The sequence below is a fragment of the Coregonus lavaretus genome (genome assembly GCF_964263955.1).
Source record: "Coregonus lavaretus genome assembly, contig: HAP1_SCAFFOLD_986, whole genome shotgun sequence".
Lineage (NCBI taxonomy): Eukaryota > Metazoa > Chordata > Actinopteri > Salmoniformes > Salmonidae > Coregonus > Coregonus lavaretus.
The window spans coordinates 1-134,790 of record NW_028161564.1 but is presented as its reverse complement, the minus strand read 5'-3'; the positions used below and the strand labels follow the sequence as shown (position 1 = coordinate 134,790).

Below are 134,790 nucleotides of genomic sequence, written 5' to 3'. Positions count from 1 at the left end.
TTCCCAGTTTCTCTCCTTTTGATTTCTACTTCTCAGGTGAGGGTGCTGTTCAGGTAAGGGTGATGTCTGTACAAAAACAAAACAGGCTCTTTTAAGAGTCACCCATATTGAAAACAAATAGGACAATTAGACACCCTATAACCCACACACTCGTGTATCAATCTGATTGATGGATTGTGTTGTGCAGTAAGCAGGCTCAGGTGTATAACTGTGGCTCCTTCCACCTTCAAAGAATAGGCAAGAGGACCAACCATGGAGAATAGTAAGACACTTCATTATTTATATTTCTATAACTACGCTATATTGTTTGTCCTCATGTGTCTGTGCATGTTTTTCAGTATAAAGTACTCTGCAGCCACTTGGTGTGGACACCAGGTGAGACCACACACACACAGATTCCTGTTGAACATTGTTATTGAGAAAATAAGGTAGTTAAAGAGACAATCTCTCTCCTTCACTTCATCCCTCTCCCCCCTTCTCCTTAAATCCCCTAGGTTATATCAGCTGTGTCGGTGAACCCCTCGCGCATCTGAGCTGGCTGACACAGAGGGCACAGCATGATCAGAGGTGAGAGGTCACTTGGTCGGGTATACAGGAAGTATTATTAAAGAGATGCTTTACATTGAAATACAGGAAGTATTATTAAAGAGATGCTTTACATTGAAATACAGAGAGATGTAGTAGTCCCAGAGTTAGTGATACAAGGTCAGTTTTGCATTTTACCTCCTGATGATTATGATGACTGACAGTGTTAGCATGATTAAGCCTTGTGTTTTTTTTATTCTATCTCTCTCTCCATCTGTCCCTCGTCTGCAGGTATGTTTTGATGTGAGAGAGTGTGCCAACCCCTGTCACGGTTTCTGCCGAGGCTGCTCCTTCTCCTTGTTCGGGCAGGCTTCGGCGGTCGTCGTCCCCGGAGTACTAGCTGCCACCGTTCGTTGTTTCTGTGTTTGTTTGGTTTGGTCTGTTTTGGTACACCTGTTTCTCATTTTGTCTTGATTATGTGTCCTTTAAGTTCTCGTTGTTTCTGTCTTGTGGTTGTGTGTAGTTGTTCCTTGTCAGCAGGTGTTTCCAGTCCGTTTGTGCTCTATTTCTGTTTTAGATAGAGAGTCTGCACTTGTTGTGCGTGTTTTGCATTTATACGCTGAGTGCGTAATTTTTCTCGTGCCTCCGGCTCTGTTTGTAGCCGTTCATTCTGTGGACTTTACTAAAGTATTTTTGGACTAGCATCTGTGTCCTGCATCTGATTCCTACACCACACCTACGCCCGCTCTGACAGAACTACACACCACTCATGGAATCAGCAGGAGCAGCAGCAGCGACCGAGTCTTGGGAGGAGCGCGTCCATGGACAGGACGAGCGGATAGCCCAAATCACCAACGCTCTGCAGGGAGTAATGAATACCCTGCATCGCCTGGAGACCAGTTGGGCACCTACGCCTCCTCCCACATTACCACCAGCACCGGTCAGTCCCTTTGTCCACGCTCCGGAACCCAGTGGGATTAGGCTCTCGCTCCCGAGGGCGTATGATGGTACCGCTGCCGGGTGTCAAGGTTTCCTCCTACAAGTTGAACTCTACCTCGCCACCGTACACCCGGTGCCCTCAGGACACGAGAGCGTTTCCGCCCTCATCTCCTGTCTCACCGGCAAGGCGTTGGAGTGGGCCAACGCCGAATGGAGGAGAATAGACCCCGCGACGATCACCTATGCGGAGTTCTCCCGTCGCTTCAGGGCTGTATTCGACCATCCACCTGAGGGGAAGGCGGCGGGAGAACATCTATTCTACCTCCGACAGGGGAAGAGGAGCGCCCAGGAGTTTGCACTGGAGTTCCGGACTCTAGCGGCAGACGCAGGGTGGAATTGAGCGGGCCCTCATAGACCACTTCCGCTGCAGCCTACGGGAGGACGTCCGTCGTGAGTTGGCCTGCAGGGACACCACCCTTACGTTTGACCAGTTGGTGGACATGGCCATTCGCCTAGACACCCTGCTGGCTACCCGCGGACGTCCTGAGTGGGGGTCGTCCATTCCACCCTCCAGCACCTCCGAGCCTAGTCCTATGGAGCTCGGGGGTGCTGGCGCTAGAGAGGAGAGGAGAAGGAGCCCCAAGGGGACCACCCCCTGTACCAACTGTGGCTGTGGAGGACACACTGCGGCTAGGTGCTGGGGGCGGTCTCCTAGGGGACGAGACGGCAGGCCACGCACTGGGGAGTCCTTCCAGGTGAGTAGGCGCCCCACTTACCCAGAGCTCTCTGTTGTGCACCTAACCATACCTGTTTGTTTCCCACAGGTTGCACCTCGTTCCCAGCATAAGGCGCTAGTAGATTCAGGCGCAGCCGGGAATTTTATAGATCGGAGATTTTGTGTAGAGTTAGGGATTCCCCTCCTTCCTGTCAACAATCCTTTCCCTGTACATGCTCTAGATAGCCGTCCGTTGGGATCGGGGTTGATTAGGGAGGTCACAGCTCCACTTAGGATGGGGCGCAGGAGGGTCATGAGGAGACTATTCAGCTATATCTTATTGACTCTCCTGCGTTTCCGGTGGTGCTGGGGCTTCCCTGGTTGATTACCCATAATCCCTCTATTTCGTGGCAACAGAGGGCTCTTAAGGAGTGGTCTGCCCAGTGTGTAGGGCGATGTCTGGGCGTTTCCGTAGGGGCGACCTCGGTGGAGAGTCCAAACCAAGTGCCCGCATTGCACATTCCCCCCGAGTATGAGGATTTAGCACTTGTGTTTAGTAAGGCGAAGGCGACGCAATTGCCACCACATAGACGGGGGGATTGTGCGATAGACCTCCAGGTAGGAGCTGCGCTTCCGCGGAGCCGTGTGTATCCTTTGTCTCAAGAGGAGAAGAGAGCTATGGAGACTTACATAGCCGAGTCTCTGAGACAGGGATACATACGGCCCTCCACTTCCCCTGCGTCCTCTAGTTTCTTTTTTGTGAAGAAAAGGTGGTTTGCGCCCGTGTATTGATTATCGCGGTCTCAATCAGATTACTGTGAAATACAGTTATCCACTCCCTCTGATTGCGACTATGACGGAGTCTTTACACTGGGCGCGGTTCTTCACAAAATTGGACCTCAGGAGCGCATACAACTTGGTGCGTATTAGGGAGGGAGACGAATGGAAGACAGCATTTAGTACCACCTCGGGTCATTACGAGTATCTCGTCATGCCATACGGGTTAATGAATGCTCCTTCAGTCTTCCAATCCTTCGTAGATGAGATCTTCCGGGATATGCAGGGGCAAGGAGTGGTCGTGTACATTGATGACATTCTGGTGTATTCTTCTACCCGAGCCGAGCATGTAGCCCTGGTGCGCCGAGTGTTGAGGAGATTGTTGGAGCATGACCTATATGTCAAGGCAGAGAAATGTCTGTTTTTCCAGGAGTCTGTCTCCTTTTTGGGTTATCAGTTGTCTGCGTCAGGGGTGAAGATGGAGGTTGACCGTGTGTCGGCCGTGCGTAATTGGCAAACTCCAACCACTGTTAAAGAGGTGCAGCGGTTCTTGGGCTTTGCGAATTACTACAGGAGGTTTATCCGGGGTTTTGGACAGGTGGCAGCTCCCATAACGTCTCTTCTAAAGGGAGGTCCGGTGCGCTTGCAGTGGTCTGCTGAGGCTGATAGGGCTTTTGGGAGACTGAAGGACCTGTTTACCTCGGCGCCGGTGCTGGCGCATCCGGATCCCGCGCTACCATTCCAGGTCGAGGTAGACGCGTCTGAAGCCGGTATAGGGGCCGTGCTCTCGCAACGGTCTGGCACGCCACCGAAACTCCGCCCCTGTGCTTTTTACTCTAAAAAGCTCAGTCCGGTGGAGCGAAATTATGACGTGGGGGACAGGGAGCTGCTAGCCGTGGTCCAGGCCCTAAAGGTGTGGAGGCATTGGCTTGAGGGGGCTCAACACCCTTTCCTCATTTTGACTGACCACCGAAACCTGGAGTACATCCGGGCAGCTAGGAGACTGAACCCTCGCCAGGCTAGGTGGAACATGTTTCTGGCCCGGTTCGTTTTTAAGATCACGTACATCCCTGGGTCCCAGAACGGTAAGGCAGATGCCCTGTCCCGGCGGTATGACACGGAGGAGAGGTCCGTTGAGCCCAAGCCCATACTACCGCCGTCTTGCCTGGTGGCACCGGTGGTGTGGGAGGTCGACTCCGAAATCGAGCGGGCGTTGCGTACCGATCCTAGCCCTCCACAGTGTCCTGTGGGTCGGACGTACGTTCCGCTCGAGGTTCGGGATCGACTTATATATTGGGCTCACACGTCACCCTCCTCTGGACATCCAGGGATTGGCCGGACGGTGCACTGCCTTAGCACTAAATACTGGTGGCCAACGTTAGCCAGGGATGTGAGGGTTTATGTTTCCTCCTGCTCGGTGTGTGCCCAGTGTAAGGCACCCAGACACCTGCCCCGGGGTAAGCTACAACCCCTGCCCGTTCCACAACGACCCTGGTCTCACCTCTCGGTGGATTTTGTTACTGACCTTCCCCCCTCCCAGGGAAATACCACCATCCTGGTCGTTGTGGATCGGTTCTCGAAGGCCTGTCGTCTCCTTCCCATGCCGGGTCTCCCCACTGCCCTACAGACCGCTGAGGCACTATTCACTCACGTCTTCCGGCATTACGGGGTACCCGAGGATATAGTGTCTGATCGAGGCCCTCAGTTTACCTCTCGAGTCTGGAGAGCATTCATGGAGCGCTTGGGGGTCTCGGTGAGCCTTACCTCGGGGTACCACCCGGAGAGCAATGGGCAGGTTGAACGGGTAAACCAGGATGTGGGTAGGTTTCTGAGGTCGTATTGCCAGGGCCGGCCGGAGGAGTGGGCGAGGTATGTTCCCTGGGCCGAGATGGCCCAGAACTCCCTTCGCCACTCCTCCACCAGACTAACTCCTTTCCAATGTGTATTAGGGTACCAGCTGGCTCTGGCACCTTGGCATCAGAGCCAGATTGAGGCCCCTGCGGTGGATGAGTGGGTGCGGCGCTCGGAGGAGACGTGGAACGCTGCTCACGTACATCTGCAGCGGGCCATCCGTCGACACAAGGCGAGCGCCGATCTCCACCGCAGTGAGGGACCGGTGTACGCACCGGGAGATCGAGTCTGGCTCTCGACCAGAAACCTGCCCCTCCGCCTGCCCTGCCGGAAGCTGGGTCGGCGGTTTGTGGGGCCTTTTAAAGTCCTGATGAGGTTGAACGAGGTGTGTTACAGATTACAACTACCTATTGATTATAAGAATATTAACCCCTCGTTCCATGTGTCTCTCCTCAGGCCGGTGGTAGCTGGTCCACTCCAGGACTGTGAGATAGCAGAGACTCCTCCGCCCCCGCTGGACATCGAGGGGGCTCCGGCGTACACAGTTCGGTCCATCCTGGATTCGAGACGCCGGATGGGGGGTCTCCAATATCTCGTGGAGTGGGAGGGGTACGGTCCGGAGGAGCGGTGCTGGGTGCCGAGGAGAGATATCTTAGACCCGTCCCTTCTGACTGAGTTAACATCGTGGTCATCCCACGCGCCCCGCTCCGCGTCCTCCTGGTCGTCCCCGAAGCCGGGGGGGGGGGGTACTGTCACGGTTTCTGCTGAGGCTGCTCCTTCTCCTTGTTCGGGCAGGCTTCGGCGGTCGTCGTCCCCGGAGTACTAGCTGCCACCGTTCGTTGTTTCTGTGTTTGTTTGGTTTGGTCTGTTTTGGTACACCTGTTTCTCATTTTGTCTTGATTATGTGTCCTTTAAGTTCTCGTTGTTTCTGTCTTGTGGTTGTCTGTAGTTGTTCCTTGTCAGCAGGTGTTTCCAGTCAGTTTGTGCTCTATTTCTGTATTGGATAGAGAGTCTGCACTTGTTGTGCGTGTTTTGCATTTATACGCTGAGTGCGTTATTTTTCTCGTGCCTCCGGCTCTGTTTGTAGCCGTTCATTCTGTGGACTTTACTAAAGTATTTTTGGACTAGCATCTGTGTCCTGCATCTGATTCCTACACCACACCTACGCCCGCTCTGACAACCCCCAGTCCCGTCATCACCATCTCACCCGCTCTTAAGATAACCTTCGGACCAACTGGGGGCCCAAGGCTGTTACGAGAGACCGCTAAAGACACTTATGTAATTTTGATGAACTGAGAGAATATTAGGGTAGCACTGTAATTCATTAATCATATGCTGTCTTCCCTGCTCCTCTGTTCTTACCGCTTTCCCTTTCTGTCTTTTACACTCTTTCTTACACCTCTCTACACACCACCTCTTTCTTCCTCTGTTTTGATCATTTACACCAGATGTTAATTGAAGTACAGATTAACTTGTATTTATAATATAATATTACAATTATAATATTTATAATGCATGTATTGATAACACTTGGATAAATAACTTATTTCAATAAAGCGTTTCACATTCTGTACTGGTTGAAATTAAGTCTCTCATTTGATGAAATACACTACACCTATCCTGTGTCTTCAGATTAATGCAGATTAAGGAAATTAGGTAGTGAGATGAACTGGCTTTAGAGTATTTACATGATGCAAAGGAAGTGTAGTGTACTGTTTTTTAAATTCTGTTTCTGTATATATGAATTACAAATCAGCCTTTAACTAGTTAAATCATGTTTGTAGTCGATTGCATAGTTACAATGTGTAACCATTGATGTCCCAGGACCAGGATTGGTAAACACTGTTGAAGTGTATAATTGTAATACAGTTGAAGTCGGAAGTTTACATACACCATAGCCAAATATATTTAAAGTCAGTTTTTCACAATTCCTGACATTTAATCCTAGTAAAAATTCCCTGTTTTAGGTCAGTTAGGTTCACCACTTTATTTTAAGAATGTGAAATGTCAGAATAATAGTAGAGAGAATGATTTATTCCAGCTTTTATTTCTTTCATCACATTCCCAGTGGGTCAGAAGTTTACATACACTCAATTAGTATTTGGTAGCATTGCCTTTAAATTCTTTAACTTGGGTCAAACGTTTTGGGTAACCTTCCACAAGCTTCCCACAATAAGCTGGGTGAATTTTGGCCCATTCCTCCTGACAAAGCTGGTGTAACTGAGTCAGGTTTGTAGGCCTCCTTGCTCACACACACTTTTCAGTTCTGCCCACACATTTTCTACAGGAGTGAGGTCACAGCTTTGTGATGGCCACTCCAATACCTTGACTTTGTTGTCCTTAAGCCATTTTGCCACAACTTTGGAAGTATGCTTGGGGTCATTGTCCATTTGGAAGACCTATTTGCGACCGAGCTTTAACTTCCTTACTGATGTCTTGAGATGTTGCTTCAATATATCCACATAATTTTCCTTCCTCATTATGCCATCTATTTTGTGAAGTGAACCAGTTCCTCCTGCAGCAAAGCACCCACACAGCATGAAGCTGCCACCCCCGTTTTTCACGGTTGGGATGGTGTTCTTCGGCTTGCAACCCCCCCTTTTTCCTCCAAACATAACGATGGTCATTATGGCCAAAAAGTTATATTTTTGTTTCATCAGACCAGAGGACATTTCTCCAAAAAGTACAATCTTTGTCCCCATGTGCAGTTGCAAACCGTAGTCTGGCTTTTTTATGGCGGTTTTGGAGCAGTGGCTTCTTCCTTGCTGAGCGGCTTTTCAGGTTATGTCGATATAGGACTCGTATTACTGTGGATATAGATACTTTTGTACCTGTTTCCTCCAGCATCTTCACAAGGTCCTTTGCTGTTGTTCTGGGATTGATTTGCACTTTTCGCACCAATGTACGTTCATCTCTAGGAGACAGAACGCGTCTCCTTCCTGAGCGGTATGACGGCTGCGTGGTCCCATGGTGTTTATACTTGCGTACTATTGTTTGTACAGATGAACGTGGTACCTTCAGGCATTTGGAAATTGCTCCCAAGGATGAACCAGACTTGTGGAGGTCTACAATGTTTTTCTGAGGTCTTGGCTGATTTCTTTTGATTTTCCCATGATGTCAAGCAAGGAGGAACTGAGTTTGAAGGTAGGCCTTGAAATACATCCACAGGTACACCTCCAATGAACTCCAATTATGTCAATTAGCCTATCAGAAGCTTCTAAAGCCATGACATCATTTCCTGGAATTTTCCAAGCTGTTTAAAGGCACAGTCAACTTAGTGTATGTAAACTTCTGAACCACTGGAATTGTGATACAATGAATTATAAGTGAAATAATCTGTCTGTAAACAATTGTTGGAAAAATTACTTGTGTCATGCACATAGTAGATGCCTTAACCGACTTAACCAAAACTATAGTTTGTTAACAAGACATTTGTGGAGTGGTTGAAAAACGAGTTTTAATGACTCCAACCTAAGTGTATATAAACTTCCGACTTCAACTGTATATACCTGCAGACAACTGTATATACCTGTTATTTAAAAGACGAGTTTGATACTCCTGGTATTGGATATGACTGAAAAAGAATGTCTCACAGACATTCATACCTGAACTGCATCTTAACTTGCCAAGGTAGAGTACATAATCAGTTAATATATTAAATGTACAGGCTACTATGTGGGGATCTCATGCATGGTAATAACTATATACGACTTGCATCATTGGCACAAAGTTATATTATATTCTACTCAATCCATAGCTTCATTAATATAATTCAGACATTTTTGAAATTGATACAACCAGCTATGATAGCTGAGGTTCATAGCTAGGTTCTGAACTAATCGGCTACATAGCTAGCTACACATCCATAGGCATACAGGTATTTTTATCCTCCACTGCACAATAAGCAAGAAAATAGTTAGCTAGCTATGTTACTTCAGCTGCATTGCATAGCAAATATTAGCAAGACAAGCTTACAAAATTGTACATTCAATTTGTAGTAAATGCTTTAGCTAGCTACATTCTTTACATCCACTGTTTCACAAGATGACAGCCTGGGTTGCTGCTTGTTTCAGGAGTCCCTAAAACATTAAACAACCAGAATTACAATTTCATACTCATGTCACAACGCCAATAAAGCTAGCCAGCTAGCTGGCTAATGTTAGCTGGTCAGCTAGCTTGCTAAATAGCGATTTCCATAAATTAACTTTATGACAAAATAATATGCATAATCGTTTGTCTCTACATTAACTAACATGCATGATTCGTTATGACATTATAATTACTTACCTTTACTGAAGAAAGTCTCCAGCCTTGGATCGCATAGCATCAAATTTGTCATGGGAACCACTCGATATGATTGGTCATCGCCCAGCGGTCGCCGCTGGTGATTTGCATAAAGTTGGGTAAAGCCATGCCACCTTGGCGGAAGCGGAGGTCAAATTTGAGTTTGATTGCGCTAGCAAAGATGAGAGTGAAGAAATTGATAAGAATACTGGATAGAGTACTGTCGCTAAAGGTCAGATAAAAAGAGCTAAAATTACAGTGGAAAACTAGTCGATTAGTAAGCCTACTACTTCTCAGTTTGTAGTGGGAGTGTGGTTAATTGATAATAAGATGTACCTGGGGGATCCGTTTGATGTTTCAAAGATGGTAAAGAAAGCATTGGGTACTGTGGAGTCCGTGAGGGTGACCAGAAGTGGAATTGTTTTCATTTTCTGTGTGTTTTCTTAATTGGAAGAGAAAAAGAGCACGCGTTGGGCATCACCGGAATGAAGGAGAAAGTCTCCCTACACACGCCAAAATGGGTTATGTGAATTATCTTGTGAGAGCATTTGTTCCCAGGGTATTGCAATGTACAAACTGCAAAACTGTCAGCGGGTGCTGTAGGTGGGTGTGGTGCAGGAATCAGGCGCAGGACGCAGAAACTTAGTCCAAAAGACTTTAGTGAACACTCACTCATAACACGAGCCAAAAAGCCCGGAGGCGAGAAAATACGCACACAGGCGTAAAACTAAATGCGCACTAACATGTGCGAGAACCCTCCCTAACAGAGGAGGAAAACAACGAAGCACAGACAACCAACAGTAGCGCACAAACACGACAGCAAGTACAATCACACACAACACCTGACAAACACAACGAGAACTTATAGGACACTAATGAGCGCTAAACGAAAACAGGTGTACAACATCAAGACAAAACCAAACGAACATCGAAACATACAACGGTGGCAGCTAGTACTCCGGAGACGACGACTGCCGAAGCCTGCCCGAGCAAGGAAGAGAGGCAGCCTCGGCCGAAACCGTGACAAAAACATTTGGTCATGTGTCGAGTGTTTGTAGGAAACTGGATATGAGTGATCATTTTGCTAAGATAGAAGAGGACAACGAATATTGGAATTGTGGTGGGGAACATGCACGAGTCCCCTGAGTGCCCTCTTATACCCAGTGTACACTAGAAGCTCCTGCGGTGGACGACTGGTTTCGGCGCGCGGAGGAGACGTGGAACGCTGCCCACGTCCACCTCCAGCGTGCCATGCGTCGCCAGAAAGACAATGCTGACTGCCACCGCAGTGAGGCCCCGGTCTTTGTACCGGGTGATCTGGTCTGGCTCTCGACCCGGAACCTGCCCCTCTGCCTGCCCTGCTGGAAGCTGAGCCTGCGGTTTGTGGGGCCGTTCAAAGTCCTGAGGAGAGTTAACGAGGTTACGTATAGGTTGCTGCTCCCTCCTTATTACCGTATTAACCCCTCGTTTCACATATCTCTCCTCAGGCCGGTGGTGGCTGGTCCGCTCCAGGAGTCTGAGGTGCGGGAGGTCCCGGCGTACTCCGTCCGTTCCATCCTGGATTCGAGGCGTCGGGTGGGGGGGCCTTCAGTACCTTGTGGAGTGGGAGGGGTACGGTCCGGAGGAGCGGTGCTGGGTCCCGGTGAAGGATGTCCTCGATCCCTCCCTGTTGTGGGTTTTCCACCGTCGCCATCCGTATCGCCCTGATCCGCATCCTCCTGGCCGTCCCCGAGGCCGGTGTCGGCGCGCTGCTGGAGCTGCACGTCAAGGGGGGGTGCTGTCACGACTTCCTCCGAAGCTGCCTCCTCTCCTTGTTCAGGCAGGCTTCGGCGTTCGTCGTCACTGGCCTTCTAGCCACTGCAGATCCTCTTCTCATCATTCCATTTGTTTTGTCTTGTTTTTACACACACCAGGTTCATATCCCCTCATCAGTCCCTGTATAAGTATTCCCTCTGTCCCCCATGTCTTTTTGTGTGATTGTTTCCATGTGGAGGTGTCGATAGCTCGGTGGAGCGTTATGTAATTTATCGCCGGGATATTCACCCGTGTGTTTTGTTTTCCCCAGTGCGCCGTTAAGTCGCACTGTAGTTTTTTTACGCATTGCTGCGAACCGCTGTATTGGCCGAATAAACCATTATTCTGTGATTTACACCTCCTGCGCCCACTACACATGAACTTACTCTGTGTGCAATAATAGTGTTTTTTGAATGACTACCTCATCTCTGTACTCCACACATACTGTATGTGTGCATGCGCTTAATCATATATTTACATATAGAATCTCTATTAATTCATTTTTTATTTGATATATATATTTTTTTATAATATTTTTTTCTCTCACTCCAAATACAAACGTATACACACAAACAATTACTACATGTCACGACTTCCACCGAGGCTGCCACCCCTCCTTGTTCGGGCAGGTTTCGGCGTTTGTCGTCACCGGCTTACTAGCTGCTGCCGATCCATTTATCATCACTCCACTAGTCTTGTCTAATTAATCACACACACCTGGTCCTTATCCCCAATTAGTCATTGTATAAGTGTTCCCTCTGCTTCCTTGTCTGTGTGGGTGATTGTTTGTTGTGAACTGTGTGTAGCTCGGTTGAGCTACCCATAACTTGTTGCTGCCAGGGTAGATATTTCCCCTGTGCCTGAGTTTTGTTGTTGCATGCTTGCGCAACTGTTTATCGACAGAATAAACTTTTTGGATGCGTATTGCTCTCCTGCGCCTGACTCCTTCTATCACACTACATCTCATCTGCCCAGACCCAAATGCTCACACCCCCATCCCTAGTGCCTGCATTCTTGTTTGCCACTTGGCCTTACATTTTACCAATTCGTTTTTTTCGGTTGCCAATGCTATTTCAATATTTTCAATAATAAATTATTAGATTTTTCAATTGTGTTAATTAATGGTGGATTCATTGATTTCCAAGTTTTTAGTACAAATTCTTTCAAGAGGAGTGAGAAGAGAATCATCCATCCCATTTGGTATCTCACTACACCCCCATATGCCATGTCTTGAATAAGCAGACAGACGGATTGAAAGTAAGTTTTCATGCGGCTATCCCGTAATACATCTGACAGCCAACTTTCTTGCTCTGTCCGTAACTTTTGGACTTTACAGCATTCCCAGAAAGCATGGATTATTGAGTCATTATTAGTTTTACACTTAAGACATGACTCTGCCATTGTGCTGTAGAATTTGTGAATTTTGTCTCTTGGATAATACATTCTATGCATTAGTTTATACTGGATTAAACAGACATTTTCGTAAACTGTAATTTCGTTAGTTATGATCCAACTTTCCCTACATCTTGTGCCAACATCAGTTATTTTTAAGTCTTGGTTCCAATAGTTTATATGTATATTTTTTTATAAGAGATTGTCAGTTGGATATGCTCTCTGCAAGGTTTTGTATATCTTAGCTATCATATGAACATCTTTTTCTGACTCAAATAAGATTCCCTCAAGGTTGCTTTGATGTCCAAAAGAGTTAAAATAGAAATTACTTTTTAATTCTGTCATGGAAATACATGTATTTCCTTTTACCAAGTCCTTTACAGTTTCTATGCCTTTTTTAGGGATTGGTTTTTGTAGAATACATTTATGTTGTTATAGTGTTCTTAATTATGAAGTTGTTAATGTTCTTAGCTTTATCCTTTGAAAAAGATTTTGGGGATGATGATGCGCATCTTCGATATGTACCCATTGTTCCTCTTTAGTAAATGCCTTGGGTAGCGAGTTGATACAATTCCAAGTCTGGAAGGTTAAAACCACCCTCAGACTTAGGAAGATGTAAAACATAGCTTTTTATTCTGTGAATTTTATTTGCCCATGTTATGTTATGACCGAGTATACTTTTTTAAAGAATGTGGTGGAGTAATTGTATCGAAAATAAATACCAAAACGTTGGAATTCAATAGGATCTCTGTGGGCCTAGTCGTATTTAACTTTTAAAATATATTACCTTATATTGTGGCACAAACACAACCAGTCATGATGTTTTCGTCTGATTGTCAAACGATCACTTCAAAGGGCTCCTTTACTAGGCTACCCACGCACTTTCATCCTCTCACAAAAAATATCCAGCCTCCAAACAGTGGTGAATGGAAAGAGACATCTGTTACACGAAACACCACAAAGTGTAATGACATTTTGGTGATTGTCATTTGGCCAGAATTTATGCATCCACTGCTGTCCGCCCATGTCTGTCATGTCTCCTCCCGTTACTCCCCTCGGGCGCTCTGATTCGCCGGTCTACTGAGTCACCGGTCTGAGCGCACCACCTCGGCAACACCGGAATGGAAACCCAACGCACCCTAATCACCTCCAGGGAGTGCGCACATGCGGCTATTCTGTGTTCAGCGTTTGACAAAGAAACAGTTCCTGCTATGCTTAATTTAGAGTTATTTATGCAACTTTAGTTGTGATACAAACCTTGGGCTATATGTTTTGATTTTTAATACATTCTAAGGCTGCATGATGCGACTAATGATGATTTAAAAAAAGTCGCATGAATGGCATGAGCTCTACTTTGTAATTTGCATAGGCTGCACACACTTCAAATAGCACCTGCTATTTCAACCTCTAAATGCCCGGCTATGAAAAGCGAAGTGACATTTACTCCTGATGTTCTGACCTGTTGCAACCTCTACAACCACTGTGATTATTATTTGACCCTGCTGGTCATCTATGAACGTTTGAACATCTTGGAGAAAAATCTGGCCTTAATGGCCATGTACTGTTATAATCTCCACCCGGTACAGCCAGTTCTCTAGTTCTTCCTAGGTGTCTGCCTTTCTAGGGAGTTTTTCCTAGCCACTGTGCTTCTACATCTGCATTGCTTGCTGTTTGGGGTTTTAGGCTGGGTTTCTGTATAGCACTTTGTGATATCTGCTGATGTAAAAAGGGCTTTATAATTTTTTTTTGATTTGATTGATTGATTGATCAGTCTCTCATTCACAATTTGACAAGCACTTGATAAAGCCTCGAATTTCCCGGCGGCATCCCCTTTGTGTGGCCATAATGCCCCCTAAAAAAAGCCATACCTTTTGCGGCCAAAGTGGATGTTGTGCCCTTGAGCTGAATATAAAAATTATAATTCCCTTTTCCCGGTTGTGGGCGCCGAAGCACCTCTCACTCACATGCCTCTCTCAGATAGCTCAATTCGTATTAGCCAATGCCCGTCACATGATCTTTCTCAAAGGCTACAAGTGAAGACACAACAAGATGAGAAGGCCTAACTAACAGCAACAGCACTAGCCTATCAACTTTTATACTATGGGGGATAGTAGATTGACATAGGCTGCCTATGTCAATCTACTATCCCCCATAGTACAAACGTTTAACTATTCTATTCTGTGCTAGAAATAAATATTCCAAACATAGTCTGGGACAGTTGTGGGATGCAATAGATCCCAAATTAATGCAACCACTGGCATCAAACAAATTTTTTTAAGCAATGAGGTTGACGCAAAAGATCAGAACATGTAGCTTAAAATGTTGATAAACTACTAGGCTATTTCTTCACATTATAAGCGCACCAATGTGCACACAGCATTTCCATCTATGAACTGTAACTCAGTCAAATCTTTGAAATTGTTGCATGTTGCGTTTATATTTTTGTTCAGTATAAATAGCGAACGGAGGACTCTTTTCCCGTGGTTCATTTTCATGCCAGCCAGGTAGGCTATACTCCTGTTGTAAAGAGAAGCAATATGCTTCATATAAGGAAAGTTGAGAAATAAATATAGTAGGCCTAGCCTATAGAAAACTGATGGGATCCTCCTCTTTTTAATAGAGGCCATCACTCTGTTTTCTCACGCAGTTGCATAGCCTATAGAAATGTTGTGCAACATGAGCTCCTGGGCTCTCATGAAGTGTTTGATTTAGATTTTCGATGACATTTGCATTGATGTCAGAGTGATTAGAGGGACAATAGAGAGCTAAGGACCAGGCAGTTAGCAAGTTTGGTAAGCTACTAATAACCATCAGCAGCATCAGAGTTTGGAGAAGCCTAATTACTGTGACTAAACGGTCACAAGGAATTTGACTGCCGTCATGACTCGTGACTGCCGGTAATACGGTCACCGTAACAGCCTTAGTATTTGTATTTTGTATTTATTAGGGATCCCAATTAGCTGCTGCCATTTCATTTAAGGTGCTCCAAAGCTTTTTACTATCATTCTTTATTTCATTTATTTTTGTTTCATAGTATAGTTTATTTGTATTTAGTGTAGTCACATGATTTCTTAATTTGCAGTACATTTGCCAATCAATTGGGCTGCCAGACTTATTTGCCATACCTTTTGCCTCATCCCTCTCAACCATACCATTTTTCAATTCCTCATCAATCCAATGGGATTTAACAGTTTCTACAGTCATTTTCTTATTGGGTGTATGCTTTGTAGTAACTGGAATAAGCAATTTCATAAATGTGTCAAGTGCAGCGTGTGGTTGTCCTCATTACACACCATAGACCAGCAAATATTCTTTACATCATCAACATAAGAATCACTACAAAACGTATTGTATGACCTCTTATACACTATATTAGGCCCAGCCTTTGGAACTTTGTTTTCCTAGATATGGCTACTATAATGTGATCACTACATCCTTTGGATTTGGATGCTGCTTTAAAGCAAATTTCGGCAGCATTAGTAAAGATGTGATCAATACATGTTGATGATTTCATTCCTGTGCTATTTGTAACTACCCTGGTAGGTTGACTGACAACCTGAACCAGGTTGGAGGCACTGGTTACAGTTTGAAGTTTTTTCTTCAGTGGGCAGCTTGATGAAAGCCAGTCAATATTTAAATCACCCAGAAATTATACTTCTCTGTTGAAAAATTAACAAGCATTTCACACATATTATCCAGATACTGACTGTTAGCACTTGGTGGTCTATAGCAACTTCCCACAAGAATGGGCTTTAGGTGAGGCAGATGAACCTGTAGCCATATTACTTCAACAGTATTTAACATGAGATCCTCTCTAAGCTTTACAGTGTAACTCTGGTTCATAGGCACATGATTACTGCATACAATAGCTGTAGGATCAATAGAGGTAGTCAGGGCAGTTAGGGGGACATAAATTAAGTTACTTACATTGTGTCTGCCAACGCCCCTGGTATCACGCTCTCCGTAGCCGATGTGAGGAAGACCTTTAAACAGGTGAACATTCACAAGGCCGCAGGGCCAGACGGATTACCAGGACATGTACTCCGAGCATGCGCTGAACACATTTACATTTTAGTCATTTAGCAGACGCTCTTATCCAGAGTGTTACGAACCCCGTGGCTTTGAACGTCTAGGGTGATGGACATGAGACCCGTAACATAATTCATGTAAATTATAAGTGTGGCATGGAACAGTGAGAACAAATATGACACAACAACCATGAACTACCGTCAAACACAAATGGTTTATTTCTGAACACACGGTAAAGGTTTGGGAAAAAGGGCTGAGCAGGACCCAAGAAATGAAACAATAGTGTAAAACACCCCTAAACTGATCTTGCCTGCCTCAAGAACCGCTAGGCTACTGCTACCATACAAAAATACAGTGGGTGGTCCGCTCAGGTCTAACTAGTGTTTATAGACAGTTCTTTCTACCGGAAATGTATGCCCAAGGGCAGCTAGCTCAAACTCCCCTTTTCCCAGAAACACACAATAGTTACCAAACAGAGTAACCAGCAAATTAATGAGCTCTCTAAACACAGGACATCACAGTATCCATTACTCACATACCAAACAGTGGTCTAACAAAATTACCAATCATAGTAACCAGCAACTTAGTGAGTAACCAAAAACAGGACACCACAGTGTCCATACTCACATACAGAAATATTCTCTCTCTCTCTACAAACACAAGTGACTGGTTTTTATATAATGGGATGTGTGATTGAAAAAACGAGTAACAGGTGGTGCAATGCACAGGAATGTTCACTGATTGGTCCAATCAGCAGACACCTCAACGACCACCAATCAGGAACATACAGGACACCTGTGATTAGGGCAGAAGGAGTAGAAACACACAAAAACACAGGATACCTGTATCCGTAACACTCCCACCCTTAAAAGAGCAAACCACAATGGTTTGCGACACACGTACCATCACAACACCCAAAATTCAATAATCATCCTGCCGGGATAACAAAAAAAACCTAGATCATTACACACGAGACAAAGCATCTGCCAACACATTATCCAACCCCTTTTTGTGGCGGATCTCCAAATTATAATTTTGCACGACAAGTGCCCAACGCATAAGGCGTTGGTTCTGGTTGTACATCCGGTGGAGAAAAACTAAGGGGTTATGGTCAGTATACACTATCACTGGTAATGCACTGGAACCAACATAAACTTCAAAGTACTGCAGAGCTAACAACAAAGCTAGAGCTTCTTGTTCAATGGTGGAATAGTTTGTCTGACATTTGTTAAATTTCCGTGAAAAATAACAGACAGGATGGTCCACTCCACTCTGGCCCTGCTGCAGTAGAACAGCACCAGCACCTCTGGCACTTGCATCTACCTCCAGTTTAAACGGTCGTTCAAAATCTGGCGCAGCAAGAACAGGAGTACTACACAAGAGTGCTTTAGCAGTGTTGAAAGCAGTACAACAATCTTCAGACCATACAAATTTTCTCGCCGGACTGAGCAAATCCGTTAATGGAGCAACTACCGCAGAGAAATTTTTACAGAAACTACGGTAGTAGCCAACCATCCCTAAAAAACGGCGGAGCTCTCTTCTGGTGGTAGGTGCGGGAAATGCATTTATAGCTGAGACCTTGGCATCTACAGGGCGCACCTGACCATGGCCGACCTGTTTACCAAGATAAGTAACAGTGGCCTTCCCAAACTCGCACTTTGCTAAGTTCAGGGTTAGAGAAGCGGTTGCTAGACGTTCACACACTACCCTTAGAGTTTTAACATGATCAGACCACTCAGTTGAATAAATTACCAGATCATCAAGGTAAGCACTACAATTAGGAACTCCAGCCAATACTGTGTTAACCAGGCGTTGGAAAGTGGCTGGTGCGTTCCGCATCCCAAATGCCATGACAGCATATTGTAGGAAGTGATCTGGGGTCACAAAGGCAGAGATGTCGGAGGCACGTGGGGTTAATGGCACCTGCCAGTAACCTTTTAGAAGATCTAGTTTGGTTACATAAGTAGCAGCACCAACAGTATCAATACAGTCATCCAGTCTGGGTAACGGGAACGAGTCGGGCACTGTGACAGCATTGACTTTCCGATAGTCCGTACATAATCTGGATGTCCCATCAGGTTTAGGAACCAGAATGCACGGAGAACTCCAAGGACTTGAACTTGGCATAGCCAGGTTATTCTCCAGCAAATAACCGACCTCACCCCTCATTATCTTTCTCTTAGCGACGTTAACACGATAAGCATGTTGCTTGATAGGTGCAGCGTTTCCAACATTAATGTCATGTTCTAACACATTTGTATATGTAGGAACATCATTAAAAAGACATGGTTAGCTGTGTAATAGTCTCACAATATCATCTGACTGTCTGTCCGTTAAATGAATCAGGCTTGACGGGAGAGACAGCAGCATCTCCGAATTGGGCAATCTAGCACACTGCTGCTGAGTATTGCGCAACTCCAAACCATCTCCGTCCACATCATTAACACGACCTCCCACTACAGCCGTAGCAGCAATAGAGACAGCCGACTCGGCCAGTTTCTCTGGACTGTCTACCTGAGTGACGGGTCTGGTGTGGTATGTCTTCAACATGTTAACGTGGCACACACGAGATTGGCGTTTTCTATCAGGAGTCTGTATCACGTAGTCAGTTTCACTTAGTTTCTTTTCAATGACATAAGGACCAGAGAAACGTGCTGACAATGACGCTCCTGGCACAGGCAACAATACAAGAACTTGGTCACCTGGCTGCAGTGAACGAGAAACAGCCTGTGTGTCATAGTGTCGTTTCATCCGTTTCTGTGAGGAAGACAGCGCTTCCTTTGCTAGAGCACAGGCAGCATGTAGGCGCTCACGAAAGCGACTAACGTAGTCCAACACATTTTCTTTCACACACAACTCTTGTGACAAAAACTGATCCTTAAGGACTTTCATAGGTCCTCTCATGGTGTGTCCAAACACCAGTTCAGCTGGGCTGAACCCTAGGGATTCCTGTACTGTCTCACGGACAGCAAACAACACTAGAGGAACTCCCTCATCCCAATCTTTCTCAGATTCCAAGCAATATTTACGGAGCATAGACTTCAGGGTCTGATGCCAACGTTCAAGCGCACCCTGAGACTCTGGGTGATATGCGCTTGACACACGGTGTGTAACTGACAAGGATTTTAACACTTGTTTGAAAAGTTTAGAAAGGAAATTCGTACCCTGATCAGTTTGTATCACCTTAGGTAATCCAAAAGTTGAGAAGAATTTAATCAACGCTTTACTCACCACTGGAGCAGTAATCCTTCGCAGAGGAATGGCCTCTGGGTACCTGGTGGCCACACACATAATTGTCAACATAAACTGGTTACCAGATTTTGTTTTTGGTAATGGTCCAACACAATCAACCATCACATGTTCGAAGGGTTCACCTATGGCCGGTATGGGACAAAGAGGCGCGGGGGAAATAACCTGGTTCGGTTTCCCAACTACTTGACAGGTGTGGCAAGTCCGACAGAACTGAGCCACATCTTGTTTTAAACCAGGCCAAAAGAAATGTCGCAAAACTCGATCATAAGTCTTGGTGACTCCCAGATGTCCGGACCACTGGTGATCATGAGCGAGGGATAAAACATTTTGTCGAAAGGCTGTAGGAATCACTATTTGGTAAACAGCATTCCAATCTCCGCCCGCGTCAACATGGGATGTCCATTTACGCATAAGGAGATTACCATCAATGAAGTATGCCATGTTTTTCTTCTTTAGCTCCTCCTCTGAGACAACACTAAAAAAACATTTAGCCAGGCTAATGTCAACCTGTTGGTTAGCGATCAGCTGCTCACGAGTAACGGGTAACTGTATTGCCTCAGCAACAAGTTCCACATCCTTCTTCCTTTCTCTGGGCTGTTGGTCAGACTGCACCAGCTTACCAGAGGTAGCACCCGAACTATCCTCTGGGTCACACTCTCTGAATAGAATCGTGTTCGACAAATCTATCACTTCACCCACTTGTCGTGCTTGAGCACGTGTGACAGCACAAGCGGGGAACACATCTGGATAACCCTGTGCCAGCTCCTCGGAGAGAGACTGGTCACTTTTATCCAATACCTCCAATACGGGTATCACCTTTCCTCCGGCAATATCGTTGCCCATTATAAATGTCACACCTTTTACTGGCAACATAGGACGTACGCCAACTCTGAACAATCCACTGACTAACTCAGAGTGTACGTTCACAAAGTGCAATGGCACTGGGACAAATCCCATTTCAATTCCTTGTACTAACACACTGGAACCACAATATGTATTATTAGACAAGGGCAACACATCAGCTAGTATGAACGACTGCGCCGCACCAGTATCTCTGAGGATTCTAACTGGACGCTGAGACGCTTCGTCATCGGATATAGAAACAAACCCCTCAAAAATGAACGGTTCATAACTGTGATCTGGGACAGGGACTTTCAAACCACATTCACTATGAGGCCTCTGTCTTGATTCCGGCCTTACGAATCAGCCCAACACCCGTTGGCGGCCTGGCGTGCTGAGGCATCCCCGGTTTGCGTTTTAGCAGAAAGCAATCATTAACCATATGTCCCACCTTATGACAATAGAAACAGTGACGCACATCTTTTGGGCGTGCTGGATGTACTGCTGGTCGACTAGGACTAAAAGTTAGCAACTCCGCAGCCCTGCTCTCCGTACGAGCCGAAAACACGCTCTTATGCGTCAACACAAACTCGTCGGCCAATACAGACGCTTCCGACAGTGAGGATACTTTCTGTTCGTTCAGATAAACTACAATGCTTTCCGGTAAGCAATTTTTAAACTCTTCTAACAAGATTAACTCCCGTAGAGAGTTAAAATCAGTTACCTTACTAGCACTGTGCCATTTGTCAAACAGATTTCCTTTGTCTCTAGCAAACTCCACATAAGTCTGAGTAGGAGACTTTTTATGAGACCTAAATCTCTGTCGATATGCCTCAGGAACAAGCTCATAGGCACGAAGAACAGTAGCTTTGACCACTTCATAATTCAAACTGTCTTCAAGAGGTAGCGCTGCCAGAACCTCTTGGGCTTTACCTGTTAGTTTACACTGAAGTAATAGGCACCATACCTCTTCGGGCCATTTCAATGCTACCGCTATCCGTTCAAACACACTGAAATAGGAATCAACCTCTGACTCCCTGAACACAGGTACCAAGGTGATCTGCCTACTAATATCAAACGTAGCAGATGACACAGCTGGTGAGGATGGCTCACTAGCAGGCATAGTATTAGCAGAGACTAACCTCGCTGTTTCTGCCTCTAGTTCCATTTTACGCATCTCCAGTTCCATCTTACGCGTCTCCAGTTCCATCTTACGCATCTCCAGTTCTTGATCAAGCCTACGCGTCTCCAGTTCTTGATCAAGCCTACGCGTCTCCAGTTTGTCTAGCCTGATTTGTGCCCGCTCTTCCGCCTCCATTTGGAGCCGTGTCAAGCGGACATCCATCCTGGCATCACTGTCAGTCAGTGGGGAGAGTGGGTCATAACGGGGCAGTGTGGCCGGAGCCTTAGCCTCGTCCTCAGACACTGATGGGCTTACAGGAACAGCCACCACCTCCCCTACAGGAGCAGCAGACTCAGGCGGCGGTAACTCAAGCACTCGTTCGCTCAACAATATCGCTAGCACTACTTCCCTAACTTCTGCTTTCACTAAACCCCTCGGTATGGGTACAGAAAAGTGGTCAGCCAAAGCCTGTAGATCCACTCTACGGCAATTCTCAAAAACCTCCCACGTAGGGTTTTCCAAAAATGCATCCAACTCAAAAGTAGCCATCCTACTAGCAACACGAGCCGTCGACTACTGAACACAAAAAAAAAACAGGTAGTTACAGCTGCCAAGCTCAACACTGAACCAGACACTTGCATTGACATTTGACCAGACATTTGCATGAGTAGCATGGGATATATCCCGGACGAGCCCCCACTTTATGTTACGAACCCCGTGGCTTTGAACGTCTAGGGTGATGGACATGAGACCCGTAACATAATTCATGTAAATTATAAGTGTGGCATGGAACAGTGAGAACAAATATGACACAACAACCATGAACTACCGTCAAACACAAATGGTTTATTTCTGAACACACGGTAAAGGTTTGGGAAAAAGGGCTGAGCAGGACCCAAGAAATGAAACAATAGTGTAAAACACCCCTAAACTGATCTTGCCTGCCTCAAGAACCGCTAGGCTACTGCTACCATACAAAAATACAGTGGGTGGTCCGCTCAGGTCTAACTAGTGTTTATAGACAGTTCTTTCTACGGGAAATGTATGCCCAAGGGCAGCTAGCTCAAACTCCCCTTTTCCCAGAAACACACAATAGTTACCAAACAGAGTAACCAGCAAATTAATGAGCTCTCTAAACACAGGACATCACAGTATCCATTACTCACATACCAAACAGTGGTCTAACAAAATTACCAATCATAGTAACCAGCAACTTAGTGCGTAACCAAAAACAGGACACCACAGTGTCCATACTCACATACAGAAATATTCTCTCTCTCTCTACAAACACAAGTGACTGGTTTTTATATAATGGGATGTGTGATTGAAAAAACGAGTAACAGGTGGTGCAATGCACAGGAATGTTCACTGATTGGTCCAATCAGCAGACACCTCAACGACCACCAATCAGGAACATACAGGACACCTGTGATTAGGGCAGAAGGAGTAGAAACACACAAAAACACAGGATACCTGTATCCGTAACAGGGCAGCTTGATGAAAGCCAGTCAATATTTAAATCACCCAGAAATTATACTTCTCTGTTGAAAAATTAACAAGCATTTCACACATATTATCCAGATACTGACTGTTAGCACTTGGTGGTCTATAGCAACTTCCCACAAGAATGGGCTTTAGGTGAGGCAGATGAACCTGTAGCCATATTACTTCAACAGTATTTAACATGAGATCCTCTCTAAGCTTTACAGTGTAACTCTGGTTCATAGGCACATGATTACTGCATACAATAGCTGTAGGATCAATAGAGGTAGTCAGGGCAGTTAGGGGGACATAAATTAAGTTACTTACATTGTGTCTGCCAACGCCCCTGGTATCACGCTCTCCGTAGCCGATGTGAGGAAGACCTTTAAACAGGTGAACATTCACAAGGCCGCAGGGCCAGACGGATTACCAGGACATGTACTCCGAGCATGCGCTGAACACATTTACATTTTAGTCATTTAGCAGACGCTCTTATCCAGAGTGCATACATTATATTTTTTCATACTGACCCCCCGTGGGAATCGAACCCACAACTGGAAAGTATCTTCACTGACATTTTCAACCTGTCCCTGACTGAGTCTGTAATACCAACATGTTTCAAGCAGACCACCATAGTCCCTGTGCCCAAGAACACTAAGGTAAACTGCCTAAATGACTACTGACACGTAGCACTCACGTCTGTAGCCATGAAGTGCTTTGAAAGGCTGGTCATGGCTCACATCAACACCATTATCCCAGAAACCCTAGACCCACTCAATTTGCATACCGCACCAACAGATCCAGAGATGATGCAATCTCTATTGCACTCCACACTGCCCTTTCCCACCTGGACAAAAGGAACACCTGCGTGAGAATGCTATTCATTGACTACAGCTCAGCGTTCAACACCATAGTGCACACAAAGCTCATCACTAAGCTAAGGACCCTTGGACTAAACACCTCTCTCTGCAACTGGATACTGGACTTCATGACGGGCCGCCCCCAGGTGGTAAGGGTAGGTAACAACACATCTGCCACGCTGATCCTCAATACGGGGGCCCCTCAGGGGTGCGTGCTCAGTCCCCTCCTGTACTCCCTGTTCACCCATGACTATATGGCCAAGCACGACTTCAACACCATCATTAAGTTTGCCGACGACACAACAGTGGTAGGCCTGATCACCGACAACGATGAGACAGCCTATAGGGAGGAGGTCAGAGACCTGGCCGTGTGGTGCCAGGATAACAACCTCTCCTTCAACGTGATCAAGACAAAGGAGATGATTGTGAACTACAGGAAAAGGAGGAACGAGCACGCCCCCATTCTCATTGACGGGGCTGTAGTGGAGCAGGTTGAGAGCTTCAAGTTCATTGGTGTCCACATCACCAACAAACTATCATGGTCCAAACACACCAAGACAGTCGTGATGAGGGCACTACAAAGCCTATTCCCCCTCAGGAGACTGAAAAGATTTGGCATGGGTCCTCAGATCCTCAAAAATGTCTACAGCTGCACCAACGAGAGCATCCTGACTGGTTGCATCACCGCCTGGTATGGCAACTGCTCGGCCTCCGACCGTAAGGCACTACAGAGGGTAGTGCGTACGGCCCAGTACATCACTGAGGCCAAGCTTCCTGGCATCCAGGACCTCTATACCAGGCAGTGTCAGAGGAAGGCCCTGAAAATTGCCAAAGACTCCAGCCACCCTAGTCATAGATTGTTCTCTCTGCTACCGCACGGCAAGCGGTACCGGAGTGCCAAGTCTAGGTCCAAAAGGGTTCTTAACAGCTTCTACCCCAAGCCATAAGCTTCTTGAACAGCTAATCAAATGGCTACCCGGACTATTTGCATTGTCCCCCCCCCCCCCCTTTTTACGCTGCTGCTACTCTCTGTTTATTATCTATGCATAGTCACTTTACCTCTTCCCACTTGTACATATTACCTCAATTACCTCAACTAACCTGGGCCCCCGCACATTGAATCTGTACCGGTACCCCCTGTATATAGCCTCGCTACTGTTATTTTACTGCTGCTCTTCAATTATTTGTTATTTTTCAAATATTTTTTTGTTATTTTTGTAATTTTTTACTTATCTATTTTTTACTTAACTTATTTTTCTTAAATCTGCATTGTTGGTTAAGGGCTTGTAAGTAAGCATTTCACTGTTAGGTCTACACCTGTTGTATTCAGCGAATGTGACAAATACAATTTGATTGGATTTGATCATGTACATTTGATTCAGCATTATGACAACTTATTTTCACAATGGTAGGGATTAACTGAGCTGGTCTTGGGTCATTGAGAAGTCATTGTCTTAACGCAGCCTTAAAATGCGTGGACAGAGTCCAGGAAACAAGATGATTTGGATGGACTCTGTCATTCCTGTATAGTATCTTCTGTTTCCAGAAGGTGTCAAAGTTATCTATAAAAATGATTCCAAGAGCTACAGTAATCTTTTAGCCAGATGTGTAATGCCAGTAGCCTGCTGAATCTTTCACACCCGCAGCCCAACGATGGTACCGGACCTGAAGTGATTGGCCGCTTTTTGGACTCAGTTCTTTAAAATCCATTTTCAGAAGTTCCGAGCAAGCCCTCCTGATGTCGTTTGACCCCACATGGACTACGACAGCGTCAGCTCCCGGCATCTGTCGTAGAATGGTCGGAAGCAGCCTTGTAATTTCCTGTACTCGTGCTCCTGGGTAGCACAGGGTTTTTGCACTGGGAACCGAGATGTTTCTCACCATAGAGTTGCCGATGATGACAGCTGGTGAAACAGCCGGGGAGGTTCAGTCGTTCTTTCGCCTCGAGTGGTTTAAAAGACCCCTCGAGGACCGAAGGGCAGTGGGGCCCGATGGACCAGAGCCGGCTGTAGTATATGTGCTAGAGACCCCCTGGGCTGGAGACAGGGTAGAGGATGAAGGAGCAGGAATCTCTGGAAGCAGGTGGGTGAAACTGTTGGTCAGCAGGATGGGATCCCCCAAAGCCATTTCAGCCCCATTCACCAAAGGCCGCTGCCTTGTGCTGGGCTTACGGTTTGTGACGTGCCTCCACTGGGATGCTTGATTGATACATGTGTCATCTGCCAGCTCCTCATAAAGCGTCCTTGCTCCTTTATTCTCAGAGGGGGGCGGGGAGGAGGGGCCGGGATGGGAGGTCGGGGTAGGATGGGGAGGGCAGGTGAGATGGAAGGGGAGAGGTGAATTCACTAGGGAGGGGTCTCTGCAGGGCAGTACTGGCCAGTCAGTCAAAGGGTGGCAACATGGTGGCGAGGCAGTGGCACGACGACGAGGCTGAGTAGTAGAAAAGGAAAAGGTATTAGAGTAGGACCTATCCAGGATATGCTGCAATGTCTCAATTTGCTTAATCTGGACGTCAAGCTCAGACAAATCAAATTTTCTACATTGTAGAATAATAGTGAAGACATCAAAACTATGAAATAACACATATGGAATCATGTAGTAACCAAAAAAGTGTTAAACAAATCAAAATATATTTTATAATTTAGATTCTTCAAAGTAACCACCCATTGTCCTTTTGTTGGAGGAAATTGGCTCCAATCAAGCGCCGTCCACAGGGTATGGCATGGCGTTGCAAAATGGAGTGATAGCCTTCCTTCTTCAAGATCCCTTTTACCCTGTACAAATCTCCCACTTTACCACCACCAAAGCACCCCCAGACCATCACATTGCCTCCACCATGCTTGACAGAGGGCATCAAGCACATCTTTTAATTTGGTCTGTGTCTCACAAATATTCTTCTTTGTGATCCGAACACCTCAAACTTTGATTTGTCTGTCCATAACACTTTTCTCCAATATTCCTCTGTCCAGTGTCTGTGTTCTTTTGCCCATCTTAATCTTTTATTTTTATTGGCCAGTCTGAGATATGGCTTTTTCTTTGCAACTCTGCCTAGAAGGTCAGCATCCCTGAGTAGCCTCTTCACTGTTGACGTTGAGACTGGTGTTTTGTGGGTACTATTTAATGAAGCTACCAGTTGAGGACCTGTGAGGCATCTGTTTCTCAAACTAGACACTCTAATGTATTTGTCCTCTTGCTCAGTTGTGCACCGGGGCCTCCCACTCGTCTTTCTATTCTGGTTAGAGCCAGTTTGCCCTGTTCTGTGAAGGGAGTAGTACACAGCGTTGTACGAGATCTTCAGTTTCTTGGCAATTTCTCGCATGGAATAGCCTTCATTTCTCAGAACAAGAATAGACTGACGAGTTTCAGAAGAAAGTTATTTGTTTCTGGCCATTTTGATTCTGTAATTGAACCCACAATTGCTGATGCTCCAGATACTCAACTAGTCTCAAGAAGGCAAGTTGTATTGCTTCTTTAATCAGCACAACAGTTTTCAGCTGTGCTAACATAATTGCAAAATGTTTTTCTAATGATCAATTAGCCTTTTAAAATGATCAACTTGGATTAGCAAAAACAATGTTCCATTGGAACACAGGACTGACGGTTGCTGATAATGGGCCTCTGTACGCCTATGTAGATATTCCATAAAAAAATTAGCCGTTTCCAGCTACAATAGCCATTTACAACATTAAACAATGTCTACACAGTATTTCTGATTAATTTTATGTTTTTTAATTGACAAAAAAAATGCTTTTATTTTGAAAACAAGGACATTTCTAAGTGACCCCAAACTTTTGAACGGTAGTGTAGGTGCAGCTCCTACATGGAATGAAACGTTCACCGTAGTCTCTGAAGGTGGTTGCTGCCAATCTGGAAAAAGTCAGTTTCCCTGTATGGCGGAGAGTGGTAGATGCCATTTTGGAACAAGTCTTCTAAAATCCACACAAATGAAATAGGTTGTCGAGGAATCAGGTAAAGGTCAACCAATTCACATGGTGTGATAGTCAGTTAGATTGAATCACAAAGTTTGTAGGATCACCACAGTCATAGGCAGCAATCCAGAACCCAACCACAGACTAGAAACCAGCCAGCACTAGGACCCACAATAAACACAACCAAGGCACAAATCTCGCCAGCATAACAACAGCAAGGAGTAAGCAGTGATTTACTCAATGCGATTGAATGCTGGGGCCCATCAGCAACGCAATGGAGGCCGTGTTACCAGTATGATAGCCAGGAGAGAAGCACCTTGGAGGGGATTGTAAGGGACAAAATCCTGTATAACCTCTTTAAGCTTGTATAGCAGAGACAATGTAAGAATAATTACTTTAATAGTTCTTAATGCTAAGCTTTGTTATGCACATGAGCTGTATGAGCCTTAAACCTGTACATTTCCACTGTCTGTTTGAAGGCCTTGTAAGAAGAAGCTGGTATTTTTAGGTTGAGATTAGGTGGAAATAGGAGGGCAACTAATTAAATAAATGCGATAATTACAGTGGGGGGAAAAAGTATTTAGTCAGCCACCAATTGTGCAAGTTCTCCCACTTAAAAAGATGAGAGAGGCCTGTAATTTTCATCATTGGTACACGTCAACTATGACAGACAAATGGATATTTTTTTTTCTCCAGAAAATCACATTGTAGGATTTTTAATGATTTTATTTGCAAATTATGGTGGAAAATAAGTATTTGGTCACCTACAAACAAGCAAGATTTCTGGCTCTCACAGACCTGTAACTTCTTCTTTAAGAGGCTCCTCTGTCCTCCACTCGTTACCTGTATTAATGGCACCTGTTTGAACTTGTTATCAGTATAAAAGACACCTGTCCACAACCTCAAACAGTCACACTCCAAACTCCACTATGGCCAAGACCAAAGAGCTGTCAAAGGACACCAGAAACAAAATTGTAGACCTGCACCAGGCTGGGAAGACTGAATCTGCAATAGGTAAGCAGCTTGGTTTGAAGAAATCAACTGTGGGAGCAATTATTAGGAAATGGAAGACATACAAGACCACTGATAATCTCCCTCGATCTGGGGCTCCACGCAAGATCTCACCCTGTGGGGTCAAAATGATCACAAGAACGGTGAGCAAAAATCCCAGAACCACACGGGGGGACCTAGTGAATGACCTGCAGAGAGCTGGAACCAAAGTAACAAAGCCTACCATCAGTAACACACTACGCCGCCAGGGACTCAAATCCTGCAGTGCCAGACATGTCCCCCTGCTTAAGCCAGTACATGTCCAGGCCCGTCTGAAGTTTGCTAGAGTGCATTTGGATGATCCAGAAGAGGATTGGGAGAATGTTATATGGTCAGATGAAACCAAAATAGAACTTTTTGGTAAAAACTCAACTCGTCGTGTTTGGAGGACAAAGAATGCTGAGTTGCATCCAAAGAACACCATACCTACTGTGAAGCATGGGGGTGGAAACATCATGCTTTGGGGCTGTTTTTCTGCAAAGGGACCAGGACGACTGATCCATGTAAAGGAAAGAATGAATGGGGCCATGTATCGTGAGATTTTGAGTGAAAACCTCCTTCCATCAGCAAGGGCATTGAAGATGAAACGTGGCTGGGTCTTTCAGCATGACAATGATCCCAAACACACTGCCCGGGCAACGAAGGAGTGGCTTCGTAAGAAGCATTTCAAGGTCCTGGAGTGGCCTAGCCAGTCTCCAGATCTCAACCCCATAGAAAATCTTTGGAGGGAGTTGAAAGTCTGTGTTGCCCAGCGACAGCCCCAAAACATCACTGCTCTAGAGGAGATCTGCATGGAGGAATGGGCCAAAATACCAGCAACAGTGTATGAAAACCTTGTGAAGACTTACAGAAAATGTTTGACCTGTGTCATTGCCAACAAAGGGTATATAGCAAAGTATTGAGAAACTTTTGTTATTGACCAAATACTTATTTTCCACCATAATTTGCAAATAAATTCATTAAAAATCCTACAATGTGATTTTCTGTTTTTTTTTTTCTCATTTTGTCTGTCATAGTTGACGTGTACCTATGATGAAAATTACAGGCCTCTCTCATCTTTTTAAGTGGGAGAACTTGCACAATTGGTGGCTGACTAAATACTTTTTTTCCCCACTGTATGTGTAAAATGAGATAGGCTGGTAACTGAGTGAAGTGTTTTGTTTCATAGAAGAAAGTAGATAGGATTTAAGTAAGATGTTAAAATAGGTTTGAATAACTTTGTTAAAATACAAATAATTAAATAAATGGAATGATTTTAAAGGAACTTGAGTAAGAATGGGAGAACATTGTAGTAAGATAGACAAGAAAAGACGTTGACTTTTTCAGTTGAAGAAAATATTAAAATAATGTCTGTAAGGAACGGTGAAGGATAACTGAACTCTTAGGACACGAAGCCTGAAGACTACTGGACAAATGAAAAATAATTACATTGATGGTACGTGCAAATTGGTTTAAGGAGATTCTAAAATATGAAGGACTGACATAATGCGCATAAAAGAAATCTAAACTACTCCGGGAGTGGAACGCGTGGAACAAGAAAGTAATATAGACAGTATGGATTTGCCTAAGATAGAATTGTTTGGGCTATACTGTTGCATGATGAGCGAGGAAGAGGGCTGTTTAGCCTAATACATGGAAAAGAAGAAACTGCACGGGGTCGCCGGCAGTGGAAGTTGCCGAGAGAGAGATGGACTTTGAATTATTAACGAGACAAGGACATGAAGCTGATAGCTGAAGATGGATATCTCATTAACTAGGCTCGGGTGTGGACTTCCATTTACAATTACAAGATGACAGACTGAATTGGCTTGATTAAGTGAAGTTTAGGAAATTGATAGATGAATTTGTATTTTAAGAATAATGACTAAAGGATTTCACCCCAAATACAGTATAAATGTGTGAACGGTGTTAGAGTTATAATGTGGTGTCAACCCACTAACAGAGGGGGGAAGTTAGAAACGGTTGAGAAAGCATTCCAGGGTGAAGGGGACTAAGAAATGGTTTAAAGGTGGGCGGAGCAAAGTGCCTTTGTGTGTCAAGGGATATAAAAGCTGTATGTATGTTTTTTGGCGCCAGAGGTCTCCATGATTAAAACATACAGATCATTCTTGTTGGTTGCGGACCTTCGTTTAATTCATGATTAAACCAGAGCCTTATACCCTCTGGGAATTATTCAAAGCATTAAGTTTGATTAATTAGAGATAGAAATTCTCGTGACAGAAATGCAAAAAGCGTGTGGGCGTTGTGACCATCCTTCCACAAGTTCCTGACTGAAATAAATGGCAAAGGTATGTAGAATATTATCATTAAGAACTTGGTGCAGTAATGACTGCGATGGGAAAATGATTTGTGGGTTAAATTAGTGGGTTATAGTTGTTTAAGGTTGCTTTAGATGTGATTTCTTTTAAGAATGTTTTGAAAGGGAAATGTACTGCTTGAAAAGCATTTACTGCTGTTGTTTTATTTAAGATTGATGGAAAGTTATTTTTTTTAGAATTGTTTTGAAATTATAAGTTTGAAGACAATTAGAAAATGTGCGTTGAAGTATATGTAATTTGTTTAAGGGGAATTAATTTGGTATTGGACTGTATAAGAGTTATGTTATAACTCAGTGGACTCTTTTAGACCTTTTAGATCGCTGTAGACTGTAGTTTTACAAAATTATAACTAAGCTTATATGACTGAATTCTAAGTTTTAAAAGTTAATGCTTTGAGCCTTGTGTAGAGAAGGCCTGTATACAATATTTGAAAAGGTGTTCTTGATGTAACTGATTCTTGGTTTTCAAGTGAGTTGACACGTGTAGTAAGAATACCTGAACTCTCTGGAACTGAATTTAAGTAGTGAGAATTTAGTTGACTGATCTTTGGAATCATGATGTGAGTCATGTGTCCAAAGAGGAATTACCGGTCCCCTGGGGACTCTTGGTAAATATGCAAATTGTTTTTCTTCACATGCCTGCCTATAAAAGGAAAAAATAGATGTTGGTAATGGTTGACAGTTACTCCAAATGGATTGAAGTTTTCCCCACCTCCAGTGATATATGAAGAAGTGTCTTGCTGTTGTTGTGTTGTTTGTTTGTTTTTGCCTTGCTTTAATAACAAATCTCACCAGATTGGGTCTGCTGGATGATCGGGATTTCTCCCTAAGGATTAGCCCTATAACTTCCTGACTCTGTAAATCCGCAGTGAGATCAACAAGATGATAGGGGAGTATAAGCCAATAAAAAAATATAAAGGTTTTTGGTTTCAACTATGTGTTGTTATTCTCTTTGACTTTTGTTTTAGAAATTTGTATCAAGTGTCACGATCGTCGGGTACAGAGGACCAAGGCGCAGCGTGGAAGGTGAACATATTTATTAAATAATGAATGATAACACGAACAAAAACAACAAACGATAACGTGACGTCCAAAGGTGCAAAACACAAACCTACACAGGAACAAGATCCCACAAACACTGTGGGAAAACTGGCTGCTTAAGTATGGTTCCCAATCAGAGACAACAAGCAACAGCTGATACCCGTTGCCTCTGATTGAGAACCACACTGGTCAACATAGAAATACTAAACTAGAACGAAAACAAACGAAAACTCACACCCTGGCTCAACATACTAGAGTCCCCAGAGCCAGGGCGTGACAGTGACCCCCCCCAAAGAAGCAGCTGACCCGTGCCGAACCAGGCACCGGTGGAACAGGCACGGGCTGTGCCGGACTGACGACGCACACCACTGGCTTGGTGTGGGGAGCAGGAACGGGCCGAGCCGGGCTGACGAAACGCACCCCTGACTTGGTGCGGGGAGCAGGAGCGGGCCGGACCGGGCTGACGAAGCGCACCACTGACTTGGTGCGGGGAGCAGGAGCGGGCCGGACCGGGCTGACGATGCGCACCATAGGCTTGGTGCGTGGAGCAGGAACAGGCCGGGCCGGGCTGACGACGCGCACCACAGGCTCGATGCGAGGAACAGGAACAGGCCGGACCGTACTGGGGACACACACCACTGGCCCTATGCAGGGATCAGGAACGGGCCGGACCGGACTGGTAACACACCCCAGTACCCCTCGCCGTGCCTCTACACTTTCCCTCTCCTCTGTGACCAGTCCTGGCGGCCTCCTCTGCAAACCCGCTGGACCGCTCTATCGCGGCCTCCTGCTGCCCCGTCGTCCACGGCGTGAGCCCCCCCCTAAAAAATTTCTGGGGGTCTCTCCTCCCCGTGGGCCAGGCCCAGTCGAGGTTGATGTCCTTTAGCGATACCTCTGGCGCTGGCTCCTGGACACGCTGCTTGGTCCAGTGTTGGTGGGATCTTCTGTCACGATCGTCGGATACAGAGGACCAAGGCGCAGCGTGGAAGGTGAACATATTTATTAAATAATGATACATGAACAAAACAACAAACGATAACGTGACGTCCAAAGGTGCAAAACACAAACCTATACAGGAACAAGATCCCACAAACACTGTGGGAAAACTGGCTGCTTAAGTATGGTTCCCAATCAGAGACAACAAGCAACAGCTGATACCCGTTGCCTCTGATTGAGAACCACACTGGTCAACATAGAAATACTAAACTAGAACGAAAACAAACGAAAACTCACACCCTGGCTCAACATACTAGAGTCCCCAGAGCCAGGGTGTGACATCAAGAATATGGGTAGTAGTAATAATTTGTCGTACAGTGAATAATTAGTCATTTGTCATACAGTAAATAATTTGTCTGGATTTCTTGAATCAGAAATGCCCTAAACTAAACTGTTGTTCTGGTCTATCCTCTCTCGAGGTTATGGCGAAGGTGACCACAGATGGTATCTATATGCATGGAAGGGATAATTTGGCCTCCTTGTAGCTCAGTTGGTAGATCACGGCGCTTGCAAGCCAGGGTTGTGGGTTCAATTCCCACGGGGGGCCAGTATGAAAATGTATGCACTCACTAACTGTAAGTCGCTCTGGATAAGAGCGTCTGCTAAATTACTAAAATGTAAATGTAAAATGAGAACAGTGTGAACCTCAACCCCCTCTGACCGTCTGAAGTGACCGTCTGAAGTAATGGCGAAAATGGCGTTCAGTATGGTCCTTTACCACTCACTCACGGTAGGTGAGACCTGAGTCCGAGCCCGCAACCTGTACACAGCATCCAGTCGAAGCTATCAACTGCCTTTTCTCTCAGGAGTACGACATGAGTCCACGTGGAGGGAGCACGTTCCAAACTTCTCTCACATTGCTGGTATACTGGTTGGCAAATGGACAAGACATAATGGGTGGTAAAGGTGGTGGCAGCCCAGGTGTGACATTAGTCTGTTTGGGAAAATCTGATTATTCCTCAGACATTGAAATCGGGACATTAATCATGGGTCATCCACTTTGAACATGTGTGCCATTGGGAAGACTGTGAAGCTATCTGAAGAAGACAATGAAGACACGCCGGAAGAATGAGTGCCGTGAAGGAGGGTGGGTTGGTTAACTGTGCCCGTAATTTAATTTAAATTGTTTATTTGGGGTATCAAGTTGATTGTGGCGGTCTACACACTGCGAAATGTATAGTAATTTGTTTGTGTGCTATTTATTTTTATTTTTTACCTTTATTTAACTAGGTAAGTCAGTTAAGAACAAATTCTTATTTAAAATGATGGCCTACACTGGCCAAACCCGGACGACGCTGGGCCAATTGTGCTCCACCCTACGGGACTCCCAATCACGGCCGGTTGTGATACAGCCTGGAATCGAACCAGGGGGTCTGTAGTGACGCCTCAAGTACTGAGCTATGATCTCACACACCCGATAACCCCAAGATGAACACAAGGTAGCTCATGATGCCCCGATCTGCCGGGGAGGGGTGGAACTAGCCAGGAGATCTACTATATAAGACCTCTACATTTTTTGTATTGTTGGGCTCTCAACGAATCACCTACGGGTGGTTCATTGAGTAGCTACATTATTGCAATAATTAATCGATATTAAAGTATGATTGTTGAATCTGCAGTTTCTCTTCCTTTTGATTAGAATTTCCATGACAGGATGTAGTTTCCAGTACAGGTCGGTGGAAAGCCGGGAGGGTGGCAAGCTCTACACCAGGACATGGAAGAGTCAAAAAGAGTAAATCCAAGTGGAGTTCAAGTTAGGCAGTAGTCCAAAAACATCCAAGGCACAATGTCAAGTGGAAGGATGAAAACAGCAGTAGGCAGGTGTCTGCACAGATAATGCCCCAGTGCAGAGTAGGGTGCCCAGGTATATCCAAGTAGGCCTCAAAAGTTTCAGCAGACCTGTTTTGTATGCCTCCTTAAAAACTCTGTATGCAATATTGCACTATTGTCCAATGTGTTCACAGCCAGATGAAACAAAGGTAAATGGAGACAAAAATCCACAAAAAACTTTTCAGCTTACCTTGCTTCAAAGTAGCCTAGCCAAAATCCAACCAAATGTGCATGCAATTATTTTTATAAAAACGTCCATATGCCATTGAAACCAGTAGGCCTTTTTCGCTCATGTTCTATTGGTTTCATATCAACTTTCTTTCATTGTCCAGTAGCCCATGCTAGTTGTTGCATATTTAGATCTCCCTTTCTACATTTCTAATGAATATTTTCATCTCTGTCACATGAAACCGCTCACAATGGTGTTTTCCCGCTAATTGCATTATGGAACGAATATTTGTGCATAGTTTACTGCCTTGTACGCAATCCTGCGCTTATAATGTGAAGAAATAATAGTTTATCAAAATTGTTCTGATCGGTTGCATGAGCCTCATTGCTTTTTAACTTTTATTGGATGTAAAGAGAGGAGGACGTGTTTTCTCTAGCAGGAGGTAAGCTTGGCTTCTTATATGGTGTTGAGTAAAGCTTAAACCATGTATTTAGATTGTAGGTAGGTATTGTAGTTAGGTATTGTAGGTAGTTTATTTAGGTAGTTATTGTAGGTAATTATTGTAGGTAAGTATTGTATTCGAGTGAGCCCGGTGAAGCACGAGGCTAGCTAACCCACTACCTGGACCAATAAAGCTAGCTAGCTAGCGGGTAGCTACTGGTAACTTTTAGCAACTGTAGTAAAGCTTAAACCATGTATTTAGATTGTAGTTAGGTATTGTAGGTAGTTTATTTAGGTAGTTATTGTAGGTAATTATTGTAGGTAAGTATTGTATTCGAGTGAGCCTGGTGAAGCACGAGGCTAGCTAACCCACTACCTGGACCAATAAAGCTAGCTAGCTAGCGGGTAGCTACTGGTAACTTTTAGCAACTGTGGATAGTTGTTTCCAATGTTATTTCACGCTTAAGAGTACCTGTAATTAAGCCAGCTAGCTACCTACCATTCAGCTGTTTTTCTAACCTCATTATCTGAAGCATTAACGTTAGGTAGTTAGTAGCTACTGTACTTAATTACAGCTACTGATTGCAGAAGACCAATGTCTTCTTGTCTGCCACCCAGACAGCTGGCGTCGGGTAAGTTTGGCTTTATGCATAGCTTGGGCTTTGTCGAGTAAGGCTTAAACTATGTATTTAGATTGTAGTTGGGTATTGTAGCTAGGCATCGTGGGTTGTTGTGGGTAGTTGTTGTATGTAGTTATTGTAGGTTAGTATTGTATTCGGCGGTGCTGGGTGTAGCACGAAGCTAGCTAGCTAACTCACCTCCTGGACTAGCTGGCGAGTAGCTATTAGCAACGGTAGCAACTAAATACAATATCCTTTTAGCCAGCTACATTCGTTCGCAGCGACGCCGTTTTTCAAACAAAGTCAACACAGCAGCCATTGCTAGCTAGCCAACACTACCAGCTAGCTGTACTGTAGCAGCTAAATACAATATCTTTGTGCTAGCTAGCCAACGTTTAATTATTGCTGCGTTATGAAAGGAACTAGACACGGACACTAATTATCTGTTTAGTGTGTTAACACACTATTGGTAGTTTGTTGTAACCAAGTATTGGTGCTAAACTGTGTATTATTGGATGCTAGCATGCTAGTTAGCTATGGCGTCATAGTTAGCTAGCTGAATAAAGTAAGTTGAGTCTATTCCTTGAAACATTGAACCGCTGTAGTTTACAACAATTCTAATTTCTAAAGTGGAAGTTGGGAGAGTTTTATTCGGGTGGTTCAGTGAAACAATTATAGTTTCTGAGGTGGAAGTTGGGAGAGTTATATTTGGGAGTTTTTTGGTGAGGGAGGCCCTGCTCTCTCCTTTCCCAGATGTTTAGTTCATTTCATTCCGATCTCCTCTGCATTATTGTAGCCATCTGCTACAGCCTGTCAACTATGCCTCTGCCTATCCCTGTTCTCTCCTCTCCGCACAGGCTACACAAACGCCTCACACCGCGTGGCTGCTGCCTCTCCTCTCCGCACAGGCTACACAAACGCCTCACACCGCGTGGCTGCTGCCTCTCTAACCTGGTGGTCCCTGCACGCACCACACACCTGGAGTTCCAGGTCTCAGGCAGCCTCTGGAACTGCCGTTCTGCTGCCAACAAGGCTGACTTCATCCCAGCCTATGCTACCCTCCAGTCCCTCGACTTCCGGGCGCTGACGGAAACATGGATTACCACTGAAAACACTGCTACTCCTACTGCTCTCTCCTCGTCTGACCATGTGTTCTCGCATACCCCGAGAGCATCTGGTCAGAGGGGTGGTGGCACAGGAATCCTCATCTCTCCCAAGTGGTCATTCTCAATTTTTCCCCTAACCCATCTATCTATCTCCTCATTTGAATTCCATGCTGTCACAGTCACTAGCCCATTTAAGCTTAATATCCTTGTCATCTATCGCCCTCCAGGTTCCCTTGGAGAGTTCATCAATGAGCTTGACGCCTTGATAAGTTCCTTTCCTGAGGATGGCTCACCCCTCACAGTTTTGGGGGATTTCAACCTCCCTACGTCTACATTTGACTCATTTCTCTCTGCCACCTTCTTTCCACTCCTCTCCTCTTTTGACCTCACCCTCTCACCGTCCCCCCCTACTCACAAGGCAGGCAATACGCTTGACCTCATCTTTACTAGATGCTGCTCTTCTACTAATCTCACTGCAACTCCCCTCCATGTCTCCGACCACTACTTTGTATCCTTTTCTCTCTCGCTCTCCTCCAACACTACTCACTCTGCCCCTACACAGATGGTAATGCGCCGCCGCAACCTTCGCTCTCTCTCTCCCACTACTCTCTCCTCTTCCATCCTATCATCTCTTCCCTCTGCTCAATCCTTCTCCCTCCAATCTCCTGATTCTGCCTCCTCAACCCTCCTCTCCTCCCTTTCTGCATCCTTTGACTCCCTGTGTCCCCTATCCTCCCGGCCGGCTCGGTCCTCCCCTCCAGCTCCGTGGCTTGATGACTCATTGCGAGCTCACAGAACAGAGCTCCGGGCAGCTGAGCGGAAATGGAAGAAAACTAAACTCCCTGCCGACCTGGCATCTTTTCACTCCCTCCTCTCTACATTTTCTTCATCTGTTTCTGCTGCTAAGGCCACTTTCTACCACTCTAAATTCCAAGCATCTGCCTCTAACCCTAGGAAGCTCTTTGCCACATTCTCCTCACTGCTGAACAAGCTCCCTCACGACGCCAGGACAGCGGAGTCACTCACCACCTTCCGGAGACATTTGAAACCCCACCTCTTTAAGGAATACCTGGGATAGGATAAAGTAATCCTTCTACCCCCCCCCCCCCCCCCCAAAAAAACAATAAAAAAAATAATAATTGTAAAGTGGTTATCCCACTGGCTATAGGGTGAATGAACCAATTTGTAAGTCGCTCTGGATAAGAGCGTCTGCTAAATGACGTAAATGTAAATGTAAATGTAACCTGAATTTGGGATCTATCGTCCCACAACTGTCCCAGAGTCAGTTTGGAATAGGCTTTTTATTTCTCTACCGAAATTTTAACTTGACAGAAGATTGACATAGGCTAGTGATTTTGCTGTTCGTTACTCTTCTTGTGCTGTCTAACTTAACTATTATTCAGGATGAACTAGTGTCAATGTCGATTAATCACAGCTCACAATCCTGCAATAAAGAGGGTAAAAGAAACTGTCTCAAGTGAACATTATCTACCTTTTTGTTCAGTTGTAAGCGCTCCAATTCGTTTTATTTGTAGCTCAGCTGGTAGAGCACGGCGCTTGTAACGCCAAGGTAGTGGGTTCGATCCCCGGGACCACCCATACACCAAAAAAAATATGTATGCACGCATGACTGTAAGTCGCTTTGGATAAAAGCGTCTGCTAAATGGCATATTATTATTATATTATTTGATTGTCACTTTTTTGGGGGGATATCAGCCATGTGAACATATTTTACAGCTGATAATGGCATGCAATGCCAATGCAGCCATATGCCTACAGCAGTGGTTCCCAACTCCAGTCCTTGAGTACCCCCAAAAGCACACATTTTGTTGCAGCTCTGGTCAAACATACCTGATTCATCTCATTGAGGGCCTGATAAGTTTAATCAGGTGTGCTTGTCCGGGGCTACAATAAAACTGTGTACAGTTAGGGGTACTCAAGGACCGGAGTTGGGAACCACTGGCCTACAGTATGATGGCATTAGCCTTATGGGAATTTGCAATGCAACACTTGACATTGTGCATCTGAAGCAGAAAATAGCTTAACTCACACATTGTTTACATATTGTTGAGCTATATGCTCTCAATTTAAAAATAATACCAGTACACAATGTATATGAGGCTAATCATTATACTAGATGGTGTACATGCCCTGTGCTGATATGAAATTGTTTAGTGCAAATCCAACCCTTGTAATCTTGGTGATGAAATGGCTGGAAGCAGGAGATGGGATCTTTAGTTTAAAATCAAGTTCAATGCCAGATACTTTTCTCCCTAAAGGTCTGAGTGGCACTTAGAGGTGCCACTGTGATAATGAAGATGGCTTGCCGAAGACAACCACAACAATTACATATGCTAAATGTGGTTGAATTGTAGAATAAAGAATAGTTAGGCTTAGGGCTGTGGCGGTCATGAAATTTCATCAGCCGGTGATTGTCAAGCAAATAGTTGTCAGTCTCATGGTAATTGACCGTTAATTAACATAAACACATTTAGCATCTCCTGGCTTCCACACATAGCCTAAAAGCCATTGATGCAGACCTTTGGAACATCTACATTTTAATAAGTCTAATAAATCCATGTAATATAGCGTACACCTTCACAATAAATCCATTATTTATTTTAGACAGGTCTAAAGAAACATGATATGAAGAAAATGTAGTCTATTTCAGAAGAACAGAATAGCATACTCTGAGTTGTCCTTATGTTAGGTCCTGATCTGGCTATGACATATGGCTGTGAGCTACACAATTCTGTGGCATTATTTTATATTTTTTTATAGTATGAAGAATACAATTGAACAAAGCTGAATAAAATAGAAAGAATATTTTCTCCAAACGATTTGAGGGAGTGCGCACGTGGCTATTCTGTGTTGAGTGGTTAACAAAGAAATAGGTACTGCTATATGCTTAATTTAGAGTTATTAATGCAACTTTAGTTGTTCTACAAACGTTGGGCTATATGTTTTGATTTTTAATACATTGTAAGGCTGCATGATGCAACTCTAATGATGATTTGAAAAAAGTCGCTTGAAAGACACATTGGGATGCAACTGCGTGTGTCCTTATCCAATTCCGAGGTGCATATTGAAGATATTGGAAGAACTGTCAACATTTACTTTTTGTCAGCCAACAAGATGAGTAGGCCTAATGAACAGCAAAAGCACTAGCCTATGTCAATCTACTATCTCCCATAGTACAAAAGTTGACCTATTCTATTCTGTGCGAGAAATAAATATTACAAACATAGTCTGGGACAGTTGTGGGATGCGATGGATCCCAAATTAATACAACCACTAGCATAAAAAAACTGTTTTACGCAATGAGGCTGACACAATAGATCAGAACGTTTAGCTTAAAATGTTGCTAAACTATTAGGCTATTTCTTCACATTATAAACGCAGCAATGCGCACACCGCAATAGACTATAAGCACGAATGTTCCATTAGTGGGAAAACACCATTATCAAAGGTGACCACAAATGCTATTATGCATGTAATGCTTTTATTATAATGGTGCATTTTTATGGTGAAAATTATCTTCCCCAAACTTGAAACTCAGGCGCTGTCAGTTAGGCTGTACACCCATTGTAAAGCGGATTAATGTGCTTCATTTTAAGAATGTCACACCCTGGTTCTGGGACTCATTATGTTGAGCCAGGGTGTGTGCAGTCTATGTGGTTTTGTTCTATGTTGGGTGTCAAAGTGTTGTATTTCTAGGTTTGGTCAATGACTCCCAATCGGAGGTAACGAGTGTCAGCTGTCGGCTCGTTATCTCTGATTGGGAGCCATATTTATTTCTGTATGTTTTCCTGTGGGGTTTGTGGGTTATTGTTCCGTGTTTCAGTGTTTGTACTGTGGACTTCACGAGTCGTCTTTTGTTTTGTATTTTACGTGCTTACTCTTATTAAAGTCATGTTCGTTCAACGCGCTGCGCTTTGGTCTCCTTCACTCCTAGACGATCGTGACAGAATAACCCACCAAAGAAAGACCAAGCAGCGCGTCCAGGAGCAACAGGATCCACCTACACAGGATTTATATCCACCCATAAAGGATTCATGGACATGGGAGGAGATTCTGGATGGTAAGGGACCTTGGGCACAACCGGGAGAATATCGCCGTCCTCGGGAAGAGCTGGAGGCAGCTAAAGCCGAGAGGCGGCGATATGAGGAGGCAGCACGGAGGCAAGACTGGAAGCCTGTGGGTACTACCCAAGAATTTCTTGGGGGGGGGCTAAGAGGGAGTGTGGCGAAGTCAGGTAGGAGACCTGCGCCTACTCCCTGGACTGACCGTGGAGAGCGAGAGTACGGGCAGACACCGTGTTACGCAGTTGAGCGCATGGTGTCTCCTGTACGCAGGCATAGCCCGGTTCGGTACAGTCCAGCTCCACGTATCGGCCGGGCCAGATTGAGTGTTGAGCCGGATGTCATGAGGCCGGTCCCACGCAGCAGGTCACCAGTGCGTCTCCTCGGGCCGGCGTACATGGCACCAGCCTTACGCATGGTGTTCCCGGTTCGCCCACATAGGCCGGTGCGGGTTATTCCACCTCCCCGTACTGGTCGGGCGACGGGGAGCATCAACCCAGGTAAGGTTGGGCAGGCTCAGTGCTCAAGGGAGCCAGTACGCCTGCACGGGCCGGTATTTCCGGCGCCACCTCCTCGCTCCAGCCCAGTACCACCAGTACCTACACCACGCACCAGGTTTCCTGTGCGTCTTCAGAGCCCTGTGTCTCCTCCACGCACTGGCTCGATGGTGCGTGTCTCCAGCCCTTTACCACCAGTGCATACACCACGCACCAAGCCTCCTGTGTGTCCCCAGAGTCCTGTGCGTCCTGTTGTTGCTTCCCGCACTAGCCCTGAGATGCGTGTCCTCAGCCCGGTACCTCCTGTTCCGGCACCACGCACCAGGCCTACGATGCGCCTCAGACGGCCAGAGTCGGCCGTCTGCCCAACGGGGCCTGAACTGTCCGTCTGCCCAACGCCGTCTGAACGGCCCGTCTGCCCAACGGCGCCTGAACTGTCCGTCTGCCCAACGCCGTCTGAACTGCCCGTCTGCCCAACGGCGCCTGAACTGCCCGTCTGCCCAACGCCGTCTGAACTGTCCGTCTGCCCAACGCCGTCTGAACTGCCCGTCTGTACTGAGCCTGCAAAGCCGCCCGTCTGCCATGAGCCTTCAGAGCCGTCCGCCAGACCGGAGCCGCTAGAGCTCTCCGCCAGACAGGATCAGCCAGAGCCTTCCGCCAGACCGGATCAGCCAGAGCCTTCCGCCAGACAGGATCAGCCAGAGCCTTCGGCCAGACAGGATCAGCCAGAGCCTTCGGCCAGACAGGATCAGCCAGAGCCTTCCGCCAGACCGGATCAGCCAGAGCCTTCCGCCAGACCGGATCAGCCAGAGCCTTCCGCCAGACCGGATCAGCCAGAGCCTTCCGCCAGACAGGATCAGCCAGAGCCTTCGGCCAGACCGGATCAGCCAGATCCGTCGGCCAGCCATGAGCAGCCAGATCCGTCAGCCAGCCATGAGCAGCGAGATCCGTCAGCCAGCCATGAGCAGCCAGATCCGTCAGCCAGCCATGAGCAGCCAGATCCTTCAGCCAGCCATGAGCCGTTCAGCCAGGATCCGCCAGAGCCGTCCAGCCAGGATCCGCCAGAGCCAATCAGCCAGGATCCGCCATTGAGTCAGGTGCTGCCCCTTAGTCTGGTGCTTCCCCTTAGTCTGGTGCTGCCCCTTAGTCCGGTGCTGCCCCTTAGTCCGGTGCTGCCCCTTAGTCCGGTGCTGCCTCTTAGTCCGGTGCTGCCCCTTAAACCGGTGGGGGTCATTTGGAGGAACCTACGTAAGCGGGTAGTGACTATGGTGGGGTGGTGGTCTAGGCCGGAGCCAGAACCGCCACCGAGGAGGTATGCCCGCCCAGCCCTCCCCTGTTTGGGGGTTTTGAGGCGCGGTCGCAGTCCGCGCCTTTAGGGGGGGGTACTGTCACACCCTGGTTCTGGGACTCATTATGTTGAGCCAGGGTGTGTGCAGTCTATGTGGTTTTGTTCTATGTTGGGTGTCAAAGTGTTGTATTTCTAGGTTTGGTCAATGACTCCCAATCGGAGGTAACGAGTGTCAGCTGTCGGCTCGTTATCTCTGATTGGGAGCCATATTTATTTCTGTATGTTTTCCTGTGGGGTTTGTGGGTTATTGTTCCGTTTCGGTCGGTGTACCGTGGACTTCATGAGTCGTCTTTTGTTTGTAGTTCGTAACTTTAATTAATAAAGTCATGTTTCTTGCACACGCTGCGCCTTGGTCTCCTTCGCTCTTAGACGACCGTGACAAAGAAGTTATTTGGCCACTTTAGTTGTGATACAAACCTTATCATAACATATAGGCCTATGGGCTAGGCTACATGAGGCTATGATTCGAAAACATTTAAAAAAAAAAGGCAATGTTTCTTGCCTTAAGCTGGGCATCATTCACAAGTGATAATATATAATTCACAAGTGATAGGCTAATATTGTCACCCTTCAGACTATTATTGATTTAATCTTGTCTTTACATATACTAAATAATTTATGTGTGAAATTAGTTTTGATTTAGAATGGACGATTATCATGCACCTGTCTCGAAACAGGGGCAGGGGAAAGAATACATGTAATCAATGCCCTTATACTGAACAAAAATATAAACGCAACATCTCTGCACTTGAATAGCGAATGGAGGACACTTTTCCTGTGGTTCATTTTCATGCCAGCCAGGTAGGCTATTCTCCTGTTGTAAAGAGAAGCAATGTGCTTAATATTTGCTTAATATTAAGAAAGTTGATAAATAAATATAGTAAGCCTATAGAAAGCTGATAGGATCCTCCTCTTTTCAATAGAGGCCATCACTCTGTTTTCTCGCATAATTGCATAGCCTATAGAAGCTCATGGGCTCTCATTAAGTGTTTGATTAGATTTTCGATTACATTTGCATTGATGTCAGAGTGATTAGAGGGACAATAGAGTACTGAGTACAGGCAGCTAGCATGTTTTGTAGACTACTAATGACCATCAGCAGCATCAGAGCTTGGAGAAGCCTAATTACCGTGACTAAACGGTCAGGTGGAATTTGACTGCCTTCATGATTCGTGACCGCCGGTGTGACGGTAATACGGTCACCGCAACAGCCCTAGCTATAAGAAATACACTTTATTCATAGGGACAAGGCAAAGCAGAGATGACACACTATACTTCATTTCACCCATACAACAATATAGCCTATTATTAAAGAACAGTATGTTTACAATATCATAAACAATAGTTATTACATGTTGTTGCAAATTACATTTGATATATTCATACAGTTTCTTTTGTCATGACGACAAGGTTAAGGTGCTCTCTACTCAAATGTCACAACAGAATCATTCAGATTGACCAAAGCACAGCATATGACAACCATCCTGTATAGAAGTACAAATTGATGCTGCTGCAGCATTGCTCATCTTCACAGGGAGAATCCAGTCTACATGGTTGTCTTGATAGAGGTCAGCTGGTAAACCTACAGTACATAAACAAATGAAAACCACAACTGATGTTAGAATATCATGTCTTCAGGTCACCTATACCATCAGGGCTCTTAATTATTTGGTTATGTTTAATTCATTCAGGTGTTTTAGTGTCATATAAAGATGAAATCTATTGTTGGGCTGGAACAACATTTAGTCAACACAACATGTTATCTTATCCCATTGAGGCATTTGTCCATAAATTTTCCCTCCTTATGAATCAAGTTCTCAAAAAAGTATCATTGGGTCAGTGCCACTGGAGTTTTTTGGGATAATAATGTCCTCCAGGCTATATGGACCTCATTGTACAAGTTGTGCCTCCCCTTTTCATGGTCATGGCTAGAAGGGATCCAGCTTTTGTCAAATTAAAGTAATTTGACTTTTGTAGCAGATTAGGAGAATTTACGCTGCAGGCTAGGATAATTAACGTAGCATGTTAGGAGAATTAGGTTAAGGTAAGGAAAGGGGTTAGGCTTAGCTAAAATGCAAAATAATGACAACATTAATTTCACAAAAGCTGGATCCCTTTTAGGCCTAGATTACATACTTACATTCAAGACAAGGTATTTTTTACTGATCTGTTGTCAGCAGAGTAGGCCTAGGCTACCATCGTATTAAAAAAGATTGCGCTAATAATGTCTCCAGTCATAAAGTGTAGTAGAAGTGTATGAAATGTTTATCAAAGGCCAAATCTTTCCCATGCAAAGAAAACAAACGTCTCTGATATAGCCTATAGGCCTATGCCACTACACTCTCATTAATAGCCTACCCAATCTACTCACGACATTAGGAATAGCAGGCTTACATTAGACTGTAAATGCGATGATAGATGCATGTAATCCTTTGTTATAAAGGTGCATTTTTATAGTGTATATACACTATATATACAAAAGAATATGGACACCCCTTCAAATTAGTGGATTCGGCTATTTCTGCCACACCCATTGCTGACAGGTGTTTAAAATCGAGCACACAGCCATGCAATCTACATAGACAAACATTGGCTGTAGAATGGCCTTACTGAAGAGCTCAGTGACTTTCAACGTGGCACCGTCATAGGATGCCAGCTTTCCAACAAGTCAGTTCGTCACATTTCTGCCCTGCTAGAGTTGCACCGGTCAACTGAAAGTGCTGACTGCAGGAATGTCCACCAGAGTATTTGCCAGAGAATTGAATGTTAATTTCTCTACCATAAGCCGCCTCCAACATCATTTTAGAGAATTTGGCAGTATGTCCAACCGTGTGGGCATTCGGAGAGTACGACCCTGCCTTACACAGGAAGCGGCACAGGTCCTAATCCAGGCACTTGTCATCTCCCGTCTGGATTACTGCAACTCGCTGTTGGCTGGGCTCCCTGCCTGTGCCATTAAACCCCTACAACTCATCCAGAATGCCACAGCCCGTCTGGTGTTCAACCTTCCCAAGTTCTCTCACGTCACCCCGCTCCTCCGCACACTCCACTGGCTTCCAGTTGAAGCTCGCATCTGCTACAAGACCATGGCGCTTGCCTACGGAGCTGTGAGGGGAACGTCACCTCCGTACCTTCAGGCTCTGATCAGTCCCTACACCCAAACGAGGGCATTGCGTTCATCCAACTCTGGCCTGCTGGCCCCCCTACCTCTGCGGAAGCACAGTTCCCGCTCAGTCCAGTCAAAACTGTTCACTGCTCTGGCACCCCAATGGTGGAACAAGCTCCCTCACGACGCCAGTACAGCGGAGTCACTCACCACCTTCCGGAGACACTTGAAACACCACCTCTTTAAGGAATACCTGGGATAGGATAAAGTAATCCTTCTATCCCCCCTTACCCCACCCCAAAGAAAAAAAAGAAAAGAAAAAATAAATAAATGGTTGTAAAGTGGTTATCCCACTGGCTATGAGGTGAATGCACCAATTTGTAAGTCGCTCTGGATAAGAGCGTCTGCTAAATGACGTAAATGTAATGTAATGTAAATGTGGGCGAGCGGTTTGCTGATGTCAAAGTCGTGAACAGAGTGTGCCCCATGGTGGTGGTGGGGTTATGGTATCGGCGGACAAGAAACACAGTTTCATTTTATCGATGGCAATTTGAATGCACAGAGATACTGTGACGAGATCCTGAGGCCCATTGTCGTGCCATTCATCCACCGCCATCAACTCATGTTTCAGCATGATAATGCACAGCCCTATGTCGCAAGGATCTGTACACAATTCCTGGAAGCTGAAAATGTCCCCGTTCTTCCAGGGCCTGCATACTCACCAGACATGTCACCCATTGACCTTGTTTGGGATGCTCTGGACCAATGTGTACGACAGGTGTTTCAGTTCCCACCAATATCCAGCAACTTCGCACAGCCATTCTAGAGGAGTGGGAAAACATTCCACGGGCCACAATCAACAGCCTAAACAACTTTATGCGAAGGAGATGTGTCGCGCTGCATGAGGCAAATTAATCTAACCCCCTCAGTGAATGGCAATAACACACCCAAGAAACACCCACATCAAATCACACCCCTAAGACAACTCTCGTTTGCCATTGTAACAGCTGTCCCGCAAAGACAAGAAGACTGGTCTCGGCACCAGTGTAACAGATGTGATCGTACTTCGTAACTGTCTTGCATTGTGTTTTTAAAAAAGGACTGTCCAGCCAGCGAGCCCAGTTGATTGCTGTTTATTCTAAAGATAGGCACAAGGAAGCACATTAGATGTGCAGGACAACAGTATGTTGATGGCTGTAGATTTGTGATTTGTCTGTTAGCATGGACTTACTCTAAAATTGATTAAAATGTTTTTCCCCTCATCAATCTACACACAATAACCCATAATGACAAAGCAAAAACAGGTTTTTATCATTTTTTCAAACAAATTTATTCACAAATTCAAACTGAAATATCACATTTACATAAGTATTCAGACCCTTAACTCAGTACTTTGTTGATGAACCTTTGGCAGCGATTATAGCCTGGAGTCTTCTTGGGTATGACGCTACAAGCTGGGCACACCTGTATTTTGGGAATTTCTCCCATCCTTCTCTGCAGATCCTCTCAAGCTCTGTCAGGTTGGATGGGGAACGTTGCTGCACAGCTATTTTCAGGTCTCTCCAGAGATGTTCGATCATGTTCAAGTCCCAGCTCTGGCTGGGCCACTCAAGGACATTCAGAGACTTGTCCCTAAGCCACTCCTGCATTGTCTTGGCTGTGTGCTTAGGGTCTTTGTCCTGTTGGAAGGTGAACCTTTGCCCCAGTCTGAGGTCCTGAGCACTCTGGAGCAGGTTTTCATGAAGGATCTCGCTGTACTTTGCTCCGTTCATCTTTGCCTCGATCCTGACTAGTCTCCCAGTCCCTGCCGCTGAAAAACATCCCCACAGCATGATGCTGCCACCACCATCCTTCACCATAAGGATGGTGCCAGGTTTCCTCCAGACGAGACGCTTGGCATTCAGGCCAAATAGTTCATTCTTGGTTTCATCAGACCAGAGAATCTTGTTTCTCATGGTCTGAGAGTCTATAGATGCCTTTTGGCAAACTCCAAGCGGGCGGTCATGTGCCTTTTACTGAAGAGTGGCTTCCGTCTGGCCACTCATATAGGCCTAATTGGTGGAGTGCTGCAGATATGGTTGTCCTTCTGGAAGGTTCTCCCATCTCCACAGAGGAACTCTAGAGCTCTGTCAGAGTGACCATTGGGTTCTTCGTCACCTCCCTGACCAAGGCCCTCCTCCCCTGATTGCTCAGTTTGGCCGGGCGGCCAGTTCTAGGAAGAGTCTTGGTGGTTCTTCTTCCATTTAAGAATGATGGAGGCCACTGTGTTCTTGGGGACCTTCAATGCTGCAGAAATGTTTTGGTACCCTTCCCCAGATCTGTGCCTCAACACAATCCTGTCTCAGCGCTCTACGGACAATTCCTTCGCCCTCATGGCTTGGTTTTTCCTCTGACATGCACTGTCAACTGTATAGACAGGTGTATGCCTTTCCAAATCATGTCCAATCAATTGAATTTATCACAGGTGGACTCCAATCAAGTTGTAGAAACATCTCAAGGATGATCAATGGAAACAATGTGCACCTGAGCTCAATTTCGAGTCTCATAGCAAAGGGTCTGAGTACTTATGTAAATAAAGTATTTCTGTTTTTTGTATTTAATACATTTGCAAACATTTCTAAAGACCTGTTTTCGCTTTGTCATTATGGGATATTGTGTGTAGATTGATGAGGAAATTGTTTTACTTAATCCATTTTAGAATAAGGCTGTGATGTAACAAAATGTGGAAAAAGTCACCATGCTTTCCCAAGGCACTCTATGTACTTTTCTGATCTTAACAAGTCACTGTAAACAATAAACATGACATTTCACATGTTCACAATAATGTTATTTTCTTTTCACATGCTTGGGTAACTGTAAGTATATAACTATTGAGTCTCTTTTACTGTGAGACATTTAGTTGTCTTTTAATAAACAATTTATATATCACAGTTCTTTTTTTTTCTTGCTCAGAGTTCAAGTGGCTTTGAAGCTTTGTATGCCTCTGAGAACGACGAACACTAGCGGTGGTGATCATTCTCAACGGTGGAAAAGCCACCAGCTGTTTCTGAGCCGGGCTCAGAGTATCTGACTCTGAAACTGGGTTCTCCTCTTGGTGAACTGTTTCCTCTGTTACAGTCTCTGTCTGTGGAACGTATACCACAGAAGAACTTGGATAGCTAGAGAACAGCCTGCCATCACAACTGGTAACTCACTTGTTGTTCCTTCCCGTCTGGCAAGAATCTGATCAACATGTCTGCGAACCACTTTACCATCTCCCAACATTACGTTGTAGGAGACAGGACCAGTCACTGAGTCTATGAATCCAGGAAAAAATATTGGCCCATGACTGAAATTTCTGTTAAGGACAGGGTCCCCCTCTCTAAAACTTCGTCCCTTGGAACGTTTGTCATGATTCTCTTTCTGTCTGTTTTGTTTGCGTTCAACTTTCCTTTTCAGGTCTGGATAGACTAATTCCAATGTGGAGCGTAGTCTACGACCTAATAACATCTCAGCAGGAGAAAGTCCTGGTGTTTTTCTCTAGCTAAACAGAACACGTGACACTTTTGCTGCTATGCTCCCTTCTGCACTTTTATTAATAATTTATTTGAAAGTCTGTACTGCCCGTTTCACCAGTCCATTTGAAGATGGATGATATGGAGCAGATGTCACATGCACAATACCATTGTTTCTGAAGAATTCTTGTGTTTCTGTACTCACGAAACAGGTCGCATTGTCGCTCACCACCATCTCAGATATCCCTTGAGTACTAAAGCTCTGTCGTAGGCCATCTGTAGTAGTGGTAAATGAAGCAGAACTAACAGGATACACATCCATCCATTTTGAATGGGCATTGATGATTATCAGGGACATTTTCCCCATGAATGGCCCTGCGTAATCTATGTGCAATCTTCTCCAAGGTTTCTCTGGAAATTCCCAAGGTTGGAGTGGAGCTGCTGCTGACGCGTGTTCCTGACACATGTCTTGACTAGATTCTCTATCTCCTGATCTAGTTTTGGCCACCATAAGTAACTCATAACCAACATTTCCATACGCGAGACCCCAGGGTGACTCTGATGTTACCGCTGTAGGATAACCTGGCGTGCTGACTGTGGAATAATCAATCGTGCTCCCCACAAACCGCAACCATCCTGTACACTCAACTCTGTTTTCCTGATACATTATGGTGTGAATTCAGTTTCTTCGGGTTGTTGTGGCCATCGCCTTACCACATATTCTCTAACTCTAGACATTACTGCATCTTTACCTGTCCAGGTTCTCACTTGCTCTGCAGTCACAAGTGTCGTGTCTGTGTCCACGAACATCAACACTATGTCCTCTTGAGCTGTTACGATGGGCGTGTACGGCAGCGGAAGACGGCTCAAGGCATCTGCGTTCCCATGGTACTTTCCTATTTTGAAAATGATTACATACTCATATGCCCTCAACGTCACTGCCCACCTCTGTATTCTCGGAGACACCATCTGTGGAACTGCCTTCATTTAATTGGAAAGAGAAAGTCAAGTTTATGATCTGTATATATGGTAAACTTCCTGCCATATATGTATTTGTGGAACCTCTGAACCCCAAACATTACTTTTAACCCCTCTTTGTCTAATTGAGAATAGTTATTTTCTGCTGAGTTAAGAGTTCTCGACATAAACCCTATTGGTCTCTCAGTTCTGTCTTGCATAAGGTGTGACAGAACTGCCCCTACCGCGTAGATTGACGCATCACACAAGAACCAACACATTCGATAACTGCATCAGTTTCTTTGATATTGCAAACAAAGCTCTTTTCCCCACTACCACTTTGTCTCTTTACGCAGTAGTGTGTGAAGAGATGCTAACACTGTTGACAAGTTTAGTAGTCCCAGGTAAGCTTTTAACTCAGTCACATTTGTAGGAGCAGATGCGATCTGGATTGTAATTGTAATTGAGTGGATGAATACCCATGGCATCTACTCTGTGTCCAAGGAACACTGCCTTGTTCCCCATGAAGGTACACTTACTCGGCTTGAGACGTAAGCCTGCACTCTCCAATCTCTGTAGTACCTCAGTCAGTGTGCTCAGATGCTCTGGCAACATGTGGAATCAACATGTGGAATCCCATGTGGAATCCCTTGAAGTATGCCCTCGATGGTCCTCTGAAAAATAGCAGGACTGCTGGAGACACCAAAAGGTAAACGTTTATACAGTGCCTTGCAAAAGTATTCTTCCCCCTTGGCGTTTTTCCTATTTTGTTGCATTACAACCTGTAATTTAAATGGATTTTTATTTGGATTTCATGTAATGGACATAAACCAAATAGTCCAAATTGGTGAAGTGAAATGAAAAAAATTACTTGTTTCAAAGAATTCTACAAAATAAATAATGGAAAAGGGGTGCGTGCATATGTATTCATCCCCTTTGCTATGAAGCCCCTAAATAAGATCTGGTGCAACCAATTACCTTCAGAAGTCACATATTTAGTGAAATAAAGTCCACCTGTGTGCAATCTGAGTGTCACATGATCTGTCACATGATCTCAGTATATATACACCTGTTCAAGAGGGAGGGGCTTTAAGCGGAGATGTATGTGAAAATTACTATAAAAACTGAGAGCTGGGAGGTGGAAAGAGAGATGCTTTGCAAATCACCTCGGCTTTGTCTATTTGTAATAAAGTCTATCTTAATTCTACAAAAACTCTGAAATACTTTGATTATTTGATTAGTATAAGGACGACATTTTCCACATCATATTGGCGACCACGAAGGGACTGGAAAGAGACCATTGGGGTACTGCGCCATCGGAGAACGTTTGGACGAATCACACACAAAAATACAGTGGCCACTGTTAATAGAGGTAAGCGATGTTCTTACTTTTAACATAGAAATTGTGTGATTCGATCAAGCTGAATCTGAGGGTGAGGTACGGGAGGGGTCTCTCCAGTATTAAGGACTACATTTAGGAAAAGTACAGAGTTTTTGTTGGAAAGAGAAATAAGCATGCATGCAATGTTATTGTTTATAAGTGTAAATAAGTTCAATCCTGTGGATACCGCTTTGGAGAGCTAAGGTTAGCACTCCAGAGGGATGAACAGGCAGGTGGCTAGCCAGTACGTGAATAGGGGCTCTAACGTGGAGTTAATTGTTAGAGGCTGCTCGGGGGTAGGTATATTGTGAGATGTTAGTTCAGTGAATAGTGACCAGTCTATAAGATTCTGGGAGGATTTTATGACTGAGGGGCAGGGTCTAGGTAGTTAAAGTTGTTGTTCCACTGGAGGTAGATTATGATGAACTGACTTGTGGTAATAAAGAATCATTAGAAATACAAATGGTTTGGTTGATATGAACATATTACAATATGATGAATTTTATATAAGTGTAATTGATTACTAGAGATTGGATAAAATAATAAGTGGAATAATGTATAGGTACTGACTTGTGCACCCAAAACGTAGACGTGCGTGAGGGGTGGGAGACAGTACATAGATAATTTGATAGAAATAAGATTAAGCATTATAATAATTATCTATCATTTCGGAGCTGAGGTGATATAGTAAAGGAATTGTAGTATATGGTAGGGGAAAAAACAAATCCATTTGATTAAACTCGTTAGATCTGTTTCCAAGTCAATTAATGTAGATTTGACTCGTTGACTGCTAATTAATTCCTTTCGAGTTTGTGAGATCTTTGTTCTGTAAAGCTATTTTCTGATAATTGTGTTATGTGCCAGATGTTAAGACTACAGACCATTATAATTGGAATAAAGGAGGATTTACTTGTCATTTCAATAAAGCATAGGTTCTGCATTACTGACTAAAATCTAGGTTTCTGATTGTAGTTCGACTATGGTTATGGGTTGCTTAGATTTATAGAACAGTCAGTGTTTATTTTGTGATGTAAGACTGGACGATTTAGCAGCTTGCTTGTTTCGAATTGAAAGACTCACTTATTCAACATGAATAGTGGGACGTTTTCGAGGTAGTCATTTTTTGCGTTGCCTAATGATTTGATAGTTTAAACTACTGTGAATAGTGTTGTAATTTGGAATATTGAATTGAATATGAATATGAATATGAATTGAATGTATGCTTGTCAACTGTAGCAAGTGTTTGTTTTATTAACTATAGCCTAATCAGAAAGGATAGTTACATAAATGTAATAGCGGACTGGCAATTACAACAGAGCTGTGGCCATGATTTGAATTGATAACAAAGGAAAGTAATTTAATAGGGAAGTGAGAATTTCAAATTTTAATTGTTTGGGTAGACTGGAATGAAAGTAATGTCTTTTAATAATATGAATGCAAATATACTATTAGTTATTGGTGGTTTGTGAATAGACTTTACTAATGCCATGTTCTAGTTCGCTGGGTAAAAGAGAGTCGTACTTGCTGGACTGTATCGGGCTGTAAGGGACATTTGAAGCAGAAGTCTGAATAGTTGAATGGGAAACATTCTTTGACAAATTCTAATTGTTATTACTTTATTCTATAGTTTGCGTAACACCAGTGATGTATGCAAATAGTTAATGAATTCTAAAACAATAATTTGTTTTCGTTACGTGGACCAGTGGATTGCATGTAGTTTTGACTATTACACTGATGGGATAGCACCAACTTTTTTAGGTTATAGATTTGTTAAACAACAAATTTATATTTTGACTAAATTAATGCAATAGGCTACAATTATAACATTATCGGAAAAAGGCACAATCTAATGCGAAACAGTTATTACCTATGTCATTGATCCAGTAAGGATACCAGGATAATAGTAATAATATAAATCTGGGTAGGAGAATTTAGGAGAGGGACTAGCTGTCCAGATATAAAGAAGTAGAAGAGAAAGCTCAAAATAAATAAATAAAAAGAATATAGCGCATAAGGACAGGAGAGTAACTGTGTTATCTGGATGGGAGATGAGACAAGGGAACAAAGGATAAGAAGACTATTAAAAGAAACGCAAGGGATAACATTTCATTTTTGGAAAGAAGCAGAGTATGAAGATATATTAGGAAGAAGAATACCATTAATTGAGGAAAATAAAAACTTTTAGCTGAGAAAGCTAACAGAAATAATTTACCTTGCATCCTAATATAAACACTGAACCAAATATAAGATTAGCAACAGGAAGGCCAAGAATACAAGGAGTAGGGATGGCAGGAACACCAGTAGAAATCATGAAGAGAAGGCTCCCAGAGAATAAGGAAGAGATTGGAAAAATCTCTGATAAATGGGAAATAAGAACCAGAAAAATAGCAACAAAATGGCCAAAGGAAGGAACGTTTGATGTAACAGTGTGTGAGGAAATGGATACCCTAATAAAGAACTATAAAACAGGAGAGAAAGGGGAGAAAAGAAAGAAGAAGAGAGAGAAAGAGAGAGACATTTTGAAAATATTTTTGGAGGAAGGAAAGCCAAAGCTAGAAGGATAATAATGGAGAAGGAAAGAGAACCAAAAAAGGCTGGCTTAACTACACCACCACCATACACACAAGGGGGGCAGTATTCTCAGGTCACAGGACTAGTCTCAATAACAGGGAATGTAGAGATAGAAGAGGAAAAAGGGAAGCAGCAGGCTTCCACACCAAAAAGAGAAAAAGGATCACATTTAGATATAGACTGTTATGGGGGGCTGAGGGGCATGTTAACAAAACTGGAAAATTATGGGATAGATGAACAAGAGTATGATGGGCAAAGAGATGGGGAGAATGCAAGTAATGAGGAAGGTGAAGAACTTAGACAGTATGCTGACTCTGCTCAAGAACAGTGAGACAGAGGGAGCCACGGGATGCAAAACTATAGTAACAGAATTAGGTAAGGCACTGCAAGCCCATCTGGAAAAATCAAATTTAAGAAGCAGAAGGACAATAAAAAAGCCAGAAAAGTATGGAGCTCAATATCCCATATTGGTAAAATGGACACAGGTTCACTATGTGCCCTGGGGATCGCAGGACCTGGAAGGCCTGGTGACTAGACTGCCTAACCTGCATGAAGGAGCAGGAAAATGGATTAGAACATTTGAAGAACAAACAATGGGGAGCTACTGGCGGTGGGAGACTTGAAGGCATTGCTGGCCAGGGTGGTGGGAGTGGCCAAAATGGAGGACCTGTTGCAGGCGGGTGGCCTCATACAGGCGGTGCGGAGGACGTTACTGGATGGAGTTGCCTTTGACAATTATAGGCCAGGACTATGGCACAAACTGAGAATAGAGTATCCAGCCAAAATAGACCCTAAAGCACTGAGAGGGGAGCCATTGGGGGATAAAGAAAACCAGGCAGGTTACCTGGAGGACCAGCTCAAGAGGTGGCGACAAGAAACAGAAAAAGATCCAGAGGGGGATCCACTGATGACAACACTGTTCAGGACATCATTGATGGAAGCAATGCCAATGCCTGTCAGAAGCAGACTGGAAGATGTGGTGGGACTAACATCAAAGTCACACAAAGAGTTCTGCGACCATGTTATCCATGCAGTGGAGAAATACAGGAAGGATGAACAGAAACTGACAGAGCAAGGGAGAGACATAAAAAAAACTGGCACAGATGCAGCTGGAAGAGCTGACAAGAAAGGACAAAAAGAAAACACAAGCCCCAGTGATCACTCCAGCGCCGCCGGAAGAGGGCACCATGGCACCTGTCATCCAGGGAGGTCAACAACCACCGCCTCAGCAGCAAGGCCAAAGAGTTCCTGCCGCACCAGTAGTGAACGTGTACACACAACAATCCCCTGGACAGTGGCAAAACAAAAAGAATAAAAGCGGACTGAGGAATCAAGGGCACCGACCACAGCAGCAGACATACCAGAATGGTGGACGAGGACGACCTCCAGGCGTCTGCTGGGGGTGCAATCAATCAGGACATATGAGAAGGGATTGTCCTACTAACCTATGGCTGCCTAGGCAACCACAACAGGGTAATTGGCAAAGAAATGGCCCCAGCTCGGATGCATGGCGGCAGTCTCAGACACAGGCTCCACAGGGCCCAGTGAACCCGTGGGGAGGACCAAATCAGGGATACTAGGGATGCCCAGGGAATCCTAAAGGGGAGGGTCAGCTAGTGGCAGTAACTATGCAGGCTGATGAAGAACCTATACTGCAGGTTCAGGTGAATAATAGAGGCACACCAATGATGATAGATACTGGAGAAACTTACTCATGTGTAACTCCAAATTATGCCTCTCACCTCCCCATCTCAGGCAAAGATGCAAAGACAGTAGGATTTTCGGGACAAACGCAGCTAATACCTATGACAGTTCCAGTAAAACTAGAAGCAGGAGGAAAAGTTACCTGCATACCCATATTAGTGTCAGAACAAACTCCATTTAATCTATTAGGAAGAGATGCACTGTGTAGAATGGGCATCCAAATTAAAAGCACATCAGAGGGACTAATAATTGATCAGGAAGGTGTACGTCCACAAATGATGATGGCCATGGACAAAACAGCAAATGTATATTGGATAGGGAACATAGAATCACCAGTACACGAGGTACTAAAGAAGTGGGGAAAGTTTATTAGGGCTCAAATTCCAGAAATGAAGTTACCAAAATTAGGCTATCATTGTTCACTACAATATAACCTGTATCAAAATCATTTGCTAGAACAACTATGGTTAAGGAAGGCATGGGGTAAACCGGCCTCCATGAGATCACAATATTTTGTAATAGGGAAACAAGTGGCAGCAATGGAAGCGCAAGATGCTCCAGGTTCTGATATCATACAGACCTGGTTTGAGATACCAGGAACAGAACCTCACATAACACTTTTAGTGGCAGAGGGATATCAGGCAAAAGATTTGGGGCCAATGATGAAAAAAGCTATGAATACACAATGGGAAAATACAGAGAATCCATTGATTTTCCAGTCTGCTGACAAGAGCCTGATTAAAGTCCTATGTTCTGCAGAATTGATGGGGGAACCACAGGAAGTGGAATTAACTGAGGAAAGACAGATGCCAGTAGTTAAAGAAGAAATAAAACAGGAAACGTTAAGGAAACAAATGGAAAGTATGATCACAGAACAACTATGGGCAAAACATGATACAGATGTGGGTTTGGTAAAATCAGCTAATCCAGTTTGTGTTAAAGTAAAGTAAAACCCCCATAGAAACAGCAGTACCCAATGAAACCTGAAGCAGAGGCAGGAATCCAACCTACAATAGAGGGATTGTTAGAGGCAGGAGTACTGATTAAAACTCAGAGTGACTGTAACACGCATTGCTTCCATCAGGACCTGAGACCAGTGAATGAAATAGTTCAAGATTACCAAGCAGAGGTGCCCAATCCACACACACTGCTGACAAACATTCCACCAGATGCAAAATGGTTCTCAGTAATAGATTTATGTGGAGCATTTTTCAGTGTACCATTAGCGGAAGAGAGCAATTTACATACACAAGAATGCCTCAGGGATTTAAGCATTCTCCTCATTTATTTAATCAAGTGTTAAGAGCTGACTTAGAAGACCTAACATTGGAAGGATCACTAATACAGTATGTAGATAACTTACTGGTTTGTGCAACCATGATAGAGCAATGTCATCAGGATACTGTAAAAATATTGGAGAGGCTTGCAGAAGGAGGACATAAAGTGTCAAAGAAAAAGCTTCAATATTGTCAGGCACAGGTTGAGTACCTAGGAAGAACTATAGCTCAGCAGACTAAAGCAATTGCTCCCTCGCAATTGGAAGGGTTGAGTAAGGCTCCGATAACACAAACAGTGGGACAAATGCTGACATTTTTAGGAATGACAGGATTCAGTTCAGATTGGGTAGAGGAGTATGCAGTAAAAACAGCCCCTTTGAGAGAAATAATGAAGAATGCAGGAGTAACAGAGTTGAGGACAAAGCTGAAGTGGAATAGCAATGCAATAGCAGCATTTGAAACGATAAAACAGGATATGCAAACAGCCCCAGCACTAGGAACTCTAGACTACACGAAACCCTTCCTACTGTATGTAGCAAATCGCTGTCAGGGATTTGCAACAGCAGTATTGATGCAAGAAACCTGTGCAGGAAGGAGAAAGCAGCCAATAGCATTCTATAGCTCTAAATTAGATTCGGTAGCACAAGGACATCCACCATGTTACCAGGGATTGGCAGCTGTACAGTATGCATATGACAAAGCATCCACAATCACAATGGGATACCCAGTGGTGATCTATGCTCATCATAAAATAACTGAGTTGATTGAGAAAGGAACATTTGTACTGACCAATGCTAGAATATTAGAGCATTTTACTTTATTGACCTATCCAGACGTAACCATAAAACGATGTACTACATTTAACCCAGCAGAGAGGATACCAATAGAAACTGAAGGTGACCCGCATGACTGTGTAGCAGAGTCTTTGATGTTCACTAAATTGAGACCTGATTTGTTGTCAATTCCAATCCTAGGAGCTACAGAGGAGTTGTTTGTAGATGGGTCTTGCTTTAGAGATTATGAAGGGAATCATGCTGGTTATGCAGTAGTAAGGAAAGGGCTAGATGACAAATTCTACACCATAGAGAGTGAAAGTTGTGACCAACCATGTTCTGCTCAACTAGCAGAGCTGAGAGCATTGACAGCAGCATGTAACCAAGGAAGGGACAAAGTAGTAAATGTTTACACTGATTCAGCATATGCGCATGGGGTATGTCACTTGTTTGGAGCAGTTTGGAAACAGAGAGGATTTAGGAGAACAGATGGAAGCCCAATTTTGCATTTTGAACAAATACAAGAACTAATGATTGCATTAATGAGGCCAAAACAAATAGCAATTGTTAAATGCCAAGCACATAAAAAGGGAAAGGAATACGTTACCAGAGGAAATGATGCAGCAGATGAGGCGGCAAAAGTAGCATACAAATGTAAAGTAGCCATACAGGTTCCACTGATTCTGATAGAAGCAGCCCCAGAAATAGATGATATAATAAGAATGCAAGAGAGAGCCAACATAAACATCACACTATGTGGGAAAAAAGAGGTGCAACAAAAGATGGGAATAATTTATGGAGAACACATGAGGGACTAATAATGGCTCCTATAACACTTATGGATTTACTTATTACTAATGCACATGGACCATTTGACCATTGTGGGAGAGGGGAGGTAGTAAGAAAGATTAGGAAACAAGATTTTGGGTCTCCATATATGCAAGCAACAGTAGATTCAAGATTGGAAGAATGCGAGACATGTGTGCAAAGCAATATCAGAAAAGGAATAACAGCACCAATTGGACATATACTGGTACCAGAGGGACCTTTCAAACGCCTGGTAATAGATTGTGTGGACATGATAAAACCAGTGAATGGGAAAAGGTATATGCTAGTAGTAATTGACAGATTTAGCAGATGGGTAGAAGTAGTTCCATCTAAAACTCTAGGGGCAGCAACAGTAGTGAAATTCTTAACAAGAGAAGTGATGCCACGATTCGGAATCCCGACAGAAATCAGTACAGATAATGGTTCAGCATTTATACAGAAAACGGTAAAGCTAGTGCTGCAGCAGTTGCGCATAAAACAAAGATTGGGATGTGTGTATCACGCATGGTGGAAAAAGTTAACGGGACTCTGAAAGCAAAAATTGCAAAGAGAAGCACGAGATTGAATTGGGAAGATGCATTACCTCTGGCACTAATGAGTTATCGCATGCAAGCTAACAGAATAACGCATGAAATGCTTACGGGTCGACCCATGCCAGTGTCAGTGATAAGAGGACCATATAATTGGAAAGAGAATTAGAAGAATATATTAGGCAACTAACTGCGATACATAAAGTTATCTACCAACAGGAGAAAAACAGAGTTCCAGAATCAGAAGCGAATCCACCACGACCGGTAGTCCCAGGGGAAAAGGTCTACCTCAGGGTCTTCAGAGGGAAGTAGAACGAATCAAGACGTGAGGTGCCATACATCGTCACCCACTCTACACCAACGGCTGTACGGATAGAGGGGAGCTCGACCTGGTATCATCTATAACACTGCACCAGGGTACCACGAGGAAACCAACGATCTAGAGATGAAGGACCTGAGGATGCTGGAGTTGGCGAGAATCAGGAGATGGGGGAAGATGGTAATGGGAATGCTACTGATGAGCTACGTGCTCTTGTTGATTTCCACGGCAGAAGGGCAGACCTTCAACACCATCCAGACCTTCAAGACCTCCCAGACCTACAAGACCTCCAAGAGATCCCAGACCTCCAAGATATTCCAGACATCCAAGACGCACCAGATATCCCCATCATTGATTTCTCTGCCCTTGACTAGTTCCCCTAAAAGTAAGGGGAATGGCATACTGACAATAGTAAAGAGCAAAAGAACAAGACAGAGAAGAGAAACAGACAGGATTAAAATGTATATTCCTGCACAAGCAGGAACCATATCTAAAATACAGAAAGAGATCGCTATTAAAGTACGAGGGTCAAATGGTTATTGGTGTGGGAGGAACCAGCACAAGGATTATGGGGAAATCACATGGGGTAACTGTGACCTTAAGATAATATAAGGACATAAGGATAACAGCCCAAGACATAGATAAACAATTTGATGCAGTACTTATAAGTGCTACATTTCCAGGGGGAAGGGTTGTTGAAGTAGTTATTCCTTGGGAAAGTGCACTAAACCCTTTACATGTTAGAGCCCTACCAAATGCAGAAGAAAGGGAATGAAAGGAGGCGCTAAACAATGACTGGTATAGATGGGCACAATATACTACATTAAAATTAAAGAAAGAGAACTGCCTAATATGCACTTCATCTCCTTTAAAATAATTAACAGTAGTTCCAAATCCCCACAGTTACCAGGACTGTGCTATGTTCAACCACAACTTCTGTCATCTAAGGAACTCGGAAAGACCATATTGCCCAGCAGAATGTTTGTCATATTTAGGAAATCCTAAATATAAACAATTTTATAATCAACCAGGATGGGGAGAGACGTGTAAGCAACTAGACGTTAGAATAGGAACAAAGAAAAGGGAAACACCAGAGAAATATCAAATAGACTATGAGCAAAAATATGAGTGTTACAATAAAACAATTGGGTTATATAATTTGGGAGAATTCAAGGGAGAATGTGAAACTACATGGCATCTAGATACAGATAGCCTTTGGAATGCAGACACCCCTCAAAGAAAAATCAATCAGGCAGCAGGGTCAAGTACTGGAGTAATAGTTACCCCAGAAGTATGCGAAAATCAGACATTGGCATTGTCACTTATCGATCCATATGAGGATCAGTCAGTGGCAATTGCAGATTTTTTCTGGGTCTGTCAGGGGCAACTAAGGACAGTATTACCAAAAGGATGGAAAGGGATCTGTGCCTGGGTACAGTTAATACAAAAAGTTGTAATAGTTGACTGGAAGGCTTTAAAGGTTGATACACGAGATACTATAATACAAAGATAAAAAAAGGCATATGAAGCCGATCTGAACGTACAGATAGATGTTATAGGCCAGCCTAGAGGAATTCCCAATGAATTTAAAGCTAGGAGTGAAATTAAATCAGGATTTGAATTAATACTCCTTTGGATAACTCCTAATAAAAATTTGGAATGGATCAATTACATATATTACAATCAACAAAGGTTCATAAATTATACTGATTCAGCATTATCTGCGCTGGGAGAACAAGTACAGGCAACAAGTAGAATGACTTGGCAAAATAGACAGGCTCTAGATTGGCTCCTAGCAGAAAAAGGAGGAGCCTGTGTTATGTTTGGAAGCGAGTGCTGCACGTTCATTCCTAATAATACTGCCCCAGGAGGAACATTCTCTGAGGCAATGATCAAGCTTAAAGGATTAAGACAGGAAGTCAAGAACAATGCTGGGCAGGACGCATGTGCCTGGGATTGGTTGGACTTAACTTTTGGAAAATGGGGAGCAATGTTCACAAAAATGGTAATGATGATAGGTATAGCACTGGTAGTAATGTGAATAGCATTTTGCTGTGTGTTGCCATTGCTGAAATCCCTGTTGATCAAAACAACGGTAAAACAAATGACTGTGAGGAAAATGGCTATAAGGACCAAAACGGAATGGGACATGAAATTGACAGAGGTGATCCCTGTTCCAGGGAAACCAGGACATTATATGAATTCTAACAGGAAACCTTGCAATGTCAAAAGAGGACCACTTGACTGTCCTTATGGAAACCCAGAATGTGTGTATGGGGTAGTGGCAGGAGGAGGATGGACTTGTCATGACTACAAGGACCAGCAAAACCTGGACAGATCTGGAAGTGAACATTTTAATCTCTCAGACTTGTATCCTATTCCATATTACTTTAGTGATGATAATGACTCTAGATTATATCAAAATAACTGTCTTAAATAGAGATCATGGTTAAAACAAAGTTGCATGTATTTTATGTATTTTAATGTGTTAGGATACTAACACGTATATTGGTATTGTTTTGAGTAGAAACGCTAATATTGTTTATTGTGAGTATAACCTTAAATGCAAGGATTGTGCTTGATATCATAAACATAAGTATTCTTATGTTAGTTACTATATTAATCATTATATACTTTTGTAAGGATTTGGGACCAATGAAGTCCCAGAGGGGGGATATGATGAAGATTTTTCAGTAAACTATGAGATAAACAGAGTTTATCACAAATATGACGAACATGGAGTCAGAAATAAATATGGGTACTCTCTGTTGCTGGGCAAGAACTTAATTGGTTCCTTTCACTTGGTTTTGTGTGTGTGTGAAATGGGGATCTGACCTCGGGTCGAATTCCTCGCTCTTACCTAATCCATGACTGTCCTACCTTATCAGAGACTGAAACCAGATGGTTGCCTTTTGCCTCTCTCCTCAAACAAAGTCTTGGGAGCGGACCAAGAGTTGAGCAGAGTTCAGACTAATCATGAGTAATTACAGCATGATGGGAGGGAAGAAAGGAGTTGGGTTTGGGTATGTTTGGGAGATTGAGTGTGGACCTGTCATGTCCAACAATCAATATTCAGGTCAAGCCAGGGTGAGCCGGGGTTGAACAGAGTTTAAACTGAACATGATTATTTTTGCATGACAAGGGCTTGATTGATTGTACTACTATTGATTCTAAACTGAATAAAAGTCAACTTTAGCCGCTATCTTAGACTAAGGAAGTGGGCGGCGTGGTCGAGAGGGGGAAACTGAGGATGGTGGTGGGGGAACCCAAGAGGGAGGGGCTTTAAGCGGAGATGTATGTGAAAATTACTATATAAACTAAGAGCTGGGAGGTGGAAAGAGAGATCCTTTGCAAATCACCTCGGCTTTGTCTATTTGTAATAAAGTCTATCTTAATTCTACAAAAACTCTGAAATACTTTGATTCTTTGATTAGTATAAGGACGAGATTTTCCACATCATCAGCTTCCTCACTGATAGGATGTGTCCCATACCTTCTTACTCCTTTTTCTTGCTTCTTACTCCTCCCCCTTTGGATTGGAACTCTCTGCAGGGGATTTAGCCCTACATGCTTGTTTTATGTGTCCTTGTTTACCATACTTATGGCACTTTTCATCTTGAAAACGGCACTCGCCATGTGATCACCTTTACATCTGTAACATGCTTTCACGTGCTCACCTCGTGCTGGTTTTGCTCTCTGACATGTGCACACTTCCCTGGCCTGTCCCTTGTTTCCAAGTCTCACATTAGCACTGTCCACACATTTTCCCTGGATTTCTTTTACATCCTTGTTGCCAGTCTCCATTGCTTGAGCAAAGACCAATGCTCTATCAAAATTAAGTCCAGTCTCGGATAACTTCAGTTGGATCCAATCATTATTTATGCCACAAACTAGCCTATTTCTCAGCATTTCCTTCAGATTGTCCCCTTAACTGCAAGCTTGTGTCAGTTTACGCAACACAGCTGCATAGTCCACAACACCCTCCTCCACATTTCTGTTCCTTGAATTAAACTTAAACCGTTGCATGATCTCACTAGGCTTCAGGATGAAATGTGCTTTTAGCAACTCCACCAGCTCCTCAAAGTGTTGATCTCCAGGCTTACCAGGACTAAGCAGATTCTCATAAGACTGTAGGTTTGGCTTCCCACTGAACTGAATGGTTATTTTCTTGTCATTTTCTATTTCGTTTGCCTCAAAAAAATTACCAAGTACTTCACAGTATTCCTCCCACAATTGCGTCAAAGGGAGATACCAATCCTACCCTGGCAGCCATTTCTCTGTTAGGGTCTAGTTTTAGCCTTCCAGCTCGTGAATCCTTATAAGTCCATGGAACATGAACTTTTCATGTATCCAGTTGTTCTTTTCATTGTCCTTTTGTAGGAAAGCTAAAATAGTTATTCCATCAAACTCCAAATTATTTGAATAGTACACAACGCAGAACAGAACATCCAGGTTAAGGGTCAGTGGCCCAAGCCCGTGAACAGTAAAGTTCAGACAGAAGGGGGAATCAGATCGTTATGATTGCCAGGACTTTTGGTTTATATTTTCATTTGTTGCGCTACTAGTACTGCCTGTTGATGTTAAGGAGGCAGCTACAGTAGCTGGATGATATTAACATATTTTATTTTTATTTCATGAAATTTATTTTATTTCATCTGGGTGCTTACGGCACCTACTAACACCCTGGTACTACCCGTAGCTCCCGTTCCCCTCAGTCCGTGAAAACAGTGAGAGAAAAAGGTATGTGTTGCAGATTACTCCTGTGGAAAGGTCCATAACCTTAAATAAATAAAGCATCTCAATGTTAATGCTATAGGTATTGTTATAAGGGAGTGTGAGACTATTGAAACATGTAACTTTCAGAGTTTTTATTGTTGTAATTGATGTAGTTTTACAGAGCGCTAAAAAGTATTGCTTTTGCTAGCTACACTATATACAGTGAGGGAAAAAGTATTTGATCCCCTGCTGATTTTGTACGTTTGCCCACTGACAAACACATGATCAGTCTATAATTTTAATGGTAGGTTTATTTGAACAGTGAGAGACAGAATAACAACAAAAAAATCCAGAAAAACGCATGTCAAAAATGTTATAAATTGATTTGCATTTTAATGAGGGAATTAAGTATTTGACCCCTCTGCAAAACATGACTTAGTACTTGCTGGCAAAACCCTTGTTGGCAAGTCAGACGTTCCTTGTAGTTGGCCACCAGGTTTGCACACATCTCAGGAGGGATTTTGTCCCACTCCTCTTTGCAGATCTTCTCCAAGTCATTAAGGTTTCGAGCCTGACGTTTGGCAACTCGAACCTTCAGCTCCCTCCACAGATTTTCTATGGGATTAAGGTCTGGAGACTGGCTAGGCCACTCCAGGACCTTAATGTGCTTCTTCTTGAGCCATTCCTTTGTTGCCTTGGCCGTGTGTTTTGGGTCATTGTCATGCTGGAATACCCATCCACGACCCATTTTCAATGCCCTGGCTGAGGGAAGGAGGTTCTCACCCAAGATTTGACGATACATGGCCCCGTCCATCGTCCCTTTGATGCAGTGAAGTTGTCCTGTCCCCTTAGCAGAAAAACACCCCCAAAGCATAATGTTTCCACCTCCATGTTTGACGGTGGGGATGGTGTTCTTGGGGTCATAGGCAGCATTCCTCCTCCTCCAAACACGGCAAATTGAGTTGATGCCAAAGAGCCCTATTTTGGTCTCATCTGACCACAACACTTTCACCCAGTTCTCCTCTGAATCATTCAGATGTTCATTGGCAAACTTCAGACGGGCCTGTATATGTGCTTTCTTGAGCAGGAGGACCTTGCGGGCGCTACAGGATTCCAGTCCTTCACAGCGTAGTGTGTTACCAATTGTTTTCTTGGTGACTATGGTCCCAGCTGCCTTGAGATCATTGACAAGATCCTCCCGTGTAGTTCTGGGCTGATTCCTCACCGTTCTCATGATCATTGCAACTCCACGAGGTGAGATCTTGCATGGAGCCCCAGGCCGAGGGAGATTGACAGTTATTTTGTGTTTCTTCCATTTGCGAATAATCGCACCAATTGTTGTCACCTTCTCACCAAGCTGCTTGGCGATGGTCTTGTAGCCCATTCCAGCCTTGTGTAGGTCTGCAATCTTGTCCCTGACATCCTTGGAGAGTTCTTTGGTCTTGGCCATGGTGGAGAGTTTGGAATCTGATTGATTGATTGCTTCTGTGGACAGGTGTCTTTTACACAGGTAACAAACTGAGATTAGGAGCACTCCCTTTAAGAGTGTGCTCCTAATCTCAGCTCGTTACCTGTATAAAAGACACCTGGGAGCCAGAAATCTTTCTGATTGAGAGGGGGTCATATACTTATTTCCCTCATTAAAATGCAAATCAATTTATAACATTTTTTACATGCGTTTTTCTGGATTTCTTTGTTGTTATTCTGTCTCTCACTGTTCAAATAAAACTACCATTAAAATTATAGACTGATCTTTCTTTGTCAGTGGGCAAACGTACAAAATCAGCAGGGGATCAAATACTTTTTTCCCTCACTGTATACAAAAGTATGGGGACACTTGTTCAATTGAGTGGATTCGGCTATTTCAGCCACACCCATTGCTGACAGGTGTATAAAATCGAGCACACCGCTATGCAATCTCCATAGACAAACATTGGCAGTAGAATTGCCTTCAACGTGGCACCTTCATAGGATGCCACTTTTCCAACAAGTTAGTTCGTCAAATTTCTGCCCTGCTAGTAACTCGACTCAGGATATGACCCAGATACAGACACAGGAGACGGAAGGTTCAATACACAGAGTAGTTTATTAAACCACAGGAAGCAGGCAAAGGGCAGGTCGAGGACAGGCAGAGGTTTGAAACCAGGTCAGAGTCCGACAGGTACAGGGCGGCAGGCAGGCTCAGGGTCAGGGCAGGCAGAAGTTTGGAAACCAGGTCAGAGTCAGATAGATACAGGACAGCAGGCAGGCTCGGGATCAGGGCAGGCAGAATGGTATGGCAGGCGGGCTCAGGGTCATGGTCAGGGTCAGGGTCAGGGCAGGCAGAAATGGTCAGAACCGGTAGGACTAGAGAAAACAGGAGTACGGAAAAACACGCTGGTGGGCTTGACGAGACAAGACGAACTGGCAACAGACAAACAGGAAACGCAGGTATAAATGCACAGGGGATAATGGGGAAAATGACACCTGGAGGGGGTGGAGACAAGCCCAAGACAGGTGTAACAGATCAGGGTGTGACAGCTAGAGCTGCCCCGGTCAACTGTAAGTGTGAAGTGGTTATCCACACAAGCTCACAGAACGGGACCCCCGAGTGCTGAAGCAAGTAGCGCCTAAAAATCATCTGTCCTTGGTTGCAACACTCACTACGAGTTCCAAACTGCCTCTGGAAGCAAGGTCAGCACAAGAACTGTTCGTTGGGAGCTTCATGAAATGGGTTTCCATGGCCGAGCAGCCGCACACAAACTCACCATGCGCAATGCCAAGTGTCGGCTGGAGTGGTGTAAAGCTCGCCGCCATTGGACTCAGCAGTGGAAACACGTTTTCTGGAGTGATAAATCAATCTTCATCATCTGGCAGTCCGACGGATGAATCTGGGTTTGGCGGATGCCAGGAGACGCTACCCGCCCCAATGCATAGTGCCAACTGTAAAGTTTGGTGGAGGAGGTATAATGGTCTGGGACTGTTTTTCATGGTTCGGGCTAGGCCCCTTAGCTCCAGTGAAGGGAAATCCTAACGCTACAGCATACAATGACATTGTAGACGATTCTGTGCTTCCAACTTTGTGGCAAAAGTTTGGGGAAGGCTCTTTCCTGTTTCAGTATGACAATGCACCCGTGCACAAAACGAGGTCCATACAGAAATGGTTTGTCGAGATCGGTGTGGAAGAACTTGACTGGCCTGCACAGAGCCCTGACCTCAACCCTATAGAATACCTTTGGGATGAATTGGAAAGCCGACTGCGAGCCAGGCCTAATCTCCCAACATCAGTGCCTGACCTCACTAATGCTCTTGTGGCTGAATGGAGCAAGTCGGGGCAGCAATGTTCCAACATCTAGTGGAAAGCTTCACAGAAGAGTGGAAGGCTGTTATAGTATCAAAGCGGGGACCAACTCCATATTAATGTCCATAATCTTGGAATGAGATGTTCGACGAGCAGGTGTCCACATACTTTTGGTCATGCAGTGTTGCATGTCTTTCTGTGATGCCGATGGTTAGCTGAGCTGCCAACGTATGCTAGCGTTGCATCATGGGAGATGTAGTTTTAGCTCTCTAAGGTCTGAATGGGATAAATGCGATTTGACGCTGTAGCTTGTTTGTATTACAGTGTTTTGTATATGAGTTGTTGTATTTTAATACTGTCAACACAGAAAGCACCTAGCAATGTATTGGAGATGTGAGACAGGATATCTGTTTTACTTTTCTTCATGCTCCTCTATAGAACAACTTGTCAGATGGTGCATTGAAGACTGATGTATTCCTGTCCTGTCTTTTCATAATACCATTGCAGATATACATAAGCCGAAAAAGACAGCTCTGGTGTCGCTCTACACTTTTACTTCGTTGGGGAGTCAAGCGTGAGTGTTAGTTCACAAAAGGCTTTTTTAAAACTCTTTGAGGAGGTAGGGTTTCAGATGTTTTCGGAAGATGGCCAGGGACTCTGCTGTCCTAGCTTCAGGGGGAAGCTGGTTCCACCATTGGGATGCCAGGACAGAGAAGAGCTTGAACTGGGCTGAGTGGGAGCTGCCCTCCCGTAGGGGTGGGAGGTCCAAGAGACCAGAGGTGGCAGAATGGAGTGCTCAGGTGTCGGGTTTGAGCATAGCCTGAAGGTAGGGAGGGGCAGTTCCTCTTGCTGCTCCGTACGCAAGTATGATGGTCTTGTAGTGGATGCGAGCTTCGAATGGAAGCCAGTGGAGTGTGCAGAGGAGCAGGTTGACATGGGAGAACTTGGGAAGGTTGAACACCAGGCGGGCTGCAGCGTTCTGGAGAAGTTGCAGGGGTTTGATGGCACAAGCCGGCCACGTTTGACAAAAAATCTTAAGTATCTACTCCTAATTAAGATTCAAAGATTTCTGCAGAAAGAATGGGGTGTCAGCTATGATATGACATTTGTCAACATTCTATAGCAATATAAAGTGGGAAAGCGGCCGTGCGTTTGGACAATTAATAGACACTGTAGTAAATAAAACCGAATAAAAACATCTGTCTTGTCCAGGAACGGAGTCTACACCGGTGCGCCATTGCCAATCAGAGCTACAGTAGGCCTATATGCAAATAAGCCATTTGCCACACGGGCCTGCCATCATTCACTTTGAACTGGTCTTTGTGTTTACAGGCAGTAGCAACAGCGCGACTGTATATCATTAGAATGCATTCGCCAAAAGCCACAAAAAATACACCAAGAACGGATTTCTGCAAATACCATGGGAGTCCTCTTACATTTGGGAACAGTCCTACTGAGCAAACAACCATGAAAAGGTAGGCTAAATCTCCCTCAGTTGCCTATGCACCTCAACAACAACAAGAGCTAAAAATCTAACAAGGGAACATTAGATAAACCCTCTCTCAACTTTTTCAGCAAAATAGCACTGACAAATGATGGGGAATAGTAGCCTGCTGCTTGACTGCCAATGCATGCTTGTCCCAACCCACGTTTTGACAACTGAATGGGAACTTGCCTCCCTTACAAAAAAAGATTGCAGTTTTGAAACTGCAGTAAAAGTGCAGTAACTGCAGTCGATTGTGGTATTCTGTAGTAAAAAAAAAGCTTGAGAGGATCTGCAGAGAAGAATGGGAGAAACTCCCCAAATACAGGTGTACTGTTGATATTATGCAAAAAGAAAGCTACACCCTTACGAAAAAAGATTGCAGTCAGAGCACCGTGTAACTGCAGTATGCTGCAATTACTGCGTCCAAAATACCACAGTCGACTGCAGTTACTGCACTTTTACTGCAGTTTCAAAACTGCAATCTTTTTTTGTAAGGGCAGCATTCTTGTTTAGACTACTGTAGCCAGATCGATAGATATTTTGAAAAGCAGTGGTCTTAAAGCGCCAATGTACTATTTTGAGATATAAAAATATATTACACAGCTATTTAATATATCCCATAATAACCAAATGTGGCCTATTACTATCTGAATATAGAGAGAGAAAGCATGTCAACCTAGCCCCTGCATGACCCTAATGCATTTACTGTATATACTACCACGTCCAGGCCAGTAGAAATTCTGTTTGGGCCAGTAGATTTTAAAGTGAACGATGGATCCTGTATAGATTTACCATTTGTACATATTTACCGTAACAGAGATACGAAGCTAGTCATTGTGGAACACCTGGCTATTATGAAAGACACCACTGTAAGTGAATGATTGTTGCAGCCCCTCACCATCTGTGAATATGTCTCCCCTGATAAATATTCTGCTTAGATTAGTGTAATGCAAAGGCGAACAGACTGATACAAGATACAGGTGGCCAATACACTTTATTGGGGAACAAATAGTGGCTACAAGTCTCTCAAACAAATTGAAAAAAACACACACAAAGCGATTAAGACATCATTTCAATCAATACAATTGCAATAGGCCTAAAAAGGCCTAACATTTCTAAATCTACAATATAACTTTAGATAATTTTCTCACATTAAGGGGTGAGGTGGTCACAAAAAGGACAGTCTGAACCCATGCATAAACTTGCTTGTTTGGTGTCATTCTATGGACTTAAATATGGCGAGTGTGGTGGAACTTTATTTTACTGTCGGTCAACATGGGATCTAAGTGAGTTTGTATTTGTTAAAGGGATTGGTTTTGTCAGGTAAACTGAGTAAAAATGTACCTTGGGTTTGGATGGCAAGGTCACATGTCCAATCATTCTTATTTGGTGTTGGTCTCATGTCTTAAGATGGAGTTGCATACAGTACAGTCCCCTTTCCTTTAAAAAACCTAACCTACAACTAAACACACAGTAAGAACAGGGAAGAATTCAGTCAACTGTGCAATTCCAAAAGCCTTATTTGGAGAGCACATTGCAACTGGGGTCAGAACCTGGACCTAGGGTTAGGGGTCAAAAGAGGTCCGTTTGTGGAACGGCTACATTTGGGTTCCCCGACCCTGTCCGTCTTGTGGTGGTGGGGGCTCAGAGATGCCCTCCTGTTTGCCAGGGGAGTCAGCCAGCAGGAAGGAGTCATTGGAATGGGTGCTGAGGCGCAGCGGAGCCAGGCGGAGGTTGCTCGGTGTCCAGGGCAGTCTCACCTGAGCCCTCTGAGAAGGGGTCACGGTGCTGCTTTCCGCCTCGGCTTCAGCCAGCCATGAAGGAATCTGCTGCATTGGTGGCATGGGGTCCATCTCTGCCATGAAGGCTGGGTTGACGATTCCAGCTAGACCAGGAGGGAGATTTAAATTAATTGGAATTGATTTCATTGATTGAAAGTTCTCTTAAGAGGTGAGCTTATTGTTGTTTAGTGACTGAAGCGTTTTAGTGTCTGACTTAGACATGTTTAACTTGGTTAATTTAATTCATTTTGAGTTGATGTGAAGAAGACTCTCTTACCTCCTCTATTGGCTCTCATGGGGAATGAACCACCAGCAGCCTCGCAACCAGAGGCACTGTCTCCTTCAGAAAACTCAAAATCTGGAGCCAGAGAGAAATTATGTTGTTTACTTATGCACAGGTATCTAAACCCAAATGGCAGAAAGCAAATGTAATCAGCCTCGTCCTCTTCCTATGTGTCACTAAGTTTTATGTCATTGGTGTTACCGGCTTGAAATTCACTCCAAAGATACTGTATACAAGGACCTTGAGTGTTCCCTCCAGTGGCAAACTGTTATAAGGGGAGGGGTTTATATTAAAGAGAAGTATTAGCTAATCACATCCATGTAGTATGTTTTAAAACTGAGGATTCCATTGATACATTTAACCGGTGTGAAATGGCTAGCTAGTTAACGTTGCGTGCTAGTGGCGTTTCAATTGGTGACGTCACTCGAGACCTTAAAGTAGTTGTTTCCCTTGCTTGGCTCGAGCCCAGGTTGGGGCAAGGAGAGGGTCGGAAGCAATACTTTTATATAAATACAAAGTGTCATTGGTGTTACTCTATTTAAATTAAGGGAAATTACATTGTGAGCAAAATGGTTAATCATATCACTTTAGTAAATTATTTTTAATAGATTTGAGAATATGTGGCCTCCATTTAAGAAAACCCTCAATTACCTAAAATGTGTCATTGGTGTAACCGTCATTTGTGTTACTACTCCTACTGGTGGCACAATGTTATCATAATGGTACAAATTATTAAAAGATATTAAGCTGCTATATTAGTTGATTTAGAATAGGTACCCCCAAAACATCTAGAAAAAGGCCACCGTAGTTTAAGAACGACTCTCCCCTCAACCTCATATAATGCAAAAAAGAAGTGAAAAGCAAAGAGCAAAGAAGTACCTTCATCCCCATAAACATATCTTTTACTGTTATCCGTGGATTTTCCATTTGGCATCTAAAAATGACACAAAGTCAAATACACAACATACATATTATCACATTGCCTCCAAGAGGATGGTTATGAAGACAAGGGGGAAGGAGAAAAAAGTGCAGTCATTCCTGACCTTTTGTGGCTGGTCTTTCTTTAAATGCTTGGTTATCTTCTTGGGTGGAGCGACACCCATTTTGGCTGACTTGAAGGACTCTAGACGGCTCCTCATTGTTCTCTGGAAGATCTCTTGCACCTCATTCTCGTCCTTGTTGACTTCGAGTTGCTTCCGACTGTACCTGTGTCTGTGCTGTTAGGTGAGGGAATGAGAGCAAGAGAAGAGGGTAAAAAAAAGTTGCTTTTTTAGCGCCCCTGAGATTTTTGAGGATCTAATTGTCTTTGACTAAGCAATACCTGTTTCCTGCCTTTGTACAAGTGCTGCTGCAGTAGATGGTGTGCGTCAAAGTCCTCTGACTCCCTCATCTTCAGGTCCTGCTCATGTATGTCCAGGCAGACAGAGGGCACACTGTCCAGTCTAGAAGGGAAGAAACATAAATGTTCACTGTTGGTAATTTGCTGGCCACTGGAAGGCAGACTTGAAAAACGTACAAGGGCCCGGTTTCCCAAAAGCATCTTAAGGCTAAATTCATCGTTAGAACCCACGTAGGAGCATTGTTCAATCTCAGAGCTGTTTCCCAAAAGCATTGTTTAATAAAGTGGCACTTGAAAACGCTTGTTATTTACCAACTCCCTCAAACTACTCGTAGAACAGCTAAGATGTTTATCTGTCTCTCTGTGACCGGCAATAACTTCACAACGAAGTTGACTACAAATGTAAAGTTGCCAATGTCTTTGCAATTGTTACAAACAAGCAAAGGATGAAAAGATGCTTCAAATGAAAACCGAGATGACTGCATTAAAATATAAATAATCTATAGTATAGGCTACATAGGCCTACAGTCCCAGTCAAAAGTTTGGACACATACTCATTCAAGGGTTTTTCTTTCTTTTTACTACATTGTAGAATAATAGTGAAGACATCAAAACTATGAAATAACACATAGTAACCAAAAAAGTTTCAAATAGCCACAATTTGCCTTGATGACAGCTTTGCACTCTCTTGGTATTCTCTCAACCAGCTTCATGAGGTAGTCACCTGGAATGCATTTCAATTAACAGGTGTGCCTTCATAAAAGTTAATTTGTGGAATTTCTTTCCTTCTTAATGCGTTTGAGCCAATCAGTTGTGTTGTGACAAGGTAGGGGGGCTCAAATAGAACAGCTCAAATAAGCAAAGAGAAACGACAGTCCATCATTACTTTAAGACTTGAAGCAGTCAATACAGAACATTTCAAGAACTTTGAAAGTTTCTTCAAGTGCAGTTGCAAAAACCATCAAGCGCTATGATGAAACTGGCTCTCATGAGGACCGTGACAGGAATGGAAGACTGCTGCAGAGGATAAGTTCATTAGAGTCACCAGCCTCAGAAATTGCACCCCAAATAAATGCTTCACAGAGTTCAAGTAACAGACACATCTCAACATCAACTGTTCAGAGGGGACTATGTGAATCAGGCATTCATGGTCGAATTGCTGCAAAGAAACCACTACTAAAGGACACCAATAAGAAGAAGAGACCTGCTTGGTCCAAGAAACACGATCAATAGACATTAAACCGATGCAAATTTGTCCTTTGGTCTGGAGTCCAAATTGGAGATTTTGGGTTCCAACCGCCGTGTCTTTGTGAGACGCAGAGTAGGTGAACGGATGATCTCCGCATGTGTGGTTCCCACCATGGTGCATGGAGGAGGAGGTGTGATGGTGTGGGGGTGCTTTGCTGATGACACTATCTGTGATTTACTTAGATTTCAAGGCACACTTAACCAGCATGGCTACCACAGCATTCTGCAGTGATACGCCATCCCATCTGGTTTGCGCTTAGTGGGACTATCATTTGTTTTTCAACAGGACAATGACCCAAAACACACCTCTAGGCTGTGTAAGGGCTATCTGACCAAGAAGGAGCGTGATGGAGTGCTGCATCAGATGACCTGGCCTCCACAATCACCCGACCTCAACCCAATTGAGATGGTTTGGGATGAGTTGGACCGCAGAGTGAAGGAAAAGCAGCCAACAATTGCTCAGCATATGTGGGAACTCCTTCAAGACTGTTGGAAAAGCATTCCAGGTGACTACCTCATGAAGCTGGTTGAGAGAATACCAAGAGTTTGCAAAACTGTCATCAAGGCAATGGGTGGCTACTTTGAAGAACTTCAAATATAAAATATATTTTGATTTGTTTAACACTTTGTTAGTTACTACATTATTCCATATGTTTAATTTCATAGTTTTGATATAGTCACTATTATACTATAATGTAGAAAATAGTAGGTGTGTCCAAATGTTTGACTGGTTCTGTACATGAAAAATATTTTCCTTTATTATTTTCCCGTAATCCTACCACCCCTACCCTAATTGGAGTAAACTAATGGACAACAACACTTACACTTCTACTTCCAGCTAATACACTGCATTTGGAAAGTATTCAGACCCCTTGACTTTTTGTTACGTTACAGACTTATTTTTTTCAAATATAAAAAAAAAGGAAATATAACATTTACATAGGTATTCAGACCCTTTACTCAGTACTTTGTTGAAGCACCTTTGGCAGCGTCGAGTCTTCTTGAGTATGACGTTACAAGCTTGGCACACCTGTATTTGGTGCTTCTCTGCAGATCCTCTCAAACTCTGTCAGGTTGGATGGGGAGTGTCACTGCACAGCTAATTTCAGGTATCTCCAGAGATGTTCGATCGGGTTCAAGTCCGGGCTTTGACTGGGCCACTCACAGACATTCAGAGACTTGTCCCAAAGCCACTCCTGCATTGTCTTGGCTGTGTGCTTAGGGTCGTTGTCCTGTTTTGTGCCCCCTCGGGCTTGTGCGGTGGAGGAGATCTTCATGGTCTATACTCAGCCTTGTCTCAGGGTAGTAAGTTGGTTGTCTGTTGATATCCCTCTAGTGGTGTGGGGGCTGTGCTTTGGCAAAGTGGGTGGGGTTGGCCCTGTCCAGGGATATCGTCGGATCCCCCCCCCCCCGTCAGCCTCCAGTATCTATGCTGCAATAGTCTATGTGCCTGGGGGGCTGGTGTCAAGTCTTTCCTATCTGGTGAAATTCTCCTGCCTTATCTGGTGTCCTGTGTAAACTTTAGTATGCTCCCGCTAATTCTCCCATCACTTGCTCTCTCTCTGAGGACCTGAGCCCTAGGACCATGCCTGAAGACTCCTGGCTGTCCCCAGTCCACCTGGTTGTGCTTCTGATCCAGTTTCAACTGTTCTGCCTGCGGCTATGTAACCCTGACCTGTTCACCGGACGTGCTACCTTGTCCCGGACATGTTGTTTTCGACCTTCTCACTCTCTCTCGCTCTCTCTACCACACCTGCTGTCTCGACCTCTGAATGCTCAGCTTTGAAAGGCCAACTGACATTTACTCCTGAGGTGCTGACCTGTTGCACCCTCCACAACCACTGTGATTATTATTTGACCCTGCTGGTCATCTATGAACGTTTGAACATCTTGAAGAACAATCTGGCCTTAATGGCCATGTACTCTTAAAATCTCCACTCGGCACAGCCAGAAGAGGACTGGCCACTCCTCAGAGCCTGGTTCCTCTCTAGGTTCCTGCCTTTCTATGGAGTTTTTCCTAGCCACCGTTCTTCTACATCTTTATTGCTTGCTGTTTGGGGTTGTAGGCTGGGTTTCTGTAGAAGCACTTTGTGACATCTGGTGATTTGGTCATGTGTAGTACCTACTATATAATTTTGTAGCCAGTCAAGATGCTCTAAATTGTGCATCTGTAGCTTTTTGAGGATAGTAAATACTACAGTATACTACAGACTGCAAAAAAACTACAGTAAATACTACAGGTATGTTTGCAAAAACACAACAGTAATTACAATAGTGTATATACTACAGTATTTAATTTGCATATACCCTTCCTATTCCCCTCCCCCATATCCCAATTTGTGCCACCCATAAATGAGGAAACCTACATTCCAAGTATAGACCATATATTGTGTTCCCTAAAGGTTATAGAAAAAAACAGAAGCTCTGAACTATCCGTTCAGAACTCCTACATTCATTCAAGTTATGGGAAATTTGCTCTTTGAGTATTTTGTCAAGTAGTTTTCCTCAAGGAGAAAGTGCCCAATGCTATGTCAAAGATAATAAAACAAAAACACTACAGTAAATACTACAGGATACTACAGTCCGCAGAAACACTACATTCATGACTATGGTCGTTTTTTTGTATATTTTTTTTACTACAGTATTTATACTATAGGAAACTGTAAATACTGTAGTATTGTTTTCATGTGGGTGTTGAGCACATCCTAGAAGGTTTGAGACAGCCTTTATCCTAGAAGGATCCACTAGGCTCATGCAATCTCCTCGGGGTGGTCACTAGTTCTCCATCAACTTGGTTAACTGTCATGCAACATCATTTCCATCCTATCCTACAATATAGGGATTTTACTACACTGATGACTCGCAACCGCTAGGGTGCATTCACTCCCTTCACGAAGCAGACTGGCTCCCAGACTGTTAGACACAGCAGGCACTTTTCACCTGTTCAGCTAGCTATGCTGTAGGTATAGCCACCGTTGGGCACCATGCGTAGGGTATTTGTTTCCCACAACAGCGACCCGGGTTGGCCGGCCGTTTGCTAAATTGGTGCCGAATATGGGATGGTGACTATGGGACCATTGGAACACACCATGCGTGTTTTCTTAAGGTGATGCCTCTGTAACAGATCGTCCACTCTTGCTAGACTGATACAGACGTCTAGCCTCCTTATTGGAGCAATATGACAAGGGAACCCCCCATCTATGAAAGGTTGTTCTAAGGAGGGATTGCGCTATGCATGCCAAAATCCCATTCCTATGGTCCCGTTCCTGGCCCTGCCAGTCTTACTGGCATCCCGTATAGCAGCTTTTCAGCCGCAGGAAGGCGTACATCGCCTACAACCAGTGACCAAGCAGATAGTTTGCGCCGCTGGAAAGCATGGAAATGAGTTCTCTAATTTAATACTGCTTTACTTAGCCATTACATCCGCAAAGCAGGTGAGTAAGCTGCAAACACTATCAGTTTCAGTGCCTGTACTTTGCCCCATGGTTGTCCAAGGTTGCTTCAACCTAAACCCGTGTTTGTGCCTAAAGCTAGTAGTGCTTGCTATAGCCTCTCTTTAGAGCTGTTGGCCATGTCAAACATCCTTCCTTCCAATATGCTTTCTATGTTAGAATTGCCAGAACAATCTGAGATACCAAAAATATTTTTTGCTGGCGTGGAATCACCCAACAGGGTTTAAGTTTACATATCCGCCTTCCCAAGTTAATGATGCATGTGTTTTAGACATGCATAAGGTTGCATCCCAAATGGCACCCTATTCCCTATAGTGCATTACCTTTGACCTCAGCCCTATGGAATAGGGTGCCATTGGGATGCAGGCAATGTTACTTACAAGATGGAGGAGACTGGAACATGATCCGGTCCCATATTTTCTGTCATGATGTAAGGCATTATCTCTGAGAAATCGGCACCAAACTTCTTATTGAAATCCACATCGGCCTTGCTTTCATTCCGTACGAACGCCAATGAGCCTCTGCGTTCTCCCTATGATAATGGGATAAAAATACTTAATCAAATCAAAGTTTATGGTCACGTACAAAGTTTAGCAGATGTAACAGTGCGTGCAGTGAAATGCTTATGTTACTAGCTCCTAACAGTTCTAATAACACAACCATTTCGCTGCACCCGCTGTAACATCTGCTATACACATTTTTGTCATGGTATGCCATCCAATTTTTCTATTTGTTGTAATGTTACAGTAAATCAGTGATCCTGGAGGTTAACCTATTGTGTAGCATTGTAACTACAGTATTAAGTTGTCATGGCTTTCCCTGACCTCTTTCACATAGCTTGAAGCATCCTTGAGGTTGAGCTTGTGGAAGATGTTGAATATTTGGTCACAAGACTTCCTGGCAGAGGATGTCATCAACAGCCAGTACAACCACTTCTCCTCAAAGTTATTCCACCTTAGAAGGATATCAGAAGAGAGTCAAAAAACTATTTAGTGCTCACTTTAGTCTTTGAAGGAATGGTATGTAATACATTTATTTAAATAATACTTATATGATAATAATAACTTATTGATGTTGCTAATATGATGTTAGTGTCCACATACTTATCTTTCATGTAGTTATCTCCTATTTGTCCAGAAATGTCCTCTATGGCGACAAGCATGTGGTCGAAGGTCTGAAAAAATAAAAGAAATGATGAGTCATGGATTTATTTTGTCAAGATTATATTTCAATTGACCAATTTCACACACTTTTAGATGAACTGGTTGATGTTTTATAAAAGAGGGTTTAGCTACTGACACTCAGCCCTTGATGAACAACCTTCATCTTGCAGACCCATCCGCCTCTATTCACCTGTCCCCCTTGCCACTAACTGCTGTCGAGTTCATGTTTGGGGGGGCCAGTTGACATGTGCATTACTGGACACAGGTTCCACAGTGACCCTTAACCACCTGGTGCTTAACCTTGATCACAGTAACTGGAGAACGAGCTCCTATACTGGGAAGCTGTGAAGTCTACAGGTGGGTGACTGTGAGGCTGAGGCAAAGCTTGACTTCCAGACAAATACCATTATGTTCCAAGATGATAAACCCATTCCCCTTCTCAGTGAGTCTGCCTTCCCACGATGCCCACTGACCAGAAAAGTGACACTCCCAGTACGAACAAACCAACCGTGCCCTAGCCTTCTGTGGGAAGCCCCCTTTCAGAGTGCACGTTCCCCCTCTCCAATGATAGCCACCACCATGGAGCCCCATGAGGAACTACAGCCCCCGCCTACACCAGTTCTACAGATGGCAAGTGTCACCACAGACACAGAATCAGCAGCAGTCGCCACTGTCAAAGCCATGTGGGAGCAACTTTACACATTCCGGCACAGCTTTGCTGTCACCCCTATTGATGTAGATCGAACCCACTTGGTGCAGCACACCATTGCCAATGCGCCAGATGGATGCCCTATGCCTGCGAAGCCGCAGCGGAGGAGCTCATAGAACAGATAGCATCTACTGACCCCAATGAACCGTGATAGGCCTCCCCGTAGTCATGGTCCCCAAAAAGGATGGACCCTGTAGGTTCTCTGCTGACTATCGGCAACTTAACAACAAGATGGTGAAAGACTCCTACCCACTGCCTCGGATAGACAGATGCCTCGATTATGTCGCTGGCTCAGCTTGGTTCTCCTCCCTGGACCTACGGAGCGGATACTGGAAGGTACCTCTGGCACCCGAAGACAAAGCAAAGACATTGTCTTATGGAGAAGGTTCTCAAAGGTGTGCCCGGAACAATGTGTATTGTATTTCAATGACCTACTGGTGCGTGGGACAAGGTTTGAGACTGCGTTGGAAAACATTAGGGAAGTTCTGGGCCGAATCCAAAGAGCTGGGCTGAGTGCAGTTTCATGCAGAAAGAGGTTACCTTCCTCGGACACAGAGTCAGCCAGGCAGGCGTCATGACAAAGCCGGACAAAGTCGTTTTTACTGATATCCACATGGCAGTCAATACTCTCTTTGAGTGGGGGATGGACCAACAGCCTTTAACATCCCGAAGCAGGCTTTGTGTCAGGACCCTGTGTGTATCGCCCCAGATCTGGGAAATCTGCCAGCAGTGAAGGCCTCGTGCAGTCTTGTCGCAGCTGACTTCAGAAGGAGAACGAGTTGTTGCATATTACAGTCGCACCTTTGACAAGCCTGAGAATAATTATTGTGTAACCCGCCGGGAGCTTCAGGGAGACGGGTATAGCTCATTCATTTTAATGGCATTCGCTTTTAACATTATAATGTGAATCAAGTATATTTTAAAATGTTGTGTATTCAATAAAGGATACACGTTTTGAAAGTGCTATTGTGTACATGATCTGGGGTTATAATTATGTTTGTATTTTTCAGAGAGCTTTGGAGAGGCCTTTCGCTGCTCTTACTGTTGAGTTAGTTAGTGTCCCGATAGGTAGGTCGTTGAGCTGGTATCCAGGTAAAATACTTGGGGTTGCCTTAGTAGGTGGACTAGTTAAATTGTCTTTTTATATATATATATATATGTTTGTATGTTGTGTCACCACTCTTCCCTAGAGACCTCCTGGGTTGGCTGTTCTTAGGAGGGAGCTATTTGATTCGAAAGCAGACTGTGCATTCTTATGCCATTTACCACCAGTTTGTTATCCTATAAGAGTATTATACCACGAGTGCGCTATCTCACACTGTTTCATCACGAGTGTAGTAGCTTACAATGAGTATTTCATCACGAGTGTGCTTTATTTAAAGTCCGCATGAATCTCGCCCTGCTGCTAATTTATTTGTGTGTTCTCCTCTTAATAAACCGTGGAACTTTGGAACTCTGTTTATAAAATTCATTTGACAGACCTGTGATTGAAAAACTGGCATAGTACAGTTTACTAAAAGTAGAAACGTTACTTTTGGGATTTATTCGAGAGATGTAAGGTTTGTTGTCTGATTCTCTGCGGTTGATGAACAACAAAGACTTCTAATCAGATAGTTACCCTACTCTGTATTTTTTCAGCTAGTGTGCGTTCTGTCACTGCTGCTCTCTTCACTTTCAGCCAGGTGACCAGTGGTTTCATGGTTATTCCCTGCAACAAATAAGGAGATAACAAATTAACATATACTGTACCAGTCTGTTCAAGTCAAGACATATTACATTGTATGAAAGAAAACTACAAATGGTGAAATATGTATGGTCTGATGTTTGACATTTAAATGAGCTATTTTACCTGCAGCATCACAGTGAAGTACACTACTATGAGGGTGGTGCTGATCATCAGATTCTTCTCCTTGTACTTATTCTCATCCAGCAAGAGCACAAGGCCATAGGCTACGGCCCCTCGTAGGCCACCGTAGCCCATCACTACTTGATCAATAAAGTCCAAGGGAACCAGTCGGTACTGGTTCAGAATCCAGGTCAGTAAAAAGACCCCTATGATATAAATACACACATATATTTCTGTTACATGTACAGTGCCTAGTGAAAGTCTACACACCCACTGCAGAGTCTAAACATTTTGCTGCCATAAAATTACATGTAAAAAGGGATTAAATTAGTTTTCCTATACAGATCTGCACAACCTACTTCACATTTTCAAAGTGAAATAAAATTATAAAAAATATTCCTAATTTTTAAAAATACAGTACCAGTCAAAAGTTTGGACATAATTACTCATTCCAGGGTTTTTCTTTATTTTTACAATTTTCTACATTTTAGAATAATAGTGAAGACATCAAAACTATGAAATAACACATATGGAATCATGTAACCCAAAAAGTGTTAAACAAATCAAAATATATTTTATATTTGAGATTCTTCAAATAGCCACCCTTTGCTAATCATGTTATTCTACCTGCGACACGGTAGTATTGCTCATGTAAAAATATCTTTCTACCTCAGTCCCCCCTCCTGCTAGCTAACTACATCGCTAGCTAGTGTGACTTGGTTAGCCCATGCTGCAAGGCTTAAGCTAGCTCGGCTAGCTCGCTGCAAGGCAAGCTAACCTCGCAATTCTACCTAGCTCGGCTAGCTCTCCCCCTCACTTAGTTTAACCTGCGTTTATTCGCCGGTACTAACTAGACCGTTGACCCGGCCACACGCCTCTTTCGGTCGTGGGAGTAGGCTAACCTAAAGGCTAACACTATCCTAGCTCAACCCCTTCAGCTAGCACCAAGCTAGCTACAGTACAACTCCAGGTAGCTGCTAGCTAATGTGGTTCAGCCTCGTTGATATAGCGTTCTCTACTGTGCTAATCGCTACTAGTCATCAGCCACAAGGCTTCTTTCTTCCCAAAACGAGCTTAGCACAGCACTCAAATACCCATGTTCTTGTGCTTGCAGTTCTAAGATTGCTAGGAAGGATGTTCACCATCTGTGCATAATGTGCTTGGGACGGAAACATGCCAAGATGGCACTCAAGGACTTTGAGTCCTACGATTGCTGCAAGTCGCTAACTGAGGCGAATCTGAAGAAGAGACTCAAACCGGCCTCTCTCTCGGTAGCCCGGTTCAACCCACGACCAAGCACAGCTGGAACGAGATCATGGATAGCCTCAATTCTGCCCTCTATCAGTCTTGGGAAAAGGCAAATTAGGGGACGATGAGGATGATGGAGCGATTAACTTCGCCAGTCTCTTTGAGGCGGCACCTGACATGGAGGTCGACCAGGTCCCACCCTCTCAGACTCTTAGGCGAGACAGCCCCGAAGACAGAGAAGACGCCATTGCTCCACTGGAGTTTGGGTTCCTTGATGTCTGTAGGCGAGCCGCGACGAGACTGGAGATCGAGTGGCCGGCTCCCCCGGGGAACAGAAACCGAGAAAGGGATCTGTACGATGGGAGAAGACTTTCCACTAGCTCAGCCCCAATAAAGCAACTGCTACCTGCAGTTCCAGCTTGCCTACGGGAAGCTAAGTGCTTGTGGAATACTGTAAGTCCCTTACTGGCAAAGTGCTGGCTAAGGCTCCCCGAGCTTGGACAAGCACAACATGGAGGAATCCGAGTTTTGCAGCCCCCATAAAAGCCGATTTATGCTTGATCCGGCTATATGGTGCAGAGGCTCCGTATGGAGGGTGTGAGACAATTGCTCTCTCGCTCACAGTAGCCCTGTGGGTTGACATGGTTAACCTCCCTGTGTCACGACTTCCTCCGAAGCTGCCTCCTCTCCTTTTTCGGGCAGGCTTCGGCGTTTGTCATCACCAGCCTTCTAGCCACTGCCGCTTCTCATCTCATCATTCCATTTGTTTTGTCTTATTTATTATACACACCTGGTTCATAGCCCCTCATCAGTACCTATATAAGTGTTCCCTCTGCCCCTTTGTCTTTGTGTGTGATTGTTTATTGTGGAGGTTAGTTTAGCTCGGAGGAGCTCCATGTATTTTGTATCGCCGGGATATTTCACCCGTGTGCCTTGTTGTTTACCAGTGCGCCTGATTACTCACTGTGTTTGACGCATTGCTGCATACCGCTGTGCCTTCGGAATAAACCCTTTTATTCTGTGATTTACCCTCCTGCGTCTGTCTCCTTTTAAATCACTCGCCACAGAATCACACACCCGACATGAAGTCAGCAGGAGAAGAGCACATGCCTGGAGTCGTGGCACGGATCCGGGAGCCTTCTACAATGTTAGCAAGCTTGGGAGAAGTGATGGATCGGGTTCTCCAGGTCATCCAACGCCTGGAGAGGAGAGGACCCAACCCGTCGGGACCAGCTGAGCGACCGGATCCAGCCACCCACACCCCAGCACCCAGAGGGATTAATCTCTCCCGACCGAAGGATTATGACGGGACAGCTGCCCGCTGCCAGTGATTCCTCCTGCAGCTGGAGATCTACTTCTCGTCCATCAGCCCGGCTCCATCACGCTTCTTCACAAAATTAGATCTCCGGAGTGCATATAACCTGGTGTGTGTCCAAGAGGGGGACGAGTGGAAGACAGCATTCAGCACAACCACAGGGCATTACGAATACCTGGTGATGCCGTATGGTTTGATGAATGGTCCATCCGTTTTCCAGTCCTTTGTGAACGAGGTGTTTCGGGACATGCTTGTTCGCGGTGTAGTGGTCTACGTTTTGGTGTATTCCGAGACTTGCACCTCGCCCTTCGAGCTCATCTCGATAATAAGTGACATTCCAGTCAGCCGGTTCTCTACCTGCTTATGACCAGTCCTGATGTGGTTGCCTTTCGCAGGGTCCCGTATGGCACCCTTGCAAACAGAACCCTTTTGACCACTGTGTCTGCCCCAGTCACCAGTTGGCTAAATGCCCTGCGCACAACCAGCGTGTGGACCGTTTTCCTTCGGCCTGCTGCTAACACGCAGTACCTATATGTAGCCTGCTTAACCTCTCTCTGTGATTCAGGTCGAGTAGTTTATTCATGGTCGGCTTTTGGGATTCTTTCTGACTTCCTGTCCGCTGCCTTTCCCAGAAGAGCATCTCCTTTCGTTCCAGTGTCTGCTCTGTGCCTTTGCTGGAGTGGACAAAACCCTTTTACTATGCTGTTATGCTCTCCTTGGTACCTGCCTTCGACAGAAGCTGGATACCTTTCTCTTCTCCTACACTATCCTGCTGGGATAGTGGGGGCTATTAGGATTTATTCTAATAGTTGGATGTTGGCCTTCGGAGGGGGCCTACTACGGCCCTCTCCTACAGAGAACTGAGCGTGTTTCCTTTTGGGGTATCTCCTCTGGGAGATCGGTTTCGGGACCTCTTAGGGTCATCTGTGCCGGGACCTCCTGGCTTTTGGAGAGCAAGTTGCGATACAGGAGTTCACTATATCCCATTGTGAAATACGGAATGAGTAGTTGAAATATAGAACTCAAGGTTATTTACATAACCCTGGTTCTCTGATATTATGAGTGAAGTATTTCACTGCACCTTTGAAAATTGTCAGTGAGTGGGAGAGTGGCACTTTTAAGCAGGGGGGGTCGGACCCTTTTCGCTGTTCTCCCGGTCTGTCTCCAACAGATGTTTGTGATTTGGTTCTTCGAGTTATGGGAGTTCCGAAACAAAATCCTATTGTGAAATATTTCACTTATAACCCCGGTTCTCTGATATTATGTAAATAACCTAGAGTTTCACCATGTGTTGTATTGGATTTGACACAAACCTGTAGTTTTTAATTCAGTTTTGAAAAAGTTATTTTCTTTGCTGTGTTGTGTCACGCCCTGGCTCTGGGGACACTGTTATGTTGAGCCAGGGTGTGTAATTCTATGTTTGTATTTCTATGTTGGCCTGAGTGACTCCCAATCAGAGGCAACGAGTGTCAGCTGGTTGTCTCTGATTGGGAGCCATATTTAACTGTCTGTCTTTCACTTTGTGTTTGTGGTTTCTTGTTCTTATTTGGTTTGTGTTCAACCGTAGACATCACGTTTTCGTCTGTTGTTTTGATCGTGTGATCATTCTAATAAATATAATGTTCGCATTCAACGCTGCGCCTTGGTCTCTCCCTGACGATCGTGACAGAAGAAACCACCAAAACTGGACCAAGCAGCGTGTCCAGGAGCCATCGCCTGGGGAATCGCTTGCAGATCTCCGTGGCAACCTCAACTGGGTCCAGCCTTGTAAAGAGCAGAGTGGATGGACTTGGGAACAGTTGAGGAAGAGCTTCGACTGGGTCAAGCCCATTGAGGAGCTGAATAGCGGGAGTTGGAGACAGAAGAGCGAGAGTTGGGCGAGAACGATAGAGGCCTGGCCCACGGGGAGGAGAGACCCCCAGAAATTTTTTAGGGGGGGGGCTCACGACGTCGGGGCAGCAGGAGGCCGCCAGGTTACGGGGGCCACTGGTCGAAGAGGGGATGGAAGGTGGAGAGGCACGGCGAGAGGTACTGGGGTGTGTTACCAGTCCGGTCCGGCCCGTTCCAGATCCCAATGTAGGGCCAGTGGTGTGTGTCCCCAGTACGGTCCGGTCTGTTCCTGCTCCCCGCACCAAGTCAGTGGTGCGCTTCGTCAGCCCGGCTCGGCCCGTTCCTGCTCCCCGCACCAAGTCAGTGGTGCGCTTCGTCAGCCCGGCTCGGCCCGTTCCTGCTCCCCGCACCAAGTCAGTGGTGCGCTTCGTCAGCCCGGCTCGGTCCGTTCCTGCTCCCCGCACCAAGTCAGTGGTGCGCTTCGTCAGCCCGGCTCGGCCCATTCCTGCTCCCCGCACCAAGTCTGTGGTGCGTTTCGTCAGCCCTGTCCGGCCCGTTCCTGCTCTCCGCACCAAGTCTGTGGTGCGCGTCGCCAGCCCAGTCCGGCCCATTCCTGCTCCCCGCACCAAGTCTGTGGTGCGTTTCGTCAGCCCGGCTCGGCCCGTTCCTGCTCCCCGCACCAAGTCTACGGTGCGTGTCGCCAGCTCGGCCCGGCCTGCTCCCCGCACCAAGTCAGTGGTGCGTTTCGTCAGCCCTGTCCGGCCCGCTCCTGCTCCCCACACCAAGCCAGTGGTGTGCGTCGTCAGTCCAGCACGGCCCGTGCCTGTTCCCCACACCAAGCCAGTGGTGTGCGTCGTCGGTCCGGCACGGCCCGTGCCTGTTCCACTGGTGCCTGGTCCGGCACCGGTCAGATGCGTTACGCCGGAGCTAGAGCAATCCGCTCCATCAGTGTGCAGTCCAGCTCCGGCCAGCGGGGCCAGACCGGACCAGGGGTACTTTGGGGGGTTGGAGAGGGAGTGGGGATCAGGCCCGGAGCCGGATCCGCCGCCAAGGCGGAGTGCCCACCCGGTCCCTCCCCTGTGGTATCCGCGCCTTTAGGGGGGGGTACTGTCACGCCCTGGCTCTGGGGACACTGTTATGTTGAGCCAGGGTGTGTAATTCTATGTTTGTATTTCTATGTTGGCCTGAGTGACTCCCAATCAGAGGCAACGAGTGTCAGCTGGTTGTCTCTGATTGGGAGCCATATTTAACTGTCTGTCTTTCACTTTGTGTTTGTGGTTTCTTTGTGTTTGTGACATGTTGTCTTGCAGTATTACTTAACGGCCTTGTTGCAAACAGAATGGATGATTTGGAGTGGATTTTTTTTAACACAGGCTTTCTTCTTTTCACTTTGTCACACAGGCAAGTAATGTGGAGTGAATGCAATGTTGTTGATCATCTGACCATTTTGAAATATTGTGGTGGCAGCATCATGTTATGGATATGAGTTTGTCAGGATCAAAATAAATATGAAAGGAGCAAAGCCCAGGTAAAAAGTTAAAGGAAAATACTACAGTTTACTACAGAATATTATAGTACTTACTATAGAATTCCGTACTAACTGTAGTATACTCTAGAAGACTATACTCCACACTGTAGTATCCCTTGAGTATGTAGTGCTTACTATAGAATCGTATAGTATGCTGTAGAATACTATACTCTACACTATAGTATCCCTTGCTCAAGTGCAGTACTTACTATAGAATTGTGTAGTATACCGTAGTATAATGTGAAAACACTACAGTGAATACTACTGTAACGTCTGCAAAAACACTACAGTGAATAATACTGTAGTATAGTAATTTAATATGGGGTGTGTAGACTTTCACTAGCGACTGTATTTAAAATATGTATTCGATTCATTTTGAATAACTTTTGAACAAGATACTTTCGAGAGCTGTAATTTGTATTTTCAAAATACGAAATACTTTTCTATACCATTTTGTTATAGCAGTTCACAATTTTGTGGCCCCTTTTACCCTGCATTGGTATTAGAAGTATGATGGCACTGATGTGATGAGAGCATCGGCTAAATTACCAAAATGTACATGTACTGTAAATGAACACTCGCAAAGCATGCTCGTTATTATTCTAATTAGCTCTGCCCCCGAAATGAGACCAATAATAATACCCAGTGTGCTTTGCTATTGTTAATTTTTGTATGTATATTTTGGTCATTTAGCAGACAATCTTATCCATAGCAACTTTCAGTCTTAGTTAACTAAAGTAGTAAAAAAAAAACACATCAAAGTCATAGCAAGTAGAACGATTTTTGTTATCGTTATTGAGAATGTTGTTGTATTTTGAAAATACAAAAATACCTAAAATTCCTGTATTTGGTGCCTCCCGAGTGGTCTAAGGCAGTGCTAGAGGCGTTACTACAGACCCGGGTTCATTCCCGGGCTGTGCCACAACCGGCCGTGCCCGGGAGTCCCATAGAACGGCGCACAATTGGCCCAGCATCGTCCGGGTTATGGGAGGGTTTGGCCGGGGGGGCTTTACTTGGCTCATCGCGCTCTAGTGACCCCGGTCGCCAGTTGAACGGTGTTTCCTCAGACACATTGGAGCGGCTGGCTCAGGGAAAAGCTGGCAGGTGTTAAGGTGCGTGGTTATCTAGATACTATACAAAAGTATCCTTTTATTTTATTTTGATACATTGGTCTGTCGGGTATTTCGTATTTGAAACAAGATACTTTCAGATGCATCTTTTGCCAATCTCTGCATACACACACATAGTGTCAGTGCTGGTAATGTGAAGCATTCAACAAGTATCCTTGTGTATAATATTGAGCTACACACACAAGGATTGCAAGTTGGTAATTGCCTAAACTTCCAAACCACAATATTGTTCATCCTGTAGAGATTGAGCAAAATAGAATCTCCATTGATTCCCCCTCTCACAAAATCATACTAAAGATTATGACCCAAACTCACCCATGAACCTGAACACAAAGATGAAGAGGAGTGTGAGGAGGATAAAGGCTGTGTTCCACACCCATATAGACGGATCTATGGCCGAGATGCCGAGGAAGACAAAGATGATGGTCTCTGAGCCATTTGCGAACACCTTCATTGTGGATCGTACCGTGTTGACCGACTTCTCGTCCATGTTGGCATTGATATACTTCTGACAGCAGACGCCACAGAACGTACACCTATGACACAGCAAGAAAAGGGTCATGTCACTTAGAACATATACTAAAATGCAGTAGGTACTGTATGTGATGGTAAATAGAGAGCTTTGACATTGTTGACCAGAGTCAACCTCAAGGGTCATCAATGGCAAATACATACACTCTCAGAAAAAAGGGTTCCAACAGGGTTCTTCGGCTGTCCCCATAGGAGAACCCTTTATGGTTTCAGGGAGAACACTTTTTGGTTCCATGTAGAACCCTTTTGGGTTCCATGTAGGACCCTGAAGGTCCTACATGGAACCCAAATATGTTCTACCTGGAACAAAAAGGGTTCTACCTGGAACCAAAAAGGGTTCTCGTATGGGCACAGCCAAAGAACCCTTTTAGGTTCTTATGATAATGTGTAATTAATTGGGTAATAAAGGATGGAATATAAAATATGAATGTATATATATATTCTACAGTAAACGGGGCACCACCTATCATTTAAGTCCTGAGGAAACTTTCTTAGCAAGTATGGATAGGAGGATGGTTTCTTTTAACTCACAAGGATAGAAAAAATATAATCACAATGATTCTAAACGAGACAAAGCAGGGAATTAAAGTGAAAGAAAGATACATGCTCACACCAATAGGGATTAAAGGAGTGAGAAAAGGCTGCATTGAATGTGTTTACGTTTAGTAGCTCAATCTCTCGGATTCACAAACGCCCTTTCAGTGCAAAAGGTCCCTGTTCAAACAGTTCCGGGTTGGTGTCTTCGTCCAACTGAGATCGAAGCGAGAGCGGAGGACAATCATTCAAATTCCAACATTGGTGTTTGGCCTCCACTCATTGAGATCGGGGGGTCAATAAGCAAGGGGCGCTTTTCAGTTACCAACTACGCTGACGTCTGAGCAGCAGAAGGATTTCGGTCGGCTATGGCTATTATTCGCACCATGCTTTTATAGTTCAGTTCGAATGGACATTGAGGTCAGTGAGTTTGGGGCTAGGTGCTGAGGCTCCTTGCCTGATTGGCTGAAATATTCTGTGGTAGCATGTTCCGTGGTAGCAGGAGGTGCACCCAGCCCCACGGAGGAGAATCCCTTTCCTTAGGGAATTGAATATTGTTCCATTATTGATGGATACATCCTTTGTCCACCGGGAAAGGTGAGTCATTGTTCAGGGTATACTGTTCCCTACATAATGATACAAAACCTGTTCTCCTTGAAAAATAGAGAATTTATTCACAACGGGGAGAATACACAATCTCATTTAACATTTCTACAGCACACAATGATCATAGCATGCATCAGTATAGTTCTTGCCTCCACTTCTTGCCTCTCAGCCTAGATCCTTATATAATGATTTCTCCCAAAAAGCAAGGTTTCTGGTGTTAACAAGAATGTTCTCCTGATTCCAAATGAACGGTCTGGATTCTGTCTGTTTAGAGCAGGGCGAACCATTTGGCGGGCCCCTGCTGTTACGATGCTGTTACTGGTGGACTTACCATTTGGCAGAAGAGGCAATTGACTCAGGCCTCACATCATCAAGGGGCCTCGTGAGCTGGGCGTAATATATATATATATTTTTTTTTTATCATCCTCTTGAGGCCCCTCAAGGTGCCCCCCGCTAACGACCCACTGTCGTGGGCTGCTCAGCTCAGCTCATCACTCTCATTCTGTCTTGCTTCAGCAGGTTGGTTCAGCAGCAGTAAAATCTGAGGGGAAGTTTCAAAGTTGCAAGGGAAATGGGGAGGGAGGGGGTTTTGCCTTCCTAGCTAGCTAGCTTAACTAGCATCTCCCAATTTGATGCAGTCAAGACAGGTACTACATAATCATATTGGATGATAAATAACCTAGTTATGGCAGCTAGTATTCTACTATAACACGAGTCGGCTTGGTTGGTTGCTGTTTCTCGCCCCTCCCCCGCCTGCTAGAGTGGCACCTCTCTCTCCTTTTTCATGTGGTTTTCCAGTAGACTAAACTCTTTGTTGCGTATTGCTACCTTTAACAGTTCAGAAAGTGCATTGCAAAAAAAGTTAAAGGTAAACACCTCTCTCCCTCCTCTCCCTCGCACTTTATTACCTCCGGTTAACTTTATTACCTCCGGTTAATAAAGTTAAAGCTTAAAAATAGACTCTTCTGCTGCTTCCCTCACTCGGATCGGACTGGGACTATACGGAACGGGTGTAGTTGTCCTCGTGTCCGTTCAGAACCGTTCTCTATATTTAATTTATTTATTTATGCATAGTAGGAAAGCCCCAGGTCCATTTCGGAACAGGTCCTACTTTTTGGACCCATGAAGAACTCTAATGTGTAGCCCATGTATCTGATGCTGTCTGGCCAAAAAGAGAATGGCATGTCATACTCTTTTTGGCCAGACAGCATCAGATACATTTACATTTACATTTTAGTCATTTAGCAGACGCTCTTATCCAGAGCGACTTACAGTTAGTGAGTGCATACATTTTCATACTGGGCTACATACAGTGGGGAGAACAAGTATTTGATACACTGCCGATTTTGCAGGTTTTCCTACTTACAAAGCATGTAGAGGTCTGTAATTTTTATCATAGGTACACTTCAACTGTGAGAGACAGAATCTAAAACAAAAATCCAGAAAATCACATTGTATGATTTTTAAGTAATTAATTAGCATTTTATTGCATGACATAAGTATTTGATCACCTACCAACCAGTAAGAATTCCGGCTCTCACAGACCTGTTAGTTTTTCTTTAAGAAGCCCTCCAGTTCTCCACTCATTACCTGTATTAACTGCACCTGTTTGAACTCGTTACCTGTATAAAAGACACCTGTCCACACACTCAATCAAACAGACTCCAACCTCTCCACAATGACCAAGACCAGAGAGCTGTGTAAGGACATCAGGGATACAATTGTAGACCTGCACAAGGCTGGGATGGGCTACAGGACAATAGGCAAGCAGCTTGGTGAGAAGGCAACAACTGTTGCCGCAATTATTAGAAAAAGTTCAAGATGACGGTCAATCACCCTCGGTCTGGGGCTCCATGCAAGATCTCACCTCGTGGGGCATCAATTATCATGAGGAAGGTGAGGGATCAGCCCAGAACTACACAGCAGGACCTGGTCAATGACCTGAAGGGAGCTGGGACCACAGTCTCAAAGGAAACCATTAGTAACACACTACGCCGTCATGGATTAAAATCCTGCAGCGCACGCAAAGTCCCCCTGCTCAAGCCAGCGCATGTCCAGGCCCATCTGAAGTTTGCCAATGACCATCTGGATGATCCAGAGGAGGAATGGGAGAAGGTCATGTGGTCTGATGAGACAATAATAGAGCTTTTTGGTCTAAACTCCACTCGCTGTGTTTGGAGGAAGAAGAAGGATGAGTACAACCCCAAGAACACCATCCCAACCGTGAAGCATGGAGGTGGAAACATCATTCTTTGGGGATGCTTTTCTGCAAAGGGGACAGGACGACTGCACCGTATTGAGGGGAGGATGGATGGGGCCATGTATCGCGAGATCTTAGCCAGCAACCTCCTTCCCTCAGTAAGAGCATTGAAGATGGGTCGTGGCTGGGTCTTCCAGCATGACAACGACCCGAAAAACACAGCCAGGGCAACTAAGGAGTGGCTCCGTAAGAAGCATCTCAAGGTCCTGGAGTGGCCTAGCCAGTCTCCAGACCTGAACCCAATAGAAAATCTTTGGAGGGAGCTGAAAGTCTGTATTGCCCAGCGACAGCCCTGAAACCTGAAGGATCTGGAGAAGGTCTGTATGGAGGAGTGGGCCAAAATCCCTGCTGCAGTGTGTGAAAACCTGGTCAAGACCTACAGGAAATGTATAATCTTTGTAATTGCAAACAAAGGTTTCTGTACCAAATATTAAGTTCTGCTTTTCTGATGTATCAAATACTTATGTCATGCAATAAAATGCAAATTAATTACTTAAAAATCATACAATGTGATTTTCTGGATTTTTGTTTTAGATTCCGTCTCTCACAGTTGAAGTGTACCTATGATAAAAATTACAGACCTCTACATGCTTTGTAAGTAGGAAAACCTGCAAAATCGGCAGTGTATCAAATACTTGTTCTCCCCACTGTATAGTAAGACAGAGGGGGTTGTTTTGCTCGCTCTGATGCTTTCTCCAGTGAGATTGTTTTAGCCACTTGTGAATTGAAGGAAAGTTGGCTGGTGCACAGTGCACTGTTGGGATGCTGGAATTATTTTGGATGAATATGTGAAGGTAACCAACTTTTTGATGTGAATTGTTTGACAATCAGATGGAAACATAATCACTGGTTGTGTTCATGGCAAATTAAAAAGTAATATATGTTTACAGTTAAATTACATGTCTTTACTATAAAACAGATTTTTTTTAAATGAGGGGGGAGCCTCAGACTGGCCTCTGCCTGGGGCCTCCAAATCACTAAGTCTGCCCCTGGGTGAAGTCCTGAATAGAACGTTTGAAGTGGATGTTCTGCTATTTAATGGTCCTCTGGAGTGTTCTGGGTCATCCTACTCTCCTTGACCTGTCGGGATCCCGGTAGGGGTTGAGGGGAGCAAGGCTTCGGTTCATGAGACTATGGTTGGCAGTCATACTACTCCTAAGCGCAGGTAGAGTACACAGGCCAGACATCCTGTGATGATCCAGCCTATCATGATGGAAACACATTGGATGGTGTCTGATGGACTCTAGGAATGGGTGAGGGGTGTCCTAAGGGATTTAGGTTTAACTGGGGCGATGTGCAGGCCCTGGGTAGTCAGCTTAAAGTCAAGGAGTTTAGTACCGTCATAGAGAATCTCATCTTGAATGAGTCTAGGTAGTACAATGCGACATCCCCTAGGTGTACTATATCTCCTTCAGGAACCTGGATGAGAACAGTTTGATTTGGGAGAGGCAGCTTAGTGACAGTGTCATGACGATCATATGTGACTATGACGTGGCTGGCCGGGGTACTGACGAGCCACGAATCGCCGGCTATCTCAACCTGCGTGACTGTTATGTCATCCTTAGCGGATACTACAGTTTGACAACGTTCATCCTCAGAAAACGGCTTAAGGCTGCACAGACGATCTACATTATATAAGATGAAGGGTTTACCAGGACACAAGCAGTGAACGTCTTTTGTAGGGTTACACATGATTAGATTGGGGGTCAGATACAGGTCAGGATTACTCTCTAGGTAAGCAACCATAGGAGGGGTGTGGAACTTAACATGCATATACGGTTAAGTATGACTTCACAGAATCTTTCTTGAAAGCCACTCAGGTAAAACAAGGACACCACGAGGACCCTAGAACCTAATATGATAGGATGAAATGGGCCCTCTTTCCAAGGGTGTATACACCAAGTGCAAAGGAAGAAGATCATTTAAAGATCATATGCAAAGCTTCTGAAGATACAATGTCACCCCATGAGCTAAGAGACCTCACCAATGAGATGTGGCATGATGGATATGTCTCTGTTAAGAAACATCACAGTGCTGAACAGTCGGACAACCCACAGCGACATAGGAATAGACAGAAATGTCCTAACCAAAAGTCAGGACACTGGTCCTCATCAGATGCCAGGCATACAGGACCACACCAGTACCTAAGTGAGCAGCTGCTTACAACTCACATAAATATGTTTCTTAATTGATTTTTTTTTACTTTGAGACTTGTGTGTATTGTTGTGAATTGTTAGATACTACTGCACTGTTGGAGGTAGGAACACAAGCATTTCCATACCCCTGCAAAATATTTATCTGCTAAATATGTGTAAGTGACCAATACAATTTGATTTGATATTTTGATTTGTTGTGCACCTGATGGGTAGTCGGCCTATGAACTCTCGAACCGAGCGAGTCAGTTTTCCTGATCAGGAAAACTTTATGGAGTTTAATAGGGTTAAAGAAAAGCGAGATAACTGTAAGATATTCTTGAACACTTCTATGTTTGGGATCAAATTTATTGATAAGACGGGACAACTCATTGAGCTGCTCCAGAGTGTCCAAGGAGTCAAGTTCTTTGTTCCTGACAGGTGTTACTTGGGAGGGGCCAGATTGCTCAGAAAGAGCGGGTTTTCCCAGTTCCAAACCACCTTGCTTTGTGGTGAGATTGTCTGTTTCCCGGTAGGCAACATCTGAATGGGTTTCCCAACAGTCTGCTCTGTCTGGAATCTCACTCCAGCCATATTTCATCATGCCTGATTGGTCAGACAGTATTCTAAACTAGTTCTGGGTATGGCTGGCATTGGATGGTTTGTCAATTTGCTCTTCCGCCCCCTGTTGGGAAGGAATGAGTTCACTTAGTGTTAGCCTAGCATCCTTAAGCTCGGCCGCCTTTTTCACCAGCTAGAAAGATGCATTATGTGTATCAGACTGTACAGTCGTGGTCAAAAGTTTTGAGAATGACACAAATATGAATTTTCACAAAGTCTGCTGCTTCAGTTTTTATGATGGCAATTTGCATATATTCCAGAATGTTATGAAGAGTGATTAGATGAATTGCAATTAATTGCAAATTCCCTCTTTGCCATGAAAATTAACTTAATCCCCCAAAAACATTTCCACTGCATTTCAGCCCTGCCACAAAAGGACCAGCTGACATCATGTCAGTGATTCTCTCATTAACACAGGTGAGAGTGTTGACGAGGACAAGACTGGAGATCACTCTGTCATGCTGATTGAATTAGAATAACAGACTGGAAGCTTTAAAAGGAGGGTGGTGTTTGAAATCATTGTTATTCCTCTGTTAACCATTGTTACTTGTAAGGAAACACGTGCCGTCATCATTGCTTTGCACAAAAAGGGCTTCACAGGCAAAGATATTGCTGCTAGTAAGATTGCACCTAAATCAACCATTTATCGGATCATCAAGAACTTCAAGGAGAGAGGTTCAATTGTTGTGAAGAAGGCTTCAGGGCGCCCAAGAAAGTCCAGCAAGCGCCAGGACCGTCTCCTAAAGTTGATTCAGCTGCGGGATCGGGGCACCACCAGTGCAGAGCTTGCTCAGGAATGGCAGCAGGCAGGTGTGAGTGCATCTGCACGCACAGTGAGGCAAATACTTTTGGAGGATGGCCTGGTGTCAAGAAGGGCAGCAAGGAAGCCACTTCTCTCCAGGAAAAACCTCAGGGACAGACTGATATTCTGCAAAAGGTACAGGGATTGGATTGATGAGGACTGGGATAAAGTCATTTTCTCTGATGAATCCCTTTTCCGATTTTTGGGGCATCCGGAAAACACCTTGTCCAGAGTTGACAAGGTGAGCGCTACCATCAGTCCTGTGTCATGCCAACAGTAAAGTATCCTGAGACCATTCATGTGTGGGGTGAGCCAAGGGAGTGGGCTCACTCACAATTTTGCCTAAGAACACAGCCATGAATAAAGAATGGTACCAACACATCCTCAGCGAACAACTTCTCCCAACCATCCAATAACTTTTTGGTGACGAACAATGCCTTTTACAGCATGATGGAGCACCTTGCCATAAGGCAAAAGTGATAACTAAGTGGCTCGGGGAACAAAACAACAACATTTTGGGTCCATGGCCAGGAAACTCCCTTGACCTTAATCCCATTGAGAACTTGTGGTCGATCCTCAAGAGGCGAGTGGACAAACAAAAACCCACAAATTCTGACAAACTCTAAGCATTGATTATGCAAGAATGGGCTGCCATCAGTCAGGATGTGGCCCAGAAATTAATTGACAGCATGCCAGGGTCTTGAAAAAGAAGGGTCAACACTGAAAATATTGACTCTTTGCATAAACTTAATGTAATTGTCAATAAAAGCCTTTGACACTTATGGAATGCTTGTAATTATACTTCAGTATACCATAGTAACATCTGACAAAAATATCTAAAAACACTGAAGCAGCAAACTTTGTGAAGACCAATACTTGTGTCATTCTCAAAACTTTTGACCACGTGTAAGTGATGAAACCTCCCCTTTGAGGTTTCCATCCTTGTCTGTTTGGGCACTTGGCTTGGAAAATGCAAACTTCTGCAGTCTGGGTGTCAAGGTACCACAACAATGTTTTTATTTGAACCATGAAATAAGACATTGTCATGGTCCTGATTGTCTCTCTATCACAGGTGAAGGATATTTTAAACGAACAAAAATAGTTCTACAAGCATGTCACGGATTCAGCCGAGGCTGCTCCTCCTCCTTGCTCGGGCAGGCTTCGGCGTTCGTCGTCCCCGGAGTACTAGCTGCTACCGATCTATGTTTCGGTGTTTGTCTTGTTTGGTCTTTATTGTTTACACCCGTTTCCCATTATGTTACATTGTATTCCCTTTATAACCCCCTGTCTCTCATTGGTTATTGTGTGTGATTGTTTTTCGTGAGGTCGGCAGTAGCTGTGTTGTGCGAGTATTTGTTTCCTCCCTGTTAGGAGGTTTTTGGGTTTTTTGTACTTTGATTACTGTGTCAGTAAAGTACATCTGCCAGTGGCTCGGTGTCCTGCGTTTGACTTAGTTTTACCGCATACACGTCACCATGACAAAGCAGTTGTTGTAACAACAAGATAATAGCTTTAAGTGTTGTGTCTAAATACTGGTCAACAAATAAAATAATAGACAACCTGACCATAGAGGTCCAGGACCTGAAGAACAGTTTGCTGTTCTCCCAGGGTCAGCTCGATGAGTTTAAACATCAGATCGGCAAGATGACAGCAATCTGTAAGTCATTGAGAGAGGACATCAGTTCTGTATGTGAATCCATAATAACAATGACAGAGAAATCAGATTATCTCGAGGGACAATCAAGGCGGAACAACATTGTTGTGGATGGAATTGCAGAATCTCCACATGAGACCTGGACGGAGTCTGAGGACAAAGTGAGGGAAATTATCTCAGAGAAACTCAAGATGGACCACAAGAAGATTGAGGTGGAGCGTGCCCAAAGGACTGGAAAACCCACCACTGGTCCAGGTGACAGGCCCAGGCCAATAGTGGTAAAGTTCCTGAGGTTCAAGGACAAGGTAGCTGTTCTGGAAAGAGCCAAGAACTTGAGATGAACGTAGTCAGGTCCATAGATATTTGGACATTGACCAAGTTATTATTATTTTAGCTGTCTACCACTGCATATTGGAGTTGAAATTAAATAATGAGCTGAAAGAGCAGACCTTCAGCTTTAAATTGAGGGTTTACGCCCCCCCCCCCCCTTTTTTTTAAGGGACCAAAAGTAATTGGACAATTGGCTGCTCAGCTGTTTCATGGCCAGCTGTGTGTTATTCCCTCATTAGTTAATGTACAAGTAAGCAGATAAAAGGTCTAGAGATGATTTCAAGTGTTGCATTTGCATTTGGAATCTGTTGTTGTTAACCCTCAATATGAAGTCCAAAGAGCTGTCACTGCTAGTGAAGCAAGGCATCATTAGGCTGAAAAAAAAACCCATCAGAGAGATAACAAAAACATTAGGTGTGACCAAATCAACTATTTGGTACATTCTTAAAAAGAAAGAATGCACTAGTGAGCTCAGGAACACCAAACGGCCCGGAAGACAACGGAAAACAACTGTGGTGGATGACAGAATAATTATTTCCCAGGTGAAGAAAAACCCCTTCACAACAGTTAGCCAGATCAAGAACACCCTCCAGGAGGTAGGCGTATCTGTGTCAAAGTCAACAATTAAGAGTTTATATATATATATATATATATATATATATATATATATATTATTTTTACTTTTTTTGTCTATGGGTTCCAGACGTCAGGCATTCATTGACTGCAAAGGATTTGCAACCAAGTATTACAACTCAGAATTAAATTTATGATTATGTTAATTTGTCCAATTACTTTAAATTAAAGATGAAAGTCTACACTTAAAGCACATCTTGATTGTTTCCTTTCAAATCCATTGTGGTGGCGTGCAGAGCCAAAATGATGCAAATTTTGTCACTGTCCAAATACTTATGGACCTGACTGTACATCTTCCTCAACGAGGACTATCCTGAAGCTGTGTGCCAGAAGAGGAAATAACTTATCCCAGCCATGAAAGCTGCCAGAGCGAGTGGGGACATTGTCATAGCAGATGTAAGCAGTCTCATTGTCCAAAAGCCAGGAAGGGATGAGAGAGCCAAGCCTATGGGTTCGTAGCTTCAACCCCGCAGCTCACACACACACACTTACACACACCAACTGATTAATGGACTGCTGAATGTATATATTCTTTCTCTTGCTTTGTTTGCTCTTTTCCATATTATGTCTATATCTGATAAGCTACCCAGGAAAGGGCTGAAAATAGTCCATATGAATATACGTAGCCTTAGAAATAAGGTTCATGAAATCAATAACTTGCTAACATCAGATAACATTCATATATGTGACCTACCGGCTCGATTCGGTCTTATGTAGCTAAATTTGAAATGGTGATTTTTACATTCGATAAAAGTAGAGACTCAGAGCTAGAAAATTGTATATCATACACTACAGTTGAGGAACAATGGGAAAGTAATTCTGCTTTAAAAGTTGATAAACTTGAAACCTCATTTTTGAGAAAATGGCCCTTGAATGTTTTGGTACACCTACTGGAGAGCACTTCTTTGTCTACACCCATTCAGCATCGTTCATTCACACCCTCTTAAGCTTTAGCCCAACCAAGCTCTTTAAGGATTCACGTGTGAGGCCATGTACTAAACAACCAAAGATTTCAAGACTAAAGGCTTGTTTATACTACGGATGTGTTCGTAAATTCAATCTGGAGTGCCAGAGTGCGCTCTGGGCATTCGTAAACTCTGAGCGTTGTGAAGAAGTGAAGTAGTGACACGCGACATACACCTAGTTTCCTGAAGTGAGTCACATATTAGCTATTTCTGAGACTCACTTAGATAATTCATTTAATGATATAGCAGTAGCAATACAAGGATATAACATCTATTGAAGAGACAATAATGCTTATGAAGGATGTGTTGCTGTATGTATTCAGAGCCATATCCCTGTAATGCTTAGAGAAGATCTTATGTCAAGTGTTATTGAAGTGTTGTGGTTGCAGGTTCACCTGGCATATCTAAAGCCTTTTCTTTTGGGATGTTGCTATATGCTACCAAGTGCTAACAGTCGGTATCTAAATAATATGTGTGAAATGCTTGATAGTGTATGTGATGTAAACATAGAGGTCTACTTTCTTTGGGACCTGAAAATTGACTGGTTTTCATAAAGCTGTCCCCTCAAGATGAAGCTTCTCACTGTAACCAATGTCTGTAATCTGGTTCAGGTTATTAACCTACCAGGGTGTTTACAAACACTACAGGAACAAAATAATCCACATGTATTGATCACATTTTTACTAATACTGTAGAACTTTATTCTAAAGCTGTATCCGTACCCATTGGAGGCAGTGATCACAATATAGTGTATAAATCCATGAAAGCCAAAGTTCCAAAAGCTGGGCCTAAAATAATGTATAAGAGATCATACAAAATATTTAGCTGTGACTCTTATGTAGATGATGTGATTTAATAAGGTGCATCCAGACGCTGTACTTGATACATTTACGAAATTGTTTCTTCCAATTATTGATAAACATGCACCTGTTAAGAAACTGACTGTTAGAACTGTTAAGGCTCCATGGAATTGAAAAACTGTATGGTTGAAAAAGATGGGGCAAAATGAGTGGCTTTAAGTCTGGCTGCACATCTGACTGGCTGACTTACTGCAAATTGAGAAATTATGTGACTAAACTCAACAAAAAGAAGAATAAAATGTATTATGAAGCCAAGCTCAATGATATAAATAATCATGGGAAAAAAACAGAGTACTTTAAATAAAATGATGGGCAGAAAGACAAATTCAACTCCATCTTGCCAATTATTTTAATGATTACTTCATTGGCAAAGTGGGCAAACTTAGGAAGGAAATGCCAACAACGAACAGTGAGCCATCGTACTCATGCATAAAAATATACAAATAATGAAAGAAAAGCATTGTAAGTTTTAATTTTGTAAAGTTAGTGTGGGAGAGGTGGTAAAATTATTGTTATCGATCAATAATGACAAACCTCATAGCATTGATAATTTAGTTGGAAAGCTACTGAGGATGGTAGCTGACTCTATTGCCACTCCTATCTGTCCAATCTTTCATCTGAGCCTAGAGGAAACTCTTTGTCCTCAGGCCTGGTGGGAAGCCAAAGTCATTCCGCTACCCAAGAGTGGTAAAGTGGCCTTTGGTTCTACTGGTTCTAACAGCAGACTTATCAGCTTGCTGCCAGCTCTTAGCAAACTGTTGGAAAAAATGGTGTTTGACCAAATACAATGCTATTTCTCTGTAAACAAATTAACAACAGACTTTCAGCATGCTTATAGAGCAGGGCACTCAACATGTACTGCATTGTCACAAATGACGGATGATTGGTTGAAAGAAATTGAAAATAAGAAGATTGTGGGAGCTGTACTGTTAGATTTCAGTGCAGCCTTTGATATTATTGACCATAACTTGTTGTTGAGAACTTATGTATTATGGCTTTTCAACATCTGCCATATCCAGGATTAGGAGCTAACTATCTAATAGAACTCATAGGGTTTTCTTTAATGGAAGCTTCTATAATGTCAAACATTAGAGATGCTTCAGGGCAGCTCTCTAGGCCCTCTACTATTTTCACCAATGACCTGCCACTGGCATTAAACAAAGCATGTGTGTCCATGTATGCTGAGGATTCAACCATATACGCATCAGCAACCACAGCTAATGAAGTCACTGAAACCCCTAACAAAGAGTTGCAGTCTGTTTTGGAATGGGTGGCCAGTAATAAACTGGTCCTGAACATCTCTAAAACTAAGAGCATTGTATTTGGTACAAATCATTCCCTAAATTCTAGACCTCAGCTGAATCTGGTAATGAATGGTGTGGCTGTTGAAGTTGAGGAGACTAAATTACTTGGTGTTACCTTAGATTGTAAACTGTCTTGGTCAAAACATATAGATTCAATGGTTGTAAAGATGGGGAGAGGTCTAGTTAAGCTGCAGCTGGCCCAGAACAGAGCGGCATGTCTTGCTCTTCATTGTAATCAGAGGGCTAATATTAATACTATGTAGTTGAGGAAAGACTGACTGCGTCACTTCTTGTCTTTATAAGAAACAATTTGTTGGAAATTCCAAATTGTTTGCATAGTCAACTTACACACAGCACTGACACACACACGTACCCCACCAGACATGCCACCAGGGTTCTTTTCACAATCCCCAGGTCCAGAACAAATTCAAGGAAACGTACAGTATTATACAGAGCCATGACAGCATGGAACTCCCTTCCATCTTATTTAGCATAAGTGAACAGCAAACCTGGTTTCAAAAATCAAATAAAGCAGAACCTCATGGCACAACGCCTCTCCCGAATGTGACCTACTTGTTGTGTGTATGTACTGTATGTGTAACTGATAGATGCACACACACACAACATGTTAATATTTTTTAAATGTAATAAATTGTTGTCTTTTTTTTGTCTGCTGTGTCTTTTTCATTATGTGTCGGACCCCAGTACAGAAGGGGGAAAAAGTATTTAGTCAGCCACCAATTGTGCAAGTTCTCCCACTTAAAAAGATGAGAGAGGCCTGTAATTTTCATCATAGGTATACGTCAACTATGACAGACAAAATGATAATTTTTTTTCCAGAAAATCACATTGTAGGATTTTTTATGAATTTATTTGCAAATTATGGTGGAAAATAAGTATTTGGTCAATAACAAAAGTTTCTCAATACTTTGTTATATACCCTTTGTTGGCAATGACACAGGTCAAACGTTTTCTGTAAGTCTTCACAAGGTTTTCACACACTGTTGCTGGTATTTTGGCCCATTCCTCCATGCAGATCTCCTCTAGAGCAGTGATGTTTTGGGGCTGTCGCTGGGCAACACGGACTTTCAACTCCCTCCAAAGATTTTCTATGGGGTTGAGATCTGGAGACTGGCTAGGCCACTCCAGGACCTTGAAATGCTTCTTACGAAGCCACTCCTTCGTTGCCCGGGCGGTGTGTTTGGGATCATTGTCATGCTGAAAGACCCAGCCACGTTTCATCTTCAATGCCCTTGCTGATGGAAGGAGGTTTTCACTCAAAATCTCACGATACATGGCCCCATTCATTCTTTCCTTTACACGGATCAGTCGTCCTGGTCCCTTTGCAGAAAAACAGCCCCAAAGCATGATGTTTCCACCCCCATGCTTCACAGTAGGTATGGTGTTCTTTGGATGCAACTCAGCATTCTTTGTCCTCCAAACACGACGAGTTGAGTTTTTACCAAAAAGTTATATTTTGGTTTCATCTGACCATATGACATTCTCCCAATCCTCTTCTGGATCATCCAAATGCACTCTAGCAAACTTCATACGGGCCTGGACATGTACTGGTTTAAGCAGGGGAACACGTCTGGCACTGCAGGATTTGAGTCCCTGGCGGCGTAGTGTGTTACTGATGGTAGGCTTTGTTACTTTGGTCCCAGCTCTCTGCAGGTCATTCACTAGGTCCCCCCGTGTGGTTCTGGGATTTTTGCTCACCATTCTTGTGATCATTTTGACCCCACGGGGTGAGATCTTGCGTGGAGCTCCAGATCGAGGGAGATTATCAGTGGTCTTGTATGTCTTCCATTTCCTAATAATTGCTCCCACAGTTGATTTCTTCAAACCAAGCTGCTTACCTATTGCAGATTCAGTCTTCCCAGCCTGGTGCAGGTCTACAATTTTGTTTCTGGTGTCCTTTGACAGCTCTTTGGTCTTGGCCATAGTGGAGTTTGGAGTGTGACTGTTTGAGGTTGTGGACAGGTGTCTTTTATACTGATAACAAGTTCAAACAGGTGCCATTAATACAGGTAACGAGTGGAGGACAGAGGAGCCTCTTAAAGAAGAAGTTACAGGTCTGTGAGAGCCAGAAATCTTGCTTGTTTGTAGGTGACCAAATACTTATTTTCCACCATAATTTGCAAATAAATTCATTAAAAATCCTACAATGTGATTTTCTGGATTTTTTTCTTCTCAATTTGACTGTCATAGTTGACGTGTACCTATGATGGAAATTACAGGCCTCTCTCATCTTTTTAAGTGGGAGAACTTGCACAATTGGTGGCTGACTAAATACTTTTTTTCCCCACTGTACCAGTGAGTCACCCTCATATGTTACATTACAAAGGCGCCTCAAGGAAAGTAAAAGGCAATTTGATTTGAGTCAATAAGTACATTACATTACACTAAAAACAGGCACGTAATCTGCAATCTTTATTGTGAGAGCCATTGTGACATTAAAATTCCAATATTGGTGTTTGGTCTCCACTCATTGAGATCGGGCGGATCAATAAGCAAGGGGCACTTTCCAGTTACCAACTACGCTGATGTCCGGGCAGCAGAAGGATTTAGGTCGTTTGTGGTTATTATTCGAGCCATGCTTTTATAGTTCAGGTCGACTGGACAGTGAGGGCGGGGCTAGGGGCTGAGGCTCCTTGCCTGATTGGCTGAAACGTTCCGTGGTCTCGCTTAGAAGGAGGTGCACCCAGCCCCAGGGAGCAGAGTCCCTTTCGTCAGGGAATGTAATATTGTTCCATTATTGATGGATAAATCCTTTGTACAACCGGGAAAGGTGGGTAATTGTTCAGGGCATAATGTTCCCTACATAATGATACAAAACATGACCTGCTCTCCTTGAAATAGAGCGGTTATTCACAAAGTTTAGAATACACAATATAATTTAGCATTTCTACAGCACACAATGATCATAGCATGCATCAGTACACTTCTTGCCTCCCAGCCCGGATCCTTATGTAATGATTTCTCCCAAAAAGCAAGGTTTTTGGTGTTTACATTTACATTTACATTTTCGTCATTTAGCAGACGCTCTTATCCAGAGCGACTTACAAATTGGTGCATTCACCTTATGATAGCCAGTGGGATAACCACTTTACAATATTTGTTTTATTTTTTTGGGGGTGGGGTGGGGTAGGGGGGTAGAAGGATTACTTTTATCCTATCCCAGGTATTCCTTAAAGAGGTGGGGTTTCAAGTGTCTGCGGAAGGTGGTGAGTGACTCCGCTGTCCTGGCGTCGTGAGGGAGCTTGTTCCACCATTGGGGTGCCAGAGCAGCGAACAGTTTTGACTGGGCTGAGCGGGAACTGTGCTTCCGCAGAGGTAGGGGGGCCAGCAGGCCAGAGGTGGATGAACGCAATGCCCTCGTTTGGGTGTAGGGACTGATCAGAGCCTGAAGGTACGGAGGTGCCGTTCCCCTCACAGCTCCATAGGCAAGCACCATGGTCTTGTAGCAGATGCGAGCTTCAACTGGAAGCCAGTGGAGTGTGCGGAGGAGCGGGGTGACGTGAGAGAACTTGGGAAGGTTGAACACCAGACGGGCTGCAGCGTTCTGGATGAGTTGTAGGGGTTTAATAAAGAATGTTTTCCTGATTCTATTTGAATAGTCTGGATTCTGTCCGTTTAGAGCAGGGCAAACCATTTAGCGGGCCCCTGCTATTACTCTGCCATCCTGTCCTGGATAGAACGTGTGAAGTGGATGTTCTGCCATTTAATGGACCTCTGGAGTGTTATCTTGTAAAGGCGTCAGCATACTTCAGTCAGCTTCACTTGAACCATAAGCTCGCATACTCCCTTAAAAGACCTTCGCTTGAAAAACTAGAAAAAGTGGCAATAGTACTGTTTGTCCATTTTGAGATGCCATAACCACTTCCTCAAAATAGTCAGAATAACTCAAGAAATCTGTCATTAATTTTGACCTTTTTGCCGAGGAGATCTTAGTAGCGCAATTTTACACCTAACTAAGATGTTTGGTGCAGTATTTCTCAAAGAAAGAATTTGCATGAAAACAAGTCATCTCTCGTTGAATGACAACAAAGACTTTATTGAAGAATCCCTACTGATGACCAATTACCAACGAAGGTGCATAGACTCTGGCTACCGATTTCAGCTTGCCTAAAGAAAAAAATGTGTGTGCCCGAACAGCCGAAAAACCCCTTACCAAAGTCCAAAGCGAACAAAAACGTCACAAAATGTCGTCATAATATATGCACAAACTCTTCCAAACTGTTTAGTCTGGGAAGCATGCGGACACCTTAATCCAGAGTGCATTGGGAATGGGGGAAAAGAGTTGGAATTGGCCTGGTCTTTCATCAGCCGACTTCCCTACAATAGCTCCTTTTTTTCTAAGAGTGTACTAAGTAATTGAAATACATATCCAAAAACTAAGCCAAGGTAAGTGGAAATATCATGTTAGGTTTCCAGTGGAACACCCCTTAACAGAAAGGGTATACAGTAAATTGTCTAATAAATCAACATAACAGTCAGAAAGACTTACGACAGGATAGCGGATAGGGAGAGCATCTCGGCTGTGAGGTAAGAGAGGTAGCCCAGGACGAAGATGAAGCCTGGCTCGATAATCTGGATGTTCTTGGTGCATCTGGTCAGGAGCGAGATCAGCACAGCAAAGATGACACCAATCAGGGAGCCTCCAACCGCCACCACGAAGAATGAGACTACACAGAGCAGAGGAGGGTGATAAAAAAGAGAGAGAGAAAGAGGAGGAAGAAGAGAGTCAGAAGGACATAGAGAGGGAACAAAGAAAGTAATTATTTCATGAAAACATAAAATGTTAGTTAGACCAGCGGTATGCAACCCTGTTCCTGGAGAGCCGCAGGTACTGTAGGATTTTGTCCCAACTAGGTACCCCACCTGACCAACTGAGCTAATTGATCAGTTCAGTGATTGCCTAAATTCAACATACTTGGTCTTCCAGGTCGGTTAAATCAAAAACCGCTCTCCAGGACCAGTGTTGCCTACCCCTGGGTTAAACAGACTCTATTGCTTGTTGCATTACCCTTACAGTTTGCTTCAAGTTGGCACAATAAGCTGTCACGTTTGACTATCTGACAGGGCTCCATTTGTTGGCCTGAGAATCAAACACTTATTCCATACATAGTGCAGTACTTTTGACAAGAGCCCTATGGAACATGGTCAAAATAAGTGCACTATATAAGGAATAGGGTCAAAAGAAGTACAAAAAAAGTATGAAAATGTATGCACTCACTACTCTATGTCGCTCTGCTAAATGACTAAAATGTCAAATGTAAAAGAAGTGCACTATATAAGGAATAGGGTGCCATTTTGGACGTAGCCAAGGTGTGGCGCTCTTACGTACTTATGCCTTTGATGATCTCTACAGCGTTGATTTGTGCCCCTCCAAGCGACACAAATGCATTAAACACATTGAACAGCACCTGAGGGAACATGGAAATAAAGATGAACGGTCACTGAGGAGGTGGGGAGGTTAAGCAACCAAATCAATTGAACATTACATTATTTAATGTGTTACAATTAATTGAATCAATTGTGTAATATAATCCATTAGATAAAAATTGTATTCTTAAATCATTTGAATGTGATTGATGTTGTTATGTAGGCCTACAAACAGACAAGTAAAGCATGTGACTGACCGGTGCAGTTCAGTCAAAGTGCCTTGTCTTGTGTATTGCCTTTGTACTTTATTTGTCGGGTTTAGGTTTCCAATGATTAATGTCATTACATTTGGAACTCCACAAACTTCTTATTTAACACATTACAAAAAGTTAAGTAAATGTGTTTGGCAAAAAACTGTAGTGTACACATTAAGTCTGTGTCCCAAATGGCACCCTATTCCTTACCAAGGGGCATATTCAGACTTACCCTACGCACGTGTGTAATGAGGTTTGTGTGGGTGGTTCCCTTGCGCGCACTGAATACATTTAATTAAATCCCAGAAAACACACCCACTGGGTGGCCTACCAATTTGCTCAATGAGTTTTTCTTCAAATCGTTTTTCGGTTCATTCATCTAAAGCAATCCCTTTAAATACTGAATTTGATTGGCACAACATTAGAATGTAGCCTATGGAGAAGGCGTTCAGAATGGAGATGAATGAAAGATGCATATGCATATTTATCTCTGTTTCAGAACCCATGCTTAGATTTAAAAACACTTAAGAGTGAAATATATATATATATTTTTATTAACCTTAGGCTTACGCACACAATAAAAAAACTGTGATTTAATTAATTCAGAAAATTGCCACATTCAGTTCTTCAACCCATGATAAAGTTGGAAGATTAGTGTACATATAAATATAATATGGAGAATAGTGTCCAGTAGTATACCCTGACCTATTGCCCGCCCTAACCATGGAACTGTGTGATCCCACTGGTCACAAACTGGTTGAATCAACATTGTTTCAACGTAATTTGTCAACGTATTGTGACATGGAATCTACATATGAAACACATTTAGATTTGCAAAAAGTCATCAAGCAGTACTATTTTCATCTAATTTCAACCAGCGTTGCAAAGATTGAATTGAGGGCAATACTTCTACTTAAATACAATCCCACAGAGCACAAAAAGGTTGAATTAATGTTCAATGTAATTTGTCAACAAATTGTGATGTGGAAAATGTCTACGTGGAAATGTCTACGTGGAAAATACATTGGATTCATAAAAAGTCAGCAACTGCTGATTTGAGGGTGACTTTTCTACCACAGGAGTATGTCATCATGGTAACCAATTTTCAACGTAGACAAACCTTGTATAAAATATGTTGAATTTGTACCTTTGAAACAACGTCAGATCTTCAACATTATATCCACTATCAGAAAAAAGTGTATGCCGGGCAGCACCTCCTACTGGAAAGTTGATCTATCTACAGCTATGGTTGCTAAACTTCTAATAGTTAGCCTAATTTCAGTTAATGTGTATAGAGCAGTGGATGATCTCCAAGGCTGGAAGACTGTTTCCCTTTTTCTCAGTGATACAACAAATTATCTATTACCAGTGTGTTCATATACCTACATTTAAAAATATATAATTTAAGTGTCCACTTCACAATAACATCACTTCCAGTTGACCGGGTCAGCTCTAGTAGGGCAGAAATTTGACGAACTGACTTGTTGGAAAGGTGGCATCCTATGACGGTGCCACGTTGAAAGTCACTGAGCTCTTCAGTAAGGCTTTTCTACTGCCAATGTTTGTCTATGGAGATTGCATGGCTGTGTGCTCGATTTTATACACCTGTCAGCAACGGGTGTGGCTGAAACAGCCAAATCCAAGTAATCTCCCAACATCCGTGCCTGACCTCACTAATGCTCTTGTGGCTGAATGGAAGCAAGTCCCCGCAGCAATGTTCCAACATCTAGTGGAAAGCCTTCACAGAAGAGTGGAGGCTGTTTATAGCAGCAAAGGAGGGAACAACTCCATATTAATGCCCATGATTTTGGAATGAGACATTCAACGAGCACTTTTGGTCATGTAGTGTATGTTTTTAATATGTTTTATTCACGTCTTCATCACAATCCCCCAAAAAATCTAAGTTAAATAATAGGACTATATTGTTTAATTTGATTTAACTTCGATTTTTGGTTGAGATAGAGACGTGAATCCTACACATGATTTATTAAATTGAAGACAATCTGGATATTTAATTGTTTTTGGTTGTCAACGCAAACAAATATCAACATTTGAAGGAGTTGACTTTTTCCACATTTTGTTACGTTACAGCCTTATTCTAAGATTCATCTTTTTTTTTACTCATCAATCTACACACAATACCCCATAATGACAAAGCAAAAACAGGTTTTTAGAGTATTCAGACCCTTTACTCAGCACCTCAGCGATTAAAGCCTCAAGTCTTCTTGGGTATGACGCTACAAGCGGGCTGTCGTGTGCCTTTTACTGAGGAGTGGCTTCCATCTGTAACGTAACAAAACGTGGAAAAAGTCAAGGGGTCTGAATACTTTCCGAATGCACTGTATCTGTGCGACTGGCTTAATCCTATTTTTTAATTTAAATGTTTGGTTTAAATGGAGACGTGAATCCAACATATCATTGGTTAATTTATCGACGACTTAACAGACTATTTACTGTATTGCAAAAGTGATATTGAATGTTATATGATTGTCAACACAACCAAATATCTATATTTCTGTGCCACTGACTTAGACTGGCTTCCAGTTTGTCAAAAAGATTATAATTTATAATACAATTTCAAAGCTGAAATGTCTTGAGTCAATAATTATTCAACCCCTTTGTTATGGCAAGCCTAAATAAGTTTAGGAGTAAAAATGTGCTTAACAAATCGCAAAATAAGTTGTGTGGACTCAATAATAGCGGTTAACATGATTTTTAAATAACTACCCCATCTCTGTACCCCACACATACAATTATCTGTAAGGGCCCTCAAACGAGTAGTGAATTTCAAGCACACGTTCAACCACAAAGACCAGGGAGGTTTTTCAAGGCCTTGCAAATAAGGGAACCAATTGGTAGATGTGTAAAAAATCATAATTTAAAAAAGCAGGTGGTGAATATCCCTTTGAGCATGGTGAAGTTATTAATTAAGTTTGGATGGTGTATCAATACACCCAGTCACTACAAAGATACAGGTGTCCTTCCTAACTCAGTTGCTGGAGAGGAAGGAAACTGCTCAGAGAGGCCAATGGTGATTGAAAGAAAGTTACCGAGTTTAATGGTTGTGATATGAGAACTGAGGATGGATCAACAACATTGTAATTACTCCACAATAATAACCTAAATGACAGGAACCCTGTACAGAATACATTTTTTCCAAAACATGCATCCTGTTGTCAACAAGGCACTTTAGTAATACTGCAAAAAAATATGGCAAAGAAATTAACTTTTTAATCTGAATCCAAAGCGTTCTGTTTGGGGCAAATCCAACACAACACATCACTCAGTACACTCTTAATATTTTCAATCATGGTGGTGGCTGCATAATTTTATGGGTTGTCTTGTCATCGGCAAGGACTAGGGAGTTTTTTAGGATAAAAAGAAACAGAATACAGGCAAAATCCTTTCCAGCAGGACAATAACCTAAAACACAAGGCCAAATCTTTAATGCAGGGAAACTTAAATCCATTCTACCTCATTTCTACAAGCATGTTAAATGTGCAACCAAATGAAAAAAAACTCTGGACCACCTTTACTCCACACACAGAGACGGGTACAAAGCTCTCCCTCGTCCTCCATTTGGCAAATCTGACCATAATTATATCCTCCTGATTCCTGCTTATAAGCAAAAACTAAAGCAGGAAGCACCAGTGACTCAGTTAATAAGAAAGTGGTCAGATGACGCAGATGCTAAGCTACAGGACTGTTTTGCTAGCGCAGACTGGAATATGTTCTGGTATTCTTCCAATGGCATTGAGAAGTACACCACATCAGTCACTGGCTTCATCAATAAGTGCATCGGTGATGTCGTCCCCACAGTGACCGTACGTACATACCCCAACCAGAAGCCATGGATTACAGGCAACATCCACACTGAGCTAAAAGGTAGAGCTGCCGCTTTCAGGAGCGGGACTCTAAACCGGACGCTTATAAGAAATCCTGCGATGCCCTCCGACGAACCATCATACAGGCAAAGAGTCAATACAGGACTAAGATTGAATTGTACTACACCAGCTCCGACGCTCGTTGGATGTGGCAGGGCTTGCAAACTATTACTGACTACAAGGGGAAGCACAGCCGCGAGCTGCCCAGTGACAGGAGTTTACCAGACAAGCTAAATCACTTCTGTGCTCGCTTCGAGGCAAGCAACACTGAAGCATGCATGAGAGCATCAGCTGTTCCGGATGACTATGTGATCACGCTCTCCGTAGCCGATGTGAGTAAGACTTTTGAGCAGGTCAACATTCACAAGGCTACAGGGCCAGAATGATTACCAGGACGTGTACTCCGAGCATGCGCTGACCACCTGGCAAGCATCTTCACTAACATTTTCAACAGCCCACCATAGTCCCTGTGCCCAAGGAACACTTAGATAACCTGCCTAAATGACTACCGACCCGTAGCACTCACGTCTGTAGCCATGAAGTGCTTTGAAAGGCTGGTCATGGCTCACATCAACACCATTATCCCAGAAACCATAGACCCACTCCAATTTGCATACCGCCCCAACAGATCCACAGATGATGCAATCTCTATTGCACTCCACACTGCCCTTTCCCACCTGGACAAGAGGAACACCTACGTGAGAATGCTAGTCATTGACTACAGCTCAGTGTTCAACACCATAGTGCCCTCAAAGCTCATTACTAAGCTAAGGACCCTTGGACTAAACACCTCCCTCTGCAACTGGATCCTGGACTTCCTGACGGGCGGCCCCCAGGTGGTAAAGGTAGGTAACAACACATCTGCCACGCTGATCCTCAACACGGGAGCCCCTCAGGGGTGTGTGCTCAGTCCCTTCCTGTACTCCCTGTTCACCCATGATTGCATGGCCAGGCACGACTCCAACACCATCATTAAGTTTGCCGACGACACAACAGTGGTAGGCCTGATCACCAAAAACGATGAGACAGCCTCTAGGGAGGAGGTCAGAGACCCGGCCGTGTGGTGCCAAGATAACAACTTTTCCCTCAACATGATCAAGACAAAGGAGATTATTGTGGACTACAGGAAAAAAAAGAGGACTGAGCACGCCCCCATTCTCATCGACGGGGCTGTAGTGGAATACGTTGAGAGCTTCAAGTTCCTTGGTGTCCACATCACCAACAAACTATCATGGTCCAAACACACCAAGACAGTCATGAAGAGGGCACGACAAAGCCTATTCCCCCTCAGGAAACTGAAAACATTTGGCATGGGTCCTCAGCTCCTCAAAAAGTTATACAGCTGCACCATCGAGAGCATCCTGACTGGTTGCATCACCGCCTGGTATGGCAACTGCTCGGCCTCCGTCCGCAAGGCACTACAGAGGGTAGTGCGTTCCACCCAGTACATCACTGTGGCCAAGCTTCCTGTCATCCAGGACCTCTATACCAGGCGGTGTCAGAGGAAGGCCCTAAAAATAGTCAGTCTCCAGCCACCCTAGTCATAGACTGTACTCTCCATTACCGTAGCCCCAAGTCTAGCTCCAAAAGGCTTCTTAACAGCTAATCATGTCTTCCCAGACTTTTACGCTGCTGTTACTCTGTTTATTATCTATGCATAGTCACTTTAACTCTACCCACATGTACATATTACCTCAATTACCCCGACTAACCGGTGCCCCCTCACATTGACTCTGTACCAGTACCCCCTGTATATAGCCTCCCTACTGTTATTTTATTTTACTGCTGCTCTTTAATTATTATTATTTTTAACTTATCTCTTTTTTTACTTAACAACTGCATTGTTGGTGAAGGGCTTGTAAGTAAGCATTTCACTGTAAGGTCTACACCTGTTGTATTCGGCGCATGTGGCAAATAACATTTGATTTGATTTTAAATCTACACTGGAGTTGCTTACTAAGACGACATTGAATGTTCCTGAGTGGCTTAGTTACAGTTTTGACTTAAATCGACATGAAAATCTATGGCAAGACTATCTAAAATCTATGGCTGTCTAACAATGATCAACAATCAACTTGACAGAGCTTGAAGAATTTTAACCTTTTCACGTGTGAGTTACAAATATCTCTAACGGTCGCCCCAGCGTGAGTTTATTTTTTTATGTGTGTGATGTCAGAATGCACTTACTGTTCCAAAATATGTTTGTTACGTAACATGACAGTTAACCCACGCTGCCCTCAAACCAAGGCACTCTGCCTGCTAATTAACTATAGGCTATGGTTCAACATGTCAATTTCAAATTATTTTCTAACAAGTTTTATTTTTTAACAACAGTTTGAATTGAGGTGTGTTCCGCCTCCTCATTCATTCACATAGAAGAAGCCCATTTCACTGTTGCGGACAATTTACTTTGAGGCATTACTGAGCAGGACACACTTCTCTCTTCAATGAGAGCCCAAGCACAAACTTTTTCCTCCCTGGCACATTTTCCGGCTGGCGCCCGCATTGCCTTCACTACTGATAACAACTTTGGACTTGTGTGCGTTCCTATCAAAGTGCCTTATACGCTATCATTATAGTTTCTGTATATCATGTTGTCATTTCTACTGTAGCACACTGTATGTATGTATGGAGCATTATGTATTTACTTTTATTCAAGTTTTCAAGTACTGTTGACGAATCATGCATTCCGATTCTTGTATCGATTGTAATGGACACATATGATGTGTGTAAAATACTTTTTTGAAGGTTGTACTGATTATGATGAGCTAATGCTAAGCTAATTGCCAGCTATGTGTGGCGCCATGTTTGTTGACATCATACAATGCATTCTGGTTGTCACATAAACGTCTGTCAGGGATGATTCACTCTTCTTTCGAGTAAACTTCTGGAAGTGAATGATGAAAGTGAATGATGGTAGATGACACACCCCCTTCAACATGCATACTGCAAACAGACTCAACTCATCTTGTCAGCTCTTCTTATCATCTTTGGTTGACACAAAAAAATAAACATGGCTGCGTGCATAAACTACCCATCGTCGGAATACTTTCGATATAAGTGTTTTACTCAATTATTTCGATCACTGGTGAGGTCACCCATGATGTGTTGAATTGTAAATAGTAATTGCTATTAGCTAATTCATATTATGGTTTCTGTCAGTCGAGAGTTAGCTAAATATGACCGCTTGTGCTAGGTCACTCTTTCCTCAGTTAGCACTACGACTAATGTAGCCTACATTTTCCGGTTTGGATGAGAATTGTTACTTCTGTGAATGTCTGAACATTGCATCCAAAAATAAACTGGTCACATTGAGGACATAACGTTGTAAAGACTATGTTTGTGCAAAATGTTTCTGTGGCCAGCTCAAACGCTGACTGTTGCGTCAATCGTAACTGGACATTCTAAATAAGTGTTCTAATCACACCGGTTTGAGCGTACGCTGCAGGGACCACTGTAGAATAATCACACCTGTGTATTCGTGTCAAAGGGTTAAAAGAATAATGGGCAAATATTATACAATCCAGGTGTTTAAAGCATCTTAGAGACTTACCCAAAAAGACTCACAGCTGTAACCGCCGCCAAAGGCTTCTATAAAGTATTGACTCAGGGGTGTGAATACTTATGTAAATGAGATATTTATGCATTTGCAAATATTTCTAAAAACATGTTTTTACTTTGTCACTATGGGGTATTGTGTGTAGATGGGTGAGAAAAATACATACTGTATTTTGAATTGAGGCTGTAACACAACAAAATGTGGAATAAGTCAAGGGGTATGAATACTTTCTGAAGGTACTGTAGCATGAAAAGGATTCAGATCTTTTTGCTATAATAATCTGCGCAGAATCTCGAACAGCATTGATCACTTGCACTATGTACTTTTAAATTAATCTCAACTGCAATCCAAGTAATTTGGACAGTGATAACACATTAAGTTGTGGTAAAAATAAAGACACTTTAACTTTGTTGTGCTTTTAAATGGCTGAAACACAGTGATGACATATTTAGATGACTATTTTTTTTCCATTGGCATGTGCTTGTGCTTTTAGATGGTTCAAATAATAGTTGTAACACATTGGGAATTCAACAAACTCCGTCTGTCTTTTTGAGTGGGTGAATAGTGGTTGAAATCTCATTGATCAACATCTCAACCAAATATTACCTAAATGTCCACGTTGAAATGACGTGGTGTGCCCAGTGGGATGATATGGCCAAGTATCGCGCCATGCGTCAGGTTCAAACTGTTACAGCTTGGTCTGCGCTCCATAATGATTTAATTAGCCTACATGTCAATTTTCTTACATGAAATATGATCAACTATGACAAATTATCCTCAGCAATAACGACACGGACGTGAAAGCGTTTACAGAGGAAGCAAATGGAATGAAATGGAATTATACAAACTGTAGGCTACCAACTGAAAGGAACCTGATCAAAATGGCCTACGGGCCCTGATCAAAAGTAGTGCACTATATAGGACAGGGGTATTCAAATGCTATTTCAGAAGGTCCAACCTCACAAATTTCCTAGGATGGCAAAGGTCCAGAGGGATATTGTCATTATCGGATTGTCATAATGGGCGTAGTATGCAGATTTAAAGCTAATTTCCTGCAATTCTATAGATTTTTCCATGTCTTATGTGTGGTCATGTGATATCTAAGGGACTCAAACATTACAACAAAATCAATGGGCTGAAAAACCTAGCTAAAAACGTATGCTGACATCGGCTAGTTGATCAACTGTAATAAATAGCTCTTTAAGGTCAGCAATGACTGACATAACAAGATTAAAACTGCTGATGCCCTGCCAAATAATGAAATTGCAGCTTGTGTATTCAACTATTACATATTTCAAGAGTAAGTTGAAAGCCAGACTGAGTTCCAAAAATAAATAAATAATTGAGGCCCACGGTCCGTATTGACACCGCCTATTGTGTATGGCTGATATAGAGAAAAGGGTGCAATTTGGGACGCAACTAATAATGATGAATGAGGATAATCAAGTTTGTGAGACTGACCACTGTGACGCCGTCGTTGAGAAGGGACTCCCCAAACACCAGGATGTACAGGACTTCGTTGACATGGACCTCCTCAAACACGGCAATCACAGCCACGGGGTCCACAGCAGCAATCAGACTCCCAAACAACAACAACTGCAGGAGACCAGTGTTGATATCACCTACAGAGGCCCAGAGTAAAAGGTGTTATGATCTCAGACCTTTGATCTACCTTACACATTAACTCTGAGGACCTCACAAATGCTAGTTCCAATCATCTGAAAACTATAGAAGAACCCGTGGTCAGTTCAGGCTTTGGTTGGGCCTGTCCCAAATGGCACCCTATTCCCTATATAGTGCATTACTTTTGACCAGGGCCCTCTGGTCAAAAGTAGTACACTAGCATAGGAAATCGGGTGCTATAGGAACGCACACGTTGCCTGCCTTACCCATGGCCCCACCCAACCAGCACCCCCAAAGGGCGAGTCCCAAAGTGGCAGCGTTCCAGCAGGTGCCAATAACAGCGTAAACCAGGATGGCGCCCAAGTTGCCGAAGAACAGCTTGTTAGGCATGGAGTAGCCCGCGTCCAGGACGATCTGGGGCAGCAGGTAGAAGAAGAAGGTGAAGGGCTGCAGCCTGAAGGTCTGCACCTTGTCTGCCCCGTAGATGATGCCGCCCAGGACCCAACCGATGCAAATGAGGAGGCCGCTCTCCGGGATCACGCTGGTCAGGCTGGGGCTCAGCTGGAAAACTGTTGGTGAACAGAGTGAGACAAGGACAAAAGAGACATTCAGAGATACGTAGAGTGAATGAAAGACAAAAAGGGTCATCATTTGGTAGATTCTGGTGGAGCAAAGTCAAACAGACCTGAGCCCGGTTTCCCGAGAGCGATTTAATTTAGGCTTACAAATGTTTTAATGGTGCATTTTTCCTACAATGGCCGAAGATGTAACACTAATTTCCCAAAACACCATGCAGAGAAAACATTCCCTAAGTGCGTTGTTAAGGCATGAGTCGATACTGATTGGATCGAAAGAAAGGCAGCGCTGCTCTCGGATCAGCATTCTACCTTTCATATCTTACCTAACATTATAATTAATCCACAATTCTGACGAGGCATCAGATCCTAGAGAGATATTATCACCTATGGCTACAAATATTGAGGCGGCTTATTCTAATGCTTACCCTATAATGCACTAAATCGAGATTTGGCACATCATTGTGCACGTTACACATAATGAAATATATTGATTGAAATATATTGAAATTACAGACAGTAGCATAGAAATAGCTAAATAAAACTCAACTGAATGAACATGGAATTGATTGTAATGTCATTTAAATAATAGCTCTACAGTATGTAGCCTACACTGTATTTATATTTCTAATACAGTCATCTCGGTTTTCATTTAATCATATTTTTATCCTTCGCTGGTTAGTAACAATGTAAAGAAATTGGCAACTTTGTATTTGTATTCACATTTGTTCTGAAGTTATTGGCGGTCACAGAAAGACATATAAACATCTTGATTTTATGTTTAGTGGAAATCTTCTGAGTATAAAGTGACGCGGAAGGGCAAAAACGACAACAATCTTAGCTGTTCTACAAGTGGTCTGAGGCAGTCATTAAATAACAAGCTTCTTCAAGAGCAACTTTAGAAACAATGGTTTTGGGAAACAGCTCAGAGATTTAACAATGCTCCTACGAAGGTTCTAACGATTAATTTAGCCTTAAGATCCTTTTGGAAAACCGGGCCCTGGTTAGCATAAAGTTAAAGAAAAAATGGCAATTGGAAGAACTGTCTTCTTAAGATGGTTTTTTAAATCCGGGCCTTGCTTCATTACTCCAATGATGCCTCCAAGAGAATACATGGCCCTTGTGCTCTGCTCACTGCCTGATAAACCTATGAAGTAAAAAAATACATTTTGCATAGCCAAGTTAGCTAATTAGTTCAGGCCTCCTTACACTTTCTTGATCCCTGAGGTTGTATTCATAAAGCATCTTAGAGTAGGAGTGCTGGTCTACTGTATGTTCAGTTGTGGCTTAAAGATCCTACTGAATATTTCATGGACTGGGAGGACCTGATCATAGAACAGCATTCCTACTCTAAGACGCTTTATGAATAGGCCTACAGGCTGTGGCCTTACACTTTTTTGATTGTTGGTCAATAACGGGATCAAGATGTCCACAGGATACCATGGAGTCCGACATTGACATTTGTTCCTACCTGACAACATTATTGGGATCTACACACAGGAAGGTGTTAAAACTCAAAGCCGTAACTAAACGGTAAAGCAAAATAATTAAAATGTGTTAGGTTGCGAAACTTGCAAATGATCAACCATTTCAGAAGACTGAGAAAGTGTAGTTTTTCTGTCCTTGGAGTATGATTAACCAGCAATGTGCCGTTATAAATGTTCTCATCACTCACTCATTCTCTGGATTAGTGGAGAGAAGCACGTTTTTAATGTCGGTAATGCTTTTTCAGATTCCACACTATCATTCAGGTTACTCCTTCTTTAACTTTTATTAACATTTCAAGTACTGGTGACAAATCATGCATTCCGATTATAATGGATTATAATGGACACATATGATGTGTGTAAAATACTTTTTTGAAGGTTGTACTGATTATGATGAGTTAATGCTAAGCTATTTGCCGGTTATGTGTGGAGCTATGTTTGTTGACATCATTCAATGCATTCTGGGTGTCACATAAACATCTGTCAGACCAAAATGAGGTGAAGGCATGGTTCACTCGTCTTTTGAGTAAACTTCCGGAAGTGAATGATGGTAGAAGACACCACCCTCCCTTAGCCTTCAACATGCATACTGCAAACAGACCTAACTCATCTTGTCACATCTTCTTATCATCTTTGGTTGACGCAGAAAAACAAACATGGCAGCGCGCACAAACTCTACCCATTGTGGGATTTTTTTAGACAGTGTTTTACTCAATTATTTAACATATATTTTAGTAATTTAGCAGACGCTCTTATCCAGAGCGACTTACAGTTAGCGAGTGCATAAATTTTTCTAATACTGGCCGCCCGTGGGAATCGAACCCACAACCCTGGCGTTGCAAGCGCCATGCTCTACCAACTGAGCTACAGAGGAGGCCCAATCACTGGTGAACTCACCCTGATGTGATGAATTGTAAATAGTAATTGTTATTAGCTTATTCATATTATGGTTTCTATCTGCCAAGAGTTGACTAAATATGACCTCTTGTGTTAGCTCACGCTTTACTCAGTTAGCGCTAGGACTAATGTAGCTTATATTTTCCGATTTCAATGAGAATTGTGTTATGCTGTTGCTACTTCTGTAAATGTCTGAACATTGCATCCAAAAATAAACTGCTCAGATTGAGGACATAATGTTGTAAAGACTGTGTTTGTGCAAAATGTTTCTGTGAAAAAACAGTTTGGCCAGCTCAATCGCTGATCGTCAAACCTCAATCGTAACAAGACGTTCTAATGAAGTGTTCTAATCACACCGGTTTGAGCTTACGCTGCGGGGACCACTGTAGTATGATCACACCCGTATGTTCGTACACGTCAAAGTGTAGAAGATTCCCCTCAACTATTCTGTTTATTTATCCTACAGGACCTCGGCTCTGAAAATAAAATATTTAGCAAGTTGCAAAAGCTGTTTCAAAAGTATTTTTTTCGTTTTACAGTTGAAGTCGGAAGATTACATACACCTTAGCCAAATACATTTAAACTCAGTTTTTCACAATTCCTGACATTTAATCCTAGTAAAAATTCCCTGTTTTAGGTCAGTTAGGATCACCACTATATTTTAAGAATGTGAAATGTCTGAATAATTGTAGAGAGAATTATTTATTTCTGCTTTTTATTACTTTCATCACATTCCCAGTGGGTCAGAAGTTTACATACACTCAATTAGTATTTGGTAGCATTGCCTTTAAATTGTTTAACTTGGGTCAAACGTTTCAGGCATCCTTCCACAAGCTTCCCACAATAAGTTGGGTGAATTTTGGCCCATTCCTCCTGACAGAGCTGGTGTAACTGAGTCAGGTTTGTAGGCATTCTTGCTCGCACACGCTTTTTCAGTTCTGCCCACACATTTTCGATAGGATTGAGGTCAGGGCTTTGTGATGGCCACTCCAATACCTTGACTTTGTTGTCCTTAAGCCATTTTGCCACAACTTTGGAAGTATGCTTGGGGTCATTGTCCATTTGAAAGACCCATTTGCGACCAAGCTTTAACTTCCTGACTGATGTCTTGAGATGTTGCTTCAATATATCCACATAATTTTCCTTCCTCAAGATGCCATCTATTTTGTGAAGTGCACCAGTCCCTCCTGCAGCAAAGCACCCCCACAGCATGATGATGCCACCCCCGTGCTTCACGATTGGGATGGTGTTCTTCGGCTTGCAAGCCTTCCCCTTTTTCCTCCATATATAACGATGGTCATTATGGCCAAACAGTTCTATTTTTGTTTCATCAGACCAGAGGACATTTCTCCAAAAAGTACGATCTTTGTCCCCATGTGCAGTTGCAAACCGTAGTCTGGCTTTTCTATGGCGGTTTTGGAGCAGTGGCTTCTTCCTTGCTGAGTGGCCTTTCAGGTTACTGTGGATATAGATACTTTTGTACCTGTTTCCTCCAGCATCTTCACAAGTTCCTTTGCTGTTGTTCTGGGATTGATTTGCACTTTTCGCACCAAAGTACGTTAATCTCTAGGAGACAGAATGCATCTTCTTCCTGAGCAGTATGACGGCTGCGTGGTCCCATGGTGTTTATACTTGCGTACTATTGTTTGTACAGATGAACGTGGTACCTTCAGGCGTTTGGAAATTGCTCCCAAGGACGAACCAGACTTGTGGAGGTCTACAATCTTTATTCTGAGGTCTTAGCTGATTTCTTTTGATTTTCCCATGATGTCAAGCAAAGAGGCATTGAGTTTGAAGGTAGGCCTTGAAATACATCCACAGGTACACCTCCAATTGACTCAAATGGTGCAAATTAGCCTATCAGAAGCTTCTAAAGCCATGACATAATTTTCTGGAATTTTCCAAGCTGTTTAAAGGCACAGTCAACTAAGTGTATGTAAACTTCTGACCCACTGGAATTGTGATACAGTGAATTATAAGTGAAATAATCGGTCTGTAAACAATTGTTGGAAAAATTACTTGTGTCATGCACAGATCAGATGTCCTAACCGACTTGCTAAAACTATAGTTTGTTTAAAAGAAATTTGTGGAGTGGTTGAAAAACTAGTTTTAATGACTCCAACCTAAGTGTATGTAAACTTCCGACTTCAACTGTATGTGTAACTTATACTCAAGTGATTCATCACCAACACTCCAGATCTGGGATAAGTTAGTTAAATGATAAGTAAACAATAGATAACCAGTACCCACGCTTTTGTTAAAATAATTTTTCCTTCATGACATTAATGGTAATATCTCCCGAGTGGCGCAGTGGTCTAAGGCACTGCATCGCAGTGCTAGCTGTGCCACTAGAGATCCTGGTTCGAATCCAGGCTCTGTCGTAGCCGGCCGTGACCGGGAGACCCATGGGGCGGCGCACAATTGGCCCAGCGTCGTCTAGGGTAGGGGAGGGAATGGCCGGCATGGATGTAGCTCAGTTGGTAGAGCATGGCGTTTGCAACGCCAGGGTTGCGGGTTCGATTCCCACGGGGGTATGAAAAAAAAAAATGTATGCACTCACTAACTGTAAGTCGCTCTGGATAAGAGCGTCTGCTAAATGACTAAAAAAAAAAAAAAAAAAAATAAAAAAAAAAAATAATAAAAAAAAAATAACTAAAATGTAAAATGTAAACAGCGTGTTGCCTTGATAACACTGACAAGGGCTGCAAATGCTAGAGAGTAGTGGCATTATGTTGGGCCTATTTATGGCACAAATGCTTCACAAAACACAGCTTTCGTTCTCACTGGATGATATTGCCTGCTTCCTTTGATCTGTCTGATGTTTACAATTGGCCCATCGTCGTCCGGGTTAGGGGAGTGTTTGGTCGGCCAGGATGTCCTTTTCCCATCACGCTATAGCTGACACGGTCGCCAGTTGTACGACGTTTCCTCTGACACTTTGGTACGGATGGCTTCCGGGTTAAACGAGCAGTGTGTCAAGAAGCAGTGTGGCTTGGCAGGGTTGTGTTTCGGAGGACGCATGGCTCTTGACCTTTGCCTCTCCCGAGTCCGTACGGGAGTTGCAACGATGGGACAAGACTGTAACTACCAATTGGATATCATGAAAAAGGGGTAAAAAAAATGCATAAAAAAATGTATCTCCTTTGAAATGAGACCCAAATTATACATGGAAGGTCAGAGTCTAAGAAATTATTTTTTATGTTTTATGATCATGAAAGAGTAATCTTCCTTGAGTCCAGGCCACATAGAAAGTCATTACAACTTTCACAGCCTTTGCCAAATCTGTCTGCCAGCATCATTGTGAATGATACCAACTCTGCAATATCTTCCCTGACATAGCAGTTTTGTGTCTGTAACATTATTTTGAACTGTGGCAGAAGTGGACCCTGGATTTGGTATGTATTCTTTCATCTCCTTTTATTTGATCTCAACTGCTCTCCACAAAAGTTCAGAACACCAAATTAAAACATTAATTTATCAATCTTCATTAGGAACTAAATCAAATCAGGCCCCACTCTCTAACAGTGAATCTGCAGCTGGTCATCTAATCCTCAAGACCCCTGAGCTGACTGCACCCACCTGTATGCATACACATTTTGGATACCCCAGCCACCAGTATCCATAAGGTGATGAGGTAGGGGGCTTCCACATGGTGCCATTTAAATGTCACGATTTGTATCCCTGAGAGGCTGGACCCATGGTCCCCTCCAGCCTGGCTGTGGTTCGATCCCACCACCCCTAGCTCTGGATGCGACCCCTGGGGTGCTCCCACCTCTGTACCCTCAACTATCAGGCCCACAGTACAAGTCAGCAACAATGCCCCCAGCAGCCAGAGGCAAGTTATGCATGGCATTTCACCAAATAAATAGATAAATAAATAATGGAGCAGAATTTGTTCTCGGGGTTCTTTGAGAGTCCTGAGAACGTATTTGGCCTCTCCTGATGCCCTACGCTCCGAGAGGTTCAGGGTATTCTTGTCCCAGCATCACATAGATATCTGGAGCCAAACTGTAGTACAGACTGTTCAGCCCAGCCGGACAGAATGTTACGTTTCTGTCCCTCTTCTCTCCTCTCCTCTCTTCTCCTCTCTGACGGTGGCACAGTCTCTCTCTCTCTCTCTCTCTCTCTCTCTCTCTCTCTCTCTCTCTCTCTCTCTCTCTCTCTCTCTCTCAGATGACCTGCTCAATGCTCAGGTCACAGTGGTGTGGGCCGGGCCGGTGTCTGAGGGCAATGGTGCAGTGAGGGCAGAGGTGCACTGAATAACAGGCTCAACCGTTTATATGTCCTCTCAAGGTGGAAGGGTGTGGAGGGAAGAAAGAGGAAATACAGTACCTCCTCTTTAGGGCATCTGCTCTTGGTTACTCAGTCACATTGAGCAGTGTCTGCATTGCTTGGCTTCGGTTCCTCAGTCTCTATTGCACTCAGTCAAGGGCAGAGACTACTATGGCACTCTCAAGGAGAAAACTTCATCCTAATGTGTGCTTTCAAGTCGGATTAAAAAGTTGTTACATTGGATCTGTGGGTTTTGTTGTGGAATTTCAGTTCATTGTTTGCCTGGCTCCAGAGGGCTGTTTCATGCCCACATTCTGACTGAGGTGTGTGCACATGGGACAATACATCTGTGGGTGTAAACTTAGGGACATTGTGTATTTGTATGTATTCCATAACATTGTTGATATACAACAAAAACTTGTCAAGTAGGAAACAATGGCATCATGTATTTGTGATGTAAACACTGTTGCCATTCTGGTGAACTCCATAGTGATGATGTTGTTTCGGGTCAGGAGCTGGGTCCAGAGGCATCATGACTTGGTTTTACTATCTGTCACTTATTGGTTAGTTACTGTGCTCAAATAGCATAACAAATATGACTCTTTACCCAGGGGGCACAGGTAATCCAACTGACATTTTCTTTTTTTAATGGAATTGTTTGTAATATGTGTATTACGTAGCTCCTGAGTGGCGCAGTGGTCTAAGGCACTGCATCGCAGTGCAAACTGTGCCACTAGAGATCCTGGTTCGAATCCAGGCTCTGTCGCAGCCGGCCGCGACCGGGAGACCCATGGGGCGGCGCACAATTGGCCCAGCGTCGTCCAGGGTAGGGGAGGGAATGGCCGGCAGGGATGTAGCTCAGTTGATAGAGCATGGCGTTTGCAACGCCAGGGTTGTGGGTTCGATTCCCACGGGGGGGCAAGTATAAAAAAAAAAAGATATGTATTCACTAACTGTAAGTCGCTCTGGATAAGAGCGTCTGCTAAATGACTAAAATGTAATGTAATATGTATAAGTGAATAATCATAAGTCAGTATACACTGAGTAAACAAAACATTTAGAACTGCTCTTTCCATGACATAGACTGACCAGGTAAATCCAGGTGAAAGCTATGATCCCTTATTGATGCCACTTGTTAAATCCACTTCAAATCAGTATAGATGAAGGGGGAAGAGACAGGTTAAAGAAGGATTTTTAAGCCTTGAGACAATTGAGACATGGATTGTGTATGTGTGCCATTCAGAGGGTGAATGGGCAATACAAAATATTTAAGTGCCTTTAAACGGGGTATGGTAGGAGGTGCCAGACGTACCGGTTTGAGTCAAGAACTGCAACGCTACTGGGTTTTTCACACTAAACAGTGGTGCATCTCAATATTAGGAAGATGTTCTTAATGTTTTGTACACTCAGTGTATGTGACAGTATATGTGAACATATACTGACTTTATTCAGCAGTCAATGTAGCACATATCACAAGTGCTCACATAGATAGGCCTGTTGTACTTAGAAAGGCCTAACAGGTGGACATTTTCACATTGTCTGGAAGTGTTTCGAAACTGCAACCATGACAGACCCTATGAGTAATCTATTTTCACAAATTATAAATGATAAGTCAAATGTTATTTTAACATAAAGTAAAGTTGGATTTATCATGATCTACTTTATTTACTGCCAAATGTTTAGCTCCATTGCTAAATAGGGTGGGAAAAGATGGCATGCATCAGTTCACATTATTAGCCATATTAATTAACTAATGTCCCAATGTATAATTTTAACCAGCGCCCGGCCTGCCATTTAGCCTTTAAAATGTTAAACATGACCTTGGCCTTGAGGCCCATGTTCCTCCAAGCATGTATAAGTATGCACTTTTTAACACCTGAATAAAAAGGTTCAGTCTTGGCAAGATGGAAAGGTTAGACAAAGGACATTTTTGGGCCTGAAGTTGCAGACACAGTACATATTCTTGTGGAATGAAAAGTTGTATCTTTGTAGTGTATATTGCAAAGTTGCTAAGTTCATACTGGTTACAATTGAGTCACTACGAGCCATAGCATTCAGTTTTATTTTTAACCCTTCAGTTTTTCTGCTACTAATGCCTTGTGGGGGGGGGGGGGGCACCTACTGCAACCTCTAGGAAATCATAATGTTTTGAAGTTGTTTAGAGCACACAGCGCTTCACACTATTTGAGTTAAAGAGAGATGCGTGCTGGCAGCTGGAAATAAAACATTTTCCATCAAGAATAATTTCAAAAAATTCTCGATTAGTTACGATACTCATTTTGTCCGAGTACTCGGCCCACCCCTAGTTTTCACTCCAATCGGCTTTAAAATCTATGGCAAGACTTGAAAATGGCTGTCGAACAATGATCAACAACCAACTTGACAGAGCTTGAAGAATTTTTTTAAGAATCATGTGCAAATATTGTAAAATCCAGGTGTGCAAAGCTCTTAGAGACTTACCCAGATAGACTCACAGCTGTAATCGCTGCCAAAGGTGATTCCAACATGTATAGACACAGGGAGTTGAATACTTATCTAATCAAGATACAGTATATTAGTGTTCTATTTTCCATATACAGTACCAGTCAAAAGTTTGGACACACCTACTCATTCAAGGATTTTTCTTGATTTTTACTATTTTCCACATTTTAGAATAATAGTGAAGACATCAAAACTATGAAATAACACATATGGAATCATGTAGTAACCCAAAAAGTGTTAAACAAATCTAAATATATTTAATATTTGAGATTCTTCAAAGTAGCCACCCTTTGCCTTGATGACAGCTTTGCACACTCTTGGCATTTTCTCAACCATCTTCATGAGGTAGTCACCTGGAACGCATTTCAATTAACAGGTGTGCCTTCTTAAAAGTTAATTTGTGGAATTTATTTCCTTCTTAATGCATTTGAGCCAATCAGTTGTGTTGTGACAAGGTAGGGGTGGTATACAGAAGATAGCCCTATTTGGTAAAAGACCAAGTCCATATTATGGCAAGAATAGCTCAAATAAGCAAAGAGAAACGACAGTCCATCATTACTTTAAGACATGAAGTAAAAATGTAAAGAACTTTGAAAGTTTCTTCAAGTGCAGTTGCAAAAAAACATCAAGCGATATGATGAAGCTGGCTCTCATGAGGACCGCCACAGAAAAGGAAGAACCATAGTTACCTCTGCTGCAGAAGATAAGTTCATTAGAGTTAACTGCACCTCAGATTGCAGGCCAAATAAATGCTTCACAGAGTTCAGTTAACAGACACATCTCAACATCAACTGTTCAGAGGAGACTGCGTGAATCAGGCCTTCATGGTCGAATTGCTGCAAGGAAACCACTACTAAAGGACAACAATAATAAGAAGAGACATGCTTGGGCCAAGAAACACAAGCAATGGACATTAGACCGGTGGAAATCTGTCCTTTGGTCTGATGAGTCCAAATTTGAGATTTTTGGTTCCAACCGGCGTGTCTTTAGGAGACACGGAGTAGGTGAACGGATGATCTCCACGTGTGGTTCCCACCGTGAGGCATGGGGGAGGAGGTGTGATGGTGTGGGGGTGCTTTGCTGGTGACACTGTTTGTGATTTATTTAGAATTCAAGGCATACTTAACCAGCATGGCTACCACAGCATTCTGCAGCGATACGCCATCCCATCTGGTTTGTGCTTAGTGGGACTATCATTTGTTTTTCAACAGGACAATGACCCAAAACACACCTCCAGGCTGTGTAAGGGCTATTTGACCAAGAAGGGGAGTGATGGAGTGCTGCATCAGATGACCTGGCCTCCACAATCACCCAACCTCAACCCAATTGAGATGGTTGGGATTGAGTTGGACCGCAGAGTAAAGGAAAAGTAGCCAACAAGTGCTCAGCATATGTGGGAACTCCTTCAAGACTCCATATGTGTTATTTCATAGTTTTGATGTCTTCACTATTATTCTACAATGTAGAAAATAGTAAAAAATAAAGAAACACTTGAATGAGTAGGTGTGTCCAAACTTTTGACTGGTAATGTATGTATATATATATATATTTCTTCCACTTTTACATTACAGAGTATTTTGTGGCGATCATTGAAAATAAATGACAATTAAATCCATTTTAATCCCACTTTGTAATAACAAAATGTGGAAAAAATCAAGGGGTGTGAATACTTTGTGAAGGCACAGTGTATGCACATTTACACAAACACACATAAAGTGTAATCAATGTCACATCTCAATTATGTCTGTTGTGAACACTCACATTGCTAATGACTACCATGTCACCACAACAAACGAGACCTAAACACAACACAACACGGTAGATGCTCCATTACCTTTAACCATTAACCTTCAAAAGATGACACTCCATAACTCATATCTGTACATACATACGCATATACCTTAGCACAAATTACATTATCACTTGCCAGAATCAAAGTTCTCCTTTACCTTATGACTCAGGGTAAAGTAAAGCGTAACCAAACAAACTCTCAGAGTGTGAATAGAGGGTGGCAATCTATGGTACGATGAAATACTATAAAGATGAGTAGCCCGGGGAAGGGGATGTACATCAGAGGAGGCTCCTCAGAGGAGGAAGAGGACCATCCTCCTCATTGAAATAGTGAAACATTTAAAAAGTTATCCTTTTTAGATAAAACTACACTAAATACATTCATATCAAATCAAATTTTATTTGCCACATGCGCCGAATACAGCAGGTGTAGACATTACCGTGAAATGCTTACTTATAGCCCTTAACCAACAATGCATTTATTTCTTAATAAAAAAGTAAAATAAAACAACAACAAAAAAGCGTTGAGAAAAAAAGAGCAGAAGTAAAATAAAATAACAGTAGGGAGGCTATATACAGGGGGGTACCGGTGCAGAGTCAATGTGCGGGGGCACCGGCTAGTTGAGGTAGTTGAGGTAATATGTACATGTGGGTAGAGTTAAAGTGACTATGCATAAATAATTAACAGAGTGGCAGCAGCATAAAAAGATGGGGTGGGGGTGCAAATAGTCTGGGTAGCCATGATTAGCTGTTCAGGAGTCTTATGGCTTGGGGGTAGAAGCTGTTGAGAAGCCTTTTGGACCTAGACTTTGGTACCGCTTGCCGTGCAGTAGCAGAGAGAACAGTCTATGACTAGGGTGGCTGGAGTCTTTGACAATTTTGAGGGCCTTCCTTCGACACCGCCTGGTATAGAGGTCCTGGATGGCAGGAAGCTTGGCCCCAGTGATGTACTGGGCCGTACGCACTACCCTCTGTAGTGCCTTGCAGTCGGAGGCCGAGCAGTTGCCATACCAGGCGGTGATGCAACCAGTCAGGATGCTCTCAATGGTGCAGCTGTATAACTTTTTGAGGATCAGCATGGCAGATGTGTTGTTACCTACCCTTTCACCAAATAATTAATTAAAACACACTGTTTTTCAGTGAAGGTCTATAGTAACTTCAACAGCAATCTCTGGGGTAGCATTATGGTGTAGCAGGAGGACAGCTAGCTTCCATTTTCCTCTGGCTACATCGACTTCAATACAAAACCTAGGAGGCTCGCAGGCCTCACCCCCTTCCATAGACCTACATGATAATTATGACCACTTCCGGAGGACGACCTCCAACCAATCAATGCTTTTGCAGTATGAACTGACATGTTGTCCATCCAATCATGAGATTAGGATCAGAGAATGAACCTAGTGTGTTGTATTGGGGTTGTGCCGCAGAGCATTATGGGGGGTTCTATGTGTTGAGAAGCTTGGTGAGTTGTTGACATTGTTGGATAGAGATTGAGAGTGAAAAGTGATAGTTGAGCATTTTTAGCATATTATTCAATTCAAATTAGTTTCTTCAAATTACAGGAGATGGAGGAGGTATATTATAAATGGTTTTCTTGGTTTTAGAACTTTATTTTTGTGTCCAGTTGCCTTGCTAACTTCAGTAGCAAGTAGCAGTAGCTAGCAGTCAGTGCGAGCATGGCACCAGAATGGCAAATGCTACCGTAAATGCTGTGGACTTTTTGTTGAAGAACCCCTTTCATTCTCTGGGGTACATGGAAAAGGTGCAAATTAAAACCGAGGGTCGACCTCTGCCTGAGATCAGTTTCATGAAGAAGGATGAAAAGGTGAGGGTGTTCAATACCAATTGGTATCAACAGTATAGCTGGTTAACAGGGAGCCTTTCATCAAGCCGCCTATATTGCTGGCCTTGCCTGCTTTTTGGAAAGCCTTGGGCGAAAGGGGGGTACAGTGACCTGAAGAACATCGATCATTCAGCTAAACGGCATAACAAAAGCAGGAAGCATATAAATGCCCACATCAGATTCAAGCTTCTGGGAAAAAGCCGCATCGATCATGTAAATGGACGAAAGTCTGTGTATTCAAATTGAGCAACACAACGAGAAAGTAAGAAGAAACAGGGATGTTCTCAAGCGGCTTATCGACACCACTGCATATTTGGGCATGTTAGGGCAACTACAAGGAGCTTGCAGAGGTAATTGCCCGTTACGATGCTTTACTTGCTGAACATATGGAACTTTCGACTGTCTTTTCTGGGATGTCGAAATCAATTCAGAATGATTTGATAGCTTCCATCGCATCTCCATTAAAAGTGAGATTAAAGAGAGGTTGACGCAGCGCATTACTCGTGCGCGTTCAAGTAGGCTTTCCACTTTCCTTCTGTATTTATTTAGAAAAGGTACACATAATCACTCCGGACAGACACAAGCAAACAATCAATACATAAATGTTGCAGCAGCCTAGGCTACACCTAAACATTAGAGATCTGACATGCTGTACGATACTATTTTTTCAGTCTGATCAACTGTAGGCTACTAATAATAGCAGCTGCATACAGCCTATGCAACCTGTCCATCTGGTCAGGGCAAATAAATAGGTAATGTTATGTATTTATAGTCCATTTGTGTGTCAGGATAAAATGTGAATGTGATCAAATTTGGTTTATATTCCAATTTGAGCTGGCTAGGCTGCCTATACATTTTCAATCCAAAAATAATTAGCTGTAATTAATCAATCAACATAATAGTGATGACAGATGTGAGTACATTTTTTATTAGGCCTGCATGATGCAAACATGCATTAAGCAAGCTCAGCCCTGTGAGTTCTATTGTCTATCAGTTGTTATCTCTGTGTCTGGGTCGAGGAAATACCCCTCTTAATCTAGTCTAAATATAATGAATATGAACAAGTATAAGGTTGCTGCAGTTTGACAGGGTTGTCTTCCCCCCCAGGGCCAGGAGTTTATTTCAGGAGTAAAAAAAAAAATATGTGACCTGATTAGGAACAACTGGTCCCGTCATAGCCTTGTCACTAGTCTGCTTGCAGTTGTTAGTTATTGTCAGGTATGTGGATGATCAAGGCTTTATTCAGGAATGTTTCTTTGGCTACTTTGATGTGTCAAGAGGTGAGATGAGCAGTCTGTGTTTGACTTTGTGAATTCTGATATGTCTGAGTTTAACTTCATGGAGAAACTCGTTGCCCAAACCTACGATGGTGCAGCTGTAATGGAATGTATCTGCTATTTGTATTTACAGCTAAGTCCCCTCCTGTTCCCTGATTAAGAGGTGATGACCACTCCACTCCACTACCATTGTCAACTCTCTCCTGACATGAACTGAAGCCACGTCTCATGTGCCCGCTCATTCACTGGCCCATATCAATTTTCTCTCATTACTGTATGGAGAGTCAATCACACACACAAACGCAATCACATTATTACACATCAATGATTTTGCTTGGACTAACTCATTCTTAGATGTTTTGTGTAACTGTGTAGTGTATTGTGTTATTGGTTTTTGTCTTCCCAGTCAAATCCTGTCTTGCCCTCAGTGGAAGATTGAGCTCTTCTCCAACGCCATCCATCCATGATGAGCCTGTCCTGCACTGAAGCCTATGAACACCTCAACCCCTGTCCTGCACTGATGTCAAGCCTCTGAACACCCCAACTCATGCCTCATACCCTCATTGTTGTCTCCGTGTGTTCCGAGCCTATACCGTGGGTCTCCCATCCTCCTCAATTTTTCAAGTCACCAGCCTCCACTGATGTACATGTATGGTACTCACCGAGTTTGCAGAGCCAGCTGACCAGGATCCAGAGTGCCACCAGGTATGGGAAATGAATTTCCTCCCACTTCCAGATAACGATGGGCAGGGTGGTGATAGGATCTTTTGTTCCATTTCCTGTGCTTTGTTCTTCATTCCTTGCCTGAGATGCCAGGCTGGGCCTACTAATGGCAAGCAGTACCATCACCAGGAAGAACGTGGAGCGCCACAGAACTGGCATCTTGGAGCTGGATGCTTTTCAAATCTTGAGCTTTGATCAATTTTGGTGTGTGTCTCTCTCTCCCTCTCTGTACTCTCTCACTGACTCTCTGGATTGTCAGTGCTGGCCCTAAGTATGTTTGCTCCCCTCTGTCCTAGCTCAGGCTAGAACACACCTTTTCACTGCAGGTGAATGTCCCTCCCACTCTTTAGCCAGACCGGCTAGTTGGGCCACTTCTTCAATGGCAGGGTGCAGTTCTGCACAACCGTACCACCCTCTTGGTATTCATTGGCTCAGGACACCAGAGGCGTCATGCACATAGGGGTCAGAGAGGCACGTGCCCCCTCAGATTTGTCCTGTTAAAAAAATATGTTGTTGTTGTTTTTTCTCTGTAAAATAACTATCCACCTAGCACTTTTATGAAGTTTGATTTACTATTTGTATTTCTTTGTATTTATTAGGGATTCCCATGAGCTACTCTTCCTGGGGTCCAAACACATTAAGGCACTTACATCACACATAAAACAAAAGATAAAACAGTACATCATATAACATTATTACACCTCTACATATCTACAATACAAAATGTATTATACCACCATACAACAATGTACGTGTGGGTAGAGTGTGTGTGCTAGCATGTGTGTGCGTATGAGTGTCTGTACCTGTGTGTGTGTCTCTTCTGTATTTTTTAATCTGATTCTACTGCTTGCATTAGTTACCTGATGTGGAATAGAGTTCCATGTAGTAATGGCTCTATGTAATACTGTGCACCTCCCATAGTCTGTTCTGGACTTGGGGATTGTGAAGATACCTCTGGTGACATGTCTTGTGGGGTATGCATGGGGTCCGAGCTGTGTGCTAGTAGTTTAAACAGACAGCTCGGTGCATTCAGCTTGTCAACACTTCTTACAAAAACAAGTAGTGATGAAGTCAATCTCTCCTTCATATTTCAGTTTTTTATTTTGTAATAAATTAGCAACATTTCTAAAAACCTGTTGTTTTCTCTTTGTCATTATGGGGTATTTTTATAGATTGATGAGGGAAAAAACAATTTAATCAATTTTAGAATAAGGCTGTAATGTAACAAAATGTGGAAAAAGTCAAGGGGTCTGAATACTTTCCGAATGTACTGTAAGTGACTTTCAGAGATGAATGAATATGAATGTCATCTGTAATTATCAAGTTATTTATTTCATGAACCTTGTTTCTTAGGCTAAAAACAGTACCAGTCAAAGGTTTGGACACACCTACTCATTCAAGGATTTTTCTTGATTTTTACTATTTTCTACATTGTAGAATAATAGTGAAGACATCAAAACTATGAAATAACACATATGGAATCATGTAGTAACCAAAGAATTGTTAAACAAATCAAAATATATTTAATATTTGAGATTCTTCAAAGTAGCCACCCTTTGCCTTGATGACAGCTTTGCACACTCTTGGCATTCTCTCAACCAGCTTCATGAGGTAGTCACCTGGAATGCATTTCAATTAACAGGTGTGCCTTGTTAAAAGTTAATTTGTGGAATTTCTTTCCTTCTTTAATGCGTTTGAGCCAATCAGTTGTGTTGTGACAAGGTACGGTTGGTATACAGAAGATAGCCCTATTTAGTAAAAGACCAAGTCCATATTATGGCAAGAACAACTCAAATAAGCAAAGAGAAACGACAGTGCATCATTACTTTAAGACATAAAGGTCAGTCAATCCGGAAAATGTAAAGAACTTTGAAAGTTTCTTAAAGTGCAGTCTCAAAAACCATCAAGCGCTGTGATGAAATTGGCTCTCATGAGGACCGCCACAGGAATGGAAGACCCAGAGTTACCTCTGCTGCGGAGGATAAGTTCATTAGAGTTACCAGCCTCAGAAATCGGCAATTAAGTGCACCTCAGATTGCAGCCCAAATAAATGCTTCACAGAGTTCAAGTAACAGACACATCTCAACATCAACTGTTAAGAGGAGACCGTGTGAATCAGGCCTTCATGGTCGATTTTGCTGCAAAGAAACCACTACTAAAGGACACCAATAATAAGAAGAGACTTGATTGGGCCAAGAAACACGAGCAATGGACATTAGACCGGTGGAAATCGATCCATTGGTCTGATGAGTCCAAATTTGAGATTTTGGGTTCCAACCGCCGTGTCTTTGTGAGACACAGACTAGGTGAATGGATGATCTCTGCATGTGTAGTTCCCACCGTGAAGCATGGAGGAGGAGGTGTGATGGTGTGGGGGTGCTTTGCTGGTGACACTGTCTGTGATTTATTTAGATTTCAAGGCACACTTAAACAGCATGGCTACCACAGCATTCTGCAGCGATACGCCATCCCATCTGGTTTGCGCTTAGTGGGACTATCATTTGTTTTTCAATAGGACAATGACCCAAAACACACCTCCAGGCTGTGTAAGGGCTATTTGACCAAGAAGGAGAGTGATGGAGTGTTGCTTCATATGACCTGGCCTCCACAATCACCCGACCTCAACCCAATTGAGATGGTTTGGGATGAGTTGGACCGCAGAGTGAAGGAAAAGCAGCCAACAAGTGCTCAGCATATGTGGGAACTCCTTCAAGACTGTTGGAAAAGCATCCCAGGTGAAGCTGGTTGAGAGAATACCAAGAGTGTGCAAAGCTGTCATCAAGGCAAACGGTGGCTACTTTGAAGAATCTCAAATATTAAATATATTTTGATTTGTTTAACACTTTTTTGGTTACTACATGATTCCATATGTGTTATTTCATAATTGTGATGTATTCACTATTATTCAACAATGTAGAAAAT

The 134,790-nt window shown here is 43.5% G+C and overlaps 1 protein-coding gene across 1 annotated transcript; it reads right to left on the bottom strand.

The window, feature by feature from the left end:
- Positions 1-70,686: 70,686 nt before the first annotated feature.
- Positions 70,687-132,157, bottom strand: LOC311120393 (sodium/hydrogen exchanger 3-like). Its single transcript, XM_084194996.1, has 16 exons — positions 131,808-132,157; positions 116,789-117,091; positions 116,361-116,521; positions 107,165-107,243; positions 106,325-106,502; positions 88,898-89,118; positions 81,535-81,737; positions 81,304-81,393; positions 78,917-78,987; positions 78,638-78,767; positions 78,194-78,345; positions 73,096-73,216; positions 72,818-72,991; positions 72,654-72,708; positions 71,769-71,849; positions 70,687-71,595 (listed from the first exon to the last, which is right to left on the bottom strand). Exons 1-16 carry the CDS (start codon positions 132,025-132,027, stop codon positions 71,309-71,311), a joined length of 2,526 nt encoding a protein of 841 aa, XP_084051122.1. The 5' UTR covers positions 132,028-132,157; the 3' UTR covers positions 70,687-71,308.
- Positions 132,158-134,790: the final 2,633 nt, after the last annotated feature.

Excerpts from the sequence above, each read along its gene's own strand:
- LOC311120393 (XM_084194996.1), bottom strand. The coding sequence starts at position 132,027 with ATGCCAGTTCTGTGGCGCTCCACGTTCTTCCTGGTGATGGTACTGCTT. Across the intron at positions 107,244-116,360 it reads TCAACGACGGCGTCACAGTG|GTGCTGTTCAATGTGTTTAA; the intron begins GTCAGTCTCACA and ends ATGTTCCCTCAG. Across the intron at positions 81,394-81,534 it reads ACTTCACTGTGATGCTGCAG|GGAATAACCATGAAACCACT; the intron begins GTAAAATAGCTC and ends TATTTGTTGCAG.